This window comes from Rhineura floridana, chromosome 16 (assembly GCF_030035675.1).
Source record: "Rhineura floridana isolate rRhiFlo1 chromosome 16, rRhiFlo1.hap2, whole genome shotgun sequence".
Taxonomy (NCBI): Eukaryota; Metazoa; Chordata; class Lepidosauria; order Squamata; family Rhineuridae; genus Rhineura; species Rhineura floridana.
This window is the reverse complement of record NC_084495.1, coordinates 18,814,709-18,926,236: the sequence shown is the minus strand read 5'-3', so window position 1 is coordinate 18,926,236 and position 111,528 is coordinate 18,814,709. Positions and strand designations below refer to the sequence as shown.

At 43.3% G+C, this 111,528-nt stretch overlaps 3 protein-coding genes across 18 annotated transcripts; 1 reads left to right on the top strand and 2 right to left on the bottom strand.

Annotated features, from left to right (window-relative positions):
* Positions 1-2,074: 2,074 nt before the first annotated feature.
* On the bottom strand, positions 2,075-78,151 carry ZNF185 (zinc finger protein 185 with LIM domain). Of its 12 annotated transcripts, none has more exons than XM_061598806.1 (31): positions 77,996-78,151; positions 53,748-53,815; positions 52,668-52,803; positions 51,812-51,892; positions 50,921-50,992; positions 49,951-49,989; positions 49,776-49,844; positions 48,667-48,735; positions 46,483-46,563; positions 44,708-44,791; positions 43,261-43,299; positions 39,876-39,959; positions 39,221-39,301; positions 37,786-37,872; positions 37,234-37,317; positions 37,031-37,102; positions 30,585-30,674; positions 29,568-29,672; positions 25,958-26,062; positions 25,588-25,686; positions 23,803-23,898; positions 20,231-20,332; positions 19,224-19,307; positions 16,743-16,991; positions 15,028-15,126; positions 14,490-14,582; positions 13,055-13,123; positions 11,060-11,140; positions 10,397-10,499; positions 8,398-8,496; positions 2,075-5,112 (listed from the first exon to the last, which is right to left on the bottom strand). In XM_061598806.1, exons 2-30 carry the CDS (start codon positions 53,770-53,772, stop codon positions 8,398-8,400), a joined length of 2,577 nt encoding a protein of 858 aa, XP_061454790.1. In that variant the 5' UTR covers positions 53,773-53,815; positions 77,996-78,151; the 3' UTR covers positions 2,075-5,112. The 12 variants fall into 12 exon arrangements, with proteins under 12 accessions (XP_061454790.1, XP_061454791.1, XP_061454795.1 ...); XM_061598807.1 differs by having other exon boundaries at positions 51,818-51,892; XM_061598811.1 differs by lacking the exon at positions 15,028-15,126.
* A 9,953-nt stretch (positions 78,152-88,104) lies between these two features.
* NSDHL (NAD(P) dependent steroid dehydrogenase-like) lies at positions 88,105-99,482 on the bottom strand. Of its 4 annotated transcripts, none has more exons than XM_061598508.1 (8): positions 99,285-99,482; positions 98,428-98,524; positions 97,872-98,033; positions 96,467-96,613; positions 93,578-93,706; positions 92,398-92,540; positions 91,174-91,276; positions 88,105-89,333 (listed from the first exon to the last, which is right to left on the bottom strand). In XM_061598508.1, the coding sequence occupies exons 2-8, from the start codon at positions 98,446-98,448 to the stop codon at positions 89,001-89,003; spliced, it is 1,038 nt and encodes a 345-aa protein (XP_061454492.1). In that variant the 5' UTR covers positions 98,449-98,524; positions 99,285-99,482; the 3' UTR covers positions 88,105-89,000. The 4 variants fall into 4 exon arrangements, with proteins under 4 accessions (XP_061454492.1, XP_061454493.1, XP_061454495.1 ...); XM_061598509.1 differs by having other exon boundaries at positions 99,251-99,297; XM_061598511.1 differs by lacking the exon at positions 99,285-99,482 and adding an exon at positions 98,909-99,200.
* A 155-nt stretch (positions 99,483-99,637) lies between these two features.
* Positions 99,638-107,158, top strand: CETN2 (centrin 2). Of its 2 annotated transcripts, none has more exons than XM_061598514.1 (5): positions 99,638-99,773; positions 102,348-102,506; positions 104,710-104,838; positions 105,424-105,561; positions 106,966-107,158. In XM_061598514.1, exons 1-5 carry the CDS (start codon positions 99,771-99,773, stop codon positions 107,053-107,055), a joined length of 519 nt encoding a protein of 172 aa, XP_061454498.1. In that variant the 5' UTR covers positions 99,638-99,770; the 3' UTR covers positions 107,056-107,158. The 2 variants fall into 2 exon arrangements, with proteins under 2 accessions (XP_061454498.1, XP_061454497.1); XM_061598513.1 differs by lacking the exon at positions 99,638-99,773 and adding an exon at positions 99,784-99,913.
* Positions 107,159-111,528: the final 4,370 nt, after the last annotated feature.

Here is a 111,528-nt window from a genome sequence, read left to right as displayed (position 1 = left end):
TGCTCTGCTGGGTGGAAGGTCTTGGGTAAGACCTGCATGGAAACCGCTTGCGAACAAACCGCATGGAAATAGGACCCGGCGTCCTTCTCGGGCCACATGATGGAAAGGTGGCCAGGATCTGTATTCCTGTTGCTTCTACCTCTTCCTCCTCACGGGTGGGGTGGGGTGGGGTGGGGTGGGGTGAAGCTAACCTAACCTGCATTTAAGCTGATCTCCAGACATGCACAGTGTGTCTCACATGCTTTGATCAGTGGAGGAAAATGACTCTCTGTCTCACACACACACACTTTTGGCTCAAGGTTTTTTGGGGGGATCCTCTGTTGACACGCCCTGGCAGCTATGGTGGGCAGCAATACTCTAAGCAACAGTAGTTGGTTCAGTCTACTTGCCATTTACATTTTCCACAATGCCCCCAAGGGACACTGGGAAATTTAACTGGTAGCTGTGTTCAGCCAGCTAGTAGCTGAGGCTAGGCATCACAACTGTGCCCTCATGTGGTGCTGGAGTGGAGCCCAGCAGCTGCCCAAGGACACCAGGAGCCACCTGCTCAAAGCATCTGCTTTGCACACAGGAGGTCCTGGGTTCAGTCCCCAGCATCTCCAGGTAGGGCTGGGAGGGACCCCACTCGGAAATCATGGAGAGCTGCTACCAGTCAGGTTTGGGAGCAGATGGCAGGGAGGTGGGAAACCTACAAACATAGCATGAATGCTGCTGTTTGCCAATCAACAATTTTTATTCAAAGGTATACTGCCTCTGAACCTGGAGGCTACATTTTATAGCCATAGCTAATAACTGTTGGTAGAATTCTCCTTTATGAGCATGTCTAATCCTTCTTTAAAGTAATCAAATCCAGAAACAACCGCCATATCTTAGGAACAAAAGAAACTGCCTTATATCATTGGTCAAACCATTGGTCCATCTACCTCAGTACTGTCTACACCAGGAGTAGCTAACATGGTGCCCTCCAGATGTTTTGGACTACAGCTCCCATCAGCCCCAGCCAGCTTAGCCAAGGGTCAGGGATGCAGGGCTTGTAGTCCAAAACAACTGAAGGGCACCACATTGGCTACTCCTAGTCTACACTTACTGGCAGTAGCTCTCCAGACAGCAAGTTCTGTTAAGTTAAACGTGTTGTGCAAAGAACTTTTTTCCTCTCTTGAAGCTAGTACTAATCAATTTAATTGTTGTGGGAGTAGGGATGGAAAGCTCTGTCAATTTCAGTTCTCTCAGCTTTTCATTTTTCTAGTTTTAAATTCAGTTCACCATGTTTCTGCAGCAATTTCCTTTTTTTAAAAAAAATCCTCATGAAAATTCATGAGCATTTTAGTGCAAATTTCTCCTAATAAACACAATTTTATAGGCAGTTTTGATTAATGTACACATTTTTGCAAGCAATATTTCTTAATATATTGCATTTTTGTATGTTATTTTCACTCATATATTCACTTTGATGCACACTTTCCCTTAACATACACATTTTTGCAAACACTGGTTGGTTGGCAAACTGCATTGCAAAATTAGAATAAGTGTGAATCTTGAAGGATGACCGTGTTTCAATTCTCAGATTGTTTGGGAAAGTGTGAATTGGATAGATCTGGCTTGAAATGCGAACTGAATCGCATTTCTCGCCCATCCCTAGTGTGTGTGTGGGAGGGAGTTCTGATCTTATAAGAGAAAAAAATCTATATTTTGTGCACAATTTTATAAATTTCCATTGTCTCACCCCCTTAGCTGCTGCCTGCCAACTCTTTAAAATAACACACTACTACATTTTCTTAGGAGTCACAAGAATGAGAAATGTGTCTTCTCTTTTGAAACCAATGGTCTACTTTGTGCCACCATATGAACTTTTAGACAAGTGTGGTTCAACCTTGGAGCCTCAGATGCTGTTGAACTAAACTACCATGAGCCCTAGCCAGCTTAGACAATTGTAAGGGATGCTGGGAGTTGTAGTCTAACAACATCTGGGAACCCAAAGTTGAAGACCACTGTGTTAGACCTCTTTGGCCCCAGAAAACCAGAAAATACATCACACATACCATGAAATCAAGAACTCAAGTCAGCTTTCTGCACATAATATTTATTAGAAGAACTGTTATGTGGAAGTTAAGCATTTGGTTCAAAGAAAACAGACTGGCAAACAAGGACAATGAAGCAAAGCATCTATATGACCTAGAGCTCCCTTCCCAAAGCAGCTTGCACTGACATGTGTCACTGAGGAAACAAAGCAATCGGTTAAATGGCTTCTGAAATCTCACTTATTGCTCCATAAAAATATGTGCTGTAATTTGTAAAGCACATCTGTTGGAAGCTGGAGCGACAAAAGTCTGTGTAAAACAAAGTCAGCCTAGAAGACAAATATTGACCATGAACTTTTAGCAAAAGACCTTGCCCTAGTCGCTAAGTCAGCTGTTTTATTGCATGTTAGTGTACAGTTGTTCGATGCCAAGAACTGATAATTTGGAGGAGTGCATGATATTTTAACTGGAAGCACTTTTAAAGGATATGAGGAGTCCCTCTCCCAGAGGAGATCAAAAATATTCTACTGTTTTGAAACGTGAACATTAAATGTTTATCTTAATATAGCAACTCAACATGCAAAGGCTTTTAATATTCACTGTCTCATTTGCCTTCCCAACAACTCTGCAAGAGTTAAGCAACTGTGGCCTGAGGCTCAAAATCAGGTTTTGGATAAAAAATGCCACTAACATACCAGCTTCAGAGTGCTGCAGTAAACCAGTCAAAACATTTTTGTGCCTGCCATCAGGGCAGGACTTTTGGGCAGAGGGTCCCATTCAGCAAAATGAGTGGGGCAGGGGAGAGGGCAAACACAGCAGGGGTGAGTGCAGTAATATACATTACCATCTAAATAGCTCCCCCCCCTGAGAAGACCATTAAGTCTAGAGTCTAAAATGGATCACCATATTTAGGCCAGTGGAGAACATTTGGATTTTTGAGTGAATGTCATGGGTGCCACCCATTCTGGTCACTTTGCTCCCCCAGATTACACCCCCTCCAAGACAGAGAGGAAGCATACACAGAGACACACTTCACTTTTCCCAGAGATGTGAGTAAAAGTCTGATGCAGCTGAATTAACCTGGACCTTGAGAAGCACACAAAGTTGAAAGAGGAAGTGGGGGAGTGTGTCCCTGTTCTGACTCCCTCCTCCAGGTCGATGTACTTTTCAAGGGAGAAAAAGGTAATCACCCACACCATGCCATGACCAAGCAGGTAGTGAAGGGGGGGGAGGGCTCAGAGGCTTTGTGGGTGCCAGGGGAAGACCTCAAGGGCACTGTAGCGCTCACATACACCATGGTCTAAAAGTACCTAACAGTACCAGTACATCTCTTCCAATATTCCACAGTTCAGTTCTGGCCACTCTTGTGCACACAATCCTATGCTCACATCAAGGATGACTGACTACATGAGGGACTTCCTTCCATGCAGTCATGATGCATTGTGGAAGGTTTGTCTCTGCCAACTGTAAATTGTATACATTTACTCTGCAAACACCTTGCTGAGCAGTTGTCTCTGAAGCAGGCATGTTAGTAAATTGTAACTGTTTACTTAAATAATAAAAGCTTTAGAATGTTCAATCTCACAACAGAACTGATGGCATTTACATAATAGCTACAATACAACTCATATTGCATATTCAGCCACATTATGTCTCTGGCCAAGCATTTATGGTAGAATGGAAGGGAAGCTAGTGAATATATGGAGCTATCATGTACTGAATCATACCATACTTAGCCCAATCATTGTCTGTTTTATGTGGCAGTAGCTCAACAGGGCCTTGGCAGATATTATCAATCATATGTTGCTCATGTTCCTTAAAAAAAAATAATCTGGAGATTCCAGAAATCAACCCTGGACTTTCTGCATACAAGGCATGTTTGAACTGAGCTATGGCCCCTCCCTATGGGTTAGGGTGGCCAGGTACGCATCGCCAAAAAAGAGGAAATGCATCACCCCCCCCAAAAAAAAGACAAGAGGTCATGTATTTGCATAATATTTGCACATGCCAATTTGTATGTATAGATCCAAATTTGGAAATAATTACTGTAATTGAAGTAGAAATATAATACATCATAGTTGAATAGACTGCGACCAGGCAGCCTGTGCGCCTGGTCAGTACTGCCATCTAGGTGCTGTTGATGGGCAGATTTCAAGGCCCCTGCAAGCTTCCCATCTTATAGCACCTTATCTTTAAACTAAAGTTGGATCAGACAGCTCTTCAAATAGAAAACTCTTTCAAACAGAGGATTGTCCTCTGGGCACATGTCCAACCTCTCAGGTGTGCACATGTTTACATTAATTTTGTTAAAAATCATCCCGAAATCAAAACAAAGGATGCTTTCAGACTGTTGCTATTTTGGGGTGGGATTCAATCACATACCAGCAAATTCAGGTTGCACAATTAAAGTAGATTTGGTGTTCTTGTGCAACCTGCTTCCCCCCCCCCAAAAAACTGGACTTTTTGCAATAAAAGAAAATGCACTGGGCATTGCTTAATAATAATAATTGCTTAATACAACATTGTATAACTTCCCCGCAAACAAATCAGAATGAATGCCCAATAAGTAGCCAACATCATTTAACGTCTCCCCACAAACTTTGTGCAAACAAATCAAGACGAATGCACAATAAATAGGTCATATGGAAGCAACCAGGAATAGTATTTTACTAGAAATTAATACTACAGAATAGGGGCTGTCCTGTCAAATAGGAACGCTGTGTCCCCCCTGCATCTCATTTAGTTTAGCCCTTGGACAGGTTTCTTAGAATTGCATAGCCCCAACAAATTTCCCTCAAGACAAATGACTCGGAGGTGCTCAGCAACTTAGAATCTCCAGTACTGTTTTTGGGGACAGTTGACACTGCCTTTTTGTTTTGTTCCTATTAGGACCAGCCTGCCTGTTACCAGGTGGCTGGCAAAGTTAAGTGAGTGGGTGTGAATCGCTTTCCCTGGGAAAAAGTGGCAAGAGGAGAGTAACTTGAGAGCACAGGAAGCGGGGATGTCTGCTGGTCGGAAGGCACTGGAATCATCCTAGTCCATGTGGCTGCAGACAGACTTTGCTCTGGCCGGGCTCTTCCAAGCTAAGGAAATCCTAAGAGAAAATTGGAGAATGAATGGATCATGACGTACTGGTCAAGGCATGGACACAGCAAAACAATGGCACATTTCAAAAAAGCAGGAAGTGGCACACAACAGCACGGTTGCAATGTGTGTATACAGCATTACATGCGTGCAACTGCTACACAATCCAGGTGCCGCCACCAGATGACAGCCAAAGATGGGGGAAGGTCAATGACTGGATTGGCTGCCACCATGGAGCAGCCACACAGGAACATAGGAAACTGCCTTATACTGAGTTAGACCACTAGTCCATCTAGCTCAGTATTGTCCACACTGGCTGGCCGCAGCTTTCCAGCATTTCAGACAGGGAACATTCCCACCCCTACCTGGAGATGCTGGGGATTGAACTTGGGACCTTCTGCTTGCAAAGCAGATGCTCTACCATGGAGTTATGGCCTTTCTCCTTAGAAGGAGTAGTGGTTAGAGCAGTCCTGTAGCCAGGGTGGGGCAAATGAGTGCATGACCTCCCACACAGCTGTGCTTCACAAACCCCCAATTGTGACATGATAGACAAAGACAGCCTCCATTTAAAGAATGGCAGCTTGTTTTAAGAACAGGAGTAAAGGACACTCCGAAAAATTTAGTGAATAAGGCAGGGTGAGTGCACAACAAAAGCCTCACCTGGAGGAGCCCTCAAAATCTGTTCACTCAAAGACTACCTGACTGATGGTGGATTTTTCGTTATCACAATCATCCTATAATTATTAAAGTGATCCTGGGAAAAACCCAGTCTGTATAGTAGCATGACCCTTGAAGAGTTAATTATTAGAACTTTGTATTGTGGGCTAGAGTTAGACTCCACCCCTTGGACTTTCCTTTGCTCTACTTTTCACTTTCAGTTTCAGCTGTGTTCTCTACCCAGCCAGCAATAAAGAAGCAGTAAAAAGTAAGAGTTTGTTTATTCTGCAGTTATTACAATGAGTAGAACATGATTGGGTTCTTATTGCTAAAGGTTGATATAAAGAGATAACTTAGTGATCTGAAAAATATCTTCCCTAAGTTACCCTTCACTCTTTTAAAGCAAAGGATGAAAACAGCTCTAGAGGAGCAGAAACATGGCTGTGGATACTACCATTAGCTGGCTGGCTGGCCACCTAGACTGTAAATCAGGCCTAATTTCTGGTTTTCCCTATGAGATGTTTTCAGGGTTTCTGGGCAGAAAATCAGCCTAGCAACCAGTTTTAAAAAAATCAGTTACTTTCCATAATTAGTTTCCAGTCACTTAGGTAGTCCTTTATATAGCAACCAGTTAGAAAATTTCACTTGATTGTCCAACAGGAAGAAAAATCTAAAGCTCAGGAACAATACTAGAAGGAGGGACCCTCAAGGAGAAGTTAACACTTTTTGGTATCCCCTGGTTCACTCTTTCTTTAACATCATTTTTTCTTATGAAACAAAAAATGCCAATCATTTAATTCCTGGTGTTCATGCTAAGGCTGAAATCCAATACACACTCGCCTGGGAATATGTCCCATTGAACCCAATGGAGCTTGCTTCTGAGTAGACATGTATTGAATTGCAGCCTAAATCTTTTGTTAACTTGACCCATCACCCATGTTGTAAATAAACACACACTCTGTATGGAGGTGGAGTCGGGGGATGTTACTGCCTTTCAGTTCTCCTGGCCTGGGCCTCACATCCACCAGTGAGTGGGAGGATTGGCTGCACTATGTACTCCCCCCACAAAAAAATGCCCCAGCTAGAATTGTGGTTGCCCCACCTAACAAGTAAGATTAGCTACAGAGCTGGGTTAGAGCGAGGACAAAGATAACAGAGACCAGCATTCAATCAGCCCCACTCAGTCATGTAGCTTACTTTGGACCAGTCACACACTCTCAGCCTAACTCACCTCACAGGGTTATTGTGAAGATAAAATGAGCAGGAGAGAAAAGGACTATGTATCCTATCCTGAGCTCCTTGGAGGAAAGGCAGGATAGAAATGGACTCTGATAATAAATAGTTTTATGTGATTCAGATACAGCTACATTGTGCATCACAGCCATATTGTGTCTGTATCATCGCTGTCAAGTATATTATTAGTATATAATTATAGCAGCTATAATAACAGCAATAAAGCATATTATTAGCATTTCTAAAATGTCTTGGGAGTGTTCAAAGCATGTCACATTCATTATCTCAGTAATCGTAGAACAACTCTTTCAGGTAGGCCAGTATTATCCCTGTATTGTAGGGCTGATAGAGAAAGAGTAGTAGCTCACCCAAGGCCAATTAGGCTGCAATCCTGTATACACATTTTCCTGGGAACAAGTTCCATTGAATTCAATGGGACTCACTCCTGAGTAGACATAACACAGGATTGCTGTGTTAACGGCTTTGTAGGGTGCTCTATAAAGACTGTAAATAAATACATAGAGTTGGAAGGGACCTCAAAGGTTATCCAGCCCAACCCCTTGCCAATGCAAGAAATCCTCTGCTACAGCATTCTGGATAAGTGGCCATCCAGTCTATGCTTAAAAATCTCTAACAAAGGAGAGTCCACTGCCTTCCAAAAGAGTCTGTTCTGCTGTCAAACAGCTCACCCCATCAAGTAGTTCTTCCTAATGTTCAATTTACATCTTTTGTCTTGTCATTTGAACCCACTGATTCGAATCGTACACTCTGGAGCCACAGAGGATACATCTGCACCACAACCTATGCAACAATCCTTCAAATGTTTGAAGATAGCTATCATATCCTGTGTTAAATCGCTTCATCTCCAGGTAAAACATACCCAGTGTCTTCAACCTTTCTCCAAAAAACATCTTGTGGCAAAAAAAAAAACCTTTTCAGAAAAAAAAGCTATGCTAGTGCCACAGCTTACAGTGAACCCCGCTCTATGAGAAATTGTTGGAGAATTTCTATTTCCCCTAGAGAAATTCAGTGAACTGTTCCTCCAATACCTCTGCCCGCAGCTAGGATGGATCATTTTTCAAGAGGCGTTTTGTGCACAGGTCTAGTTTAAAGTTATTTACAATAGAAAGATAGAATTCTGGTGATCTTATTGTGCAATTTCTAACCTGCAATATTTCTGTTCCAATACTTAGCCTCTACACCAGTGTTCTTCACCCTTGGGTTCCCAAATATTGTAGGACTGCAACTCCCATCAACCCCAGCCAGCCTGGCCAATGGTAAGGGATGATGGGAGCTTCAGTCCAACAACATCTGGGGAATCAAAGTTGAAGAACACTGCTCTACACTAGACCTGCTCTCTACTCCTCCATTCTATTTTAATTTATTGCAGAAAAGGCCCACTCACCTAGAAGAGCTTCTCATAGCACTTATCACAGTGGACTATGTCACGATGAATGAAGATTTCATGCAGGCGGTCTCCCATTGGCTTGTGGCATATCCCACACTGTGGATAGAGAAAGAGAGGTAGCTGCAATTTTCATATACCAAGAAGAAGATTTAATATACCCAGAAGAACCCCACATGGTCCCTGGTGGGGCTTCAACAGACAAAAGAAAGTATTTCTTTACACATCTCTGTTGGACGGACCGCATGTCTAATATTATTTTCATAAGTTTATTTTGGAAACATTGCAAATCAATTTTAAGCAGCCTCACAAAGGGCATGTACTCTCAAAGATTTGGAAACACATTGATATTGTTTCATTGAATTACTATCACAACTGTGTGTTCTCAGAATGTAACAAAGACCCAGATTCTGTACCAAGAGAAGCAGAATTCTGAAAATTGAATAAATTATGCAAATGGCATGACTTTGCATGTTGTTTTGTATGGTGACCATGGGGGAAGGGCCCACAGGAATGCTGAATGGGAAAGTCTCCAACTCATGACTAAGGATGGGTGAGAAGTTTGATTCAGTTTGCATTTAAAGCTAAATCTATCAAAGTCGTGCTTTCTGAAACAATATGAGAACTGAAGCACAGCCATCCTTCGAAATTTGTACTTATTTGGATTTTGCAATGCAGTTTACCAACCAACCAATGTTTACAAAAATGCATATGTCAGGAGAAAGTGTGCATAAAAATGAATATATGAGTGAAAATAACATACAAAAATGCATTATATGACAAATTCCTTGCAAAAATGTGTACATTAGTCAAAACTGTTGACAAAAATGTGTTTTATTAGGAGAAACGTGCACTAAAATGCTGGAGAATTTTCACGAGGATTTTTTAAAAATTTCAAATTGTTGCAGAAATGCGTAGAACTGAATTTAAGATAGGAAAAATGAGAAACCGAAGGAACCAAAATTGACACATCTTTCTATCCGTACTCATGACTACTGACAGTCCTGGCCAAGTTCTGAGTTTTGAGACCTTACTGAAGTTTCAAGCCTTTCTTCACAACTAGAAACTTTTCTTTTTTAGGGCAAAGATTCTTTGGCTGCTGAATTCCTGTGCTCTTATTACCAAGCAGTATTGGATCCAAGTTTTGGAAGACTTTTGGCCTACCTCCCTCAGTACTAGTCTACCTCTTCACAACAGCAAGTCCAGGGGCTCTAGTCAGTGGATCAATCCCCTGCTGGGATGTGGGCCCCTAGTAGATACCTGATCATACCAACCCTTGGTGCCAGCTCTTTTTCAAGCATATCTTTGCAGCCCTAATGGCTAGGAATGTGTCTTTTTTAAGGCTGGTATATCCAGTTGAAAGGATCAGATGGCATCGGACAGACCTCTGCATCAAACTCTGAAGAGCTGCTGTCAGTCACAGCAGACGGTACTAAATGGACCAATAGTCTTGGCATGGTATAAAAGGCAGCTTCCTATGTTTCTTCTAAAGCTAAGATTGCCAAGATATAGAATTCTGCAACCCATACTTTGTTCTTGTGTCTGATATTGGGGTGGCCAAACAGAGATCTTGATGCTTGGATACTATTGCAACAAGGTATCCAACAAGGAAGTGTAAAGTACTGGAGTTCCCATTTCATACCCCCTCCTTACTTTTACCTTGCATTATCAATAATAATAATATTAATTAATTAAATTTCTATCTCGCCCTTCCTCCCAGAAGGAGCAGGGCAGCAAACAAGTGACAAAACACTAAATATATATATTTAAAACATAAAAACAAAACATCTGTACAAAATCATAAAAACAAAACATCTTAAAAACAAAATATCTTATTTTTTTAAAAAAAATCTTTAAAAACATCTTTAAAACAATTCCAACACAGATGTGGAGTGGGATTAAGGCCTCCTAAGTTTCAAGCCTTTTAAGGCTTGTTGAAAGAGGAAGTTCTTCAGCATATAGTTCCATGCACATGACGTTTAGCAAAAGAGGGCCTTACCCGGAAGCAGTATTCATGGCAGCAGATTTTGAGGTTCTCAATGGTAATCTTTGCACAGTTGCGGATCTCACGGCCACAATAAGTGCAGATGTCTCCGGAGGGTCTGAAGGAGAGGAGGAGGAAGTGGAGGACTTAGTGGCTTATGGACTAGATCCTGATACAAACTGGTGGCTCAGGTGGTAGTACAAGGAAAAAGGGTTAACACATACACACCCGGCAGCCCCTCCAGTGTCACAGCTCTGATCAGAATCAGATACTTTCTCAAAACTGCTTTAAGTGAAACAAAACACAACAAAACACTAGGAGATCCAGTCATGATCTGCATCTGTTTCTTGCCCTCCCTGCACAAGGGTCTCATGCCCTCTGCCTCTAAACCACACCTTGGGATGCCCCAGCTTTTCTGCCTTTCCAGTCGTGTGCAAACATTTTAAAAATTGGTGAAAATCTAAATCTAGCAAAAGAAAGAAAAAATGACAGCCAGGAAGAGAATATGGTGTGAGCAATCCAATGGGCTGCTTATATAAAACTCTAAAAAAAATGCTCCTCATTTCAAAAGTGTGGAATGTTGTCCCTGTGTAGTAATTATTGCTTGGACTTTTATTATTTGTTTGCTTTTGAAAGGTCCCATCAGTAGCAGCTTCCCAAGCTGATAAATGGCCCTACCTTTTGGGAGGGATGCTATTCAGAAAGCTGGCACTGCCGTAGCTTGTCCTCTCCAGCTCAGACAAATCAGCCAGGCTGCGACTGCAGGATGAAGGCGATAACACAATGTCATTGCTGCATGCAGGAGGATCACTCAAATGTCAGTTGCAAGGCGCATCACTGAGAGATACTGGCAGAGTGAGAGGTTGCTTTCACATTAGAACCCTTTTAATGCTCCTGAGTCTTTTCCTTAATAAGCTGGCTTGAATTAAAATGCACATCCCACACAGCATTTTACTACAATGCTATATTATCCAGCAATGCTCTTCTATTACTCACAAATATAGTTCTATTCTGTGAAGGTCCCCTCCAATATTAATTAAAGGTTTCCTGTTGGCAGGTGCTGCCCATTTTATTGCTTCCTGTTGAGCACAGCAATAGGGTTGTGTTGAGCATTTCTTAACTCCCCAGTGTCCCACTATTTCCCTATCCAGAAACGAAAAGGGGGAAAAAGGAATGAGAGGAAATCAGCAATTAAAGCTGCCCCCTGCTGGGACAACAACAAAAAGTGTCACTGAACCAATTGAGAGAGGCTTTTCAATGGGGCAATTTATCACTAATCTAGCCATGATCAATAGGAAGCAATAAAATGGACAAAGACTGGCAATCAGGAAACATTTAATTAAAGGCAAAGTAGACCCCAAAAGCCTTAATAGCATTTTTTGCCTGTTGGCACTTGATAGGTTAGTGTGTACTCCCATCTTATTTCAAACAAAAAAATGCCATAAATCAGAACTGAAAAAACACAGGAATACAATACAGAAAATACTGGTCTGCGATGGGCTGACACTGATACTGTATAGATGCTCTGCAAAAAGTGGGTAACAAAGGATAGCAACTCCAAGGAAATGCTAATTTGGACACAACTGGAGAAAGTAAGAGGTATTACTGATTCCTAACAAGGATGCTAACTCTCCAGAGCAACTTTGTGCTTCATCCCCTCCTATATCCTTGCCATTTCTCCTCCGCAAGATCAAGTTTGGGAAACCTTCTGCATGTGTGGGACCATTTCCAGTGTCAGCAGAAAGGAACCCAGAAACAAACAAAAACAATCTTGCACATGGACTCATCTAGGGATGTCAGACAATTCCAATGGAAATAGAAATGGGAGTGGAAATTGTTGAAGTTTCCTTATTTGGCTTATGTCCAAAACGGAAATCAATCCAACAAATACAATCAACACCCACTATTGCTGTTGCTTTCAATCCACACATGATATATAACTAATTATATTCCTTCCCCACTTGCATTGTGTTTCCTTTGCATTGAAATGAATGGGGTGCAATAACTTAATGACAATGTAAGTTATGCAATTTATGTTATTAATTGCATAAATTGCATAATTTTGCCACAGCAGACATTGAAACAATTATGCCGCCCGTCAAGATCAGCCACACAGGGCCTTCTCTCAGTCCCGCCAACTAAAACAGCTAGGTTGGTGGGGACTAGAGTGAGGGCATTCTCAGTGGCGGCCCCCACTCTCTGGAACTCCCTCCCGTATGATCTTCGGCATGCCCCTTCCCTGAATGTATTCCGCCAGGCCTTGAAGACCTGGCTTTTCAGACAGGCCTTCGGGACTTCCGGGGAGGGTTAATCTCTATGACAAATTGCCTATTACTCTGAACTGTCATTCTGTATAGTTTTTATCGTTTGTATTGTATTATTATGATGTATTTTATTGTAACCGAGATGTACGTCGCCTAGAGTGGCCATTGGCCAGATAGGCAACACATAAATTAAATTATTATTATTATTATTGAAACAAATAACATTGTTTTGGCAGAAGACGAACTGCAGCAGAACAGAAAAAGTACTGCATGCGACTAATACAGGGTGAAACGGAAAATGATGCCTTGTTACCCCCCTAGACTCATCAAGACATAGAAGTGGCATGTATTTATGTGCTGCAGAGGTAATCACAGACTCACCCATCCCTTTCACATTTTGTTCCCTTACCTATTGTAACGGGGCGAGGATGACAACTCTGTGCTGTTAATGGATTCCTTCACAAAGAGGAGGCCTTTGCTACAGAAGAGTGGAAACAGCACGAAAGAAATTGTTACAAATAAAGATCAAGAGTTAGTGTGATGTGGTGCTTATTTATTTATTTATTATTTATTTTATTTCATTTTTAAACCGCCCATAGCGAATAGCTCTCTGGGCGGTGTACAAAAGATTAAAAGTACAGAAATACAAAATATCACAATAAATAAACTGAAACAAAGAGATTTAAAATTGTAACATTAAACGCTTTAAAATGCCTGGGAGCATAGCCAGGTCTTAACCTGGCGCCAAAAAGATAGAAGCGTCGGCGCCAGGCGTATTTCTTCTTAGGGAGTGTCAGGCTAGGAGCAGGGAGACCCACGTACAGATCCCTGGCTAAGCCATGAAGATCACTAGAGGATAGGGATGGGATCCATTGGCCAGTGCCAGTTCAAAAGCATTCCTTCAACATAACAGGCCTGTATTGATTTGAGTTTGTCCTTTGTCCGCTAGCTGCTGCTTTTACTGATCTGTTTCCCCCCGCCCCTTGGAAAAAAATACATATTAATATATATATATATATATTGCAAGAAATATAGATAAATGAAAGGAAATATCAATAAAATTATTCTTAATATTGGTATCATAGAAGTGGATTTTTTTTAAAAAAAATCAGTTTTCAAACATAGCTGCAGAAAATTGCTACAAAAACATCTGATCCACAATAATACAGAATAAGCAAATTTTCCTGTTGATATTTCTTTTCAAAATATTGATACTGTCTTTAAAATTATCAATATTTCCTTTGAAAATATCAATATCAATATTTTTGGAAGGGAAAAACAGATTGGTAAAAGCAGCAGCTAGCAGACAAAGAACAAACTCGAATAGATATTGACCTGTTAAGGGAATGTTTTCAAACTGGTACCAGCCAAAAGATTCCTTCCCTAGTTGTAGGTTAGGCTGAAAGGAAATGGCTGGCTCACCTTCACCCAGTGAGCATGAGGTGAGTAGGAATTTGATCCCTGATCTCCCAGATCCCGGTCCAACACTCTTAACCACTATACCATAGGCTCATGCACATAGGATTCCTCCACACTGCCACATGGCTGGTGGAGGGCTGTTTTCAGGAAGAGTGGTGAGACTAACCTCCTCATGAGTGCTTCTAGTGCATGGCTAGTCACTATCTCTATCAGCTGAATCTATGTTGCGCATATAAAGTGTAGGAAGAGGAAAAACATGTATGCTGTCCTGATCTCCTTAGAACTTAAGAAATGAAGGCAGAATTCGGCCAACCACACAGCAGCTGTAACTGTCACTGCATGAATTTGACGGGGAGTGTGTGTGATGACTTGTGCACTGAGAATCACAGTAGTGAGAAGAGCCTTCCCTGACCTCCGCTCTTTACCTTGACATGGTGGGGTCTGAGTCATAACCAGAGGCTGAGGGATTCTTAAGCCGAGAAGCAGCCGCACCCCTCTCCTTTGAACCCGTCAAATTCCTGTCAAGAGAAAGGAAATTAGATGAGCAGTGCATCTAATTAGACATCCACTCAGGGACACACATTAGAACAGGACTTCCCAAACTGTGGTCCATGGACCACCAGTGGTCTGTGAGCTTTATTCAGGTGGTGGGCGGGTCTGTAGAAACAGAGCATCATTAAGAGCATGGAAAACATGGCGGAAATGGATTATAAAATGCTTTCTGGAATAAAAGAAAATAAAAATGTTTTCAGCACTTGTCTAAAAATGGAAGGAGCTTTGATGGGACTCCCTGGGCAGAGAACTCTGACTGTGGCGCCATCACCAAAAAGGCCCTGTCTCTGGTACCTGCTGATTGAATATTTGCTAATGATGGACCAAAGATGGATGCTGAACTTAAGGCTTTGGCAGGTTAATATGGCTGAATAATACCCCAACCCAACTATTTAAGAACCCCGTCTTTACCTTCTGATCTGTCTATCACAAATGTCGTTATAGAAAGGCATCCTATGGCTCCTTGGAGAGCTAGTCACTGAGCCATCTCTGAAGGGGTAGTAGGCCATACTGGGAAGAAACAGATATATGACCAGATCAGAGTAACAGAGCAAGAAGCATAAGAACAAAGGAGATGATCCCTTTTTATAGATTATCTGTGGAATACTTCGAAAGTGCATTTTTACAGAACATTCACATCATAAAAAAAAACAACCCTGGAATTTGAAGACATTACAGTCCTTTCTCCATGCTTTTGTTTTGTTCAACACACACTGTTTTTACCCATACATTGCAATGCAGATGGAATGCACGTGTTCCTCTGCATTAGCCCTTGGTTGCTGCAACAAAAGGTATTCTCTCATTTGCTTTTTATGCTTCTAAAGCACATTAAGTCCAATTCTTGTACAGTACAGTCCCACGTTGCACTGGTAGCCTTTATAAGCAGGGCTGACGAGTGGGACCAGCAACAAAACATTGCAGTTCAGAATGCTCCTATTCAGGATTCCAGAAAGCCAGCCATGCACCTTTCCAGAATACTCCATTTCATTCCCATTCTTCCTCATTTCCATTCTTTCGCCAAACAATCAGCCAGTATTCTGTGGTCACTGCCTCATTTGGCTATTTTGAGGGGGCTCTTCCATTAGAGTATTTTTCCCCTAAAGATTTGTTGTCTTTCTCCAAACTTTGACTTTTCCCCAAGCCTGCTAATATCTCCCTCTTGTGCATAGACAGTGCTATTTGGGGCGTTCAAAGACCGGCAACTGAAAAAATGAATTTGCTATTAATATATAGGATTCTGGCCTGAGAGTAGCCATGTTGGTCATATATTTCAAACATTCTGCAGGTCAAGCACAAAGCAGGGGTGATGAGAGTTTCAGCTAAACCCATTGTTTTAGCTAAAGCAATTGCCTGAAAAGGACCTTTTCAGTTGCAGCTCTCCATCTGCGGAATGCACTCCCTGGTGAAATCTGCGTGGTGCTTCATTGACTTCTTTCCGGCACCAGGTAAAGACTTACCTTTTTCCCAGGCAATTGATAAACGGAGATTATGTTGCTCTGTTATTATACTGCATTAGTATGCTGCCAAAGCTTCCCGTAGCTATTGTTGTTGTTTTATTGCTTTGTTTTTATGAAGTGATGTATTTGTTTTTAACAATGTAAGTCGCTTGGAGACCTTCGGGTAACAAGCAACTAACAAATCTGATTAACAACAACAACAATGATTTTGCTTACAGAGGGTTGAACAGGATTGCACACAAGCATGGGATCAGCAAGGTTTGGGTAATGGCAATTTCTACTACAATCATGCTATCCATAGTAACTGAGCTATCTTTAGGCGGTATTCAATACTAGTCCTATTCAGAGTAGACCCAATGACGTTAAAAGACACCATTAACTTAGACGCATTAATTTCAATGGGTCTATTCTGAGTAGGACTTAGTTGAATGCAGCCCTTTCCCTCCCCACCGGCGCTTATCCTTCCTCTTTACTATCCTCTTGTTATCTGGTTGTGATGTTTCCTAAATTATTGTTTCCATTGGTTTCTGATGACTCTCTCTACTATACAGACCAAAATCCGAGACAGGATATACGATTCTCAGGTCTGATTCCCACATACTTTCCTTCTACTGTTCCCTAGAGATTTCTCACTTTACATCTTTTGAACTCCATTCAAAGCCTCTTTACCTTTGCATGTTGAATGCCTGGTTGTTCAGGTGTGATGTTATCCCATGACTGATCTCCAACTTCCTGGCATTGTATGGCTGGTTGCTCAGATACGATGGCATCCTATAACTAGTTTCTGATCTGACAGTATTGTTGGGCTGGCGATTCAGATTCGACGATGTCCTGTGACCACTCTCCAAAACACAGGGGTTGTCCACATAGGTCCTATGCCTGGCCTCAGACATGCCCATAGCAACCCCCCTGGAGAGACTAAAAGAAATGCTAGTTGTCATCAGAGGATGATTCTGTTGGCTATTGCCATGATTAATCATTGGAGTATTTCATCCATAAAGATGGAGAATCTCTGTTTACCGTGATGGCGTGGAAAATAAAAAATTCTGAAGAACCGTGTTTGTTTTGCAAGAATTTTTTTTGTCTCCAATGTCCAAAGCTGAGGGGATACTGAGGTGGTTTGCAAGTTCTATGGTGGATAAAGAGGAGGTAACATTCTCCAGATGAAAAGCAGTTGGAGAGAAAGGAAGCCCACAACATCTGTCAGTGCTAGCAACGCCAAATACTTTGCAAAATTGCAAACTATTTTAATGCTGAGGAGGAGCAAGAGTCAAAGACAAACAAGGCTGCAATCCAAAGCAGAAATCCATAGATCTCGCATCCAAGTAAATGTTGTTTAGGATTAGAATACTGGGGTGATAAAGAAGGAGTTTTTTAACCAGTCTGAAAAACAAGGGAAAGTGCAAGAATGGTAGGATGCACCACTAGAGATGGGCTCCAATCCAGCTAAGTCCTATAGAAAAAATGGAACAAGTTAGTCCCAACTAACTCCCATTGCTTGTAATGGGACTGTCAGAATTAACATTAGCTGGATTTGGAGCATAGATATAAAAGGATGAAGTTGATGGGAATTAAAACAAATAGCCAAAGCATCAAATGAATTGCATCTCATGAAACAAGTTCAGTCAAGTGTTGTGTTTTTTTCACACCAGATTGCCAAATTTTTGGCTATTTGAAATGAATTCAGATCAGGAGGATGTTAGCTTATTCCCATGGATTCTAAAAACACTAGATGAGGAACTCTCAGAGCCACCAATGGAGAACTCAGTGGAAGATGGTTGAAGCCATAACAGAGTGGAGAAAGGTAAATAACACACCATGGACATGATATATTAATTTCTAAACCAGGGCCTCGACACAATCCTTCATAGCATTTTGACAAGTTAATATTTTCCTCTCCTTTTGATAGAAAAATCTAACCAGTAGCTAAGGGATTAACCCGAAGAGAAATTATTAGTCACAGGATGCTTATTGTCAACCTGAAAATAAGTGATGTTCATTCATAAAGATATGCCCAGTTCAGGATTCTCAATAACCACTTGTGTAAAGGGATGGGCAGCATGCTTGTCAAAATAATTAGTGCCACAAAACTAAGATGGGCTGCAAACAACAGAGAGAACATGATTAGATTCAAAAATCATTGGCTGCAAAGCAGTAACATAGAATAAAAATCAGTCTCATTGATTATACAGAACTGCAAAGTAAAAATGCCAGAAAAAATAATGCATCAAGAGAAACATCATCTCTGGAAGCACTAGAGTGCAGATAGATAATGGTATGGGTCCACAAGATAAGTGAATAGTAATTGTAATGGTACATGCAATTTTGCTTGACAGTTTAAGAAGGCTGTAACATTTATAATATAAATTTGAATAGATTGGCAAGATAGGAAAGAATGAGATCAATGATTTAGAATGATGCATGGGAAGGGACTCAAGAACTCAAAACACTGAATCTAGAGATACGAAGATTAATAATTATTTACAGCTTTAATATAAGAAAAAAAGTGAAGCGACTGTTTTCTCTTGACCAACACGGAACAATTGGACTGAAGTCACAGAAGATTTAGAATGAATATTTGTAACAATGTCCTAACCATAAACCACTGTAGTATCATGGCATAAGTAGTTATTGTGATGATCCTGCCCTTACACTAAGATCTGCTTCAGAAGTCCTGCTTGCATGCCCACTCTTAAGATTGGTTAGGTTGGCATCTTCAAGAGAAAGGAGAGTCATGGAACTCCCTTCCAAATTACTTGGCTTAATCCATTCAGTACAGGATTTTAAGAGAGCACTGAAAACCTGTCACTCCTGCCTTTCATTAAGAATAGTTCATGGCTATTGTGATTCAGAGCAGCTTTCTCATAGTAATAGTATGCCTATCTGATGTACCTCATACCAAGGCTGAGAGACTGTAGCTTGCCTAAGGCCTCCTCAGTTTATGGCAGAGACTAGATTTGAACCTGGGACTTCCTGATTGATAGCTCAGCCACTACACTATGTCCTGATGGAAGATGGAGTCCAACATCTGGAGGGCCACAAGCTCCTCCATCCCTGATGTACAGCATCTTTCCAGGCCACAGCTCAGAAGCTGTGCGAATGATGAGGAATGGCAACCCTGAGACACTGCAGCCTGTTGTAGTTCCTTACCCTGATGCGCTTGAGTCTGATCCATGCTCTCCTTGATGGCTCTCCAAAGTGGCAACACCGCTCTCTGTAGAGAGGGAGCTGGACCTGCCAAGGGAAGAGAGAGGATACAGGCATTCTGAACTCTCTCTCTCTCTCTCTCTCTGTATAAACCAGTTTTCATGCTTTCCAGCTTTCCATTGTTGCAAGGATTTGAGCAGAGATGGCTGCAAAAGCAAGCATCCCTGCACTCATCTTGTGAGCAAGTCTGGGACGAACAGGGCCCTGCTTACAGCATATTGTGAGCAAGACAAGGAGAGCCCTGCTCACCTCAAAGCCGCAAACACTGCTATTGCTACTGTCAATTTAATTCCTCTCCATTTCTCGTTTTTCCAATTTTAAGTTGGTTCAGCCCATTCCTGCATACATTTTTGAATTATTATATTTTTCAAAGAAATCTGCATGAAAATGTGTAATTTGTGTGTGCATGTCTTCTAACATACACATTTTAAGGGGTATGCAATTTTGCCTAGTATATGCATTTTTGCAAGCAATTTTCCCCAAACGCAATGCATTTCTGTACAATATTTTCTGTGCGTATGCATTTTTCTCTGTGCACTTTTTACGAATGTACTCATTTTTATATATATTTTTTGGCTGGAGAGCTGCATGACACAATTCACAAGAGTGTGAATTTTGCAGGAGAGTTGTGCTTTGGTTTGTGTATTGGTTGGGGAAGTGCAAAATTTGTAAGTTCACATTAAAATGCGAACAAAACAAATTTCTCCTTCATTCCTCCTCCTGCCCCAGAGGCCCAGTTATTTACCCTGGAACAGAGGACAGGCGGTGCTGGGCTCTCCATAGGGCTTGGTTGAACTTGTTTCCACATTGGAAATGCTACTGGGACTACCAATCCCATCATCCCTGGCTGATGCTACTTGCCTCTGAGGGCCTTCCAGGTACAAGGCATGTACTTTTCCACAGAGCTGTGCCTCACCCCAGCAAAATCTGGTTTTGAATCCAGCACTCACCTGGCATTGTCCAGTTCTGATCCATCCCTCTTGGCAGCTCTCAGGAATTCGCTTTGGGTGCCACTGGTATTAAGACTGCTTTCACTGGACCGTGAGCCAGATCTGACCAAGGGAAGATAGTAACACTGGCAAATCATATCCATTTAAAAGTTGAATATAGGTGCTGTGTACTTCTGAATACCAGTTGCTGGGAATCACAAGAGGGGAGAATGCTATTGCACTCATGTCCTGCGTGTGGGCTTCCCAAAAGAGGCATCTGGTTGGCCACTGTGAGAACAGGATGCTGGACTAGATGGGCCACTAGCCTGATCCAGCAGGGCTCTTCTTGTGTTCTCATTTAAAAACATGATAGGCAGGGTCTCACTTTTGTATGGCATCTAGTATTTTTATTATTATTATTACCATTCTTTTTACCCCGCCCTTTTTCCAAAACTGGAACTCACGGCGGCTTCCAGATAAAAGCACACATATAATTAAAAACATACAAAAGTCTAGATTAAAATCAAATTAAACAATTTACAGTATTAAAACACTTCATACATACAGTTAAAATAATTCAAACTCAGTTTAAAATAATACAGTTTGGCAACAGCCATGCAGCATCCTTCAAGACCTGTCCTTAACAGCTTTCACTTCCAAAGGCTTGTTGAAATAAAAAAGTCTTTGCTTGCTGACGGAAGGACTGCAAGGAGGGGGCCATTCTTGCTTCCTTAGGAAGGGAGCTCCAAAGCCCCGGGGCAGCCACCGAAAAGGCCCTATCTCGCGTCCCCACTAGTCGTGCTTGTGAGGACGTAGGTATCGAGAGAAGGGCCTCTCCTGAGGATCTCAGGGCCCGGGCAGGCTCATATAGGGAGATACAGTCTGACAGATAGCCTGGACCTAAGCCATATAGGGCTTTATAGTACATAAGCTGTGTTTAAAATGATCAGTTGTTAGTGATTACAACAAAGTTAACTGGTGGCATTCAAAAGTGGGAGGAGCAAGCTTGCAATGACTGAAAGCGTGAACAATCTCCAGTTCAAATCTCAATTTATCTCATTAGGTGGCTTGAAGCAAATCCTTATTTTAAGCAAACCTATCCCCTCCTCCCACTGGCATACCTTACAAAGATATAGTAAGATGTGCAAGATCATTTTGAACTTTCCAAAAGTTCTGCATAAGTATTAAATATTACAATTATAATTCACATTAATTCATCATTGCTTCTATGCCCAGGCTGGGTCTCCCTGTGCCTGTGGAGCAGACCCCAAGTTTTTATCAAACAAAAACCCAAGAGAGGGGGAGAAACAGGCCTATAGTGACTCAGTGGCACAGAAACTTGACTGACCAAGAGAATAAAAAACTGACAATTGAGTGGGAGAAGTAGTGAAAAATGTAGTGGCTTGAACTGTGCACATTTTATTGCAGGGCGCAGTTGTATGTAGAGATGTGAAAGCCCAGGAAAAAAACAGAAAAATTGGAGGGGGGGGGAACAGGTTTTTACCATTTTTTCCCAAAGCCTTTTTTGTTTTGTTTTTTGAAAAATTGGGAAAATGGGGAAAAATGAAGAAAAAATGGATTACGGAATGTTTTATTTTAGCATGATGAATAAAATGTTTCATTGAATCTTGCCCTCCTCCCCTTTTTCTCAGTTCTTTTAATGGGAATGGACGCTTTATGTCTGCTTGACACTGTGGAGGACTAGCGGAGACATAAGTAATTTTATTTGCTATTAATGTCGATTGTTTCTTCTGTTGTTTTTTAAATTGTTTTTTGCCTGCTCCTCATAAACTGGCAAAACGAAAGAGGTTCCTTACACTTCAGGTGTTCCTTACAGTTCAGGTGTTCCTTACAGTTCAGGAGCTCGTAGATCCATTTGTTACAAAAAAAATAAAAATTTTAAAAAGTAAATTCAATTTGTGATAATTATTTGAATAAAATGTACTTTTAATATACCAAATGTGATAATTTTATGCCAAACCAACTTGTACATAATTACATTTTATGCTCCTGAAGTAACAAAGTGACTTTCAATGGGTAAAAAGTGCTAATATTGCACTTTTTCCATTTTTCTAAAAATTTTTCCATGGCTTCAAAATTTCCAGAAATTTTACATCTCTAGTTGTATGTAAGGATTATTGAAGCAAGAGTTACTTCTACATCACTAATGAAAAATGCCACTGAGTGTATGTGTGGTGCCACACTGGCTACAGCTTCACAAGCACAGGAAGACTCAGCCTGGGCATTGAGGGAATAATAATAATAATAATAATAATAATAATAATAATAATAATAATAATAATAAATTTTATTTGTTAGTCGCCCATCTGACCGACTTCACAGACACTGGGCGACTTACAGCAAAAATACAATATAAAACAATATACAATGAGCAATCAAACATAAACATCAATCCATCTACAATTAATATAATATAAAACCTAGCCCACCCCAAGAATCCCATAGGCCTGCCTGAATAACCAGGTCTTTAGGGTTCGGCGAAAGACCGTCAGGGAGGAGGCATGATGGAGGTCAAAAGGGAGCAAGTTCCAGAGGGTGGGGGCCATGATCGAAAAAGCCCTCTCTCTGGTCCGCACCAGCCTAGCTGTTTTCACCGGTGATGAATTCCGCCCTGGGCGCCTACTGGTAGGAAGGGCGGGATATAAATCTAATTATTATTATTATTATTATTATTAATAATAATAATAATAATAATAATAAATTAATGTGAGTTATAACAACTATATATCGTTATATAGGACACCATAACTGAATGGTGTCCTAGAGACAACTGAGCTACGAAAGAGCCTCAATGAAGGCAAGGTTCAGCAAGGTCCCCTGTGATGTTCCAATATTAATGTATATATGGTAAGTGTTGTTGTTTAGAAGATACATGGTAAGTGGAGTGAAAGAGGGGGGGTGAATGGGCAGTAGAATGCAAGATGATTGGCTGAGTAAAATGGCTGAACGTATAAAAGGAAGAGTGAGAGTGGAATCTGGGGGGGAGAAGAGAACTGAGTGGGTTGCTTGGTGGGGTTTAGAGAGTTGTTTACCAGGAGGGAGGTGGAGTTCGGATTAGTATTGAGTAAAACCATATGCTTATGTGCCTTAAGAAGAAATCTTGTTAATCTTGTTAGCTTTGTTATCTGTAATAAATACTTAATTTGGTTTACCAAAGGCCTGATCCTTGGCTGGGGTTTCACAGACCAGAAGGGAGGGTAAGGTAATGACCAAGGCTGAAGGGGAACTGTAACAAATGGTGGCAGCGGTGAAGATAATAACAATACCAGTATTCAGAGTCTCTGGGAATACTAGTATTGGGACGTTACTGGTGGTTGCCTAGCAGGGGGATCTGTTGAGATCTGTGCTAGAGCGGGGAGAGAAACCATAAGAGAGAGCGGTCCGGACTGGTGGAGTCCCTGGTGGTGCCTAGTGACAGGCAGTAACCACGAGCAGGTAGGAACCTGACAGGGAGAGCCAGGGAGGGGCGTCACATCCCCTTATATGAAAACTTCTAGAGAAGGTGCCACATCTGAGCTCTTGAACAAACTGTACCAAGCAATGAAGGTGGGACAGTTTGTCTGCCTCCTTACTTCGCCAGGTGAGCTTCCACCTTTCTGTACTCTGTGTCGCTCAGGCTCTCGTATGCCATCTCTTGTGTAGCCTTCCTCTCAAAGTCAGATAAAGATCTGCAAGAAGAAAATAGACTAATTCCAGTCCTGGAGATGACCCATCCTAAATCATAAAATTGCCTGAAGGTCTTCCTTGCTTCCAAATCCCTTTAGAACTCATCATAATGGTATCAGTGAGGAGGTTGAAGGAGAGTAGTAATTCACCCACATGAACAGAGTTATGGACAGCAAGATGTATAAAGATAATCATTAACTTAAATCTTTGTAAACTAAGACAACAAAGCTGATTAGTCTACCAGAAGTCACTCTCCCTAGGGATGTGGAGGGATTGACTAGAGCCGGGATGGACAGCCTGTGCCCTCCAAATGTTGTTGCTCTACAATTCCCATCATCCTTGACCATTGGTTAGGTTTAGGTTAGGTTTACTGAATTTATGAATCACTTCCCACAACAAAAAGTCCTGAAGCAATTTACAACAAGAATAAAATACAGTAATAAAAAATATCCAGATATTAAAAATGTAGACAGAGTGTGGATGGGATCTGTAGGCCAGTACCTGTTCCAAAGCATTCCATTGACTTAATAGGCTAGTATCTATTTGGGTTCATTAATTGCCCGCTGCTTTTACCAATCCATCTTTCCCAAGCAAAAATGTTGATATTAATATTATTATTTTTAAAGGAAATATTGATAATTTTAAAGGAAATATCAATATTTTGAAAGGAAATATCAATAAATGAAAGGAAATACTGATACAATTATCATTCTTAATATGGATATTTTAGAGGCAAATTTTTAAAAAACAAAATCTGTTTTTGAAAACCGCCAAGGAAAATCACTATAGAAAAATCCGATCTGCAACAATAGCAAGTAAGTGAATTAATGGGAAATTCTGTATCAGTTCTGAATTGGGCAGAATACTAGCACAGCCCTAAGTCAGAGTAAAAACATCCAGTCATTGGCGCTGGCCAAACGCTCGGGAAAACAAAAACATCTTTACCTAGTGCTGAAACGACGACAAACTGGGGGCCAGGTGGGCCTACCTGGGGAGAGCATTCCATAAACAGGCAGCTAATGCGGAAAAGATGTGTTCTGTCATCGCCACACTCTGGGACCTCCCTTGGAAGTGACATATAGAAAAGGGCCTCAGAAGATGATCTCAGGGTCCAAGCAGGTTCATTGGCCCTGCTGGCTAGGATGATGGGAGTTGAGAGACCAACAACATTTGAAGGGCTACAGGTTTGCCTCCCCTGCTCTAGAGGTATTTGTTGACTCTGATGGCATGTTCATAGGATGATGCAAATACAAAGTTCTAACACTTGCAGTGAATATCTTTCATTGGGGGTCACTATCCATTGCGCCATTTCTCCTCCTCCAGCATATCATGACAGCCAGTTCCTCCAAGATTATCTGGATCATCATGCATTACAAGAACCTTGGTTGACTGCTCCCTACACAGCTAGCCAACCTATTTTGTTGCTGTTTCATTTCAGAGCAGTGGCTGCTGGTGGCAGTATGTCAGTGGGGTACTAGAACGCTGTCCAAGGGGCTGAAACAGCACCTTGAAAGTTCAGACTAAAATCCAGAGCAGATTCCACTGCCCCACTGACATACAGCCACCAGCCACCATCTCAGAAAATGGCCTTTTCATGAAATGAGGCTCTTTTCCTAATATAGTTGAAATCCAGTTCAAACCTTCTGATAGTGAGATACAAAAAAGACCAGTTTTTCCCTTTTCTTACGTACCTTTTTGAATCAACACCCTTATCATTGTCAAAGTGGGTGGGCACATTGTATCTTGCTCCCGAGAGAGTATCTGTGCTGTCCCTAGTGAAAGAGCAGGCCCTGTCAAGAGACAGAGTTATAGTTCAGTGCTGGAGGAAGAATTAATGCCCTAATGTGCTTGTTTTCTTCCCCCTTCATCCCCTTTTCCTTATATATATTAGACTGTAAACCTACGGGCAGGGACTTTGTTGTTTTAAAGTCCTTGTCAAAGCACTTTCACTGCTTACATGCAATTGGGGATTCTATTGTGGTTGCGGATTTGCACCCCAGTTTTCCCATAGGACTGCCATCCATGCTCACAGCCACATGCATGCTCACACAGAATCCTTACTTGGCTGCGACTGGTTGATGCTCACTGAATTCTGTGACTCGTGAACTTGGGCTCCCATATTTGACCTCTCCGATGGAGCTTCCCACTTTGTCATCCGGGGCAGATCTGTCAAGTAAATTTCCAGCGACACTTTAGGATACAAACAACACATGAAGAATAAGGCTTCAGTGAGCATGACAGCTGTATATTCTACCTCCAGTACCAATGTCAGTTGCTTGGGAGAACAGCAGCTGGGGAGATTGCAGCTGTGTTCAGATTCTGCTTATGGGCTTCCCATACGCATCTGGTTGGCCATCATGAGAACAGGATACTGGATAACAGGATACTTTTGGTCTGATCCACCAGGGCTCTTCTTATGTTCATATATCTCATTTCCTAGTATTAACTTTCCGTTTGTGTGTGTCAGACTGGGAACAGGGAGACCCAATTCAACTCTCCAGCTTATGAAGTGGGGGACCTTGGGCAGAGGCTGTGTAATGTAGTGGTTAGAGTGTCACACTAGGGCTAGGAAGACGCAGATTCAGAGTCACAAGTGGCATCGAAACTGACTGGGTGAGCTTGGGCCAGTCACCATATCTCCACGTAACCTACCTAAGAGGGAAGGGAAGGGCCAAAACCCAGTGGTAGAGAATGAGCTTTGCATGCAGTAGGTCCCAGGTTCAATCCCCGACATCTCCAGGTAGGTTTGGGAGAGACCTCTGCCCTGGAACCCTGGAGAGCCACTGCCAGTCAGTGTAGACACTACTGAGCTAGATGGGCCAGTGGTCTGATTCAGTATAAGGCAGCTTCCTATGTTCCTAGTGAAAAGGTTAGGCCAGAGGCAGATGCATCATTTGTGTGCAAAAGGTTCAATGTTCACTCGCTGGCATCTCCTGGTAGAACTCCTGTCTGAAACCCTGGTGAGCTGCTGCCGGGTGAGATGAACCATTGGCTTGACTTGGTATAAGGCAGCTTCTCATGTTCTGATGCATTTCACATTGTTCTAGTTCAAGGTTCTAGTTCTGATGTACAAAGCCCTATGCAGCTTGGGACCAGGATACCTGAAAGACCGTCTTACCCCTTATATACCCAGTCGATGACTATGCTCTGCAGGTGAGGGCCTCCTGCAGATACCATCTCATCAAGAGGTCCATTCTGCACAACACAGGAAAAGGACCTTTAGTGTGGCGGCACCTACCCTGTGGAATTCCCTCCCCTTAAATACAGTATTAGACAGGCGCCATCTTTTCGGTGCCTATTGAAGACTTTCCTCTTTCAACAAGCCTTTTAAGTTGAGACCTATCCCAGTCTGCATCTGTGTTGGAATTGCTTTTTAATATGTTCTTAAACTTTCTTTTTAAAAATGTTTTTAATCTTAGAAGATGTTTTGATAGCTTTTTAAAGTAACGTTTTTGAAGACATTTTGTTTTAATGTGTTTTAAAGTTTGTTTTTATGAAGTTGTAATGTTTGCTGCCCTGGGCTCCTGCTGGGAGGAAGGGTGGGATATAAATCAAATAATAATAATAATAATTGTTGCTGTTGTTAGGGGTGAACTGACAGTGGCTGTAATTGCAATTATGCTTACTTTTTCAGGTGGAGACTAATTTCAAGATTTTGAAATGGGTGACTGGGGGAGCGGACCCGTTTCAGGGGTGGCAGCAATGAAATTAGGTGGATACTCTTGGCAATGAGCAGCTTCTGCCATGGCAGTGATTTAATAAAACTGAATTGAATTGCTGTGGCAGTGAGATGAGTGGTAGTTGCATCCTCCCCACCTCCCATTATTAGGGGGTGGTGGAAAAGTTTAGCCACAGCCTTTGATGTCAATTCAGGAACCTCCTGGGTGGGGAAAATAACCGCAGTCAGAGCTTCACTTCTGCTGCCCATTCCAGCACAGGCAGTGACAAAAGTCTTTTTTTTCCCCCTAAAAAGAGGAAGCCACTACTGCTCACCTTTCCGCCACAATAAACTTTGGCCACTCATGGGCATCTGCAGGAATTTTTCGGGGGTAGGAAGAGTACAACACTGAAAGGAGTGAGCAGGATAATGAAAAATAGTGCCTGTACATTTTGCCTCATATCTCAGGTTCCAATGTTAGAAAATCACTTAAGAAGGAAGGAAGCAAGCAAGCAAGGAAGCAAGGAAGCAAGGAAGGAAGCAAGCAAGCAAGCAAGCAAGCAGGCAAGAAAGAAAGAAAGAAAGAAAGAAAGAAAGAAAGAAAGAAAGAAAGAAAGAAAGAAAGAAAGAAAGAAAGAAAGAAAGAAAGAAAGAAAGAAAGAAAGAAAAGAAAGAAAGAAAGAAAGAAAGATGAGGATCTGGGGATTATTGGGGGGATTGTCCCCCAGTGGATGTCCATGTCCCACCATCAAAATATTCACATGTTTTTTCAACTATATCCCCCCCCAATGAAGAAATGATTCCCACATATTTGGAGTGGCAACCGTGACAGGCGTGGTGTGTGTATGTAACTTTAGTTGTTGCAAGGATAAGACTGGTAAGGGGAGAGACATAATCCATGCAGCACCCTGTGTTCCTTGGAGGAAGGATGGGATAAAAAATTAATAAGCAAATTAAACATCATTGTCTAACAAAAAAGCAGACAGGGTTGTGTTCAACTAAGGTCTACGTCTGTGTTAGAATTATTTTTTTAGTCAGGATCATTCAGATCATGGTGTACCCGATCTCTGTGTATGGATGTGAAAGATGGACAGTGGAAAAAAGTGGATAAGAGAAAAATCAACGCATTTGAAATGTGGTGTTGGAGAAGAGCTTTGGGCATACCATGGACTGCGAAAAAGACAAATAATTGGGTGTTAAAACAAATTAAACCAGAACTATCACTAGAAGCTAAAATGATGAAACTGAGGTTATCGTACTTTGGACACATAATGAGAAGACATGATTCTCTAGAAAAGACAATAATGATGGGAAAAACAGCAGGGAGTAGAAAAAGAGGAAGGCCAAACAAGGGATGGATTGATTCAATAAAGGAAGCCACAGACCTGAACTTACAAGATCTGAACAGGGTGGTTTATAACAGATGCTATTGGAGGTCACTGATTCATAGGGTCACCATAAGTCAAAATAGACTTGAAGGCATATAACAAGCTTTTTAAAAAAAGATGTTTTTAAAGATGCTTTGTTTTAAATGTTTTAAAGATGTTTTGATATGCTTTTAAATCTTTTGTTTTTAAGATGTTGTAGAGTGTTTTTAGTTTTTTTGTTTGCTGCCCTGGTCTCCTTCTAGGAGGAAGGGTGGGATATAGATTTAATAACTAAATAAATAACTTTTACTCGCAGTAGACCTATTGAAATTAATGAACCTAAGGTAGTCATGTTCATTAACTTCAATGGGTCTACTTTGAGTAGGAATAAAGCCATTCCACTCCCAGTCTTTAACATTATTTCAATACGTCCACAGTTTTTTTAACTACAGTAGGGTTCTGCTTCCCGGCATTCCACTAATGCGGCGGCTTTCATTCCCCATTTTAAAGCCGATTTTGCGGCATTTTCGCACGACACGCTCCATTATACTCAATGGGGTTCCGCTTTACAGCGATTTCCGCTTTATGGCGGGGGTCCAGAACGGAACCTGCCGTATAAGCGGGGCCCGCCTGTATGCCCTTTTACCTTGGAGAGCCAACATCTACATCACTCAGGTGTTCTCTGGTTATGGACCGATCATATGTCTCAGTTGTCGAGTCGGCATCCCTGGTTCGATAATGACAGCTGGACCTGAGGAGGGGAGACCAGTGACCCTTTGTGAGAAAAGCTGGCCAGCTAGACTTTCAACATGACTAATGGTGGTTTTCATATTAGCACGAGGGACAGAGGAGGAATTTATTTGGGCAGCTTTTTGCAGAAACTGACCCAATTTGATGGTCCCAAAATTGTTGCCGTTCGGACAGGATTACATACCGTGCAGTTTCAGTGCACAAAAATATGTGTTTTATGGTTAAAATACATATCAAATGAACATTTTATAGGGAAGCCGGCTGAATTTGGGGAATGCATACAATAATGCATATAAAAAGGTGTACAGTTTAAATGCAAACAAGGGATGGATGAATCTGACCATTTTTATACTCTGTCTTTCTCATTTGTTCAAATCTTAAACTCAGTTCTTCACATTTCTGCAGCAAATTGTAATTCTTTTTTAAAGAAAACATCCTCATGAACATTCATCAGCATTTTAGCGTGAATTTCTCCTAATACATACATTTATGTATGCAGCCAACTAATACACACAATTTTTGCAAACAATTTTTCCTAATATAACACATTTCTGTGTGCTATTTTCACTAGTAGATGTATTATAGGTACACTTTCCCCTAGTAACACAATTTTTGTATACGTTACTTGTCTGGAGAATAGCAATGCAAAATTTGGAGACGTGCAAATTGAGAAAGATGGTTGTATTTCACTTCACATCTTGTTTCAGAAAGTAATTAGCTAAGTTCACCTTTAAATTCAAACTAAATCAAATGTCTCCCCCATCTGTAATGCAAACATTTTCATGCACTCTCAAATATTCCACACATAATGGAACAGACCTATGACTAAGAGCCAGCGAAAATAAAATGGGATGGTCTTAGGCTGATCTGTCCATCCCTAAATGAGGATCTCCACATGAGGATCTGTTCTTACCTCTTTGGGCTTGCCTCTGGGGAGATGACAATGTGAGGAACTGGAGGTGTTTGATACACTGTTGTACTTTTCAGCTTTCTTGCTTCCCAGCTGTGGATGACAACAGGGCATCTGGTTAAGAAGAAGCCCCAAACTTCCTTTCTCTTCTCAACCACTTTTCTGTTATCTCAGAAATTTTCATTGACAATGGATGAAAGGATGTTGTATATCCAGAAACCTCTAACTTTTGTGTGGCTGGAATGTAGCCTGCTGATCAAAGCTTAAGAGTCACATCCATTGCTCCACCCACTTCTTGTCTCTGGCCCCTCCTACCCCTGGCATGAGACCCCTGGAAGATTGCCCATGAGAAAATGTGGGCCTTTGGGCCGAAAAACATACTCCATCCCTGGTTTAGGAACAGAGAGAAAAAGCCAGTATACTAGTATTACATTTGGCTCTTGGATGCTGAGTATTATTAACGATTAGGGATGTCAGAGAATTGCAACAAAAACAGAAGCAGGAGCGGCAATTGCAAATATTTGATTATTCATTCCATGTCCTGAATGAAAATCAATCCAGTGAATACGCTTGGTGTTCAGTGTTGTTGATTTCACTCTGCAAATGATACATAATTGATTATGTTTTTTCATTGTATTTCCTTTGCACTGAAATGAATGGGGTGAAATAACGTAATGACAATGTAACATGTAAATTACATAATATATATATATATAATTAAGTATGTAAATTATGTATTACATAAATTTGCTACTGCAGAGAGACGAACTGCAGTGGAATGGAAACAGTGCTGCATGCAACAAAAGCAGGGTGGAACAAAAAAGTCTTCTTGCATCTCTATTAAACATATAATCATTGAACTCACTGGGACTTACTTCTGAGTAGATGCATTGCAAATTTTGTACTTTTGGTTATCTCACAGGAGAAGACTTACTGTATTATTTTTTATATTCTGAGTCAAGGGAGAAACTGATTTTCAACCTAATAAAAGATGTATCCAATGCCAATAATCAAAGCTAAAATCATATTTCTATAGTCTGAGATAAATTTATGACAGACTAGTGGGGTATAAATGTAAATAATAAATAAATAAATAGCCAGGTTTGCATTAGGTGTCCCAAAACGTAGGGAAAATTTGTTGAGAGTAGCTTGATAAACTGTAGATATGTTGTATGATACACATCCTACATCTTCTAGGGGTTTTTTTAAGCATGAGGGGAAAGCATACTGATTTTAACTTTCAAGATTTTATATAACCACATCTCACATCTTCTGGTTTTCTATTTTAAACTTAAAGAACATAAGAACATAAGAACATAAGAAGAGCCTGCTGGATCAGGCCAGTGGCCCATCTAGTCCAGCATCCTGTTCTCACAGTGGCCAACCAGGTGCCTGGGGGAAGCCCGCAAGCAGGACCCGAGTGCAAGAACACTCTCCCCTCCTGAGGCTTCCGGCAACTGGTTTTCAGAAGCATGCTGCCTCTGACTAGGGGGGCAGAGCACAGCCATCATGGCTAGTAGCCATTGATAGCCCTGTCCTCCATGAATTGGTCTAATCTTCTTTTAAAGCCGTCCAAGCTGGTGGCCATTACTGCATCTTGTGGGAGCAAATTCCATAGTTTAACTATGCGCTGAGTAAAGAAGTACTTCCTTTTGTCTGTCCTGAATCTTCCAACATTCAGCTTCTTTGAATGTCCACGAGTTCTAGTATTATGAGAGAGGGAGAAGAACTTTTCTCTATCCACTTTCTCAATGCCATGCATAATTTTATACACTTCTATCATGTCTCCTCTGACCCGCCTTTTCTCTAAACTAAAAAGCCCCAAATGCTGCAACCTTTCCTTGTAAGGGAGTCGCTCTATCTCCTTGATCATTCTGGTTGCCCTCTTCTGAACCTTTTCCAACTCTATAACATCCTTTTTGAGATGAGGCAACCAGAACTGTACACAGTATTCCAAATGCGGCCGCACCATAGATTTATACAACGGCATTATGATATCGGCTGTTTTATTTTCAATACCTTTCCTAATTATCGCTAGCATGGAATTTGCCTTTTTCACAGCTGCCGCACACTGGGTCAACATTTTCATCGTGCTGTCCACTACAACCCCGAGGTCTCTCTCCTGGTCGGTCACCGCCAGTTCAGACCCCATGAGCGTATATGTGAAATTCAGATTTTTTGCTCCAATATGCATAATTTTACACTTGTTTATATTGAATTGCATTTGCCATTTTTCCGCCCATTCACTCTGTTTGGAGAGATCTTTTTGGAGCTCTTCACAATCCCTTTTTGTTTTAACAACCCTGAACAATTTAGTGTGGTCAGCAAACTTGGCCACTTCACTGCTCACTCCTAATTCTAGGTCATTAATGAACAAGTTGAAAAGTACAGGTCCCAATACCGATCCTTGAGGGACTCCACTTTCTACAGCCCTCCATTGGGAGAACTGTCTGTTTATTCCTACTCTCTGCTTTCTGCTTCTTAACCAATTCCTTATCCACAAGAGGACCTCTCCTCTTATTCCATGACTGCTAAGCTTCCTCAGAAGTCTTTGGTGAGGTACCTTGTCAAACGTTTTTTGAAAGTCTAAGTACACTATGTCCACTGGATCACCTCTATCTATATGCTTGTTGACACTCTCAAAGAATTCTAATAGGTTACTGAGACAGGACTTTCCCTTGCAGAAGCCATGCTGGCTCTGCTTCAGCAAGGCTTGTTCTTCTATGTGATTAGTTAATCTAGCTTTAATCATACTTTCTACCAGTTTTCCAGGGACAGAAGTTAAGCTAACTGGCCTGTAATTTCCGGGATCCCCTCTGGATCCCTTTTTGAAGATTGGCGTTACATTTGCCACTTTCCAGTCCTCAGGCACGGAGGAGGACCCGAGGGACAAGTTACATATTTGAGTTAGCAGATCAGCAATTTCACCTTTGAGTTCTTTGAGAACTCTCGGGTGGATGCCATCCGGGCCCGGTGATTTGTCAGTTTTTATATTGTCCATTAAGCCTAGAACTTCCTCTCTCGTTACCACTATTTGTCTCAGTTCCTCAGAATCCCTTCCTGCAAATGTTAGTTCAGGTTCAGGGATCTGCCCTATATCTTCCACTGTGAAGACAGATGCAAAGAATTCATTTAGCTTCTCTGCAATCTCCTTATCGTTCTTTAGTACACCTTTGACTCCCTTATCATCCAAGGGTCCAATCGCCTCCCTAGATGGTCTCCTGCTTTGAATGTATTTATAGAATTTTTTGTTGTTGGTTTTTATGTTCTTAGCAATGTGCTCCTCAAATTCTTTTTTAGCATCCCTTATTGTCTTCTTGCATTTCTTTTGCCAGAGTTTGTGTTCTTTTTTATTTTCTTCATTCGGACAAGACTTCCATTTTCTGAAGGAAGACTTTTTGCCTCTAAGAGCTTCCTTGACTTTGCTCGTTAACCATGCTGGCATCTTCTTGGCCCTGGCGGTACCTTTTCTGATCTGCGGTATGCACTCCAGTTGAGCTTCTAATATAGTGTTTTTAAACAACTTCCAAGCATTTTCGAGTGATGTGACCCTCTCGACTTTGTTTTTCAGCTTTCTTTTTACCAATCCCCTCATTTTTGTGAAGTTTCCTCTTTTGAAGTCAAATGTGACCATGTTGGATTTTCTTGGCAATTGACCATTTACATGTATGTTTAATTTAATAGCACTGTGGTCACTGCTCCCAATCGGTTCAACAACACTTACATCTCGCACCAGGTCCCGGTCCCCACTGAGGATTAAGTCCAGGGTTGTCGTCCCTCTGGTCGGTTCCATGACCAACTGGTCTAGGGAATAGTTATTTAGAATATCTAGAAACTTTGCTTCTTTGTCATGACTGGAACACATATGCAGCCAGTCTATGTCCGGGTAGTTGAAGTCACCCATTACTACCACATTTCCTAGTTTGGATGCTTCCTCAATTTCATATCTCATCTCAAGGTCTCCCTCAGCATTTTGATCAGGGGGACGATAGATCGTTCCCAGTATTAAGTCCCTCCTGGGGCATGGTATCACCACCCACAACGATTCTGTGGAGGAGTCTGTGTCATGGCCCCGTCAGAGGACTCCTCAGATGAGGACGACTCGGGAGTAACAGCAGCAGACCCAGGAGCAGCAGACTCAGAAGGAGACATGGAGGAGCCTCCTGAGAATCCAGCTCCTTCTCCCCCTCAGCTGCAGAGCACCCCAGATACAGCAGAGTCCCTGCAGCCAGACACAGACAGTGAACAGGATACTCCCCCCTCACCTGCAGAACGTAGACAGCAGGAGGTCAGGCAGAAGAGAGGCAGGCCTGTCTCCTTCAGGCCCAAACGCTGAGGACTCACACCTGCTGTCAGCCTTGCTCTTTATAAGGCACACCTTGGCTGCAGCTTGTTGCTGACTGCAACGTCAGGCGTGGCTTGTGTGTTCCTAGTTTCCTGGCACCCTCTTTCAGACTGACCCCTTGGCACTTGATCCCGGACCTCTACTGACCTCACTTCCGGACTCCTGACTCGGCAAGTACGCTTCGGACAAGCCTGGCCCTTATCAGCTCCCCTCCTCCTAGACCTGGCAGATTTATGACCAGACTGCCGGCTAAGGACTTTGCTTCCCTGCCAACCACCCAGGAATTTCCAGCCCCCCACCGGCACTGCTGACGCAGTGTAGAGCTGACAGTCTGCCTCTTTTGGGGTTTCGAGCTTGCTGGATTCAATGCCTTCTTTCACGTATAGAGCGACTCCGCCACCAATACGTCCTTCCCTGTCCTTCCGATATAGTTTATATCCAGGGATAACCGTATCCCACTGGTTTTCTCCATTCCACCAGGTCTCCATTATGCTCACTATATCAATGCTCTCCTCTAAGACCAAGCACTCCAGTTCTCCCATCTTGGTTCAGAGGCTCCTAGCATTAGCGTACAGGCACTTGTAAGCAGTGTCTCTCTTCAAGTGTCTTTGGTACTTGTGGTTTGGCCTGTGGTAATTTTGCTCTTCTGAATTTATATCCTGTGCCCCTGCTCTCACAATGCCTACTTCTAGGCCTACCCCTTTTAAAATTTCATCATTTCTTTGGTTTTTATCCCAGGGGGGAGGTTTATTCCGAACCGGACCTTTCTCAGCTCCTGTCAGGTTTCCCCCCTCAGTCAGTTTAAACGCTGCTCTGCTACCTTTTTAATTTTAAGTGCCAGCAGTCTGGTTCCATTCTGGTTCAAGTGGAGCCTGTCCCTTTTGTACAGGCCCGGCTTGTCCCAAAATGTTCCCCAGTGCCTAACAAATCTAAACCCTTCCACCTGACACCATCGTCTCATCCACGCATTGAGACTGCAAAGCTGGGCCTGTCTGGCTGGTCCTGCGCGTGGAACTTGTAGCATTTCAGAGAAAGCCACCTTGGAGGTTCTGGCTTTCAGCATCCTACCTAGCAACCTAAATTTTGCTTCCAGGACCTCACGGCTGCATTTCCCCATGTCGTTGGTGCCAACGTGCACCACGACCACTGACTCCTCCCCAGCACTGTCTACCAAACTATCTAAACGACGGGCGATATCCGCAACCTTCGCACCAGGCAGGCAAAACACCTTGCGGTCTACACGCCCATCACACACCCCACTGTCTATGTTCCTAATGATCGAATCACCCACTACAAGGATCCCTCCACCCCCTGGAGATATATCCTCGGCACGAGAGGATAGCTGCTCATCCCCCAAGGAATGGGTCCCTTCTAAGGGATCGTTTCCCTCTTCCTCAGCTGGATGCTCTCCTTCCCCGAGATCATCGTTCTCCATGATAGCAGGAGAGCTATCATCGCTGGAGTGGGACACAGCTATAACGTCCCTGAAGGCCTCCTTCACACACCTCTCTGCCTCTCTCAGCTTTTCGAGGTCTGCCACCTTGGCCTCAAGGAAATGAAGTCGTTCCCGGAGAGCCAGGAGCTCATTGCACCGAGAGCACACCCACGACTGCTGTCCAACAGGCAGATAGTCGTACATGCTGCAGGCTGTGCAAAACACTGGAAAGCCCCCACACGCCTGCTGGCTTTTTACCTGCATAGTTTTGTTTGAGGTTTATTACGTCAATAGGTTGGAGACTGTGGTTTAGTTGAGGTCAGGGAACAGAAGGGCACAGTGGGGGGCCCTGGCCTCCTCGCCCTGCTGTCGAACTTGCTCTGCTGCTTAACTCGCCTTGACGCTTTGTCAGCTGGGGCTCCCTCTAGCTCGTGGAGCTAGAACTTGAAGGGGAAAGTATACTGATTTTAATTATCCATATTTTATACATGCTACCTGTGATTCATATGATTGATTGATGCAAAGGAATATAGTTGGTGATGACTTTTCTGCTCTAGTGGTAGAGAGGCACTTTCCCCTGACAGTACAGAAGTGAAAACACTTTACCACTGCAGTTAATGCAGAACTGAATTACATGACTTTAAGCCAGAACTATGCTAGGAGGATTACCTGTCCTCAGAAATAATGGTACTTGGTGTTTCAGCATTGAGTGTGGCCTGGGATTTTCTTTCATTCTTCTCACTATGGAATTAAAGCAGGAGAAATTGAAAATTAATTATTACTCATTTTTCTCTACTCTTTCTAGCCAGATAAGCCAGTTGTACCTCGTCTGCCTGTATATTACAAGTAAAGTAGGATCACACAGACTTTACCTTCTCTTTGAAGGAGATGTAGGGGCTTTTGGAGTAGAATTGTCCCAGGAAGTCATTTGATACTTCTCCTGATCTGTCTTGTTACTGGAAGAGGAAAACAGAATACAAATACTAATAAATCTTTGGGAGCATATCTGAGCACAGTAGGCTAAAGTAGAAAAAAAGGAGTTCAGCTCTGTTTGTGTAAGAAGTCCCAAAGCTATCTGCTATTGTAGGTTTTTGTCAGTGCGTTAAGAGCCACACCTAGTTACCATCCTTGCAGCTGAATAACAATAGTGAGACAAACCAAGAACAGCTTCCTAGTTCTCAAGGTTACCAAAGGCAGGCTTGACAATGTGTGAATATACAGGAGTGCACAGAGTGTGACTAAAGCAGAATTGGTTTGTTACAATTTATGCAGCTCAAATGGAGGTCTGGACATAAACTGGAGAGACATCACCTTCACCAGCTAGATCAGGTGAGAGAGTTGCACTTAGCTAAGATATCTCTAGTTTCTGCCCAGCTTGTTTTCAGAGCTTTGCCTATGAAGAGAGGAGCTTCATTTCACTCTACCTGCTTTCCAGGGAACTAAATTGCTTGAATAAGGATTCAGAATGGGATCGGGAGAATGGGTTTCTGCTATTCCCTGAATCTTCCATGCTGTAAAAAGAGAGGCAAGTATAAGGAGGCTTCTCAGCAATGTGACACAGGACAGAATGATGTAAACTACATTAAGATTCTTTCAATCAATCAATTTATTGTGGGGTCACAGATCCAATAAGACAAATAATCAGATAAAAGAAAACAGTCTATACAACATTTAAAATAAACAATAAAATATAAATATAAAATATGACTTTAAAATGGAACATGACAGTTTGAAAGAAAGGACCATCTTATGTACTCTTTGAACTGAAAAAAAGGAACTTAGCATTACGGTCCTTTGCTCTTTGCAGCCCAGAGTTTCCCCACCCAACTCTTCCCCCCCCCGTTATCCCTTGGAGGTCAAATGGAGCTGATCCAGGTCCAGAGACAGTCTGGCACTGAATGCCAAGTTGCTCGGAAACAACCATGGGTGAGGAACGGATACTGCTTCCGTGCCCCGTTTGTGAGTAGAGATGAGGGGGGAAAGTGCCTTCTTGGATGCTAGCATCGCTAATAGATGCATTTGGCTACACATTTTTGGTTGGAGAACAGCCCCACAAAATCCAGGGGAGTGCGAATGTCAAAGGATAGCTGCACTGCAGTTTGCATATCGCTTTGGGAAGTGCAAATTAGGTATGTTTGCATTAAAATGCATACAAGTGATGGCTGCCAACCTGCATGAGGATTAGACAAATTCATAAAGCTATCAGTGGCTACTAGCCATGATGGCTATGCTCTGCCTCCATAGGCAGAGGCAGCATGCTTCCCAATCCCAGCTGCTGGAAACGCAGGAGGGGAGAGTGCTCTTTGCACTCAAGTCCTGCTTGTGGACTTCCCACAGGCAACTGGTTGGCCACTGTGAAAAGGGGATGCTGGACTAGATTGGCCTGATCCAGCAGGGCTCTTCTAATGTTCTTATGGGTACTAGGAGAAATTTGCTCTAAAATAGTGCTGAATTTTCATGAGGACTTTTTTTTAAATTGATGTGGAAATGTAGAGAGCTGAACTTAAGATTAACGCATTATAGCAGGGGAAATTGCTAACAAAAACATTCATACGGCACAAAATTCCTCCTCCTGTTGACTTCTACAAGGGGCAACACTGAGCCTAAAGAGAAGGATGTTGACAGTCAGTGCAACCCCTGAACTGGTTTAAGTAAGAAGGCAGGCAGGTGGGGGCTGACTGTGGGCAGAATGAAACTGATGGGGCACTGCCCCATTTGCCCAAATGGACCCCACAGCCAGGGCAATTGTAGCCAGTGGAACTGTGAGTTAAGGACACGCTTGCTAATTTTTGAGGCTATTTTGGTTTTCATGAGTTGCTGTAATATGGAATGGTAACAGAAAACACAGATTGTACTAACCTTGTGGTATAAGCAGCATTCACCATGCTTGGCTGACTACAGGGCGAACCTGAAGCGCTCCTTCCTTCCCCATTGGAGGTGCTGGCAAAAAAACCCAGGCTTGGTGGTTAGGCTGTGGCATTGTTATATTCAGTAGATGCTCAAAACCAATAGTAGTCAATTACAATTTGCATTTGGTACAGTCTTCCTTATTAATATCAGGGCTTAAAACCAGGGGTTGGGAACCTTTTTCAACCCCAGAGCCACACTCCTTTGTGGGTGCCCTTTGAGGAGGTACCAGTGGTGGCTGACGGCAGTGGTGGCTGTCAGTGGAAGAATTATTTGCAAAATTGCATACAAAATGTCTATATTAGGTGGCTCCATGTCAGTGGAATATTGATTTGCAAAAACGTGTATATTAGGCAAATTTGCATACAGTTTGTGTATATTAGGAGACATTCACACTAAAATGCTGATGAATTTTTATGAGGACTTAGGAGGGTTTTTTAAAATTGTAAACCGATGTGGAAAGCAAAAAAAAGTAAACTTAAGATTGGAAAACAAAGAAAAAAGCAAAATGTACAGCTGGAAGGGAGTGTGGTGACATTTAAAGAGGGAAAAGCATAATTTGTGATTGGTGGTAATCTCCTCAATAATCTTGAGCAAGGGATCTTACCTCTTTCCTCGGCTACTGAACCATGCTGAGGCAGGTACTGTCTGACTCCTGGAACGTGGGCCAGTGTCGTCCTCTATGTCGACCCTTTCAGGAAGACAAAAAGCCACCATCTACCTGTGTGAGTTTCTGCAAGACCTGCTCCCTGCATTTCTGGCTCATTTCCACCTGGCCTGGAAGGGCGGGGCCCTGTCTCTCTCCAGCTACAAAAGCAGCAACTGCTGAAGGGGCCAGAGACCATCTACCTGTGTGAGTTTCTGCAAGACCTGCTCCCTGCATTTCTGGCTGATTTCCACCTGGCCTGGAAGGGTGGGGCCCTGTCTCTCTCCAGCTACAAAAGCAGCAACTGCTGAAGGGGCCAGAGACCATCTACCTGTGTGAGTTTCTGCAAGACCTGCTCCCTGCATTTCTGGCTGATTTCCACCTGGCCTGGAAGGGCGGGGCCCTGTCTCTCTCCAGCTACAAAAGCAGCAACTGCTGAAGGGGCCAGAGACCATCTACCTGTGTGAGTTTCTGCAAGACCTGCTCCCTGCATTTCTGGCTGATTTCCACCTGGCCTGGAAGGGCGGGGCCCTGTCTCTCTCCAGCTACAAAAGCAGCAACTGCTGAAGGGGCCAGAGACCGTGTGTGTATGTGTGCGTGAACCTGCTGCTCGGGATGTCTATAGACTACTGGGGTTTTGTTTAGTATTATGTTATATTTTACTCTATGTTATATTTTAGTCTATGTACGCCGCCTAGAGTGGCCATTAATTCGGCCAGATAGGCGGCCTAGAAATAAAATTTTATTATTATTATTTATTACCAGTCTAAATTGTATTGCCCCTCTCTTTGCATCCACTTGATTGTTAGGGTGGGAGCTATGCCAGGCGTTAGACAAAGCTCTTCCGTTTTTCCACCCCATCCCAATTTGGTGTGTTGCTGACGGGGAATTGAAGTGAGAACTTCAAGAAAGGAAGGATGGGGGCACAAAGGCTCGATTCCACCTGTCCTTGCAGGACTGGCCTTTAGAAACAGGTTGTAAAAAAAAAACCCTCCAAAGAACCCTGGGAATCATAGACCACCTTCACAGCAGACATTTATTCCACTATTATTCCACTTAAAAGAGGCCTGGCTTCCCCCAAAGAATCCTGGGGAGAGGTAGTTTGTGAAGGGTGCTGAGAGTTGTCAGGAGACTCCTATTCCCCTCACAGAGCTACAATTCCCAGAGTGGTTTGTCATTTCCTTTTCCCACAGAATTCTGAAACTATCTCTATGAGGGGAAACACGGCTCTCCTAACAGCACCCTTCACAAACTACCCTTCCCAGGATTCTATAGGGAAAACCATGCCTGTTTAAAACAGAATAATGGTGGAATAAATGTATGGTGTGAATGTGGCCATAGTCCTCCAAAGTGACACAATGTAAGTAACTTAGCAGCTGCCCCTGTGGTAGGGCAAAGCCATCCTCCTGACACTGGGTCACTGCAGCTTATTTGGGTGCAGTGGAGACTGATCCATTAGGACAAATGGGGCATTGCCCCACTAACCTCAGTCTACCTTTGGCCATCCCCCAACTTGCCTGCCTTCTCACTTATAATCTGCTCAGAGGGTGGCCCTGACTATCAGCTTCCTCCTCCTTAGTCACAGCATTGCCCCCTGCAGAGCAGAGGATGGGGATAAAACTAGAATTAGTTGGCTGTGTCTGTCATTGGCTCAGCTCTGCCTGCTGTTGGCCTCCTTGCCTTCCGCTCCACCATTCCCAATGGATACCAGCTGCCACTGTCGGTAACAGTGAGATCAGAGTTATGGGGGTGCACCAATAGAGCCAATCTGCTGTGCCTGCACAACTCTGACCTTGACAACATCCTGTCCCACCACAACCCTATGCAAGTAATCTGCAGCCATGAGGGCAGCCCTGCAGCTCTGCCCTACCTCATGGGCCACTACAAATTAACTTCTAATAAAGAATCCTCAACATTCCCACAAGACGGTAAGTCTCAGGGATCTTAAAAAATGAATACAAATATCCTGGGGATCTCTGGCAGTTAAGCCACAACAGTTCAACCGTTTTCAAAATGATATCGATGCCAATTTTGTTAATACACCACCTTTCCATATAGTCAAGGTGGTTAACAGTGATACGAAGTACAACAGGAGTACAAAAAACAACCGCTGAAACAATAACTCAACGTATAGAACAATGCAATGAACAAATCATAATCCGACCAATATAAAAGTATAAAACAATTCATCAAAATATAACTACAAAAGCCAGAAATCAAACTAATTTAAACTTGTGAAAATGTGCAGTGCTCCGCATTTCATAGCATCACAGCTTAACTTAGTATCTTTTCTTGTCTCCAGTCTGAATACAACTAAGGAATAGCTCCTTAGTTACAACATCCTAGGCACGTCAGAGAATTCTGACGGAAGCAGAAATTGCCAATGTTCGCTTATCCGTCCCACGTCCAGAATGGAAATCAGTTCATCCAATATGACCAGTATTTGCTGCTGTTGTTATTTTCAGTCCACAAATCATACAAAATGGATGACTCCCTGCACATTTACATTGTATTTCCTTTGCATTGAAATGAATTGCCTTTGATGTACAGGAATACCCCGCTATACGGACCTTCACTTTACAGACACTCGCGAGTACAGACATATTTACAGTAGCACCATTCCCCTGTTTACGTACGCTCGCTTCGCAAGAACGGACACTTAACGGCATGACGCCACCGCCCGATCAGTTTCCAACTACAAACCTGAGTACAGTACGTACCGTTAAAATAAGGCCTACTGTGTTTATTTTAGTTATAAATGTGTTATTTACATCAGTTATGCCTGTATATGACGACTGCAGTGCAGTATATGCAGCGATAAGTGAAAAAAGGTAGTGCTTCACTTTAAGTACATTTTCAGTTTACGTACTTGCTCTTGACCCATTGCGTACGTTAATGCGGGGTATTGTAAATGGTGTGGAATAACATAATTAATTATACAATTAATTACATAAAATTCCACCACAGCAGACAGCGAGATGAATAATGTAGTTTTTGTCAGAATCTAAACCACAGAGGAACAGAAACAGCACTGCATATGATGAACACAGGTCAGAACAGCAATCACTGCCTTCTTACATCTCTAATCTATGTTAATCTTTCTTCCATGTTATCCCAGCAAAAACAACAAAGAGTCTTGTGGCATCTTAAAGACTATACAATTTATTATGGCATGAGCTTTCATAAACTAGAATTTCCTTCAAGCATCTGAGAAAGAGGACTCCAGTCCACAAAAGCGTATGCCAAAATACAGTACATTTGTTAGCCCTTAAGGTCCCACAAATCAGTTTGTTGTTCATCCTCAGCTTGACTATTAAACCAGTAGGGAGACAAGCAGGGGTCTTACCTCTTGGCCATGAAAGGCGGCGCTTCTTGCACTGGACTTCTACAAACACAAAAGTATTAAATTGCAAAAACTAGAGAAGCTGAAGTCTCAATTAATTTCAAAAGATCACCAGTTCCTGTGGTTTTTATTCATTATTCACTGATTTACTTTTAAAAATGTTTATTGTATTGGATTGTTGATTGTATTTTAGTATTATTTTGTTATTCATTGTATTTTTATGCTATTTTATGTTCACTGCCCAGAGAGCTATTGCTAGTCGGGCGGTATATAAATTTAATAAATAATAAATAATAATAATTATTATTATTTTGTGAAAAAAAGTTATAGATGGCCATGCAATCACCATCTCCTTTTCAAAATCGTCCCTCTGCCCAACTGCCCCTTCTTCTTCTTCCCTTCAGTGCAAGCCGGTTCAAAAGAATCCCTGAATCCCTGTTTGTTCCTTTCCACCAAGGACTCTTATGTTAAATTTAAAGCAGGGATGGGAAACCAGTGGCCCTCCAGATACTGTAGAATGCCAACTCCCATCAGCCCCATCCAGCATGGCCACTAGCTAGAGATCATGGGAGTTGTAGTCCAACAACATCTGGAGTACTACAGGTTCCCCATGCCTGATTTAAAGGAATGTTTATTCTACTGTAATATGCGATGTAATGTGTTGTTGTTATGTGCCTTCAAGTCGATTACGACTTATGGCGACCCTATGAATCAGCGACCTCCAAGAGCATCTGTCATGGACCACCCTGTTCAGATCTTGTAAATTCAGGTCTGTGGCTTCCTTGATGGAATCAATCCATCTCTTGTTTGGCCTTCCTCTTTTTCTTCTCCCTTCTGTAATATGCTTCCTGACAAACTGGTTTCAGTCCAAACACAAAAACTCATTGCAGATTGATTCTGCATTACCCTGCAGTGTGTCCATTTGAAAACAGATGAAGGGAGTTCCTGCAATGGTGGGGGGCGTCCACCCTTGCCTAATAGTGTTGTGGGTATACCAAGATTTCAAGGGTAGGGTTTTTAAATATGTCATCTAATCAAGGGGAGGGCTTTTAAACACATTTCAAGTAACCACCCATACCTGTCTACAATCAATCTAGATTGAAAGCAACCTGCTGAGGATGAATATGTACGATTCTGTATTGAGAAAAACTACGCTTTTTTTTTGCTACAAACGAGTAAGTGTGTACGCAGCCTAAGTCAATTCCACATAAGTTCACTCCTAACTGTACTGGTTGGCTTTAGATCAGGGTGGGGGACCTTTGACCTTCTAGATATTGCTGAATGACAACTCCCATCAGCCCCATAAAGCATGGTCAATGGACAGGGATGATGGGAGTCGTCGTTCAGCAATATCTGGAGGGCCAAATGTTCCCCACCCGTTTTAGATTATTGCACCTTCAACTGCTGCTAACCACTTGTTTTTTGTTTCCCTTGTTCCTCTCAAACTCACCCATTGCTTTTCTTGGCAGCTGAAATGACATAGGAGCGCTCCCTGCTGGCTGTTCGCCTGAGCACGCTACTTGCAGCTTCCGTCCTGCAAGGGAAATGGAGAAAGGATGTTGTAGGATGGAAGCAGAGCCTACATTTGTGAGGTCATGTGTAATCATGAAATATTCAGAGCCTATATAGCCTATTTTCCCTAGGTTGGCCACGTAGAAAAAAAGAGGACCAAAGATCACACAGATCTGCATGAAATTTGCACACGCTAATTTATAAGTATATAGATGCAAATTCTGAAATAATCGCTCCATAGTGGGACTAAGACCGTGACCAGGTGAGCTCTGTGCCTGCTCAGTCTCTCCAGATGCTCACTGTTGATGGGCAACTTCAAGGCCCCTTCGGCTCTTCCTTCTTAGATTTCCTTCAGACTTGGTCAGGACAACCCTTCAAACAGAGGAACAGAGGACCATCCTCTGAAAAGCAGGACATATGGCCACCTTTATTCTCGGTCAGGTGGTTACCCTGTGCCTGCACTGTACACTTTACACTGCAGATGAAGGCTTACATGACTGAAAGCTCCATACAAATTAGTAAACCCCTGAACACAGAAAACTAGGATCTCAGGGGGAAAGCTGGGCTACACCCCTTTTCCTGACATGGAAATTTTCTCTGTGGATGGAATTTTTCATATGAAGGATCATTTAATCATGTGAGCCCACAGCTGCAGTTGGAAGAGGCACAGCTCCAGACAATAGGCCCAGGTCTAACATAAATCCAACTACAAGAAGCCAACACGACTTCCGTCGGATTGCTAAATCATCTGACTAAGCTGAAGCAGGTTTGGAATCAGTGTAACTCTCTCCTTCCCCTGTGTCTCCATGCCTCTGCCCTCCCCCACCACTCCCCCAAAATGTGCCCTTTTGGGGGTTTATACTGGCTTAAGTTATGGAGAGCCAGTGTGGTGTGGAGAGCCAGTGTGGTGTAGTGGTTAAGGTGTTGGACTACGACCTGGGAGACCAGGGTTTGAATCCCCACATAGCCATGAAGCTCACTGCCTCTCAGCCTCATGAAAACCCTGTTCATAGGGTCGCCATAAGTCAGAATCAACTTGAAGGCAGTACATTTTTTAAGTTATGCTGGCATAGTCCTGGCTGAGCGTAGGATTTAACACCAGTGTTAGCCCCAGCTCAGCTAGAATGGGAGAATTATGGGATATGCTAGAATTCCACCCAATTCAGATTTGGTACCGAATTTTTCATGATTTTGCTTATTCTTGGTCATTGCGGATTAGATGTTTATGTAGTGATTTTCCAGGGCTATTTTTGTTTTTTTTTGTTTTTTGTTTTTAAAAATCCACCTCTAAAATATGGATGTAAAGAAGGATAATTTCATCGACATTTCCTTTCAAAATACTGATATTAATATCAATATTTTTGTGAGTGGAAAAAATCCCAAATCAGTAAAAGCAGCGGCGAGAGAGGACAAAGAACAAACTCGAATTGATGCTGGCCTGCTAGGTCAACAGAAGATGTTTGAACTGGCACCAGCCAACGGATCCCATCCATAACCCTGCCTCAGCTAGGACAGCCCAAAACCCAGTGGATCCAAATCTCCCCATCCTGGCAGATCTGGGGTTTGGCTTGCAGAGTAAATCCCCCTGTGAACAGCTGTGCCCTGTACAAGAGTTTTTTTTCTTCAGAACGCTCTCTCAGTTCCAGGGACTAAACTCAGTTGTTATAAAACATAGTCCTCAGTCTGTAATCTGCTGTAATGGGGATATGGTACCTCTTCTTTTGCTCATCTGGGGAAACTGATGGCTCCACATCACCTGGGTCTGACAGTTCTCGCTTGATGTTGTAGGGAGCTCTGGATCACAGACAAGAAAAGGAGAGTCGAGTTTTAGTTAACAGTCGCAGGAAGGAGCATTGCTGATTAGCTTCACCTTTGTATTGCAGCCCCAAGCCTGGTGAAAGGCAGCAAAGTGGGTTCTCCCAAGCCTGCTTATAAACACCCCTCTTTTGTGCTTGGATGGTGCCCTTTTGGCTACGTAAGGATCCATATGCACCTTTGAACGTTGGAAATAGAGGGAATGACGAGGCCTCTATTCTAAGTCATCGAATGTGAGGCACATGAAAGAAGAGACATAGTATGGGGGGGATAGCAAGGGGGGGAGATAGGAACAAAGGAAGCTGCCTTATACTGAGTCAGACACTTGGTTCACCTTGCTCAGTATTGTCCACACTGGCTGGCAGCAGCTCTCCAGGATTTCAGACATGGGACATTCCCAGCCTTACCTAGAGATGCTGGGGATTAAACTTTGGACCTTCTGCCTGCAAAGCAGTTGCTCTGCCACTGAGCAGTGGCCCTTCTCCTTGATGAGAGTTGAAGAATGAGTGAAGAGAGAGAAGATAAAGAGAAAAAAAGAAGAGAACAAAGAAGATCGACAGGACATTGGAAAGAAGACAAAAGGTGTACAGGGAACGACAGAGCTAATAAACCGAAATGTGGAAGAATTCTCATGAGCATAGTCATGTATATATGTAATTCCCTTATGATCAATTAGTTACACCAGAATTACAAGACTTAGGGACGTATATACATGAATATGCTCATGAGAATTCTTCTTTGTGGTCGTCTATCATTTCAAGTAATCTTGCTAGAAAACAATATTACAGACCAGTCCATGTAAGTGCCCCCAATTTTTTTTTGTCCAGATTAGTTCATGTAGAATATGATTTTATGCTGTAATATACTTTGTTTATTATGTGTAATAATGTAGTGTGTCTTTGCTATTTTATTTATAGCCCCTGACAAAGGCCAGACAATATAGCAGCCGAAACACATTGGGCTTTTTTTGAAACACCTCATTTTTCAGCATCATGGGATTTCCCCCCTTTTTTTATTCCTGGTGTTTTGGATGCTTGCCACTTTCTGCTTTTGATCACTGTCACGTAACCTAAAGTGACCTCTGGGGACTGAATGAATTTGCTGCCTTTGGCTTGGATCCTAACTTCTCTTTGGTGAATGGAACACAACTCCTGTTCATGGCACGAGACTACCCTCCCTCCCCATTCCATCTGCAGTCCCCTGCCCCTGCTGAAAATCTGATCCTGGGGATGGGGCTTCCTTGGGAATGGTGTGGGATATGGTATAGGTGGGCTGCAGATGGAGGAGGGAGGGAGTTAGAAGAGCAAAAGGCCATAGCTCAGAGGTAGATCATCTGCTTTGCATGCAGAAGGTCCCAGGTTCAGTTGTCGGCATCTCTCAGTAGGGCTGGGAGAGACCCCTGTCTGAAACCTTGAAGAGCCGCTGCCAGTTTGTGTACACCAGGCATGAGGAACCTTTGGCCGTCCAGATGTTGTTGAACTACAATTCCCATCAGTGCTGCCAAGCATGGCCAATGGCCAGGGATGATGGGAGCTGTAGTTCAGCAACATCCAGAGGGCTAAAGCTTCCCCACACCTGGTGTAGACAATATTGAGCTAGATGGTCCAATGGTCTGACTCGTATAAGGCAGATTCCTATGTCCCTAGAAGTAATCCCCCCTGATGTGAAAGGAGGAGCAGCGTAGGACCCAAGCCTTTTGTCTTCTCATTGTTTATATTTATTAATTGTGCTGTTTTATTGTGGGAAATAATGTTGTTCAAGCAATAAAGCAATTTTTTTAGGGGGTGGGGTAGGATTAATCCTTTTTATTCTTCTTGGATGAACACCTTCAGAATGTTTTTATTTTGTGCTTATTCTACGTATCTAGTTTTAACTGTTTGATAAGTAGTTTGATATTTTTAAATATCCCGTCTCTTTGAGACATTTTTGTACAAAGCAAATTATCTTCTTTTTCATCCATCAGACTGAGTGCCAATCATCTGTGTCTATGATTCAGTTCTGTTGAGCATTACAGATGAAGTTTCTGCCCTGACCGAGATGGAGTTTCTTAGAGGGTAGCCAAGCCCCTCTGGAGATACTTACAGTCTTTTATATTCCTCAGTAGTCATCTTGTATCCTTGAGTGAAGCGGGGTAGGCTGGCACTCTTGGCACTGAAAGCAGAAGAAGCCCAAAGATAGTCAGAGGATTAAACAAACACAAGTTATATCTCTGCAGGGTGGTTCTCCTAACATAACAGGGAATGTGCAGATGTTACCATTTCAAAGGACGGAGGTTTGCTTCTAAGGCCATAGCCACTGGAACATCAGGGATATTCCAGCCTTTCTGCCTCACCTCTAAATGTTCAGCTTTCTTTCTTTATTATTTTTTTAAAAGTAAGCTTCTAGACTTTTTACTTGATATAAGTAAAAACTGTGCAGCCAGATTCCGTCCCTTTGCTCATTCAGAAGTAAGGATGGAGGAGAAATTCAATTGAGTGCATATTTAGAAGTGAACCTATCAAATTTACACTTTCCAAAACAATATGAGAACCAAAATATAGCCAACCGTCCTGATTTCTGTTTATCCAGATTTTGCAATGAGGTTTAGAAAAATGCATATATTAGGGCAAGTGTAAATGAAAATGAATCTGTTCTTGAAAATAATATACAAAATGCACTATATTTGGAAAATCTGCTTGCAAAACTGCAGGCATTAGTCAAAACTGCATACAAAAGTGTGTTTATCAGGATAAATTTGCACCAAAATGCTGATGAATTTTCACAATGATTTTTTTTTAAAAAAAGCAAATTGCTGCAGAAATGTGGAGAACTGAATTCAGATTAGAAAAATGAGAAACTGAGAGAAACAAAATCGACAGATCCTTCCATCCCTACTCAGAGGTAGTACAATGAAATAATTTTAGGCCGCAATCCTATAAACACTTACCAGGCAGTAAGCCTCATTAAACCAGTTCTGGGTAGGAACTGTTTTTAGACATACCAGGCTACCTTTATTTATAGAATCATAGAATAGTAGAGTTGGAAGGGGCCTATAAGGCCATCAAGTCTGGTTATATTCTGGTTGTTCTGCATTTGATTTCCCATCCTGAAGCGCCCTTATTTCTGGCAAGGGGGCTGCTTGGATCAAATGCATTCAGCTGCATAGACAAAACCCCACATCTGCCCCAGGATCAGGGAACATTCAGACACACCTTTTTTGTGAGCCACTGGATGATGTGTTTGAAGGAGGAGTCTTATCAATGGTCTTGGTGAAAACTCCCCTAAAACAGAGAAGGGAGAAGAGGTAAGTAACTTCCAGGGCCACACATTACATATCAAGAGTAGAATGCTATCCATCCCTTTTTTTTCCTGTCCTATTTCTCTCACCTGATGAGATATCCAGAAGGCGATGTGGTACTGTGAGACCTAGGTGGAGAACAGAAATACATCATTTCCAAAAAGCAAAAAAATAAGCAGAGAGACACAACTCTTTGGGTTTTATCCAGACAATTGACTTTGGGAAGATTGAACACACAGAAGTTTCTCAGTCACTGAATGGGATTCCAGACATTCTCCAGTGAGAAAGTTCTGTCGTTGAGGGGAAATTGCACTTTCCCCAGTGTGCAGCATGCATAGGACCAGATATTGGGAAAATGTGCACTTTTTGCTCTTACAAACCATTGCAAGAGTCCTTGGAAGAATTACATCCCCCATTGTCCTTTGTGCCAGAGCATGCTATTAGCCAATGCAATGCAGTGTGGCATTAGAGAGGAGAAAGAACCCCCCCTTTTTTTGCTGTTGTTCCCATATATTTTTTTATTTAAGAGAAGGTAAGAACATAAATCTAAAAAATTAGCTTTACAAAGCAAAAATAGCCTGGATCAATTCTCCATTGAGGGGTGGTGATGGGGAAGAATGGCAGAGTCAGGTAGGGGAAAATAATTCTTCTCCAGTTCAATTTGTAATCTAAGCCAGAGAATAATTCCAGGGCTTGTGAAATTCCTCTCTCATTGTAACGTGAGCTTTATTGCTTGGGAGAATTTTGTTCTCTAGTTTTTGCAGAGAATTACAGTAAGCACAGATAGAAACTGAAATTAAGAACGTAAGAACATAGGAACATAAGAAGAGCCTGCTGGATCAGGCCAGTGGCCCATCTAGTCCAGCATCCTGTTCTCACAGTGGCCAACCAGGTGCCTGGGGGAAGCCCGCAAGCAGGACCCGAGTGCAAGAACACCCCTCCTAAGGCTTCCGGCAACTCATAGACGGCAACCTGTAAAGCCAAACAACACTGTATATCTAAAGTAATCCCCCCCACCAAATAAAGTGCTGCTCTTCTTGCAGTAAGAGAGACACTAACTTTTTGGGTGAACTTTTTGGAGACTGTGGTTCTGCTTGGGAAGTCGGTTCCGCAAAGGCTGTTCTGGGAGAACTGAAGAGAAATATTATCAGACTAAGAACACCACAAATTCATGACGGAATTGGAGCCCTGTTGCATTGGGCAAAGGAAAGAATTTACTGTCGCTTGACTCTTATGTAGATTGATGTTTGTCTCATAGCCTTTGAAGGCAGCTGAGCGGTTGCATCAACAGTCATAATATGAAGTGCATAAGCAAAGGACATAAGCCTTACTAGCCAAATGTTATATACGTTGGTCCATCTAGCCAAATGTTATATACTCTGACTGCCAATAGCTTTCCAAAGTATCATGCAAAGTATCATTAAGTAAGCATCAAGGTATACAAATGCCTACAGTGCCCCTCATGTCTTGCATTCCAATTAAACTAGGAAACATACCATTCTGGAGAGGGTTGCTTTTGCATTTTTGTTCTGTTTTGTTTTGCAAATAAAAAAATAGGAAGTCTTGAAAGCAAAGTGCTGTAAGTGCAGGCCACTGGATTACACAGGAACACAGGAAGATGCCTTATACCGAGTCAGACCACTGGTCCATTTAGAGCATCTACACTGACATGCAGGGTCTCTCCAGGATTTCAGACAGGAGTTCTTTCCCAGCCCTACCTGGAGATGCTGGGGGTTGAACCAGGAACCTTCTGCACACAAAGCAGATGCTCTATGCCCCTTCCCCAAAGAAGCAATTGCTTCTTGAAAATCTAGTGCAGACTCTGTGCCAACTGCTTCTGAAAACAATCTAGGGCTGGAAAGCACCCACCACCATGCACACCCAGAATCCCCAGTGGATAAATCCCATCAGCTCCCAGAGGAAGACAGATATGCGTAGGCGATTCCTCACAGGCACCTGCGAGCTGGCGACAAAGTTCTTGGTGAGGCAGAAAATTTTCCATTGGTGCACCTGGTCCTCAGTGGTGAATGTCTAATGGAAGAAACAGGGGAGAAGAGAGACCAAAATGAGACATCACCTTGGTGGATGGCAACATCAGTAAAATAGGCTTTTGTCCTGTCAAGTTAGGCACCAGCTTTTCTGGTGAAGTGAGATGCTGTCTGGGAGCAATGGCATTCTAGCGACTTAGCAGTTTGCATAAAAGTTTCCCTCCCAATCGAGCAGGAATGGGGAACCTTTTTGGCCCAACACGGCAGATCTTTATCTTCCCCACTCCTGCAGGCCAACCATGACAGGTGGGCAGCACCACCCACTTGTCAGTCATCTGATGTCAGCTGATGGACAGGGTGGACATGGTTTGAGGAAAATGGCCTTGTGGGCCAAAATTGGCCCACAGGCTGGAGGCTCCCCTACCCCTCTTCTGCACTACAGCAAGGACAGAACGTCAAGCTTAGAGCACTTGCTTACACATGTGTGAGCTGGCAGGGAATCTGAAATCCTCACTGTGCCCCGATAGGCTGCACCTTCAGAGAAAAAGTGAATGGATGGCTCTTGGCTTCTTTGGATCATTAATGGCATGCCAATGTCCCCCAGCACTCTGGGAGACCCCAGCTGGTCAACAGTTGCCTTTCTTTGGCGGCAGGGCTTTTCATATTCAGTGCACACAATGCAACACCTGAAGTTTGAGTTCTTAAGAACTTTTCCCTAGGAAACTGGCTGAAGATGGAAATGGTATCTTTTGGCAGCATTGGAAGGAGGACCGGGCAGATGGAGCAGCAACTGCGCAGAAAGGGCAGTCTCTACTCACAACGGGCTATGATTCTGCTCCTCCTCAGAGTCTGATTTCTGCTGAATCCAGCTTTTATCCCCTTTCAGCGTTGTCCGCACTTTCATCTGGGTAATGATCCTCTTCCGATCCTCCTCGCTGGGTACAATGATGCCATCTAATGAATGGACAAAGAAAGAGGCTGAAGCAGCAAAGGGCAGGGAGTCCAAGAGAGGTTGTTGGACTTGGAGAGCCTGGGATGAATCCCCACCTCTCTTATGGACTCATCAGTAGGGATGGGGGAGAAATTCAGTCTGGTTCACATTTTAATGCGAGGCTACCTAATCCGCACTAATACCTAATATGTGAACCAAAACACAGCTATTCTTTGAAATTCACACTTCTCCTAATTTTGTGATACAATTTTCCAACAACAAAAAGTTATATAAAAATGAAAATGTATGGGGATGTGTGCATAAAAACCATATAGCGGCGAAAGTTTATTATTATTATTATTATTATTATTATTATTATTATTATTATTATTATTATTATTATTATTATTATTATTATTATTATTACATGCTCCCTACAAAAGAGTATCTAAGTGACTTACCAAAATTGCAAGCAATGTATTATATTAGGGGACAGTGCTGGCAATATATATATATATCAGGCAAAATAGCATTCAAGATATGTATTTTAGGGGAAATGCACACAAAAACATTGGCAATTTGTCTGTGTGTCAGGAGTTAAGGACTGAAGTTGATAAGATTTTCCCAGACCTACTTATCACATGACTGCCTGTGTAAAATCAAGGACTACTAAATTTTCTTGGGAGGAGTGATCTGGGAGGCTTATCCTCCCCTACTGGCAGAAAGAGAAAACTATGGGGGGGGGAGTGTCACAGTGAGCAACCCAATTATGTGTGGCTTCTTTGTCGAAATAGATAGAAACCACCAGCAAGCTCTGGGTGCTTGCATCTTTTCTTTTTTTAAGAGGGAGAGGCTGATAACTTCCAAAGTTGAGATGTCCAGCTTAAAAGCAGCAGGACTGTAGCTTGACCCATGGACTACTAAACCATCAGGGTGGGGGAACAAATCACTCAGAAATACTCCTTACCTTTCATGACGCCAAGGGACAGCATGGTTCGTGTTGCTTTCCTCAGATCTTGTCACTAGCAGATATAACTTGGAAGGAAAGAGTGAAATCGAGGTTATTAATGCGACTGGTGGAGGTGAAGCACTTCTGGAGATGGGGAGAAATTTGATTCAGTTCACATTTAAAGCTGGAATGATCAAATCTGCATTTTCCAAAACAATATAGGAACTGAAATGCAGCCGTCTTCTGAAATTCGCACTTATCCGAATTTTGCGACGCAGCTCTCCAACCAAAGAATGTTTACACTCATTCATACTCTAGGGGCACGTATGCATAAAAATAAATATATTAGTGAAAATAACATAAAAATGCCTTATATTAGGAGAAAATGTTTGCAAAAATGTGTGCATTAGTCAAAGATGCATTTATTATAAAGTCACACTGTAATGTTGAAGAATTGTCATGAGAATTAAAAAAAATATTGCAAATTGCTGCAGAAATGTGGAGAACTGAATTTAAGACTGGAAAAATGAGGAACAGAGAGAACCAATATTGGCAGATTCTTCTATATTTAAGCACTACAGGCATTCCTGGACTGTTTTTTACGATTCTTCCATCAGTTCAATTCCTTACCACAGAAGTGGGGGACTTCTTTTAGCCACATTGTTTTCTGGGCAACTTTCCAGGGGCCACATGCCAGTGGTGGGTGGAGCAAGAGGCAAAAGTAGGTGGAGCAAGACATGTACATTTTACCCTTCTACACTAGGCTAGTTTCTGCATACGCTTGCTCGCACCTTTCTCTATCCTCCATCCAGGCAAGCAAAAGGCGTCATCAGAGTTCATGGACAGATTCCAGCCAGGCAGAAACACTCAGTGAAGGTGCAAAGCAGGGCTGGTGAGGGGGAGTGGCTTAGAAGGGGGTGTGTCCTAGGGAGAGACACAAGGACCAGACAGAGATACCCGGAGAGCCATATTTGGCATCCCTGTCTCACCAGATGACCAGGCCTTGTGGGGAGGATAAAATGGGGAGGGGAAAACCTGTGTGGCCTCCTTGAACTCCTTGGAGCAATGGTGGGATAAATGTAAATGGACTGCCTTCAAGTCGATTCTGAATTATGGCAACCCTGTGAATAGGGTTTTCATGAGGCTGAGAGGCAGTGACTGGCCCAAGGTCACCCAGCGAGCTTCATGGCTATGTGGGGATTTGAACCCTGGTCTCCCAGGTCGTAGTCCAACACTCTAACCACTACACCACACTGGCTCTCAAAAAAATAAAGGTTTACAAACATATTAAAAAGCAATTCCAACACAGACGCAGACTAGGATAAGGTCTCAACTTAAAAGGCTTGTTGAAAGAGGAAGGTCTTCAATAGGTGCTGAAAAGATAGTAGAGATGGTGCCTGTCTAATACAGTAGGGCCCCGCTTTGCAGTGCTTCGCTTTCCAGCGTTCCGCTAATACGGCGGTTGTCAATTGCAGAAAGGCCCTGCTCCTACGGTGCTTGTTCTGCTTTTACGGCGGTTTTTGCTTGTCGAGCGCCATTTTCACGTGATGAGCACCATTATCTTCAATGCATTCCACTTTACAGCGGTTTTCGCTTTACAGCAGGGGTCCGGAACATAACCCGCTGTATGAGTGGGGCCCTACTGTATTTGTAAAATGTAACTGTACTGCCTTCAAGTCGATTCCGACTTATGCCGACCCTATGAACAGGGCTTTCATGAGGCTGAGAGGCAGTGACTGGCCCAAGGTCACCCAGTGAGCTTCATGGCTGTGTGGGGATTCGAACCCTGGTCTCCCAGGTCGTAGTCCAACACCTTAGCCACTACACCACACTGGCTCTCTAATGGTGGGATACAAATGTATTAATAAAGAAATAAAATCTCCCCCAAATGGGCACCCTCCCTCCCTTCCTTTCCTTTTGGGAGGGAGGCCAAAGCCTTTTTATTTCGTTGTGCCTTTTTTTTCTATGTTACTTGACAGTTTTGGAGCTTCTTTGGACACCATTCCATTGTTTCACCTGCTGGTGTTTCTCTTACTTTTATCATTCCCAGTTGGGGTTGCAACGGTTGTTTTAACTGGTATCTGTTTTCAATATCTGCTTTATAATTATCGCAAACTGCATGGAGACTCCTTACAGTTGACAAGCAGTGCACAAATATGACAGGTAGACAGGCAGGCAACCAGACTTGCTTTTGTCACGGGAGGGTACTTGTAACCAAGGAGCCAAAAGCGGCCCTCCAGACTTTGCTCTCGAGTCCTCAGTACTCTAAGGCCACACACACCCTCTTCACCTGGCTAGAAGATGTCCCTGAATTGTGTTCATGCCTCTTGTTTGCCTGGATGGAGAACAGGGAGACGTGTTCGTCTGTGAGTAGAAATCTCTGGGTTTTACGTGGCGCGAAGGCAGCCCATTGTTCAAGTCAAAGGTAAGAGTTACAGTTTTTGCCCCACCTTTGGCTCTGACCCCACTCCCCACCAGTATGTGGCCCCTGGGAAGCTGCCCACAAGAGAATGTGGCCCCCAAAAGAGGTTCTTCACCCATTTTACTGGATTGTGTTGTTCATACTGTTGGGTACTTGACAGTTCATGCACAACTCACCCGTAGCTCAGTGGCAGGGCATCTCCTTTGCATGCAAAAGGTCCCATATTTAATCCCCAGCATCTCCAGGTAGGATTGGGAGAGGCTTCTGTCTGAAACAACGGAGGGCCACATCCAGGAAGTCTAGACCAGGAGTAGCCAATGTGATGCCCTCCAGATATCTTGGACTACAACTCCTAGCATCCCTGACCATAGGCTAAGATGGCTGGGACTATTGGGCATTGTAGTCCAACAACCTCTGGAGGGCACCAGATTGAAGGAGGCCAGTATATAGGACGACCTTAATACATTGTGCATGATTGCATGTATATATATTATTTACTTATTATTTACTAATTATTTATTATTTTATTATTAGATTTATATCCCAACTTTCCTTCAAAGTGAAAGTGGAGTATATGATTCTTCCCCTCTCCATTTATCCTCAAAACAACCCTGTGAGGTAGTTTAGGCTGAGAGAGAGACTGGCCCAAAGTCACCCACCGAGCTTCATGGCTAAGTGGGAATTTGAACCCTGGTCTCCCAGGTCCTAGTCCAAGACTCTAACCGCTACACCATTCTCTCTCTCTCTATATATATCCCACTCCCCAAACATGTGTGTGTGTGTGTGTGTGTGTGTGTGCAGCGTTGACTGCTAGCTTGACTGCAAATCCCTTTATAGATCAATAGCTGACAGAGGTACCTATGAGGATGTCATTAAGAAGAGAGCAATGCTAGGTGGGATCCTGAGTTCAACATATGTACAGCCTGTAGCCACTTTTGTCCCAAAGTGCAGGGGGAGGGTGTCTCTGGCCCCCTGATTCAGCAGCTTCAGAAAAAAGGATCTGGCAAGAAAATGTATTACAGTGTTTTTTACTAACTCAAAAACCTTGGCAGAAGCAAAGAGAATAAAGTACCGGCTTCTAAGAACACAAGGCCATGAGAAGAGGCTGCTGGATCAGGCCAATGGCCCATCTAGTCCAACATCTGGTTCTCACAGTGGCCAACCTGATGCGCATGGGAAGCCCGTAAGCAGGACCTGAGCACAAGAGCACTTGTAATGAGTGGGGTGCATGTGACGTGGCTGTAGCTTCTGAGAGGACAGAGACATGAAGAAGCACAGATGGGTTTGAAGAAGGAGAAGATCGCTCTAGGGAGCTACTTTGGAAATGCTCCGTTTTCTCCAGATCACATGCAGGATGTCAGATGTCCAGGGGCTGGCTGACCGTTCGAGCTGATAGGTGACTAGTCCCAGTAGGCCAGCACATGCATGATTTAACTCATAAATGGGGAACCTGTGGCCCTCCATGTGTTGTTGGACTACAAACTTCGATCATCCCTGACCATTTGCCATGCTGAGTGGGGCTGATGGGAGTTGTAGTCCAATAACATCTGGAAGGTCACAGGTCCCCCATGCCTGGTTTAAGTAGTGCTGTTTGAGGCTTACCTAGAGCCAGGCCTACTTACTTGGCCTCACAGAAATTGATCCCTTAGCTAGGGCTAGTACCACGGGTCACCATCCCTGGGCATCCACCAAGGCCCATGCCTCAGAAGGCCCCTGTCCCTCCTCGCTGTCGCTCCCTGTTCACCTGCCCTCTGTAAGGTTTTATGAACACTTCACATCTAAAACACATTTAAAGCACATGGTTTCCCACAAAAAATCCCCAGAACTATAATTTACCCCTCCCAGAGGTACAATTCCCAGGACCCTTAACAAATGACAGTTTCCAGGTTTCTTTTGGGGAAGCCATCTGCTTTAAATGTATGATGTGGATGTGGCCTAAGTGAGTGAAGAGGAGCCTCTGTATACCTCACTCTCCCCCACCGTGGGTAGCTCAATGGACTGGCCACAGATGAAGGAGGGCCAGCAAATAGAGAGTGGCAATCTAGGTGAGGAGAAGGGAGACCGCTCCAGGAGGAGGGAGCCCTGAAAGCATCTTTCCCAAAGGCTTCCCAGAATCCATAGCTAGACTACCATTGACATTTTGAACTTGGCTCTTCTAAGGAAATTTGTTGTTGTTGTTATGTGCCTCCAAGTCGACTACGACTTATGGCAACCCTATGAATCAGTGACCTCCAAGAGCATCTGTCATAAACCACCCTGTTCAGATCTTGTAAGTTCAGGTCTGTGGCTTCCTTTATGGAATCAACCAATCTCTTGTTTGGCCTTCCTCTTTTTCTACTGCCTTCTGTTTTTCCAAGCATTATTATCTTTTCTAATGAATCATGTCTTCTCATTATGTGTCCAAAGTATGATAACCTCAGTTTAATTATTTTAGCTTCTAGTGATAGTTCTGGTTTAATTTTTTCTAACACCCAATTATTTGTCTTTTTTGCAGTCCATGGTATGCCCAAAGCTCTTCTCCAACACCACATTTCAAATGAGTTGATTTTTCTCTCATCAGCTTTTTTCACTGTCCAACTTTCACATCCATACATAGAGATCGGAAATACCATGGTCTGAATGATCCTGACTTTAGTGTTCAGTGATACATCTTTACATTTGGGGACCTTTTCTAGTTCTCTCACAGCTGCCCTCCCCAGTCCTAGCCTTCTTCTGATTTCTTGACTATTGTCTCCATTTTGGTTAATGATTGTGCCAAGATATTGATAATCCTTGACAAGTTCAATGTCCTCATTGTCAACTGTAAAGTTGCATAAATCTTCTGTTGTCATTACTTTAGTCTTTTTGACATTCAGCTGTAGTCCTGCTTTTGTGCTTTCCTCTTTAACTTTCATCAGCATTCGTTTCAAATCATTACTGGTTTCTGCTAGTAGTATGGTATCGTCTGCATATCTTAAATGAATGATATTTCTCCCTCCAATTTTCACACCTCCTTCTTCTTGGTCCAATCCTGCTTTCCGTATGATATGTTCTGTGTACAGATTAAATAAATACGGTGATAAAATACACCCCTGTCTCACACCCTTTCCGATGGGGAACCAATCAGTTTCTCCATATTCTGTCCTTACAGTAGCCTCTTGTGCAGAGTATAAATTGTGCATCAGGACAATCAGATGCTGTGGCACTCCCATTTCTTTTAAAGCATTCCATAGTTTTTCATGATCTACACAGTCAAAGGCTTTGCTGTACTCTATAAAGCACAGGGTGATTTCCTTCTGAAATTCCTTGGCCCGTTCCATTATCCAATGTATGTTTGTGATATGATCTCTTCCCTTTCTAAATCCAGCTTGGACGTCTGGCATTTCTTGCTCCATATATGGCAAGAGCCTTTGTTGCAGAATCTTGAGCATTACTTTACCTGCATGGGATATTAAGGTAATAGTTTGATAATTACTGCATTCCCTGGCATCCCCTTTCTTTGGAATTGGGATGTATATGGAACACTTCCAGTCTGTGGGCCATTGTTTAGTTTTCCACATTTCTTGACAAATTTTTGTCAAAATTTGGACTGATTCAGTCTCAGTACCTTGTAGCAACTCTATTGGTATGCCATCTTTTCCTGGTGATTTGTTTCTTCCAAGTATTTTAAGAGCAGCTTTCACCTAGCATTCTAACATTTCTGGTTCTTCATCATATGGTTCCTCCATGAATGAATCTGTCATCCTGGCATCTCTTTCATAGAGTTCTTCAGTGTATTGCTTCCATCTTCCTTTTATTTCATCTCGGTCATTTATTGTGTTCCCCTGTTGATTATTCAACATCCCTACTCTTGGTTTAAATTTCCCTTTCAGTTCTCTAATCTTTTGGAACAGGGCTCTTGTTCTACCCTTTTTGTTGTGTTCTTCTATTTCTATACAGTAACTATTGTAATAGTTCTCTTTGTCCCTACGTACTAGTCACTGTATTGTTGCATTTAGGGTTCTGACTGTGTTCCTATCTCCTTTTGCTTTTGCCTTCCTTCTCTCTTTAACCATTTGAAGAGTTTCTTCAGTCATCCATTGGGGTCTTTCTCTCTTTTTAACTAGAGGTATTGTCTTTTTGCATTCTTATCTGATAACGTCTCTGACTTCATTCCATAGTTCTTCTGGTTCTCTGTCAACTAAGTTTAAAGCCTCAAACCTGTTCCTTATTTGATCTTTATATGCTTCTGGGATGTTATTTAAATTGTATTTTGGCATTATGATTGCTTTGTTGTTCTTCTTTAGCTTTACTCTGATTTTCGATACGACCAGTTCATGATCTGTACCGCAGTCTGCTCCTGGTCTTGTTTTTGCAGAAAGTATGGAACTTCTCCACCTTCTGCTACCAATTATATAATCAATTTGATTCCTATATTGACCATTTGGTGATGTCCACGTGTATAGTCCTCTTTTCGGTTGTTCAAAAAATGTGTTTGCAAGAAACAAATTATTAGCTTCACAGAATTCAATAAGTCTTTCTCCTGCTTCGTTTCTGTCTCCTAGGCCCCATTTCCCCACAATTCCTAATTCTTCTCTGTTCCCTGCTTTTGCATTCCAATCCCCCATGATTATCAGCACATCTTGTTTTGGTGTGTGATCAATTTCTTCCTGTACTTCTGCATAAAATCTCTCCAATTCCTCTTCTTCTGCGTTTGCCGTCGGAGCATAGACTTGCATGATGGTTATGTTGATAGGTTTCCCATTTAATCTCATTGATATAACTCGCTCAGACCTTGCGTTGTAGCTCCTAATTGCTCTTGCTACATCACTTCTCACTATTAAAGCAACCCCATTTCTTCTTAATTTCTCATTTCCTGCATAAAATATTTTGTAGTTGCCTGATTGGAAATGTCCCATTCCCGTCCATTTTAGTTTGCTCACACCAAGTATTGTAAGGTTGATGCATTCCATTTCTTGCTTGACAATGTCTAACTTTCCCTAGTTCATGCTTCTCACATTCCATGTTCCTATTGTGTGCGTCGTACAACTCCGGACTCGCCTTTCGCATCTGTGCGCATCAGCCTCTGGGCTTCCTTTTGGCTTTGACCCAGCTGCGTCATTGGTCACAGCGCTACTTGTCCTTGTCCTTTGTTCTTCCCCAGTAGCTCAGTGAGTGCCTTCTGACCTGGGGGTCTCATCTTCCAGCACTATCTCGTGTTGCATTTTGGATACTCTGTTCATAGGGTTTTTGTGGTAAGAGATATTCAGAGGTGGTTTACTATTGCCTTCCTCTGAGTTTGGATGCATCTTAGTCTGGTGTTTCAGCTTTGACCATTCCACCTTGGGTGCCCCTGCTAGGAGTCTAGCCTCTTGGTCGAGACTCCTGATGGCATTGCTCTCAGCTTCTTCAGCACACTCAAACCCTCTCACCACGTTAAGGTTGCATCCAGTGAAATCCTGGACACAACTGTGGGATACAGAACAGAAGAAGGGGAGGAGGGTTTTGATAATCACAATGTTGATCAATTATAGAGTAGACTCGCCTTGTTACCCTGAGGAGCGCTCCTGTACATGTCTCCAGCCAGCCATGCCTTTTTCCAAGATACTCCATTCTGCCTCCATCCCTTCCCAACAATCACTCAGCATTCCATGCCTACTAAGCCTGATCACCCCTTTTTAGGGATGTCAGATAATTGTGACAAAAACAGAAATAGGACAGGAAATTGTTTATATTTGCTTATTCATCCCACATCCAAACGGAAATCAATCCAATGGATGTATTTGCTATATGCTGTTGCTTTTAGTCTGCATACATTACATTAGTGATTACATTTCCCTCCTATTTGCATTGCATTTCCTTTGCATTAGAATGAACGGGGTGGAATAATGTAATGATGATGTAATAATTACAGAAATTATGAAAGTTGCAGTGGCATAGTGGCAAATTCAGAAAAGCAGGGTCCCTTCATGTTAGTCAGAGCCATGCCTCCTCACCCTTTTTTTTTTTACTGCAGGGTTGAGAATGGGATCCTTGTTAATACCTTCTCCCACAATAACAGACATCCCTAGGAGCCAAAAAGCCTGAAAGAAGAAAGTGTTAGCTACTGATAAGGGTCTTCTCAGAGGTTGACTCACCTCCTTTCAGTCTGATTGGCTCCAATCAGCAGGAAAAGACAAAGAAGCATGCTAGAAGACTCTTCTTAGTGGCTAACACACTCCCCTTTCAGACTGATTGGCTTGTAGGATGCTGGAGACATAGGGACCCTGTTCTCAAAAAAGTAAGGGATCTAAGACTCCCCCGAGACCCTGAGCAACTACACCTCTGGTAAGTTGCATAATTTTGCCACAGCAGACAACAAAGACAAATAAAATAGTCTTGGGTGGAAGACAAACTGCAGCAGAACAGAAACAGTGCTGTATGCGATGAATACAGGGCATAATGAAAAACAATGTCTTCTTACATCCCCAGCCCTGTTTTTGTCACTAGGTTTTCCTCCCTTTAGGTTTCTTGTACTTTTGCAAACCATGGCTGTCACCCAGTCCTGCTGAGACCTCCCTTTTGTACGTAAAGATCCACCCTCAGAGAATGAGCTCACTGTTAATCTATAAGATGGAAGGGACAGTGAGCCACCCCGTTGCTTAGTTTAAGACAAAGCCAGCAATGTCACTTCCACCTCCTGCCCAGCCACTGCTTGGCACCCTGATCCAGCCCCGCATATTTCTGTGCTGGCTTGTTTCCTTTTCACAGTGCAATCCTTCACACTAAATGTGTCAGCCCAGCTGCCAAGTACTGGTGTCAACAGATTAGAAAGCAGGAAAGAGGAGTTTCTTTTTCAGCACCAGGGACCCTCCTTGATCCCAAGGTGTTTGTTTTAGCAACAGCGCCGGCTCTGCACGGTGTGGATCCCCACCTGGATCTCTCAAACATGCCAGTTCCCACAGCAGCAAAGTACTAAAATGCCAGAGAGTAAGTGTCTAGGGGCACACCCTTCAAGATGTCACAGGTGGAAACAGAGGCATGCATGTCAGCACGCCAGCATTCGTACCAAGGAAGGTTGACAGCTGCATTTTCTCTACTGGTTGGCAGAAGAATTTTCTGAAAAATTTCTTTGGGGTTCAACCCAAACTGCTGGAGACACTGGTATGCTTTTTAGAGAATGGATGGATGGACTGCCTTTAAGTCAGATCCGACTTATGGCAACCCTATGAATAGGGTTTTCGTGGTAAGTGGTATTCAGAGGGGGTTTACCATTGCCTCCCTCTGAGGCTGAGCAGCAGTGACTGGCCCAAGGTCATCCAGTGAGCTTCATGGCTGTGTGGGGATTCAAACCCTGGTCTCCCAGGTTGTAGTCCACCTTAAGCACTACACCACACTGCCTCCCTTTTAGAGAATATTCAGTATAAATCTACCAAACTCCCACATGCACACTGCAAATTCTTCCACGTATAAATACGGTAGAGAATTTTGGGCACAACTGTGGACCCAACCTAATATCCATGGTTTATATCCAATGCTTGTCCTACTCAGAGTAGACCCACTGAAGGTAATGGACATGACTAATTTGGGTTCATTAATTTAAGCCGGGTCTACTCTTAGTAGAACTAAACTGGATACAGCCCCATCCTTCCAATAGCAAACTCAGCTGGTGAGGGCCAACAGGATTATAGTCAAAAACAGGACCCCTTAGAAACAAAGGGGAGGTGTCAACATGCTCGGGGGAACCCCAAGGTTTGCAGAAGTACAATAAAACAAAAGGGACAATAAAGAAATAAATCCAAAACTGCTAATGCTCAGTGGCCACAGAGTGCTGTCTCTGGCGGGTGGAGCAGACAAGATTTCTAACAAGTGTGTTTGTATGTGTAACATATTGGGAGGAAACTGTCACGAAAGGGCAGAAATTGCTGCCATTTCATCATGACTCACGGCTGGGGGTGGGGGAAAATGAGCGCTGGCAAGGGCTGCTTGTTGTTCCCCAAAGCGGTACCTGACAAGTGCCTCCAACGTGCCCGGTTCTGCATGAGTTTGCAAAGCCAGAAATTCCAGTGCAGCCTGAGTATCTGGCGTGAGCTATTCCAAGTTTAAATGAGAAAAAGAGGCAGCTGAGACCTATTGATGAGAGGCTGGGCCCAGCCAATATGCACACTTCCAAGTCTCAGGAAACCGGATAGGAGAAAACTCCTGCCTGAAGCCCTGCAAAATCGCTGCCAGTCAGTAGACAATACTGAGCTAGATGGAACCATGGTCTGCGGCATGCCCCAGATAGCTGCTCTCGGGCAAGATGGAAAGGGCCCGATGAATGGCCTCTGGTGTTTTTAGAACACAGCAACCCAGGTAGGGTGACCATGTGTCCTACTTTACAGAGGCCAGTCCTCTAGCTCAGGGCCGGATAACCTGTGGCCCTCCAGATGTTGCTGGACTACACCTCCCATCAGCCCTGACCATTGGCCTTGCTGGATGGGGCTGATGGGAGTTGGAGTCCAACAGCATCTGGAGGGCCACAGGTTGCCCATCCTTGCTCTAGCTGAAGGAGTCCTGTTTCTAAACAGCTGTATAGTCCAAGCCTAGTTTAGCAATACCCTTATGAAGGGACAGCCAGTTCCTTGAAGTTGCCCATCAGCAGCACCCTGACAGCAGACTGAGCAGACGCACCGATCAGTCACAGTCTTTCCCATTATGGTGAGATGAGTTGTACTATTTAAATTTTAGTAATTTTTTCTATAGGTGCATCTACGGATATGCATTAACATATGCAACTTCAACGCAAAGCTCTTTTTTTGTCCTCATTTTTTCGCTTTACACACTTCCTCTTTTTTAGCAATGTCCCAATGGCGGAGAAGTCATCTAGAACACGGGACATCCCTGATGAGCTGTAATTATTATTTTTATAAGCAGGACTCGCAACAAATTGTTGCAGTGTGGATTCAGGATTCCAGACATTCCATTCTATTCCCATTCCTCCTAATTTTGAGGTCCCCCCCTCAACAGTCAGTCAGTATTCCACCTCTCCAAACACAGTCAGGCAGGTTTTTTTTGGGGGGGGGTAGAGGTTGAAACGCTGCCCAATCCAATCTGGTTTAAAGATTAAGAATCCTAAGAAGGAAAGCAGCAGCCGTGGCTTCTGCTGCCCCTATATATTCTTACTGTTTGGGGAAAACTGGGGAGTAGATAAGAATATATAAGAAAAAAATGACTAACTGATCATATGCTGCCACAGTTCAAAATATATGTCAGCATCTGCAGTGGGTGAAATAGCAGTTTAGGTACTGTACAATGCCTCAGGGTGGTATTCAATGCCAACCCTACTCAGAGTAGACCCACTGAAGTTAAAACACATGGCTAACTTGTTCATTCATTTCCTACTCTGAGTAACACTTGGTTGAATACAGCCCTCAATATGCTGAGTACCTCGACAGGTTCTTGAAAGTTTGGGCTGAAGCCTGGATTGGATTCACCCGCTGCACTGACATTAGAGCTGCCAGCCTCCACGGCTATTAGCAAAATCCGATGAGCAAAAGAAAATGGTGCCTGAAAGTTTCCATTAGAAAAGGTGAAAAGTGCTCTTTGAAAGGTGGAACTCCTTCGAATAACAAACGCAGGTGTTGAGCGCTGACAGCATTGTAGCCAAAATGGAGACAAAAGCAAAGGACCCACCTGTTTGGGGAAGTGCCAAAGTTTGCAGAACTACAAAAAAAAATCTCTATTAAAAATAACACCCTCAGGAGGGAAAACCTCCAAGAAACAACACAATGAGGAATGTGTGAAAATTGGGGTGGGAGACCAGAAGATGGGGCAGAGGAGGCGAACGAAATGCCCTGCTTGGAGGAATGGTTGGTTGGGACACTGAACAGGAGGGAGGGAGGATACACTGCAACATTCTGTTGCACACCTACTAGTTGTTACTACTGACCTAGAATTCATTATGAAGGTGTTCAGAACTGCAATAATATGTGTTGCTTCTAATTGAAAGGGAGCAGGTGCGGAAAGGCAGAGGTCCCACAAGAGGTGATGAAAGCTGCTTTAGAGAATCTGGACTGTAGCACTTTGGACACATTTGATCTACTTCATAAGGAACCACTACGGAACACAAGCGCATTCATTGAGAAATGTTGGATGTTCATAATGGAGTGAAAGAACACGTTTGGAGATCACATATGGTCTCGTGTTTTTTCTCTCTCCCCCACTATGTTTTTTGTACATTAAAAATTATTCCATAAAGGGGGGGGGGAGAAGGTATGGGATGGAAATGCCTTGCTTGCTGGGTGCACAAAGGGTGCTAAAACCCATTTTAAATTGTAAAGTTCCTAAGTCCCCATATGCACAGGGATGGGATGAATTTCTTTTGCAGACCTAAATGCCAGGCAGGGATGAGGGAGAAATTCAGTTCAGTTCACATTTAAAGGTGAACCAACCTAATTCACACTTTCTGAAATAACGCATGAGCCAACACCCAGGCATCTTTTGAAATCTGCACTTCACTGCATTTTGCCATGCACTTCTCCAGCCTAGTAACGCGTATTAAAAAATACATATACTACAGGAAAGTGTGCAAAAAGATAAACATTTTGGAGAAAACAACATACAAAAATGCCTTATAATTAGGAGAAATTGCTTTGCAAAAAGGATTATGCAGGCAATTAAAAAGATGTATTTTTGCAATAGCTCACCTTTGCTAATACTGTATTTTTAATGATTTTTACTGTAGAGGGTTTTTTGTTTTTGTTTTGCTTGTTGTAAACCACTTTGGTGGTTTTAAATGTAAAAGCAGTATACAAATATATTTATAATAAATAAATATATTTTAAAAAGTGCTTACAAAAATATACATATGTGGGAAAATGTGCACTAACATGCTGAAGTCTTTAGATAGATAGACAGACAGACAGACAGATAGATAGATAGATATGCAAACTGATGTGGAAATGTGAAGAACTGAAGACTGGAAAAATGAGAAATGGAGCAAAACCAAAATGGACAGATTTGCCCATCCTTAATGATAGGAGAGAGAGCCAGTGTGTGTAGTGGTTAAGGTGTTGGACTACGACCTGGGAGACCAAGGTTCGAATCCCCACCTAGCCACGAAGCTCACTGGGTGACCTTGGGCCAGTCACTGCCTCTCAGCCTCATGAAAACCCTGAATCGACTTGAAGGCAGTACATTTACATTTTAATGATAGGGGAAGGGAAGAACTCTGAAAGCAGGACTGCCTCCTATTCTCAGCTGCTTCCACCAACACCAGATAAAGACCTACTGCTGCTAACAGCTTTATGACGGGCAGATCTTCTTCTTATTGACAGCTCTGAAGTGCCTCACCCCACTACAAGGTAATTATTCTTATTACCTGTAATTAATTCCTAATGATTATTCAACGGATTCCTCTACCCATGAAGGATGGAGGCCCAGTGGCTGCCACAGCCTGCACAACAGGTTTCAGGAGGCATTCCCCGCCATTGGAGCATCAGCAAAACTCTAGAAATTATTCAGAGGAGGTACATCTGGATTTTTGTTTTAATTTGAACTTCTTAATCTGTGATGTGATTACTGAATTACATAATGAGTTCTGCTTGATTTTAGGTATGATGTTGTTTTGGTTTTAGTTGCAAGCCTGGGCACCTCGTAGATCTGTTTTCATATGTTTGCCATATAGAAATGAAACAACAACAACAACAACAATAATAATAAACCAGCAACCACCACCTAACACTCCAATTGTCTATTTCTACCTGGAACAATCTGAAGTTTGGGGTACCAGTTACTGGCAAATCATTACAGCAGTACCATCAAGGTAGGACTTTGGGGCAGATTCAACAGAATGAGCAAGAGGGCCCCCAAACATTGCTTGCCACATTTGGAAGCAAGTGGAGTAGTACACATGGACATGTAAAGGGGAAAGGCCATAGGTTCATAGGAAACTGCCTTACACTAAGTCGGACCATTTGTTCATCTATATGAGCATGGTCTATACCGACTGGTAGCAGTTGTCCAGGGTTTCAGGCAGGTTTCACTCCCAGCCCTGCCTGAAGATGACAGGGACTGAACCTAGGACCTTCTGCATAGAAAGCAGATGCTCTACCGCTGAGCTACAGCCCTTCCTGTACGACTATTTGAAATAAGTTAAGTAATGCACAGTACTATCTGGGAACCCCTTGTAAGACCACTAAGTCTAGAGTCTGAAATTACCTTTGTGTGCAGCACTGCTCATTTGGGAAGAATTTTGAGGATCCTGAAACAGTCAGAGAGACCACAGCACTTGGATATGAGAATCTGGATGCAGAATACGCTTAATAGCTGCAGGGTATAATTTCAGGTTCCTTCCCTGCATGCGCCCATAAGAAACGGCTATTTTTCCTTCCAGAACCCCCTTTGTCCTTTTAGGACGAGTAAATCCTGGGGTGGCGTTACCTAGCCTGTGATAAACACAGGGAATTCTGAAATATAGGTTTGGTTCAAGGGATGGATCTGTCACAAACACCACAGATTGCTGTAGTAGAAATGGTTAGGATGAACAACTAATGTACATTTGTTTATGGATCTAGATTACACCCTTCAGTGTTAGCATGCTCTTGAAGGGCCACAGCTCAGTGGTAGAGCATCTGCCTTGGATACAGAAGGTCCCAAGTTCAATCCCCGGCATCTCCAGGTAGGGCTGGGACAGCCTCTTGCCTGAAACCCTGGAGAGCCACTGTCCATCAGTGTAGATGACACTGAATTAGGTGGACCAATGGGCTGATTTAATATAAGGCAGCTTCCTCTGCTCCTGTAGTGATGTGCCTTACCATAGCAGTAACACAATAAAAAAAACAAAAAACGAACAGCTTAAACCTTACCCCACATGCTCCACTCAGATGGAACTGGCACTTTTACAAGGGCCTCATAATGTTTATCTGTCACTTGCAAGGAATCCTTTTGGTGTAGCAGCACCAACTCTCTGGAACTCCCTGCCCATTGATATTAGGCAGGTGCCTTCACTGTATTGTTTTTGGTGCCTCCTAAAAACTTTTCTGTTTAGGCAAGCCTACCCAGACAAGTCATTTTATCATGTAATTGTATGGTGTATATATTTGTTTTTTCCCTTATATTTTGACAAAATGTATGCCTGCTTGTCTTTAAAGTTTTATTTTACTGGTATTTTTTGTACGAACAATTTGTATTATTGTATGTAAAGCACTTAGAGGCTTTGTTGATGAAGCAGTATATAAATGTTGTTAAATAACTGAGTAAACATATAGCGATATCTATTAATCTATGTAAAATAGCCAAACGGTAATAACTTAACACCAGGGTTAAAACCAGTTCAAGAGGCCCAGAAGAAAGGTCTTTGCCAGATGCCACAAATGGACATGGATGGACACAAACTGCCCATGCACTGCTTCCCGTACACCAGGAACAGAGTCAGAGATTGTGGGACTACATCTCCCATCATCCATGACCATTGGCTATGTTGGTTGGGGTTGATGGGAGTTGGAGTCTAACAACATCTAGAGGACCCCAGGTTCCTGACCTCTGCCTTATGCACACGCACACAGACACCACACACACATCAGCAACTGCTTTTGCAGACAGACAGTATATCTGAGGTAGCAAAAAGCTGCTTTCAGTAAATATCGTACCATGATGGGCAGGAGACTGTATTCTGCCCAGGGAGAAGACAGCTTGCTCTGTTCGGGTTAGGGAGAAATTCAGTTCAGTTCACATTTAAAGGCAAAGCTACCTAATTCACATGTTCTGAAACAAGATGTGGACCAAAACACAGCTATTCAATGAAATTCACTCTTGTTCAAATTTTGCAATGTAGTTCTCCAGCCAAGCAATGTGTACAAAAACAAATATCCGCTAGGGCAGTGGTTCCCAAACCTACCACCCATGGACCACTTGGAAATGGCTGAGGGCCCTGGTGGACCACTTAATATTTTTTCTGCCTGTTGTAGCAACTGTAATGCGCTGTGCTAGATGCTGTATGATTTTTAATTGTATTTTTACAGACATACCGTGGGCCACTTGAATGAGGCTTGTGGACCACCAGTGGTCCGTAGACCATACTATGGGTCCTGTCCCAGGGTAAAGCATTCATTATATTATAGAAGATTGCTTTGCAAATATGTGTATTAGGCAAAATTGCAAGGAGAAATGTGTATATTAGGAGAAGTTTGCAGTAAAATGCTAATTAATTTTCATAAAACCTTTTTTAAAAAAAACTGATGTGGAAATGAGAACTGAATTTAAGATTGGAAAAATGAAAAGCGGAGACAAACAGATTCTGGCAGACAACTGACAGATTCACCCATCCCTATTTGTCATGTTTGGTGTGAAAATCTTTCTTTAATTCTAGACTGACTTTTAGGGAAAACACCCTCACAAGGTGGCTCACTTAAAAACAATTGTAAGAGACAAGATGATATCTCATTAAAAACAATTGAAAGCAGCAGGTTAAAACAATGCACAGGGCAGCAAAACACCATTATAAGGTTAATGGAAACTTAACTCTGTTTCCCTATAATGCCTGAATCAGGAGAAGCTGTGCAAGCCCTAGATCTATGTCCAGATACAGGCTGCATTCAGATGACAGCATTTTATTTGGTTTTCCTTAGGTTTCCTTATCTGATAATTTCCGTATTTTATTTGATCTTTCATGTGACACAAAAGCCATTTCTGGAAATTTAGTGGAACATAGTGGAAGGTTAGTGCTCATTTCTGCGCTAATTGCTTCTAGAAAAAATTTTGTTTGCATCCCCATTAACCTAGAGAATTGCAGGAGCAAAGTGATGAAATTTGGGGTGGCATATCAGCATACAGTTGTTTCCTGCCATTTTCATGGGGGAATCCTGGGGGAACAGAAGTGTGCATGTGCAGAAAGAGTGGGGGAGTAGCAACATGTCCAATGACATCCATTGTGTCACACCACACCCACTGGTATGAATGAAATTTAGCATGACGGGGCAGTACACCAATGAAAAAGCCACAGTTCCATAAGGCAACAGGTACTGCAGTATGAAAAGAATGTTAAAAATCAGGACAGAAGTGCTACCATTATAATCAGTAAAATTAACCCACGAAACCCCATGTCTGAATGCAGCCACAGTGGTGGGCTGGATGAGATCCAATAAACTGAGTCTGAATCCTGGCAAGTTGGAGGCGCTGTGGGTCAGGAGTTCCTGTGTTTGGGAGACAGGTGTTTCCTGCTCTTGACAGTGTTGCACACACTCTGTAGTCTGGGGACATTCCTGCATTGAGCAGGGGGTTGGACTCAATGGCCTTGTAGGTCCCTTCCAACTCTACTATTCTATGATCCTGGATCCATCTTTGTCACTTGATGTCCAAGTGTACTCAGTGCCTAGGAGTGCCTTTTACTAGCTTTGACTGATAAAAGAGCTATGGATGTTCCTGGACCAGGGTATCTTGAGCACAGTTGTTGATGCACTGGTAAACTTGAGGTTTGATTACTGCAATGCACTCTATGTGGGGCTGCTCTTGGTCTTGGTCTAGAAGCTTCAGCTGTTGCAGAATACAGCACATGGGATGCTAACTTGAGTGACCTACCACCAGCACATAACACCTTTGGTGAGGAATCTGCACTGGCTGTGGGATGGACAAAACTTGGCTTCTCCCCATCTCTCATTTTTCCAGTCTAAAATTCAGTTCTCCGCCTTTCCATATCAGTTTGCAATTTTTTAAAAGTCCTCATGAAAATTCATCAGCATGTTAGTGCACATTTCTCCTAATAGACACATTTTTGCAAAGCAATTTCCCCTAACGATGCATTTTTGTAGGCTAATTTCACTAACACAGGCATTTTTACACACACTGCAGTATATTCTTTGTGGTACAGTTTACTCAGCTGGAGAACTGCATTGCACAATTCAGAGAAGTGAGAATTTTGAAGCGTGGCTATGTTTCGGCTCACGTATTCTTTTGGAAAGTGTGAATTAGAATCAAATTTCTCACCCCATCCTTACTACCAGACCAGGTTTTTTTGGTCAATAAACCCCTCAATAACTTGGGACCCAGGTACCTGAGATTGCCTTACTCCCTTATATACTGGTGCAGTCACTGCAGTCACTAGGAAAGGCACGTCTTATAGTGCCTCATGCCCCAGAGGTCTGCTCAGCGGTGACATGAAGCAGGGTTTCTAGTGTTGCAGCCCCGGTGTTACAAAAACTTTTTTCTAGTGGGTATAAGACTGGCATTGACCCTTTTGGGATTTCAGTACCTACTGAAGACATGTTTATTTCACCAGTCCTTAGAGGGATAATTCTAGCCTGGTCACTCATTCATTCATTCATGGTTACTTTTAATTTTGAAACTGTATCATGTTGTTAAAATATTAGTTTTTTATTTGATTATTAATAGATTACAGTGTATTGATTTCTGCTTTGTACATTGCTTTAAGGTTCTTTTGAATATAAAGCAATTGGGACATTGTCTAAATAAAGACATTTAAAAACAATTTAAAATCAACAGCCTTCTAAACCCCTTAAGAGAAGGCGATCCCCCCCAAGATGGGTTTTCAAAGCCTGTTGGAAAGCCTGAACTGATTGGACCACACACACATCACTCAAGAGGTAGTTCCATAGAGCCACCACCAAGAAGGCCTGGTCTCTCACTCTCATCAGTCTGATTGCACTTACAGGTAGGCTTACAAAGCAGGGCCTCCAATGCTGATTTCAAGACCTGGGCAGGTTTGTATGGGTTTGTATTGCAGTTATTCAAATAACCTGGCACCAAATCATTTAGGGCTTTCAAGATCAATGCCAACAGCACTTTAAATAAGGGTGTTACTGGTATCCAGAAGTGGCCCAATCCATCTAGAACAGGGGTGGGGAACCTTTGGCCCTCCAGGTGTCGCTGAACTATAACTCCCATCAGCTCCTGCAAGCATTGCCAATGGCCAGGGGCGATGGGAACTGTTGTTCAGCAAAATCGGGGGGGGGAAGGTTTCCCACTCCTGATCTAGAATCCAAGAAGAATTCTAGAAAGAAGAATAGCAGTGCTAGAGGCATTTCATGAAGCAGCCAAATGTGCCAAGTGTGCTAGGATGACAACTGGAACAATCTCAATGAGAATGTTGCTCCAAAGAAATAATTCCATGTCATCTATACTTCAGGCCTGGGGGTGCATGTGGCCCTCCAAGCCCCTCTGTCCGGCCCTTGGAACTCTCCCAAGGCCATACCCCTCACTGGCCTTGCTTCACACTCCCGAGAGCTTTTGACTGGCTGGGATGTGTCCTCTGATCATGCCATCAGAGCTTGGCAAAGTTACTTTTTTTTGAACTACAACTCCCATCAGCCCAATCCAGTGGCCATGCTGGCTGGGGCTGATGGGAGTTGTAGTTCAAAAAAGTAACTTTGCCAAGCTCTGCTCTTGCTTGTCTGGATGGAGAGGGGTGTGTGAGTGTGGGTAGAAACTAGTCTAATGTTCAAAGGTAAAATGTACATTCATTGCTCCACCCAGCGCTGGCATGTGGCCCCAAGAAGTTTGCCTGGAAGGGAATGCTGCCCTTGGGCTGAGAAAAGTCCTGCATTCCTGGTCTACGACATGGATGTAGCAGACAGAAAGTTGATCTCCCTCCAATGGCACCCCGGATGAGCCTAATGCAAATCTACGTGTCCTTTGAACGGTTTGCCAGGCAGATTACCTCTCCAGGTGCTCCCCCCAGTCATTGCAAACTACATGGTAGAAAGGCAGGCTATAAAGACTTCAGATCCAAACAAAACAAAGTTGTCTAACAATCTCTTCTTTCGAGCCGTCTGAGCCCAATGCAGCCATGGCTGCCTATATGACAGTACTGCAAACCTGCTCTGAGAGCCGACAAGGTTAGGGTGGGGATTCGACAGAAACAAGTATGCAAACTGATAAATAAGTCAAAAGTCCTCCTAGAGCAAAACAAATGATTCATATCCCACAATTTAATTTGATATCTGATCCAATCAATAAGGCATAAACAAACTCTTGTTTGCCATGAGCAGAAGTGGCAATTAGAAAAGCAGAGCTACCCACGCCGGAGTCAGGCTCCATCCTAATTACAGAACTAGAAGAAGAGTTAGGATGGGGGGGGGGGAGAGAGAGAGACAGAGTCGCTGGGAAGGAGCTTCCCATAGAGCAATGGAGATCAGGTCCAATCCTCAGCATTGCCAGGTAGAGCTGGGAGAGACCCCTGCCTGAAATCCTGGAGAGCCAATATCAATCAGGGTAGATATTCACTGTCTCTCTTCTGTAACCTTTGAGAGCTAGTGGCTCTCCAGACCTTGTTGGACTCCGTCTCCCATCTTCTGTAACCCGTGAGAGCCAGTGGCTCTCCAGACTTTGTTGGACTACATCTCCCATCATGGTGCATGCTGGCTGGGGTGATGAGCAGGGCCGGCACCAGAGGGCGGCCAGGTCGGGCCCTGGCCAAGGGGCCCTGAAGGGCCCCTCCTTAGGGTGAAAGGGTAGCACTCCTATTCCACAATCTGTGGCAGCAGCGGCTTCCAACCCTGCGAGAGGGAGTTTGCAGGCACACACCTCCATACAGATAGCACGGGCTTCCATAAGCCCACACACATGCCCCACCTACCTCTTCTGTCACTGTGAATGTCATGTGCGCTGTGCACACATACCTGCCATCAACTGAGATGGCAGCAGGGGCTTCCGTAATGGGCTGATGCCCCCACCTCCATCTTGATTGATGGTAGGCACGCAGGCACAGCCCGCACGGCATTTACAGTGACAGGAGATGTAGGTGGGACATGTGGGCAGGTGCTGTGGGCCCGGGGCAGTTTGGTGCCCAAGGGCATGCCTGGTGCGAGCCCTGCTGACGAGAGTTGGCATCCAGCATCTGTCATGTTCATGGAGGATAAGGCTATCAGTGGCTACCAGCTATGATGGCTATGCTTTGCCTCATTAGTGGAGGCAGCATGCTTCTGAAAACCAGTTGCTGGAAACAGCAAGAGGGGAGAATGCTGTTGCACTCAGGTCCTGCCTGCAAGCTTCCCTGGGGTATCTGACTGGCCACTGTGAGAACAGGATGCTAGACTAGATGGACCACTGGCCTGATCCAGCAGACTCTTCTTATATTCTTATGCATTCTGGTCTAATGCTGGACCCCACAGAGAAGGTGGCAAGGGAGAGGTGAGGCAATGCTGGTCAGAAGTTGCAGGACCATGGATAACTCCATGTGGGGAAGCACACTGAGGCCTATTAAGTCTCTGGCATCCCCAGACTACCTCCTCCAGGCAGTTTACCTCATGGGGAACTTCAAAGCCTCAAAGGGCCAACTCTCTGGCCTGAAGAAGGGCACTCTTCCTCCGTTCCTTGTCTCCCTCCTGGTGGGCTCCCTGTACCACCAGACTGGTGATGTGCAATGGGAGGCATCTGCTTCCCCAGGCTCAGGGGAGGGTGCCCCCGAGAGTCTGGGCTCTGGTGGTCCAGAAGGTTCCTCTGAAGGCTTTTGCCTGCCAGTCTAAGTCACAGTGCTCTCATGATCTCCAGCATTCACCTCAGAGCCCTGAACTTGATCTGGCTCCTTAGCTGGTGCCTCTGCAGCCTCCAACTGTGTCTGGGATTGCTGCTGGGTTCAGGGATCATGACTGAATCATCTGGAGGGCTGCAGTTCTCCCATCCCTGGACTAGAGGGACCAATGAGTCTGACCAAGGCCACTTCTGCACCATACATTTAAAACACTCTTACACCGCTTTAGTCAGGACTTCCCCAAAGAATTCTGGGAAGTGTATGCTGAGGGTTGTTAGGAGACTCCTCCCTATTCCGTTCAGAGAGCTACAGTTCCCAGAATTCCCTGGGAAGAGGGACTGACTGTTAAACCACTCTGAGAATTATAGCTCTGTGAGGGGAATAGAGGTCTGCTAACAACCACCTGCACCCTTCACAAACTACAGTTCCCAGGATTCTTTGGGAGAAGCCATGGCTGTTTAAAGTGGTGTGATCCTGCTTTAAATATAGAGTGCACGTGGGGCCTAAGTGTAAGGCAGCATTATAAATCTGAAAGTTTTCTTTGCCAGAGGCGTTCCAGCTCTAGACATTTATTAATGTATTCATTAATTTTGCTAACGTAACCCACTTCTGTGACCTGCATACATTGTGCAAATTAATTAACTTTGCATATTTCTGCCTCTTCTGATAAATTATTCTCCATTTGAAAGTAGGGGAAAGGAGCTGGGGAAAATGAAGCAATCACACTGAGCCTCTACTTTCGCATATTATTTCAAAAAATCTCAAGCAGCATACTCACTCACTTCCAAGCTTATTTTAGGTTTGGATACATGACCGATACGGTGCCCTTGTGGAAGCTAAGCAGGTCTGGCCCTATTTGGTTTGTGGAGGAGAGAGTGCCTGCCCCCACCCCCATGTTTACCACCTCAAGTTCTATGATGGAAGAAAGGTGGGGTATATACTGTACATGAAATAAATAAATAATCATTGCCACCATAAGGGCTAGAAACTTGACTTTTTAAAAAAAGAAAGAAAAGAAAGCTGACAGATTCTCAGTTATGTTGAATTTGGCATTCGGTTGCAAACAGGGCAGTCAGACAGAAAGCATACTGCTTGGGTAGATCATCAATACCTACCCTAATGACATGCTTTGCTTTTTGGAGGGGGGAAAATGAGGATTTTCTAGAAACGGATGGGATGCAAAGGGTGCTGTAAGGGCAATCAACATCCTTGCTCCTTGGTGCAACTGTTATTATGATGCTATCAGACCGCCTCTGTGCTGTTTGCCATGATGACAGTTAGAGAGCAGGGCATGGGGAGTGGAAGAGAACAGGATTTGTGGGCAGGTGGAAAATTGGGGTAGAGGGAAGGCCTCATCAGCACTGCCCATGCTATCAGCTAGTCCCTTACTCAGACATTTGCTTTGTATACATTTAAAGTGCATTCCCTCCAAAGAATTCTGGGAACTGTCATTTGTTAAGGCTGCTGAGAATTGTAGCTCAACGAGGGGTAAACTACAGTTTCCAGTATTCTTTTTTGGGGGGAGGACATATGCTTTAAATGTATGCTGTGTATCAACCAAAGTTTGTTGGGAGAAAAGCCAGCAGCAGAGCAGATGCTGTAAACATCAACACTTCTCAAACTACAACCTTCAGTGGACTTCTTTTAATTAACAATATTATGATAATGTTATTTGTTATTTAATTTAATTTTTGTAAATTACATTGTTTTTATTGTATTTTATACCTGTGTTTATTTTTCTTTGTAAGCTGCCTTCAGGGCCTTTGGCCGAAAGGCAGGGTATAAACAACAACAACAACTGGTAACTGTTCACCTGATTTCTACAACACTGTAGAGTTATGCATTGTACGATTAAAACTGCGTATTTTAAGTTGCCTTCGGTGGTCATTTACCCTGAAAAGCAACCTAAAAGATGCTTAAATACTTGAACAAATAAAAGCATTGAGCAGTTTTAAAAAAGGCAGTTTGATGCTCTAGAGAGGCAGGCTTGTCGCCATTTGTTTTCTGGCAAGGGTTTAACAGTGGCACAACAGGCAGAAATCCAACACACGCAGAGTTCCTCATCACTGCCCCCACATATTGAGAGGCAGCGTGATCTTGGGCCAGTTGCTACCACATCGCCTACCCTACCTCTCAGGGTTATTGTGAGTATAAAATGGGGTGGGGGGGCTTGGTATACCACCTTGAGCTGCTTGGAGGAAAATGTGAGCTATATATGAAATAAGTAAATCATAGTGCAAAGCCAGAGCAGGCCTTTCAGATCCACATCCGAGGACCTGTGGGATGTGTCTGGGAAGCCGCTTTGCACAAGCCGTTGGAGAGGCTGCAACACCGACAAGCTGTCCTCCCACCTCAAAGAAAGGCCAATGGAGGGAGAGGAAACAGCCGAGAAAGAAGGAACCTCTCTCACGTTTCAAACCAAAACGGTGGAAACTTTCTTACTTGTTCTCTCAGCCCTTCAGCAGCAGTAGCAGATTCCCTCTCCGAAAGCGTCCTCGAGCATTTAACAGGACTCCTCACAGCTGTGGCTGGAACTGCACACCCTCTCTCTCCACTAGTCCTATGCCCTCAGCAGCAAAGGTGTGGGCAAGCCAGAATCTGTCTCAGGCTTCCCATGCCAGAAAGGCCCAGCCTTGTTATGGGAGGGAGAAGACAATGTGGGTGTGTGTTTTTGCCCTTCAGGGGATCAAACAGGTTTCTCCTTCCACAGCAGAAAGTCTCCCCCTCCTCCCCCCCCCGCACTTCAGCAAGGAGGTGCCTCTCCCTGGTACATTCTTTGCATTCTCTGCCCTGTGTCGCTCAAGAAGGCTTGGACTGAGAGGGAGAATTGGAAACCAAGTCATGGTGGTTTTGCTTTTGCCAAATTCCGAATGGGGGTCTGGCTTGGTGTTTGAGTAGGACTGCAAAGCAACTGTTTGGTGAATCACCCCTTTCCCATTCTGTATAATCATTCAGCTGTTATAACCAAGGCCTACAAACTTAAAACCGCCCTTTGGGGGATATACACACATAGCCCTTTTGCGAATCTCCAGACCAAAATGTTACTTAAAATTCATAGGCAGGCCTACTCAGAAGTTGAGTCCCACTGAGCTTTTTAAAAAAATTTATTCACTGTGTTTTTATACTTTAGGGGGACTTACTTCTAGGCTCCTACCCTCCGTGGCGCAGAGTGGTAAGCAGTGGTAACACAGCCGATGCTCTGCTCATGGCTGGAGTTCGATTCCAACGGAAGGAGGAAGTCGAATCTCCGGTAAAAGGGGTCGAGGTCCATTCAGCCTTCCATCCATCTGTGGTCAGTAAAATGAGTACCCAGCATATGCTGGGGGGTAAAGAAAGGCCAGGGATGGAACTGGCAATCCCACCCCATATATACGGTCTGCCTAGTAAACGTCGCAAGACGTCACCCTAAGAGTCGGAAACGACTCACACTACAAGTGCGGGGACACCTTTACCTTTACCTTACTCCTAGGTAGAGATGGGGGAGAAATTATTCAGGGTTGTATTTAGCTAAGTCCTACTCAGAGTAAACCCACTGAAATTAACAAGCCAGTTAGTCATCTCCATTAACACCTATGGGTCTACTCTGAGTAGACCACGCATAGTCTGCATTTTAACACGACCCTTATTTGCATTTCTCAGACCAATGCACAAACCAAAACACTGTCCTTGAAATTCACACTTTTGTGATGCAGTTCTCCCACCAAAACATGCGTACATCTTTAAAACATATTAAATCAAAACAAAACATCTTTCTTTAAACAAGAGGTTTAAAATATCTTTAAAAGCATCTTAAAATTGCTTGCAAGAATCCATATATTAGAAGAAATGCACACAAAAATAAGTATGAATGTGTGTGTGTGTGTGTTTTAAAGGGCACAAACTGATGTGGAAATGCGGCAAACCAAAGAATGGAAAAATGAGAACCTGAACCTGGCAGTTTCATCTATCTCTACTAGGGATGGAGGAGAAATTAGATTCAGTTCCCATTTAAAGTCGAATTTATGAAATTCAGACTTTCTGAAACGTGAGTACCAAAAAACAGCCATCTTTCAAAATTCGCACTTATCTGAATTTTTCAATGAAGTTCACCAACCAATGTTTGTAAAAATGCATATGTTAGGGGAAAGTATGCATGAAAATGAATATATGAGTGAAAATAACATACAGAAATGCATTATAGTAATAGAAATTGTTTGCAAAAATGTGTACATTAGTCAAAACTCCATACAAAAATGTGTTTATTTGAAGTTTCCTCTAAAGCACTGAAGAATTTTCATGAGGATTTTTTTTTTAAAGAAATTGCAAATTGCTGCAGAAACATGGAGGACTGAATTTTAGACTGGAAGCCTCTTGTTATACCTTTCTCTTGTGTGGAGCTGTTGCCACTTTGGCTTCTTAGGCAATGACACTCAGAGCCTGAACACTGGAAACAAAGGGAGATACGGGTAAAACAGTGCACACTTTTAGCAGCAAATAGTGTAAAAACATTTCACTTGCGGCTACTAGCTCCAAACTGCAGATTATAGTTCTGCAGATTATAGTATTGCACTTTAAAAATCAGCCAGGAGACACTCCCAGAAAAGAATACATCTAGCTGTGATAACATCATTAAAATGACCGCTGTGCTATGTGTTTATCTGTAAATATCTCAAGCAATACTTCATCAGTTTTAATGTGTAAATTATCATTGGAAAGGTAATTAGCCAGAAGTGAAAAGTTTTACACTTCCAGTGAACACTAAACAAAAGCCTCCAGGGAATTGAGATGGGTGAAAATAGTATGGAAGGTTTGTTGCTTTCACACTGTTTTTGAGCATCTGGCAAGCCATGGTAAAAAATAAGATGTTGGACTAGATCAGGGACCACCAGCCTTTTTGGGCTTGTGGGGATATTTGCAAAGCAGAGAAACTGTAGTGGAAAACACACACACACATACACCACAATCAAACACATACTGCCAAGCACATATATTAACTACAATAGAATACTACTTTCAAGACCAATTTCAGCAGCGGGGGGGGGAGGAACCTTGCAGGTGTCAGGGAAAGTTTTTGTGGGCATGTATGTGCCCCCGGGCACCATGTTGGTGACCCCTGGACTAGATGGCCTTTTGTCTGATCCAGCAGAGCGATTCTAATGTTCATTGTCTCTCCCTGCATTGTTTTTTTTCCTTTCGCAAGGAAGATCCAAAATGTTAGCATACCACAATAAAGTTGCATTTTATAGGTGCAGTAGCTGTGGTCATTTTTAATTGCTTTATATATAATTGGTTTTTTTTTATATATGACATTGTTTTAACTATTTTTATATGTAATTGTTTTATATGTTTTATTGGATTACAAATCCCTTCAAGATGCCTCAAAGGAAGCGATTCATAAATAACAATAATAAACGTAATGTCATAAAGGGTTTGACAAAGCATGAAGCTCAAACATGATAGGTAACCAAGGCAGCCTCTTGACTCCCCCTCTCAAAAAGAACTCCAATAGGCGATTTATGACCTGCCACATCAACCCTCATTAATTGGCCATGTATGGTAGCCTATGAGAGACAATACACTGGCGACTCAGTAGACCCACTGAAATTATTGGTCACGACAAACTTAATTCTATTAATTTCAATGGGTTTACTCCGAGTAGAAATTAGCTGGATACTTTCCATTTGGCTGCCTTTCTGGGATTATAGAAACCAGGTGAGCTGCCCATCGTACGTCCAGTTACAACAGAACATGGTAGTGGGCTTTCCATGAGTTGAGGTGTCCCTACTTTTGAGGGCCTGATTTGTACCATGTAGAGAGAGGCATATTCTTTCTTGATTTGTGCAGCCTGCTTCAATCATTCAAGGAGGAATGAGAGGGAAGTTATTTCTCATGGTTTTGATTTGCTAATACTTGTGCTTTGGTTATAAATCTTCAGGCTCTCTAAATGCTACTTGTGAACATGATTATGAATATTTGACAACCCCCACCCAGTGAACCACTATGGTGGCACATTTCACAGGCTAAGCATACATGATTAGACGAAAGGGTAATCTCTTTCTAACAGTTCTATATTTAAGAGCCTCAAAACTTAATTGCGTGTCCCGCTGTTTTCAGTAACCGTCCATCTCCCACCAGGCGGAAGAGGTGAGAGGCTTTCCTCCCTCCCTTTTCTAAAACAGGGTGAAAGATGCTGAAAGGCAAGAAGAAGGGTGTGGGAGTCAAACCACTCATCTGATGAAAGGAAATCAAACTGGTTTTTCATGAGTCTCTCCTCCACAGAGCTTCTCTCCTCCTTAAATGCAAGTTAGAAGTGGCAGGAAGAATGAAACCCTCTTGCTAAGAGCAGCATTAAATGCAACAATTTCCATAGGGATAGCCCTGCTAGCTTGTTGCACAGCAGCAAAACCAAGAGTCTTATGGCACCTTAAGGAGTAATGAATTTATTATGGCATAAGCATTTGTGGGCTTCACTTCATCAGAAGTATTATCAAAAGTATTATATATATATGAGGGGGTAGGGATTTTATACAGTGAGGTTAGAAGGAAATGAAATGCAAAAAGGGCAGATGATAATGACACTATTAACCATCATCATTCACACACACACAAAGTTGTTGATAATGCAGACATCCGAGTATGGGTAAGCCAATTAGCACATGTAGTGTGATAAAAATCCTTTGTCCTGATTGACTCCACAAGTGATAGCGCCGAATGTCTTGATTAATTGTAATGTAGTGGTTTCATGAAGGACAGAAGGATCTGTCAGTTTTGGTTTCCTCCATTTCTCATTTTTCCAACCTGAAATTCAGTTCTCCACATTTGTGTAGCAATTTGCAAATTCCTTTAAAAAAAATTTTTTTCATAAAAATCCAGCATTTTATTGTGAATTTCTCTAATAAACACATTTTATATGCCGTTTTGACCAATGTGCATATTTTTGGAAGCAAATCCTCATAAAAGCCATTTTTGTATGTTACTTTGACTAATATATTCATTTTTACGCACGTATTCACCTAATATATGCATTTTTGTAAACCTTGTTTGAAGAACTGCACCACAAAATTTGGACAAGTGCAAATTCTGAAGGATGGCTATGTTTCAGTTCTCGTATTGTTTCAGAAAGTGCTAATTTGATACATTTGGCTTTAAATGTGAATTTCTCTCCCATCCTTGTTTCATATTGTAGCCTCCCTCCAAAGTTCCTTTGTTCCAGGATGGCCACTTTAAGCTCAGTTACAGTATCCTGGGAAGTTGAAATATTCCCCATTGATATCTGATAGTTCTTGTGTCATAAACATGTGTGATGATGTTTTGCTGGATGTCAACTACCAGCACATAGCCTAATTTCTTGGTGAGGTACTCCTTGGTGGGCTGCTGGTGGGGCCAGGCACAACACACACACATTTGTTGTGACCCCACTGTTTTGTGCAAGTCTGGTTTACTGGAAAATACCTGTCCACATTGGACCTCAGGTTCACAGAACTTGGGGAAGGTGGGGAAGTATTAATTGAGGGGAGGGGGCAACAAAACACAGTACAAATACGTCCCACCGCCCACTAGTGTGAATGGGAAACATTGAGAAAGAGTTCAACTGAAAGTGTTCATGCCTGGACAGACATGCACAAGAGCACACATGGAGGAATCAGATCTGTGCAATCCACATGAGCATTAATACTCTGGTGCATACAGAGTCTTACAGCTCCCACTTAAATCTTGCTTCTGCCATGAACTCACTAGGTGGACTTAGGCAAGCCACTTTGCAACATTCCCATGTATCTGTAATAAGGGGATAATAATACTGGCCTGCCTAACAGGGATGTTGTAAGGATTTCAATAAGATAATGCACATGCAGCGCTTTCATCTCTCAAATGCACTATATGTATGTTCTTTCAAAAAGTACTATTTTGAATCAAAGTAGTCCCCCCCCCGATTCTACCAAACCCAGTTTCAGAAACCCCTGGTATACTATGCACTGACTGTGCTGGTTGGGGCTGATGGGAGTTGTCGTGCAAAACACCTGGGAGGCACTAAGTTGGCCAAGGTTGCTCTAGGCCTTTAGACAGCAGCATACAATACATTAGCATGAAGTAGAGGACCCATGAGAAATGCACACACTTCATGGGCTAATAGAGATATATGCAGCAAGCATGATGGGCCCAATTTAGTTCTCCAATTCTTACTTCCCAATATCAGCTCCAGCTCCCCCTCTTTGCCCGTGTGAACATTGGGTACATGCTAGTTGGGACTGGCTGTCTTTGCCAGGTATGTGCACACAAGCTCCCCTGGGTGGAGATGATTATTAGATGATTTCTATTACACAATTGCAATGCACTATATAATGGACTGCCTTTAGCAACAGCTGATCTGCAGTTGGTCCAGAAAAGGGCCCCAAGATTATTAACGGATATGGGACTGAGTGTTTCAACCATGTTACACCTGTGCTTTGTTAGGTGCACTGGCTCAGTCTGTTTCAGTGCCCAACTTTAATTGCGGTGCTGGCTTTCACCTCTAAAGTTTTAGCAACCTAGGGTAACAAAGGAAGCTGGCCCATTAGGGCATCGGGCCACTGCCCCACTAATCTCAGTCAGCCCTCAGCCAGCTCTAGAGATGGAAGGCTCGATCAATTTCGGTTCTCTCAGTTTCATTTTTCCAATGGGAAATAGGTTCTCCACATTTCGGCAGCAACTAGCAGTTTAAAAAAATCTGCATGAAAATTCTCTATTTTAGGGAGAACTCACAAACAGGCAAAAAAACGTTGCAGTTTAAGAACGTACCTATAGCCAAGAGATATTTATATCAAACTTTAAAATGCAGGGAAATTGGGCAGCTATAGTGAATGCACCAGGGGAGCAGGAGACCTGACCTCCTCGAGATATTGTACTGCCCTACAAATTTGTCAAAATAGAAACACAATTTGGATTGGTCTTTCAGTCCAATCCAGTTCTTGTGTAGCTTGGAAGAATTTGGTAACGTGCCTCTGAGCATATGGTGAGTGGTGGCAACACCTGCCATCTCCAAAGATGGAAAATTATAGTTTGTATGTTTGTTGGTGTTCAGAGAATCTAACATAGAAAATTATTTCTCTCATTAGTCATCCTAGAAATCTGTGCCAATTTTTTTATTTATTTCAAAGCCTTTTTATTGGTCAATGTCACATGATGGTGAAGACAACCTTTTGTGTTTCAAACTGGAAATAAAAACAAACAGTCCAGGGTGTGACCCGTCCTGTCAGCTTCCTTGTCATCATCTCCGTGTTGCCCTTTAGAACGCCACACGGAGGATGGCGGCAAAACTAGAATTAGTTAATTCCGCCTATCATTGGCTTCGGCTGTACCTATTCTTGGGCTCCTAGCCTTTCACCCCACCAGTTTCAACAGACACCACCTACCATCGGAGACTAGGTTACCAGAAATATCTCTTTCTCCTGCACATATCTACCTGATCCTCAAAATCCTTTCCAAGGCCCTACTCCAAGTGCTCCAGAAAATGAAGTGAGGGAAAGGGGTCATCACAGTGGTGGCACACCAGCTATGGAATAGCATCCCCAGAAAGGTTCACCTGACCCCACTTTCATGATCTTTGGAGCCCCCCATAAAGAACTTTCCGTAATTCATCCAGGCCTTTAAAAAATTCATTGTTTTTTACAGCCTGGGCTTCTCAATCTATTGCTTGTGTGTTCTTGTATATCTGCATTTATTGTTATGTTTCTTCCTATACCAGAAAGAATCATTTTTATGCTGCCGTTTACTGTTTTGATGTTGTATTTGAATCTTTTAATGTTCTTTTGAGGTACCTAGAGAATGCAAGAGCCGTGCTGCTGGAACAGGTTGAAGGCCCATCTAGTCCAGCATCCTGTCCTCACAGTGGCCAACTGGATACCTCTGGGAAGTTCAAAAGCCAGACACGAGCATAACAGCAACTCTCCCAACTTGTGATTCCTAGTAACTGGTATTCAGAGGCACACTGCTGCTGACACTGGAGGTAATATAGCCAACACTTTTAGTATTAGGTGGCCATATAAACACAGCAAAACACACAACTGGTGTCCTGTTCTGCAACTTGCATGTCAAGGAGTGGCGAATGCAGCGATGATGCTGGATTTTGTGCCAATTTCCACTTGTACAGAGATATTACACATTCTTTCACAACAAAGGCCAGCCTCATCTCTGCCCTTGCTGCACCCAGGTGTGTCTACGACAGAGCTTTGCTGTAACTCTGACTCATGGGAGAAGGCTGAGTGGAATTCCTTACAATATAAAGTCCCCCAATCCTCTCTCTCATACTTCGCTATGGCCCAAGCGTGGAACCGCAACGTGTACTCTGATGAACTGCTTTGCCCTCTGCGACAACTTGAAGGCAAGCATACACAAGATCAGGGAGTTTGAGTACCTCCATGCTATCTTTTTCATCTATATTGACACCATTCACACATTCATTTATTATCAATCCAGATGTGTCTCCCAAACTGTTGCATTTGCAGTTTTACCCAACTATGCTCTCTGCTTTTAAATCATTGCTTTGCAACAATTTCAGACACTTCCATCACAACTGTAGCACAGTCTTTTCAAACTGACATGGCACCATTGATCTCCAGGGATCTGCCTTGCACAGCAATGCCTGTTCTGCCTCTATGTGCAACTTGTATATTTCTTGTTTCAGTTTCCCCAGACATGTCGCAACTCTGCCTGTGCCACAGAGATGAGAAGTGCTTTGTCTTGTGTGTTGTTAGCCCCCAGAGAACTGGGGTAGCATCCAAAGGGTAGTTCTTAGGCTTTTTGCTGGCTTTCTCAGCCAACAGGAGGCTGTTCCTTGCTCACGTGTGTTGAAATTAGGGAGGGCAAACCTGTCAATTTTGTTTTCTCTTAAGTTCAGTCTGCCACATTTCTACAGCACTTAGCTTTAAGAAAAAAGAAACCTCATTATTTTAGTGCTAATTGCTCCTTATCTACATTTTTGTATGCAGTTTTATCTAATATGCACATTTCTGCAAAGCAATTTCTGCTCACGGAATGCATTTTAAATATTTTCTGTGCATTTTTGTACCTATTATGTAGCTGGAAAAAAATCAAATTTTGAAAGACAGCTGTGTTTCCATTTGTATGCTGTTTCGGAAAGCATAGATCTGTCGGTTCACCTTTAAAATGAAAACTGGATCCAATTTTTTTCTCGATCCCTAGATGAAATGAAATTCTGGCAGCTAGTAGAGGCAAGGGATACCTTCCCTTGTGTGGGGTGAGGTTTATTATCTACATCAGAGTGACTCTGCCCTCAAATACTGTTGGCAAAGAGAAACAAGGAAAAACAAGCTGGTTCTTAGCCTCTGCCTCACCTGTTTCTGTCATAACACACTGGGTTGGAAAGGACAATTTCACCATTTATGTATTTAGATAATTTATATGCCACTTAACTTTTAAAAACATATTTACTAATAGGCAGAAAAAACCCTGTGGCTTAAGAACATACCTATAGCCAACAGATATTTCTATCAAATTTTTAAAAGCAGGGCAATTGGGCAGCTATAGTGAATGCACCAGAGGAGCAGGAGACCTGACCTCCTCTCTGAGATATTGTACTGCCCTATAAATTTGTCAAAATGCAAACACAATTTGGGTTGGTCTTTCAGTCCAATCCACTTCCTGTGTAGCTCAGAAAAAATTGGTAACGTGCCTTTGAGCATGCCCTACCGTCCATGGTCAATGGCTAATGGGATTTGTGGGGTCAAGCCAACTTCCCTCTAAGAGGAATGGGGAAACTGTGACTTTCCAGCTGTTATTGGACTAGAGCTCCCATCAGCCCCAGCCAACAGCTGAGTTGATGGGAGATATAGTCCAGCAAGTCTGGAGGGCCACACATTTGCTCATCCCTGCACTGATGGGCTAGCCCTTACCCACCACAGCAGGGAAGGGGAACCTGTGGCCCTCCAGATGTTGCTAGATACCAGCTCCCATCAGCCCCAGCCAGCATCGCCAACGGCCAGGGTCAGGATAACGAGAGCTGTTGTCCATCACCATCTGGAGGGCCGCAGGCTCCTCATCCCTGCCATCTGAAAACTCAAGACTACAACAGAATTGCAAAGGGGGGGCGCAGGCTTGCACAGGGAGGACAGCATAAAGTAGTGGGATTTCATTTCACACCTCCGTGAATGGGAGGCAAGGCAGTAAACTAGATAAATGGCAGTTCTATGAATATAACATGCAAATCTGGGAATAAGCTACAGAACCGCAATGTTGTGTGTGACCTTGTGAAGCTTTTACTTCAAAGCTTGTCTTACAAAGCAAGGAGTTTTATCAACAGAACCCAGAGCAATAATGGCAAGTGAGCACTATCTAGAGGCAGAAATTGATGCTGCACTCAAAGGTTCTTATTAGGAAGGACATTTTTAGATGGGAAGCATAAAAGTTATCAGCAGCAGCCAGGTTTGTAACATGAAGGATAGAGCTACACAGACCATAGTGCTCACTCACATTAGATGCCTCATTTCTGATTTAGCAGTGAACCAGCATTCACACCCCCAATTACATTTTATGTATATTAGGAAGGCAGAAATTAGCTTATGTACAGACACTTCTAGAAAGGTGGAGCCCAGCGTACTTTATTTACAGTTGCACTAAAAGCATTTTCTCCCTATGGAGATAGGAAGAATTCATCTGGTTGGCAAATGAACACTGGATTTCACAAAAAACCCTGTGTACTCACATTCCAGAAAGGTTTGGCCCCAGGAGTACAAATGCCTCATCCTTGCCCATCCAAACACCCCACTCATTTTCTTGCAGCAAGGGGGAGGCTACCCTCTGCCCTCCTGCTATTTTGTTGGACTACAACTCCCATCAGTCCCAACCATTGGCTATGCTGGCTGGTGCTGATGGGAGCTGTAGTCCAAGATCTGGAGATTAACGGCCAATATAAAGACAGGTGCCCAGGTTTGGCATTTGCACATAGACTTTCCCTTCCTCCCCACCAAAAAATTGACTTTATGGAGCACACAGCAGGCCAACACCCTCCCCTTAAAAAAGTGAAATAAACTTGCCTTATACCAGGGATGGAAAACTTGTGGCCTTCCAGATGTTATTGGACTATAACTCCCATCTACCCTCACCATTGGCCATCCTGGGTGGGGCTGGTGGGAGTTGGGGAGTCCAGTCTAGAAGGTCACAAGCTCCCCAAGCCCTGCCTTTCATAGTTCACTGCCCATTAAGAAATTAAAGCAAGTAAAGGCCTCATCAGAACAGAAAATCTGTGGCTGATCAAGCTGTGAAGGATCAGAAGAACTGCACAGGTTCCGTTTCATCCAGTACAGCTACCACTTCAGAGATGCTGGTCACAGCAGAACAACTGAGGTGACAGAATAGTTTCAGACTGTGGCTTCCACACAGCATTCTAGTGGAGCCAGGGCAAGAGACTGGAAAGCCAGAGTAGAGTCTGCAGCAGAGTTGAGATTCTGGAGATGTTCTCATGGGCCACAGGCAGTTATGCAGCACGGCGGAGATGGGGGTAGCTCTTGACAGTCTTTGCCACAGCTTCATCCAGGCTAACCAGTGGTTTGTAGCCCATGTACCTTTTGGCTCGTTCACAGCTGTAATAGTGGAATGTTCCAGCGAGTGCCACACGCATGGGGGTGAAGGTGGAGTTGACAGTGACAAGGGGGCTTAGCAGCAGCACCACCAGAGACAAGAGGAGGGCCAAGTAGTAAGCCAGCCAATAGGGAATGCGGTATTTGGGAGCCTCGTAATCCAGGCCTATCAGGATGCGTGACATGAACTCCCAAAAGGGGATTGGCTCGTCATTTGTGATGTGAAATGCCTGCAGGTTAAAAGACAAGTTGCAAGCTGTGAGGAACCGTCTTTTTCTCCTCCTGGGTCATGCCTTTTAAATTGTACGTGCAAGGACAGGGGCCATCTTGCTATTTATTTCATAAGCTGTCCTTTCAGCTAAAGCACACGTGGGGAACCTTTGGCACTCCAGCTGTTGCCGAACTACAACTGTCATCATCTCCAGCCATTGGCTATGCTTGCTAGGACTGATGGGAGTTGTAGATAAGCAAACGTGTGGGGGGGACCAAAGGTTTCCCACATCTGAGCTACAGAGTGGGATGGTGACATTTCAAAGCAAGACTTAATTAACTGAGCTGTTTACTACTGAAACCATAGCATCTAAAAAAACATTAGCAAGCAAGGTTTGCAGTTGGGGAATTTTGAACAAGAAGGATGCAAAGTATGATGAAATGGATTCGTCTCCCACCCCTTAAGCACCTGTAACCATGTGCATGAGTATGACAATACAGGCTGTAACACGATAAGGGAGGCAAGCAAATCAGGAAACTCGCTCTGCCTTCTTGCTAACTTCAGCACTGCCACCAAGTGGCTGTTTTTTTCTCACCTGGCTGCCTCCTCTTAATGGTCTTTTTGCCACTAACTGTCCCAGCTAACCGTGCTGGGTAGTAGCAAAGCAGTTAGGTGTGGCATTATTAATAAGGCTTCAAACAGGTTTCAACCCAAATAAATTCAGTCCTTACTTAAGGTTTTTGTGTGGGGTTATAGTTTTTGGGATTTTTTTTTTTTTTTTTTAAGAACAGTTACCCATAAGATTATCATCATACTACAAACGAAAACTCATCCAGCCAACTTACGACTATTCCCCTAACCAAGTCAATGCTCATCCATTTGTATCCCTCAGATCATTCTCCTGGTTTTCTTTCTGCTGTAGTGCTCCAGCCATGCTCTACCACGTTTCAGTGTTCCAGCTCTTCCACTACGGCCACATTCACACCATACATTTATTTCACTATTATGCCACTAAATGATGGCTTCCCCCAAAGAATCCTGGGAAATGTCATTTGTTAAGGGTGCTGAGCGTTGTTAGGAGACTCCTATTCTCCTCACAGAGCTATGATTCCTAGTGTGCTTTAACAGGCAGTCCCTCTTGCCAGAGAACTCTGGGAACTATAGCTCTGTGAGGGAGGGAATAGGGGGTCTCCTTACAACTCTCTGCACCCTTCACAAATGACACTTCCAGGATTATTTGGGGGGAAAGCCATGGCTGTTTCAAATGGCATAATAGTGGAGTAAATGCATTGTGTGAATGTGGCCTAACTTCTCTGCTTGTTTTACCAGCTTACACAGTAGCAGCCGCTGCAGTGGCACAGGCAGGCTACATTGCTCTCCCCGCTTCCCAACACTATGCATCGCTGGCTGTTATCAGGAGGGCCACAGCTGTGGAGAGCTCAGCACGCCACAGGCTCGTCAGATTGGCTCCACTGCCGCCTCTGTACCGCGCTTTCTGCCGCCTTGCTCCTCCCAGTCTCAGTAACTGGCAGTGACGTGCAGCGTTGGGGAGCCAGGAAAGCAACACAGAACCCTGCTTACTGCTTATGCACAAAATTCCTATTTCCTCTCCCAGCCCTTTAGCTAATCTGACAGCTAGTGATGTGCCATTTCATTTTCCAGGCCCAATCCCTGTTAAGCTCCTGTTTCCCCCTTTAAACCTTTAAGCTTTATTTCCCCTTAACTACCCAGTTCCTGGGCTAAGCCATTGACTACTGTGAACTTTAGAACATCCAGGTCGAAAAGAAAACTATTTCGTGACAATCCGCAGTGGTGTTAACAGGTGCATTCCTTCAGAGTGACAAGAGAGGTGGCCTCACCTTCCCACACAGGGGAGAGTCTCTCTGAAGTTGTTCCGCAGCCAGGATGTGTCCATGGACCACATTTTCCACAAATGTAAAATCCACCAAATTCTTCCCATCTCTGCAGAGAGAAAAGGAACAGGGTTCAGTCAACAACATGACCCAGGAACCAGACTCTTGGAAACAGACAGCCAAATAATACGGGCCGTCAACTCTTTGAATGTTATTAACATGCAGGCTTTTGTTCTTTAAATGTGAACTGTAGTTTTAGGGGGTTCAGAGCAGCAGCAAGACTCAGGAGCGGAAAGGGAGAGTTTAACCTCCCTCTGCTGTGGTCCTGATGAAAGTCCTCACCCTTAAGCTCCTATTTGCATGAGGGAAGTCTCTGCTGGGACTGCATCACAGGAAGAACATCATTGCAAGCGGAAGGCCAACCAATGGCTGGGAGCAGCTGCAAAGAGCATCACCTTCTGCTCCCTGTGAGAAAGAGCACTAAGCTGGGTCTTCAGAGCTGAAAGGGAAGAATCCTCTGACCCTCTTGATCAGCCAGAGGACTAAGGGCTTCGGGGTATGTGGATGCATGATGTACAACTTCACAGGTTTTGTGCACCACAGTGATTCCCAAATGTTCTTTCCCTTTAAAAAACTGCCGAGGGTCCTGGCAGACCACTCAATGATTTTCTGTCTGCTGTAGCAATTGTAATGCTCTGGTTTAGATGCTGCATGATTTTTAATTTGTTATACATTTGATTTGATTATATCATAATTTGAATTGTAACACAGTAAAATACAACGTAAGAAATAAAAGCAGCGATAAAAACACAATTAAAACTAAAAGTGGATATTTAATGCAATGGATCTGCCATCTCCCATCTTCAACCACAAATCTACAGACATGCTGAGGATGACGTCAGTGAAGCTTGCAGACCACTGCTGGTCTTCAGACCAGTTTAGGAATCCCTGGTGTACTACAAAGAGTAAGCCACCTTGAGAACCGTTAGATTAAATGTGAGGGCCAAGATCTTCAACAGAAATAAAATAAAGTCAGGCCTAGTAGCAGCCTGCTTTCTTTCACAGGCATTTTAACATCAAATACAGACATAGTATCACATCTAGTTTGCTCCAGAAACCAACTATGTAGGCTCTCCAGATGTTTCACCCCAGACCAGGCACAAAGGAGGATACAACTTTAAGGGCACTAAGAATCTGGCATGAACTGCCATGGGATTGGACTTGGCTTACCCAATTATGAACTTCATCTTGCCACTCTTGGCTGCCTGGACAAGAATGGGAACCAGCTGGGGGTCCCGTGGGCCAAAGATGCCATGGGGACGAATAGCAGCAGTGAAGAAATTGTTCTCTGGATCGTTGGCACTCAGCACCTCCTTCAAGAGAAAAACCAGTACCATCTATCAAGGCAACATTCCTGGTGAAATTATTACTTCCCTCGTCCCATCCGTCAGCATAGTTCTTCCCAAATGTTGGGAGTAAAGCACCAACGCTTGTAACAAGCGATTGAAGCAGTGGATGGCAACAGACAAAAGGTCAACCTGTTCTTCCTTCACCACTTCCTTCTTTAGTAACCACTTGTTTTTCCTCAGATTTTAGTTCCTTCCTCTTCCTTTCTAGTCCATCAGAGATAGTGCCTGTGAGTGCAATCCTCATGGCTCTGCAATGGCCACATGTACATCTGCAGTCCGAATGACTTTATTTCCCAGAAGTAATAACCTTAAGTTTATTCTTCCAACCAACCATTTTACTAGACTATTTCTTTCTGCCATCCACTGAAATATATACCAAATTCCAGTACCAAATACATCAATGTTTAAGTGGAGTGGTTGGTAACAACTCAAGGGATTAAACTGGGTACTCTTTTTCCCAATAGTCTAGTAAAACCATTAGCCATGGTGGCAGTTGGTAATGAGTAGCTTTCACTGAAAGGATACCTTTGTTGTGTAAAATAATAGCAGACAGCCTCCCCCAGCAATCGCAACTCTTAACACTGGGCTCCTTTGGGGAGGAAGGGTGGGATATTAAATAAATAATAACCACCATCCCCTCTATTTCCTGCATCCAAAGTGGCCACACACACACACACACACACACACACACACACACACACACACACACACACACACACACACACACACACACACACACACACACACACACAAGAAGGAGGTTTCAGCAGACTTGAGGTAACCTCACGTTTTGCAGATACCCCCAAAATCTTTAGGTGATAGTCTTAAGAACAACTCTCTCAAGGACTAATGTGGGGAGGGGAGGAATGGAGTGGTCAGAACCATGAACTAAAGCATTGTGCACTGCAACATTTTGTTGCAGAGTTCCATTTGTAATAAGGCCTGGGGATCATGTGTGGTTTAGCCCATGTGTTATCTGTTAATGCAACAGCAACACAGACCTTCTCCTGCAGAATCTTGGTTTCTGTGTAGTAGTCAATGGGTTTCTTTGCATAGGGGAGATCTTCAGTGCCATCTTTGATATCTGTGCCCTCGAAGACCACACTTGCACTGCTGGTCAACACCAATTTCTGCCATTGGATGGTGGCAGTGGGGAGAAAAGGGAAAAACATAAGAGAAAGTTTTACCGAATGACACAGAAGAGTTTGATAAGAACTGGGAAAATGCAAGACTCCTGCTGGATCTGGCCAAAGGTCCATCTAGTCCAGCATCCCATTCCCCACAGTGGCCAACCTGAGGCTTCAAGAAGCACAGTGGCAGGGCATGAAGGAAACAGCCTTTCACAGCTATTTTTCCCCAGCAATTAGTATTTAGAAGTAGACTGCCTCTGACCATAGATGTTCAATATAGACATTTTTGTTAGTAGTCACTGCAAGACTCCTCCTCCTTAGATATGTCTATAATCCCTTTTAATGCTATCTAGTGGCAGGGAGTCCTTTAAGTTATGTGTTCTGTGAAGCAGGACTGGCTCTGTACTGGCTTGCATGGATCGTGCAAGGGGATTCCCATCTACCCCTTTAATCCTACAGCCCAAAGGGTTTCATGGGGGAACTGGCAAAGCTTATGCTTCAAGAACAAAGATCTACAAATATACCCACTGGCTCACTGCTGACGAGTACAACTTTTTCTCTGGAGAAGAGCACAGAATCAAGGAAAATCTCTGCCCAAAAGAAACACACAAGGATTTTTCAGGCCAACTTCAGAAGCACAGAAGGAAGTCTCCCGGATGGTGCACTGAGTCTCTGTGAGCCGAGACAGCTTCTTAGTTCTTTCCAAGTGTCTATTTATCACAGTGGGAACAAACTCCCATCTCTCTCCTCAGCTACAGAGGAGGGCAAGGGCTCATCCCTCCCTCCCTGTTGTGTTGGACCTTGAGCTCAGGGTAGTGTCAGAAGACCCTGTTCTCTCCTTTTGTGGCAGGTGTGGGGAACCTTTGGCTCCCCAGCTATTTCTGAAGTACAACTCCCATCATCCCTAGCCACTAGCCATGCTTGCTGGGGCTGAAGGGAGTTGTAATTCAGCAACACTGGAAAGGCCAAAGGCTCCCCACAGGTGCTTTGCACAGAGAGGAGGGTCATGGCTTTGGCTGGTTATCAAGGTGCACCAGGATTTTGTTGATCCCCTAATCAATAAGAACTCACATGAGGGAGAATAAAAGAGACCTTTTATAATAGGATATTGTCCACTTAAATCAGCAATGGGGGGCATATCCCCCCACACACACAGACAGAAAGGTTTTCGTGAAAGAACTCTCTATTCATAGAAATGCTTTGTAATCATAAAATGAAGTAGTAGTATAATAAATGTTTGTAACACTCATCCCATTTATAATCAAAGGGGCAATTAACTTTTGTCAGGAAGACTATCCCTAGGAAGCACACGCATATTTATTTATACAGCTCTTCGAGCATGCTAAAAGTAGTACAATAATGATTTTCAGAGAGTTCATTTTTCCCCTTAAAATCTAAATTGTGTTACCAAAAATATACACCATTAAGTTGTCATGCCTTGTAAATATTTACAAGAATTCCAATAAAAATAATTTCCAAGTAAAGCTTTGAATGAAAACATCTTAACTACTCTAGGTGCACTTCATTGGTCCCCATCTTCAAACATTTCAGTTGAACTCTATTTGATGATGGGGGACGGGGAGGGGAAGAAAATGAAATATTTATACAGAAGGTAAAGTTAAATGGCAAACTCTTTAATTTCTGTTTACTACAGGTAAGTCAAACACACTACATCAGATATCTATTTGCTTAAGGTGTCAAAATAGTCCAGAACATTTGGAAGAGCCTGTTCAGTGATGGCACCTCAGCTGTGAAATGCAGTCCCCACAGAGGCTTTCTTGACACCTACATTGTGGTCGTTTCAGTGCCAGGTAAAGACCTTTTTATTTCCCCAAGGCTGTTTTATTTTTCTAGTACTTTTTATACTGTTGTTCTCTGTCGCTGGTTTTAGATCTGGATTTATCCTTCTGTAGGTTTTGTTGCTAGATTTTATGCTTATGCTTCATAAATTTTTAAAGTTTTTTCTGTTCTTTAATGCCAATGTCCAGTTACTAGATGGTATATAAATATTGTAAATAAGTAGATTCTCAGTGGCAAAATTCCAGTTCAGACATTTTCCAGAAAACCCACATCATTAATCAAAACCAAGTCTGTTTATGGTTAGCCTCCATTTTTTGAGTAATGGCACACATAGGTTTAGTTCACACATAATGCTGTGCCATGGTTTGTATGTGTGACCCTAGTGCGGCAGACAAACCATGGTTTGTTTTCTGCCTCCCAAAGCACAATGTGAAGCCATGATTTGTTGTTGGCATATGAACTGTGGCTTGTTTTAAACTATTTATTTATTATTATTTTATTTCGTTTCATTTCTAGACCGCCCATAGCTAGTAGCTCTCTGGGCGGTGTACAAAACTGGATTAAAATACAATAATATAATAAAATCAATGACACATAGCAGCAAGTTAACTAACAAAGTTAAACGTAAAAACATTAAAATGCCTGGGAGTATAGCTATGGCTTGGTGTTACCTCTGAACCAAACAGTTTTGTTTTAACCACAGTTTGTTTGGCCATCACATCCCAGGCTCTCACCAAGGTATAAAGCAAGAACAGCTGAAAAACAAACCAAGCTTTTTTGGAGAAACAAGCTACAGCTTGCTTGTTGGTCTGCAAGGTGGCTTGTCATTCATTAACAAACACGAACTCTTATTGAAGGGCTGTCCAATAACAAACCGTGGCTAAGCATTACTTGCAACCACATCCGGAAGACTTGGGCAGATTCATTCTAACTGCTTTAAATTTCCAGCTCTGTCCTTACCTGGACGCCAGCTTCCTTGCAAGCGTCAATGACTGCTTTGGTCCCCAGATAATTGACTTTGTAGAAAAGCGCTCTGTTGTTGCTGGAAGGAGCTGGTGATGCACAGTGAAACACCACGGTCACCCCTTGTAATGCTGGGAGCAGATCCTAAGAGCACAGAGGAGTTGGTTAGAAGCAAGAATCACAGCAGCCACAACTGGGTGTAAGACAGAGACAATGAACCTGTGGCCCTCCAGATGTTGTTGGCTTTCAACTCACGCGAGCATCGCCAATGGACAGGGAAGATGCGAGTTGCAGACCAGCAATATCTGAAAAGCCTTATGTTTCCCCATCCATAGTATAAGAGAAGGCTTTCAAGCACAACCCCAAGAGGAGAGCTAAAAAAAATGGCAGCTTAGCGCAGAGACTCAAATAACGCTGCATATTGGAAATTCTGGCAGTAGTGACTGGTGGGGCAGAAAACAAGGAGGCCAACGGTGGGTGGAGCCAGAGGCAATGATGGGTGCAGCCAACTAATTCTAGGTTTGCTTCCATCCTCTTCCTCCCTGCTGAGTTCTACAAGGGCAAAACTGAGACCGAGGAGGAAGCTGACAGCTAGGGCCACCCCAGTCTGGATGCAAGAAGGCAGGCAGGTGCGGGCTGGCTAAGGGTAGATTCAAGCTGGTGGGTCAGTGTCCCATTCACCCCCATGGACCAGCTTCTATTGGATTAGGGATATGATCATTCTCCTGGCCAACATAGTCAGATGCAGTATGTCCCTGAAAATCAGTTGCCAGTAGCCGCAGGAAGGGAAAGTGCTGTTGCACTCAGGTCCTGCTTGTGGACTTCCCATGGGCATCTGGCTGGCTACAGTAAGAACAGGATGCTGGACTAGAAGGGCCACTGGCCTGATCCAGCAGCCTCTTACGTTCTTAGCCATTTAGAGGGGTGGAAATATAAGCACCTCCCTTTGAACAGTTCACACTTCAATGCAAAGGCTACAGAAAAGTCTAGAACACTTACGGTTGTATTCAGCTAAGTCCTACTCAGAGTAGAGCCACTGAAATAATAAACCTAAGTTAGTCATGTCTCTTAACTTCAATGGGTTTACTCTTAGTAGGACTAGCACTGACTACAACCCACAGAGTAGTTTTATCATTTGGCTACAAACTACCCGATTGCTCAACTACTCAGGAGCAATAATTGTGTCAGCCACAGACATAACAGGGTTGAATCACACAGATTTCATCCCACCAGACTTAAAAGCGACTTGCATTCTTACAAATGTGGTTTGCACAGAGAACACCAGTCACCTGAAGTAGTCCTGAGCAGACCAACGAACTTCAGAACCTAGGCATGCGCAAGATACATCAGCCTACTAGCATCTCTTGGCTTCCGCGATCACCAGCTTAGTTTTGGCCCGTACCTTTTTGCTGCAGAGATCGCCCAGGAAGCACTGCACTTTGTCATTGTTAAAGCCCTTGCGGATGTCGAACACATTAACCAAGTAGCCCTTCTCCACCAGGCGCTCTACCATGTGTTGACCCAGGAAGCCTGAGCCACCTATCACAGCGCATTTCTTACTGGCCTGTACAGAAAAAACAATAACAAAGGGTAAGCACATGAGCAGAGACCAGAAGCGTACCACTGAATACATCCTTGTTTGCATGCATACTTAATTCTCAGGCAGTAGAAAAGTACATCAATAAATTATTCATTTAACAAGAGCCACAACCAATGAGAAACCAAACAGTGAAAAGTAGCATTCCTTTATAGAAGATGCCTTCAGCTTAATGCAGTAAAACAAAAGTTGTAAAGCAAAGGCCGTTTGAACTATAAGAGATCTTTCAGAATTTTTTTTATAAATTGATCTATTTTTTAAATTGTATTTATACTACCTTAACTATATTGTAAGTTATTTTGTGAAGACATTTTCCCTTGAAAAAGCAAGTAATCAATAATAATAATATAAATCAGCTTACCGGTCTCAGTCGGGTAGCCATAGTAGGGCACTATGGATGCTTGTATAGGAAACTATCAGAGCACTTAAGGAACACAGCAACTTCAGCTCTTTCTTCCCTGGGTTGAAACACATACCTGGATCAAGCAAAGGCTGACCACTTCCCTTGCACCTAAGTAGTATTGCCAGCCGACTAGAAAAACCATCAACTAGCCCAAACCCTCACTCCCCTCCAGAGTTGCATTAAAGTCCTGCTGTATTGCAGAAACAGTCAGCAACTTCTTTTCTAGCCTGACACTTAAATCTTTAATAGCTATACAACAGGCAGAAATCAAACTATTACAACTTTGAACTGTAATTCTCTCTGCTCTAGATGGAAAAATGCATCAGTTGTACTTCTGCCTATCACACAGCCATAAGAATATATAACAATGCAGTACCTTCATTTTAGAAAAGATACCCCAAACCCTAACGATGAGGGAGGGAGAGAAGGAGCAGGCTACCTGCAGGTATCCAATGAGTTTTATGAGCAGCAGAGATGAAAGACAGGCATACAGAAGGTCCTCCTTTACTCTACAGTTAGATAATAGAACTCATAGCCACAAAATGGTTAAATGAAACGCTCTGTTTGAAGCCAGGCTCCACTATTAGAGACCAACAGAGCTCTCTACTTATATGTTTATTTAGCCACACAATAACAAGAGTTCTCTAATTCACAAAACCAAATACTACTACTAATAATAAAATCAGCATTAAATTAAAATACAAGGCAAGATGTACTATAACAAATAAACTTAGCAACTGGAAACACAAATTAAAAACGCAAGCATTTCCACCCATATAACCTCCATCCCCGGCGGGACAACAGCTCGTCCTTACCACAGACACCAACACTGCCCCGCTTCCAAACCGCTCTAAATAAGGGGAGCACCACTTGCTCCCACTTGAGTTTGCTGCTCGACCACGCCCTCCTCTGCGTCCCTCCAATGACTGCCCGACATCCCGACCGGCTCCTCCTTCTTCCTCAGCTTCAACCGCCCCTATGCTGAGAATCTGCCGAGAGCTGGACCGGTCGCTCATTGGCTCTCCGGTTTTTACCTTTGGATCCAATCCGGCTTTTCCAATGGAGAACCGGCCTCCAGGGTTCTTTTGCTTGTAGTTGAACCAATCGGCGTTGGATGCGGTGTCGCGTGTCTGCCTCGGCGGCCAATCGAGGGAGCGGTTGCTCTTGCAGCGGCGTGAGGGCAGAGGAGCCAATGGGGAGGCGTGATATTCAGAGGGACTGATGTTCTGGTGACGGTTGAGCTCACCGATTTTTTCCTATCGCCTCAGGACCGGCTCGGATCCCGACGGTCCCGGCTCGGGATGGTCAGTGCGGTTATCACTGTGGGGTGGGGAGGAGAAATGAAGGGAGAGGCTGCCGCGGCTCAATGAGGCAAGGCATCAAGCTCCGCCTCCTTTGCGGGAAAGGAAACAAGCACATGCTAATTTGTGCAGATTCATTTTGGGTATGCTAATCTATGTAAATGAACGCCCGGTTGTCTTCATAATTTAGATCCTTCTGTAGGGTGGAGGGGTGCCCCTTCTTTTGTTGTTAATTCTTTTTTATTAATGGGGGCTGCCAGCATCATTCCTTCCCCTCATACATCTCAAGGTTTTTTGGAGGCTGCGATTTTTCTGCCTTTCCTCTTCTCCCTTTGCGCATGCGGGGTGAGGCCCGGAGGTGGTATACCTGTGTTTGGGTTGTGCCACTAGGTGGGGGCATTCCGATTCATCATGTGAATGCTCTATACATAAATTGAATAAATATACCTGCATGTGGAAAAGTAGCATGTCAAGGAAAAGGCTGTGCTAGAACAGCACCACAGGTGCAAGCTTTCTAAGTACAGGGAAGTGTTGGTGGTTTTTTTTGTTTGGTTGGTTGGTTTTGACATGGAGTAGCATTCATCTCTGTAATCCAGCCCATGCACTTTGAAGTAGTACAGACAAGGCACAGGATGACCTCTTCAATCAGAACTAGAATTGATGTGCTGGGAGCTGTCAGGAAAAATTCCCCAGCCTGTGAATGGCAGCCAAACTACACAGCTAGGAGGGCAGTCATACACTTTTTATTTTAATTTTTACTTTTTTAGTCCATTTAGTACCATTCTCCTATGTATACAGTAGGGCCCCACTTATATGGCGGGTTAGGGACCAGGCCCCCGCCGTAAAGCGGAAATAGCCATAAAGCGGAACCCATTGACTTTAATGGGTTGCGTCGCGCGAAAATGACGCAAAATGACAAAATCGGCTTTAAAACGGGGAATTTCCCCTGATTGAAAGCCGCCGCATCAGCGGAACGCCGGAAAGCAGGGCCCTACTCTATATACATATATGCATATATATATATATGCATATATATATATATATATATATATGCATGTATTTTATGTATTTTAATTGTGTTTTATGTATTTTAATTTTCCTTAATGTTTTTGTGTTTCTTATTGTGTACAATTTTATTATGTATGTGTGCAATTTTATTGTAAGCCACCCTCAGTGCCCTATTATAGGGTAGAAGGACGGGATAAACATATTTTAAATAAATAAATAAATATTATCTGAAGGACCCCCTGTGCTTGTATGAGCCTGTCCCAGTTTTATGATCAGTATGGTAGGCCCTGTTCTGTGAGAGTTCTCAGTAGTAACCAGCAATGTTCACAGTGATAACCAGCAAGCTCTCCAGCAAAAGCTGTTAATGGGTTCTATGGACAGGGCTTTCTTTGTAGTACCCTACACCTTTGCAACTTCCACCCCTGGGAGATATGTATGGCTGCAAAGTGTGTTGTTTATTTATTGCATCTATATAATATCAAGGCACTGAAGGCACTTTGCAATTTTAAAATACTAAAACAAATCAAAGTTGGCTGTTTGGAAGTGGGGGCAGGGGGGGTGGGCAATTAGACTGGAGCAGGCCCTGATGTTGGCTTTGCCTGCCTCCCTTGTTGCTGATCTTAAACAAATGTGTCTTTAGAGGTTTTAAAGTCTGTATTTGACTGAATTATGCTGCACTTGAGAAAAATATCATTAGCTGCTTCTGTGTTCTGCTTTTGTGTTTTTCTTAGGGGAGGAGGGTCTAATTGTATTTTCATGTGTTTTAGAGTCTTGTAAGCTGCCTTGTGATGGCAGTGAGTCTTGAAAGTCAGGTTTAAAATCTTTTAAATAAATTAATATTATCTCTTTGGGCTGCAATCCTAATACAGTTTCCTGAGAGCAAGCATCATTGAATCCTGTGAGACTTAATTTTGAATAAATGTGCATGGGATTGCACCAGTAAATCCAATTTAACTGTCACGGCTTCTCCTGCAACAGAAGAACCAACACTTAATAAGTGTATAGTGATTTAGATTGTTCAGTGAGAAACACACATCTTGATGCTCCTTACAACAGCACCCTTACCTATAGCCTTACAGCCTTACCTCCTTACAACAGTGCCTTACCTATAGCCACTTTGTCTGTTTATGCAAAAAGCTAGATTCAGGCAGGGACTTTATAGTTCACTGATGCTCTAGCCATTAGCCATTCATACACACGCGGAGATCATAGTCTTTGTAATTCTAGTGTGCTGTGTTGGCCTTAAATGTGGGAAATCCATTTTCAGTTCCCTGTTGAACCATGAAATTCACTACTTGGCATTTGGAAATCACTACCTCTTAACCTCTTTAGCTCACATTTCATAAACAGAAAATCCCATGGGTGCTTTGAACTCCTTGCAGGGAAGGTGGGATACAAATATGATAAATAATTCATGTGAACTTGAACTGTTTTGTTTATTCCTTCATTTATTTAAGGAGCCTTAAAGTTTGCAAAAGTGAGACCAATGTTTCCTTAATGCTAGGATGGTTAAAACAAAGTAGCTGTCTTTTAATGTTCCTCTTTTCTGTCTTTGATTCATGTTTTAAGGCCTCCAGCTACAAGAAGGCACCACTGGGAGCTCCACCCCAGAGAAAGAAGGCAGCTCCCAAAACTGAGCTCACTGAAGAGCAGAAGCAGGAGATCCGGGAGGCCTTTGATTTATTTGATACAGATGGGACTGGGACCATTGATGTGAAAGAATTGAAGGCAAGCAGCAAAACATAATTGAAATGTGGCTTAAGATTGCAGTCGTGCATACCTGGGACTAAGTCCCATTGAACTCAGCAGGCATGTATAGGATTGCACTATAAGTTGCTGAACGATGTGGAGCTGGCTGGGGCTTATGGGAATTGTAGTCCAAAACATCTGAAAGGCATCAGTTAGGTGAAGGCTGGACTAAAGTGATAGGGTGTCAGTTTGGCTGCTGGATAAGAAGGATAGTTGTGTCCTCTTATTCCATTGTTCTTTGTTGTACTACTCTTGTCTCTTTTGTGTATGGTCTTTATACTTTGGCTTCATGTATACTGGGAAAATATCAGAGAGGTCTTGATGCTTGATCCAGGCAATTTTGCACCCAGTACTAATAGATGAGAAGCGAGGAGAGGAGGACAAGGGCATGGAGGATCTGTCTTCGGGAGGGTACAGACATACCTGGGAATGCAAACTTTTCTACCCCACACACCACACCACACACTTCTTTTATTGACCAATGTAGAGCCCCCCCAATGGGTGACTGTCCTGTTCAGCCTTTCCTCATGTGATAGGGGGACTGTCTGCTTTGGTTTTGTTTGCAGAGTTATATGATCCAATGTTTCATTTAGTTTAAAACCCACACTTAGAAGGCTTTGTGACTCATGCAGACTCAGACCTCAGTTTCACAAATCATGTTTTTGTTGCTACGCAAGTTTAAAATCTCCACACTTTGCATTACTGGAGTGACCAGAGGTTTTTCCTTTTTAGTGACATTTGATTGGTTGTTATCTGAGTGACTGGAATAGATGGGAGACAAAGAATGGAAGGTTAATCTTTCCCCCCAAATGGCTCACATTCAGCAGCTGGAATTAAATGCAACCTGAAAGACTCAGTGGTGACCAGATTTATGTTGGAACATAAGAAGAGCCTGCTGGATCAGGCCAGTGGCCCATTTAGTCCAGCATCCTGTTCTCACAGTGGCCAACCAGGTGCCTGGGGGAAGCCCGCAAGCAGGACCCGAGTGCAAGAACACTCTCCCCTCCTGAGGCTTCCGGCAACTGGTTTTCAGAAGCATGCTGCCTCTGACTAGGGTGGCAGAGCAGTTTGATGTTTAGATTTCATTAATGCAGTCAAGTATCTTTGTTACAGCAATGTGCCTTCAAAAAGTTTTCATCCCTTCTTTCTATCACCAAATGAATCATAGATAATGGAGATAAATAGGACTACACATTAAGAACTAGACTTTCTCAGAGGAGGATTCTCCCATCTCCAGCCCTTAAACAGTGCAAAATAGAGTACTTGAAGTATTTTAATCCCCAGCAGAAGATATGGCCACAAACTAAAGGAACTGGGAGAATGCTGGCATTGTCTTGACTTCCTCTCAATCCAGGAGCCTAGTATGCCTCTCTTGTCACTGAGTGAACACTCCACTGCCTGCAACTTCATCCCTCTCCCCAAGATGAAGTTATTTTCCCCTTGGGAATCCACAATAGCGTATCAGGAATTGGACCCTTGGGACAAGCACAAGCTGTTCACCCATTAGTACCATTGATCATCCCATTTCTGTTAGGAGGATGCCAGTTTATAACAGAACTAAGTTGTGGATAAAAATCATGGGTTTCTAGCTTTCTGCAGAACTGAGAAGACTCAGTGTGTGACACTATGGATGTCCTGGCCTGGAATTTTCCTGAATCATTAGATTCACAAAGTCTGGCCTTTTTTTCTGATGTCCATTGAGAAATATTGTCCTTGATTTCCCAGGGACTGTCTCTCTCGTCTGGTGGGTAAAAAGAGAATTTTGTTTTAGTTTTTGAGTGACAGGGCTGTTTGCTTGCCTGATGAAGAGGTGCATCATGTGATCTCTCTTCTCTCCAGGCTTTTGGAGGAGTAAATTGTTAATATGTCAGTCCAGACGAAGTGTTGAACTGGGTGTCTTCCATTCCTGGTCCCCTTTTGTAGCCATATGTATTCTCAGTGTTGACAACCAAACAAGTTAACAGCAGGGGTTGCTAAGAGTTTTGTCATACCTACACTACTAAGACACCCTTGGTTTCCTCTTCTCCTACTTGATACTAGTACTTCTCAGAGGCTGCTGACATACAGTCTCTGTCTCAGATGCAGATGTTCTGCTTCCACTACTGTGCATTTGTTGATTATAGCTGAGATGTTTGTCATTGCTTTTCTTGCTGAGATGTCAGCCAGTTTTCATTATTCGCAGGTTGCTATGAGAGCACTTGGGTTTGAACCCAGGAAAGATGAGATCAAGAAAATGATCTTAGATATTGACAAGGAGGGAACTGGAAAGATAACCTACCACGACTTCTTAGGAGTGATGACCCAGAAAATGGTAGGTTGATCTGGACAGCTGCCACAAAAAGATGGCCTTTTTCTGATATCTTTGTGGGAGGGCTAAAGGAAACTTGTTATAATCTTTGCATCTGTGTGCAGAAGATATGATGGAAACAAGGCTATGTCCTGGAATTCTGGATATTATTTATTTTCTTCTGTTGCTTTTCAGGAGACTGGGAAAACCACGTAGATGAAAGACTCTTCCTTCAGCCTTTGTATGGCACAGATAGCTCAGGCATGTTGACCTTATTGATTGAAGAGCACTGGTTGGATTCTGTGAAAGGAATAAAAGTCCCATCACAGAATCCCATTCACTCACCCCAAGCAATCAGGACAGAACATGCCCTAAAGGGATATACCGCTCTCTCATTACCTCTTTTGCTTATGAAACTCTACAGAGTTATAATGAGTAACCAGGCAGAAGTTTGGTGGCAGGTCTCAGATTTACTTTTTGTTATATTTATGTTTCTTACATGGGTAGGAAAGAACTAATATTTTCCCATTTCTGTGGCTGGTCATTTTCATTTGTGATTATGAAATGTCTGTGATGATTTCACTTACTTTTAATTTTTTTTAAAATTAGGCTGAAAAAGATTCAAAAGAAGAGATTCTGAAAGCCTTCAAACTGTTTGATGATGATGAAACTGGCAAAATCTCTTTCAAAAACCTCAAACGTGTGGCCAAAGAACTGGGGGAGAATCTTACAGACGAGGAACTGCAGGTTTGGAATGTGTGTCAGTTTGCATGCTGTGCTTGACCCACTCATTAAACTGTTCAGTGTGGGGATTTAGCAAGCTTATGTTGGCATGAACACTGAATCTCCTGCATCCAAATTCTGTAGCCTATCAAGCATCACAAATTCATACTTAAGCCCCAGCTAAATGGAACCTTCATGTTCAAAAACAGTATGACACTGACAACCAGTTGCAGGCAGGCAACGTAAGGGCAGGGCTATCTCATTGGTGTCTTGTTCATAGACTTCCCGGGAGCATCCAATTGGGAGCAAGGATGTTGAAATAGATGGAACTTCTTTCAAGGAGATGGACTGCAGCTCTTCTTGCCAGTTTTCTCAATACTTTTGGGGCTCTCTTTTGGGGCCTGTTTCTCTCTTTCAAAGAGATTGCTAAAGCAACCTTCATCAAGCAATCTGATTCCACTGGGATGACTGATCCCCTTAACTGGAGTAGCCAAAACATTTTCTACCCAAAAGGAGTATAGTGTCAGGGAGGACAGGCCCTATTTATGGAGAGGCTGTGTGGTGTAGCAGCTAGAGTGTTGGACTTTGACTGGGGAGACTCGGGTTCAAATACCAGGTTAGTCACAAAGCTTAACAGTATGACATTTTGCTAATCGTTGTATCTGAGACTTAACGTATCTCACAGGGTTGTCGTCAAGATTGGGTGGGGGGGATATGTATACCAGCCTGTTGTCCTTGGAGGAAAGTTGGGATAAGCCAACCTTCTGGGCTCCTGCTGGGAGGAAGGGCGGGATATAAATAAATAAATAAAAATCTGAGAAATTGATAGATAAGAGTACTATCTTTTGTCCTGCCTCAGTGCCTTTAACAACAGCCTGACACACAGAAATTAACTGTTCAGTCTTTTCCCACCATGTCAAGAAAAGCTTTACCTGTTTAATCTCCATGTGGCAAGCTGCTGTTAAAAGGATAGGAGCAGGGCCAATGTAGAACGCGGAAGCCCTGCTTACAAACCGTTTAACAAAATAGGAACAAATGCATGGTTTTTGCAATTGAGAGAAGGAAGCCATAGGGTTCTGCAAAGATTGGTGTTGGAGCAGTACAGCTTATTTGTAAATGAACTGGAGCTGATGATGATTAACGTAGGTGAATGTCAGTAGGAAATTACTCATATTGCTACAATCCCAGGCTTTGTGAAGCACTCTAAAAGTATCTCCCCAAGTTCAATGACTAGGTGATGGTATGGTAGATGAAATTCAGCTAACGTACAAACTGATGCGCATTGAAGCAAAATGGGGGTCAGAGGCAAAAGTGTATGTTCAGTCCCCCTGGGAAAGCTCTTGTGGGAAAAACATGCCTCTTCCTTCGTTCCCACAACCACCCCTTTAACTTACTCCGTTTGGCCTTTGATTCCTTGTCATGTTGCAGGAAATGATTGATGAAGCTGATCGGGATGGAGATGGAGAGGTCAATGAGCAAGAGTTCTTGCGAATCATGAAGAAGACCAGCCTCTACTGAGATGCTTGGCAGCTTGTGTGTGTGTATTTTTTTGTTGAATCTCATTGTCTTGTCAGCTGAGTTCAACCTCCGTGGTGCCTGCTTTGGAAGGGATCAGCAGCAGCCCAGAGCTCACTAGGTCTTTTTATGCCCATGCTGACTCCCTCTCCTCCCAGCCACCCCCACCACCTAGTGTTGTGTTTCAGATCCATCTTTTTATATTTCCAACAGTAACGTGAAGTGGCTTCCTGGGTTAAGCTGCCTTTTGCTGGAGGTTGTATACTTGCACACTGGACTTGTTTGCAAGGAAATGTAATTTTTGCCAGGGACAATTCAGGTATTCTGAAAAACAAGGACGTTTCTTTTTTAAGACTGTTCTTTTAAAGTATCTGAAGCTTGCATTGTATGGCGCTTGGTACTGGCCAAAGTGGAAAGACCCCAAAGAATGGATGGCTCCAGTTCAGCTTCTGCACCTGATCCACACTGATCGTTCTCTGCCTTTGCCTTCTAAGGAAGTGACCTGATTCTGGATGTTGAGGTTGAAATACAGTGCCTGCAGTATCTAAGGCTTGATTTAAAAGAAAATAGTGTGCATATTTGTGTTTACACTTTTTTCAAAAAGCATTGAATGTAAAATTGGTGAGTGCGTCTTTCATGCCCAGACTTGCTGGAAGGAGCCTGTAACAGTTTTTCCAAGTGCTCACAGCTTGCGTTGTTGAAATGTAAAAGTTGACATCAAACAGTTCATGGCAGCAAAATTGTCTGTGTCCTTCATTACACATTGCACTAGTAGATTGGGAAATGGGGTGGGGGTCTCCAGTGAGTGCTCCTGTTGCTGAAGCTGCATTTGCGCTCACCTGCAGTTCACAAGATAGTAGTCTAATCCCATAAAGGTAGCATATGGTGCTACTTTCAGCACACTGAAAAAATAAACTGCTGCCATAAAAGGGGTAGAGGTGAAGAGTAGTACCCCCCCCCAGCTTAAACAGTATTTTGTGTGGTTTCTTGGAAAATAGGGGAATGAGTTCTGGATGAGAACAGAGGTAGCTGCCTTAAGTGTGACCACGCCTAAAGCTGCTAACCTCCACCACAGAACCGGAACTCCTTCCTAGCAGCAGTTTATTCTACTGTGCTGACAGCTCAAGCCACTATTTATGCTTACTGCAGTATTCTGAAAAGCAGATCAAGATCAGGTTGTGTGTTTGGGTCAGGCAAGCTCCTGTGATACCTCACTTTGGTGAAGGTAGTTCTGATCTTTTTGAGGACATTGATACAAATGATTATTCAAACAGTTTTGACCTTCCATGGCCTTGTTAGAAAAGCTATCTAGGTTCCTCCTTTCGTGCTCAGTTCATTTAGATCCCAATTTTCTTGCATCTAGCCGCACCACAACATACTGAATATTTGTATATTAGGTACTCTAATGAGATTTCTCTTAGAGTGGAAACACAAATGGTGGGGAATCAGCTTTGTGTGTAATTATCAGTCTGGCTTGGACCGTTGGCCAATGACCACCCCCAAAAATGAGGGGGGTGTCTATGCAACAGTGATCAGAGGTGTGACCCCAAGGTGATAGCAGTGATGCGGTGTTTGATTTAAATCCATAAAAGCAAGAGAATAAATCTTAGTGCTGGAGATGAATATCATGGGTGTTGCTTCAGTCGCCTGCTGTCTGTTGCCCAGAATATCACAGAATCGTAGAGTTGGAAGGAGCCTATAAGGCCATTGAGTCCAACCCCCTGCTCAATGCAGAAATCCAACTTAAAGCATCCTCGACAGGTGGCTGTCTAGCTACCTCTTGAATGCCTCCAGTGTTGGAGAGCCTACCACCTCTCTAGGACATTGGTTCCATTGTCACACCACTCAACAGTTAGGAATTTTTTCCTGATGTTCAGTTGAACAGTCCGTTTTGTCTCAGCATAATTTTTCTTCCACATGTAATTGTTCTTTTAAAAAAGTTTTATTTTCAAAATAAAATATAAACATAACCAACAAAATAATGCATGATGTAGATCATAATCATATGATCTACATCATATGATGTATGATATACATCATATGTATATAGAGCTAGAGGGAGCCCCAGCTGACGAAGCGTCAAGGCCCCAGCTGACAAAGCGTCAAGGCGAGTTAAGCAGCAGAGCGAGGAGGCCAGGGCCCCCCACTCTGCCCGTCTGTTCCCTGACCTCAACTAAACCGCAGTCTCCAACCCATTGACGTAATAAACCTTAAACAAAACTATGCAGGTAAGAAGCCAGCAGGGGTGTGGGGGCTTTCCAGTGTTTTGCACCGCCTGCAGCATGTACGACTATCTGCCTGTTGGACAGAAGTCGTGGGTATGCTCTCGGTGCAGTGAGCTCCTGGCTCTCCGGGAACGACTTCATTTCCTTGAGGCCAAGGTGGCGGACCTGGAAAAGCTGAGAGAGGCAGAGAGGTGTGTGGAGGAGGCCTTCAGGGACGTTATAGCTGTGTCCCACTCCAACGATGATAGCTCTCCTGCTATCATGGAGAACGATGGTCTCGGGGAAGGAGAGCATCCAGCTGAGGAAGAGGGAAACGATCCCTTAGAAGGGACCCATTCCTTGGGGGATGAGCAGCTATCCTCTCGTGCCGAGGATATATCTCCAGGGGGTGGAGGGATCCTTGTAGTGGGTGATTCGATCATTAGGAACATAGACAGTGGGGTGTGTGATGGGCATGTAGACCGCAAGGTGTTTTGCCTGCCTGGTGCGAAGGTTGCGGATATCGCCCGTCGTTTAGATAGTTTGGTAGACAGTGCTGGGAAGGAGTCAGTGGTCGTGGTGCACGTTGGCACCAACGACATGGGGAAATGCAGCCGTGAGGTCCTGGAAGCAAAATTTAGGTTGCTAGGTAGGATGCTGAAAGCCAGGACCTCCAAGGTGGCTTTCTCTGAAATGCTACCGGTTCCACACGCAGGACCAGCCAGACAGGCCCAGTTTCGCAGTCTCAATGCGTGGATGAGACGATGGTGTCGGGTGGAAGGGTTTGGATTTTTTTTAGGCACTGGGGAACATTTTGGGACAAGCCGGGCCTGTACAAAAGGGACAGGCTCCACTTGAACCAGAATGGAACCAGACTGCTGGCACTTAAAATTAAAAAGGTGGCAGAGCAGCTTTTAAACTGACTGAGGGGGGAAACCCGACAGGAGCTGAGAAAGGTCTGGTTCGGAATAAACCTCCCCCCTGGGATAAAACCAAAGAAATGATGAAATTTTAAAAGGGGTAGGCCTAGAAGTAGGCATTGTGAGAGCAGGGGCACAGGATATAAATTCAGAAGAGCAAAATTACCACAGGCCTAACCACAAGTGCCAAAGACACTTGAAGAGAGACACTGCTTACAAGTGCCTGTACGCTAATGCTAGGAGCCTGCGAACCAAGATGGGAGAACTGGAGTGCTTGGTCTTAGAGGAGAGCATTGATATAGTGAGCATAACAGAGACCTGGTGGAATGGAGAAAACCAGTGGGATACGGTTATCCCTGGATATAAACTATATCGGAAGGACAGGGAAGGACGTATTGGTGGCGGAGTCGCTCTATACGTGAAGAAGGCATTGAATCCAGCAAGCTCGAAACCTCAAAAGAGGCAGACTCCTCCACAGAATCGTTGTGGGTGGTGATACCATGCCCCAGGAGGGACTTAATACTGGGAACGATGTATCGTCCCCCTGATCAAAATGCTCAGGGAGACCTGGAGATGAGATATGAAATTGAGGAAGCATCCAAACTAGGAAATGTGTTAGTAATGGGTGACTTCAACTACCCGGACATAGACTGGCCGCATATGTGTTCCAGTCATGACAAAGAAGCAAAGTTTCTAGATATTCTAAATGAATATTCCCTAGACCAGTTGGTCATGGAACCGACCAGAGGGACGGCAACCCTGGACTTAATCCTCAGTGGGGACCGGGACCTGGTGCAAGATGTAAGTGTTGTTGAACCGATTGGGAGCAGTGACCACAGTGCTATTAAATTAAACATACATGTAACTGGCCAATTGCCAAGAAAATCCAACACGGTCACATTTGACTTCAAAAGAGGAAACTTCACAAAAATGAGGGGATTGGTAAAAAGAAAGCTGAAAAACAAAGTCGAGAGGGTCACATCACTCGAAAATGCTTGGAAGTTGTTTAAAAACACTATATTAGAAGCTCAACTGGAGTGCATACCGCAGATCAGAAAAGGTACCACCAGGGCCAAGAAGATGCCAGCATGGTTAACGAGCAAAGTCAAGGAAGCTCTTAGAGGCAAAAAGTCTTCCTTCAAAAAATGGAAGTCTTGTCCAAATGAAGAAAATAAAAAAGAACACAAACTCTGGCAAAAGAAATGCAAGAAGACAATAAGGGATGCTAAAAAAGAATTTGAGGAGCACATTGCTAAGAACATAAAAACCAACAACAAAAAATTCTATAAATACATTCAAAGCAGGAGACCATCTAGGGAGACAATTGGACCCTTGGATTATAAGGGAGTCAA

Bases quoted from the DNA above. Each gene is read 5' to 3' on its own strand.
- ZNF185 (XM_061598806.1), bottom strand. From the start codon at position 53,772: ATGCTGTCCCTTGGCGTCATGAAAG. The intron at 48,736-49,775 runs GTGTGTCTGAAT...TTCTGCTTTCAG, and splicing joins TCCAGTGGCTCACAAAAAAG to TGCCAAGAGTGCCAGCCTAC. The intron at 13,124-14,489 runs GTAAAGAGCGGA...ACTCTTCTGTAG, and splicing joins TCAGACCCCACCATGTCAAG to CAAAGGCCTCCTCTTTGTGA.
- NSDHL (XM_061598508.1), bottom strand. From the start codon at position 98,448: ATGGCTACCCGACTGAGACCG. The intron at 92,541-93,577 runs GTCTGTGTTGCT...TTTCTCTTGAAG, and splicing joins CCAAGATTCTGCAGGAGAAG to GAGGTGCTGAGTGCCAACGA. The intron at 89,334-91,173 runs GTGAGGCCACCT...TTTAACCTGCAG, and splicing joins ACTCTCCCCTGTGTGGGAAG to GCATTTCACATCACAAATGA.
- CETN2 (XM_061598513.1), top strand. From the start codon at position 99,836: ATGAGGCAAGGCATCAAGCTCCGCCTCCTTTGCGGGAAAGGAAACAAG. The intron at 99,914-102,347 runs GTATGCTAATCT...TCATGTTTTAAG, and splicing joins TTTGTGCAGATTCATTTTGG to GCCTCCAGCTACAAGAAGGC. The intron at 105,562-106,965 runs GTTTGGAATGTG...GTCATGTTGCAG, and splicing joins TTACAGACGAGGAACTGCAG to GAAATGATTGATGAAGCTGA.